The sequence below is a fragment of the Tetrao urogallus genome, assembly GCF_951394365.1.
Source record: "Tetrao urogallus genome assembly, chromosome: 1".
Lineage (NCBI taxonomy): Eukaryota > Metazoa > Chordata > Aves > Galliformes > Phasianidae > Tetrao > Tetrao urogallus.
The window spans coordinates 163,402,933-163,547,111 of record NC_136813.1 but is presented as its reverse complement, the minus strand read 5'-3'; the positions used below and the strand labels follow the sequence as shown (position 1 = coordinate 163,547,111).

General features: G+C 41.2%; 1 protein-coding gene across 1 annotated transcript; it reads left to right on the top strand.

Annotated features, from left to right (window-relative positions):
• Nucleotides 1-31,586: 31,586 nt before the first annotated feature.
• Nucleotides 31,587-99,694, top strand: ANO6 (anoctamin 6; the record flags this gene model as incomplete). The annotated part of the gene is made up of 20 exons (XM_079549341.1): nt 31,587-31,680; nt 57,560-57,636; nt 67,121-67,246; nt 74,229-74,294; nt 74,413-74,691; nt 75,039-75,152; nt 76,621-76,736; nt 77,408-77,542; nt 78,708-78,813; nt 80,035-80,095; nt 83,510-83,655; nt 84,756-84,833; nt 86,308-86,533; nt 87,406-87,575; nt 88,668-88,765; nt 91,479-91,609; nt 92,366-92,571; nt 97,902-98,101; nt 98,455-98,560; nt 99,488-99,694. 20 exons carry the CDS (start codon nt 31,587-31,589, stop codon nt 99,692-99,694), a joined length of 2,742 nt encoding a protein of 913 aa, XP_079405467.1.
• Nucleotides 99,695-144,179: the final 44,485 nt, after the last annotated feature.

The following is a 144,179-nucleotide window of genomic DNA, read 5'->3' as shown; positions in this document are numbered from 1 at the left end:
GAATGATTCTGGCACTTTCTAACAGAAGTGTTAGGTCACATAATGAAGTTTCAAGGTGGAGAAAAGCACCATATAGTTTCTGCAGTTGTGAAAGAAGGAAAATGTTGACAGCAAGGTCTCAATCAAACATTTGCAAAGCAATTTTGTTGTCCGCTAGTGAAGCAAAAGTTTCATTCAAGGTACCATTGCATGAGAACTGCTGGGCTGTTTCTCTTTACCATTCTCTCTCTTTTTTCTTTTTCTTTTTTTTTTTTTTTTTTTTTTACTGAGAGAAGCAAATTTGTTACCAGAATAATGTAGAAAAGATACCTAACCTCACAGCAAAGAGAAGAATATGAATCATGGTCTATATAGAATCATGGTCTATATAGAATCATGGTCTATATCCCAAGTTGGAAGGGACCCATAAGGATTATTGAGTTCAATTGGTCTGAGCTGGACATGCTTTGTAAATGATGTACAAGAAACAGAGGGTTACCTACTTATTGCTTAGTAACAAAGAAGAATGGCAAAATTTCCATTTTGGTATTAGTAACTGCACAATTTGGGGACCATCTTTTGTGTCAGTCTAACCAAGGTTCTGCTGAACCTTGAAGAATACCACAGTATTTCACTTTGGTGTTCCTGCAGGTTTGAGCCTCCCTGATTTAACTGGCTGAGGGGCTCCATGTCATGCCAATCATAGTAGCTGAGCACCAGTGAAGTTAAGACAATTGTCATATTAGTTAAGCTTTTGGAAAACTGGGCCTTATAATTTCTGGTAGGAAAACTCACTACATAGCTATCAGAATTTTGCTGTGTTGTAGCAGTTCTCCTCACAAAAGAACTTATTTATCAAGGTAAACAATAGCAGACTGAAACAACTCTCCCCAGCATCCTGCTTCTTCAGAAACAAGCATAAGTGCTTGTTTCATGAACAATTTGGGGGTGAGGGCAAAAGAGAAGGACTATGAAGCTGCCTGGGGGTTCTGGTCCAGCAGGAGAGTAAGTGTGAATGTTGCAGAACTGCTAGACAAAGCTTTTATTGCTATAAGCAGCGTAGGGACTAGGCAGCCTGACCAAGCACACTGACCCAAATGAAAAAAAAGATTTCTTCAGATAAAGATAATAGGGCTCAAATCTAGCCACTCTAATTTCTCCCCTTTTCTTAAGCAGGGCAAATTGACAGAGAGAGGCAAGGGCCCTACTAAATAATCTCCAGAATGATATATTACATTTCAGTTGTAGTTTCTGGGACAGTTTGTGTGTTAGAAACCCTTCTTGTTGTTCTGTTTTACCTTTTTTGTTTCCTCAGGCATAACTCTTTGATGTGCACAGGGCACCATGCCATCTTTGCTGTGCATAATCTATAGGCCTGTAAAATTCTCCTCTTTTTTCGTGTGAAGTAATCCAGTAAAGCAGCATTGGAAAAATCCGTAAGACTAAATGCTCTTTTATTTAAAATCAAGTAGCTTTATTTCTGAATTTTTTTAAATGATTGAGAGCAATCACAGAACACTATCAATTTATTAAAATTCCTCTGAACATTTTTTATTCACCAGACTACAGAAAAGAAATATATTTGGTTGCTACTAAGACAAAGAACAGCAATGACACATTTCTTTGTGTATACCAACCTCTCACCCACAGCGCTCTCTCCACTGTTCCCAGCGCCTCAGATACCTGAATGTTGAAGCACTTATCTATATGAATTCAGTCTTGTCTCATGTGAACGTCTGCCAGGCAGGAACTGGGCTGTCAGCTTCATCCCATCAAAAAGACTTTCAGTGCCATGAGCTGAAGGCAGGTTCCAATTGTTAAGTCATTCTGGCCTGGGCTGAATTTAAAGGCAGGCTCCTGGAGCTAACGGAAGTTGCTGGAGGCAACGGCTCAGCAAAAGGCACTAAAATCATATGTCTAATACTTATTCTTTTGACTCAATTACCCATTGACTCTTTATTTTTATATCCAGTGGAACCTAAGGGCGGCAAATGCTGCGTGAGGGGAACAAATCCTGTGTAATAGTTCTTGTTTTGGTACATTCAGTTGGTAGTGATTTATTAAGGGCTGCTGAATAAGCCTGATTAAAATGCATAAACAGTTCTGAACAGTAAACAACCATGTCTAAGGATGAAAAAATGGGACCCACATGCTGTGCATGGAAATTGCCCTTAACAACATGGCCTATTGTTGAACAGATAGGAAGCCAAAGGTTGCTTGTAATCAAATTTGAAGTTTCCCATCACTTATGAAAGCAACACTTCCTTGTGTAAACGTTTCAATTTGTTGTTGTTAAAAACTGCTTCCTGACTTAATCCCTACAGGAACACACCATTTCTTTGATTGCCAGGTAGGAAGACAATTTCAGATAAAGTAACTTAGGGAGTTAAACAAAGTAAAATAAATGTTCAGAGCTCAAGCATTCCTGCAGCAGTAAAATCTGCGTGGTTTGTTAAGATTAGTTAGAAAAAATGACAAGTTGCATCAATTTAAAGTTAATCTCTCCCAAGAATTTCATCTGCTCTTGCAGTTAATTAATGCAAAATATCAGAGATAAAAAGCAAACAGAGTTAGAGCAGCACTAGCCCTCATAATGGGAGGGCAGATGGAAGCTGCCTGCAGATTATGGATTTTTCCCTCCAATAACATGGCTAATTAATTACAAAAATTTGCATATTAAATATCTGATCTAAAAAACTATGGTCTTTCCATGAATGTCAGGGGGCTTTCAGTTGCACTTAGAGCAAACACAGCTATATTTCCAAAAAATAAAAGTCACTTTTGACTGCTTTGACAAATACAGCTTCATTTTACTGAGACACTTCAGAACGAGGAAACCTCAATTCCTAACAGAACTATTAATGCTGTTACATTTCTCTTCACACACAGAATGAGCTGTGCCATAGGCTTCCAGGGAGCCACAATTTCATTCTCTGCATTTGAGGTGTCTGAACAAAGCGATATCTTTCTAACATTGTTATAACAATTTTTTTCCTATAGCAAATAGGAACAAATTGCGTTTAACTGTGTCCTCATGTATAAAACATGATTCTCTATTATCTATCCCCTCTGAAAGGTCCTACAGACTTAGAAGTTCCTAACAACTAGAAAAAGACAACTGTCGCATCCATCCTCAGGAAAGGCCAAAAGGACAAGCTGGGGAATGACAGGAACTAAAGGAACCACATGAGATTCAGAGAGGACAAGTGCCCAGTGCTGCCCCAGGGCACCAGTCCCCTGCAGCAACCCAGATAGGGGATCAGCTGGGAATAGTTTTGTGGTGACTGCTCTTGGGGCCCAGTGGGCAGCCAGGTAAAGGCCAGCCATGTGCCCTGTCAGCGGGGACAGCCAGCAGCAGGAACACAGCCTTTACATTGGGGGAAGGAATTATTCCTCATTTGTCAGCACTAGATACTGTATCCAATTTTGGACACAGCAGTGCTAGAAGGGAGTGACAACCTGGAGTGAGTTCAGCAGAACCTGGAGGAGATGTCCTTGATGGTGAGAAAGCAGGAGGCAAGGCTTAAATTGACATGAGGCATTCCGACTGCATATAAGGGTGAACTTTTTGCCCATGAAGGCAGTCAGGCACTGGGAGAGATTATCCAGAGATGCTGTGCAGGCTCCATCCTTGCAGAGGTTGAAGACCCAACTGGATAAAGCCCTGAACTACCTGATCTTTGCTCAGAGGTGACCCAGCTTTGAGCAGGAGATTGGACTGAAGTCCTCATATGGTTCTTCCCAGCTTGAATTATCCAATGAGTCTATTCTATGACTCAAGAACAGTTCTTAATAACATGTCTATGTAAACTATATTGCAAGATCAAACTAGTTTTTAGCAATGCAATTGGGACTATTCCATGTAACACACCTTACTGTGTGGACTTTTGGAGAGAGCGTGGTGAAGAAAGGCTCCTCCTAGATCTTTTTGGAGAACATCTACAGCCCTAACTTAGGGATCCTTGGACTGGGGTATGACCAGGAACTGCAGTATTTCTGTATTTAAGTATCTTCTGGGTAAAAATTTTGGGATCCTGTCTTTGCAGATAGCAAAATACAGCTAATACACCAAAATCTTTTTTGATCTAATGTGTCACTGTCCATGTCTCTTATACTCAGCCCAGTGAAAAAAAAGTGATGTGGAAGTTACGTGAGCAGGAAAGATGGCATTAGGGAAAACTTTATTTTGTGACCTGGGGGTGACTCTGCATGTTCTCCTGTAGGATCACTTCTAAATTTTGCACCAACCTAAGGCTACCTAGCTATATTCTTGACTAAAACATTTAAATAAAAAAAGAAAAAAAAGAAAAAAAAAAGGAAAAAAGGCAATATTCTTGACTAGAGCATTTAAAAAAAAAAAAGAAAGAAAGAAAAAAGAAAAAAAAAGAGGATATAATCTTTGCTACTGAACGTGTTTTGGCTCAGAGTGGCTTTAGTAATTGTATTTAAACTTAAGGTTGTCCATCCATTGCACACACTCAGATTCTGCCAAACCAAGCAGAACTTTAGAAATAAAGACAAAGCTAAAACTGAATGTGGCTCCCAAAGAAGCCTATGGCATGGGGCAGGCACTTGGACACAACTTGTGCCATGAGGGTTGGCCGTGGGCAGGGGCCATAGAACAGTGTGGATCACTTAAAGCATTTAGTAGCTCTTGAAAATACAAGTTTGGTAATTGCCATAAGGCTGACAAGAAGTTTGGTAGATTACTTCTGTAGACAGTGGGGCCTTCTCTACACTTTGAAGGTTAGGTTTGATAAGGATCTGGCTGAAAGCATAGGGTTAAAATTCTAGCTATGAAACTAACCACAGCTAGAATGACTGCAGTTAGCATGAGGGTACTCTCTTTGGAAATTAACTACTTTCTAAGCATCACAAACCAATGTCAGCATTTTCCATACTAACCACATGGCTGCACACAGGTTTTATGAAGTCAAATCTAAAAAATTAAAGTTCTGTCTCATCTTTGCTTTGGATCCTACCCAGTTTGGGTATTTCTCTGGGAAAATCGTAAGCCAAAACTAGTACAAAGATCATAATTTATTTTAAGACTATTTCTTTTAAAATTGAAACAGTGCTTTTGTCTTGATATATTCATGACTTTCTCCTGATACGAAACATTATTTCAAGCATGTGTCAATACTGTTAAGGTGTCATTAAAGATTACTGTTATACCTTGTATATCTTAAGACTGATGGGATTCGTAGAATCACAATGTGCAAGGCTGTGAGATGCACTCTGTTATTACCTGCACTCAACGACTTTAGTATTCAAAAGTCTGCTTTCAGCGTGATGCCAAATCAACATGCAAAGCTGTAGATATTTAGTTACATTTTCCTCTCCACAGAAACAGCAAAAAAGCTATTTACTTTCCTAATTTTCACAAGTGACAAGCAGCATTGAATTTCTGCTATTACTCAAAAAATATTTTCTGTTTATTTTTGCAGAAATAGGAGAATAAATTTTGACAGTTACTCTAAAATATCTTTATTTTCCAACACTTTCAACCATTTATTTTCTTTCTCTTCAATAAATCAAGCCTTATTAATTTTCCTTACATTATACAAATGCATGTCTGTTACAGACTGTTTATAACTTACAGCAAATATTCTGTACCTTATTATAATTCCTATGATGTCCTTCAATTTATATCCACTTAATATTGCTCTCTTATTTCATTTAAGGAACCATTTTTCCCCAGTGTAAAATGTCACCATCAATACCATATTTGATGATGTTACATATCAATCTTTTATGTGATGCTAAATTAAAAAACCTCTTTGTAGTCAACCTAGGATGTCTCCTACTTCACACCTGTCAGTTTTCATTGACTTTCCCATGAAGAAGCTAATTACATTAGTTAAACACCATTTTCCCTTTATATTTCCATGCTGTCTAGTGTATACCTTTCATACGTTTCCCAATTATCTTTCCAAATAATTACTGAAAGAATTTAAACTTCTAGGTTTGTGTTGGTTTTGTTTTCGGTTAGTTTGTTTATTTTTGTTAAATATAACAATTTATACCTGGATTGCATGTACTACAGTGGAGATTAGTTAACTGAGACTTGAGGTCAACAGGGAGAAGTTACTTAGCAAACACCCTCACGTTACAAAGAAATGTAATTGCCAGCAAACAGCCTTTTGCAATGTTTACTGTGTGTTACATAAGTTATCTCTCTTTGTAAGTCTGTCCTATGCATACAAACTCTGATTCTGCTTTGCCTATCTAAAAGCACATCACTGTGCCCAGTAACCCCTATTTAACCTCTGTTTCCAGCTGATTAAAATAGAATTCAGAAGGATGTGATCAATTACTCAATTAAAGTAGATTGTAATCTAGCCAGGTGTTTGCATAGCACCTACCTCTGTATACAATTACTTCATCTATTCTTTCTTTCACACACACTCACATGATTTAATTATCTTTATTTTTTTTTACTCTGCAGAAGGATGAACATCTCAGTGGTGCCATGTAAGAATCATTCAGTTTTCAGTATTAAAGTACAGCTAGATAAACACTTTCTAACAAAATGGCTAGGGTTGGAAAATACTTATTTGAAAATATTGAAATAAGTTAATTAACAAAACTGAAAACAAGTTTTGCTAGTAAAGACAATTGGTTTCTAAAGGCATTCAGGTGCTAACTCGTATGATAGAATCACTGTCATCAAAATGAAACATTTCAGTAAAATCATCTTGTTTTAGAGGCAACATATGCTTGAAATTTCACTTGGGGCAAATAATAATATCCCAAGTTATTATTCCAGTTGGGAGTGCAAAAGGTCAGAACTGCTCATCAGATAGACTCCTTGCAGGGTTTATGGATATGATGTTTGCTGACTGTCCTCATGTCATCCTCAGTAGAAAGGCCATTTTTTATTCTTTCGAGCAACTTGGAATAGAATATTGATGATCATATGACAGGATCTTCTCTTTCACAGTTGCAGGCAATAGCTTATCAGCTATTGACAATGCAGAGCTTTTCCTGCTATTGTCTTGGTATCTTACAAAAAGGGTTTTCTGCTTTTATTCAAAGTCCAGTCACCTCCTTGGTATTTTTGTAGAAAGCAGAGCTGTGCCCAGGCTTCAGCACACTTTCTTATCTCTGCTTGAAGAGACATTCTTAATATCCTAGCATCATCTGCCCTTATTAGAGCCTCTGCCAACCCTCTTTTGCTTCATGCAATAAATCTCTCCTTCTTTTCAGATGTGATGCTATCATCCTTTCCTTTGGCATTAGTTAAACACGCCTTTATGGTTTTTTGCTATTTGATACCACTTTTTTTTTTTTTCTCCTTTAAGTGGTCTACTACTCTTTCAATGCTCATCTCATATCTTTGATTACCAAATGTTTTTCTACCGTTGTATGGAATTTCATTCATTTTCACATATGATCCTTTCTTGGTTCTATGCATGCTGTTTATTTTTTATAAAGGTAACACTGAAATGCCCTAATTTATATTACACCTATTCTAGTTGCCCCATTCATTTTCATAATTACTGTTACTATATTATACTTAATATATTATGTTTACATTAATATCTGTAATATAATTAAAGTTTATATTATATAAGTAAAGTCTATAATATAAAGTCTATATTAATATAATTATAATCTAATATAATTAAAGTCCAGAGGTCACCCACACAAGGTCCACTGTGCCATGAGCTGTATATGCAGATAGAAAAATGAGTCTTATTTATCCCTAGGTACATTCTGACTGTGGAGTGATAGTGCTTAGAAACCTTGATTTCTATTTCAAGTAAGTTTGAAGAAAACTTTGAAGTTCAGCAGTACTCTCAGAGCATGGACCCTGAAAACACAGCAGTGGAGGTCCTGTTCTCTAAGATTTTAATATGTTCTTGGTAGTTTTGTTTTACCAAGTACTTGTTTTTAGCTTCTGACTCACAAAGGGCTCGTCTATGGTTATCTCAGAGTGAATTATGATGATCACAACAGAACTTGGGGTAAAGGTGTGGCTTACTGTGAGTAACAATCAAATCAGATGTAAAAATGCTACTCTGAAAACTGTTGATAGAATAATGCCCAGCCTCTGTGTGTCCAAGAATGCCAAAAGAATCCATACAGGAAACATAAAATTGTCAATGTCTTACGAGTGATTTTTATGCTATGTTTTATACAGTGTGCCTTCAAGCCATATAATTTTGCTGCTGAAGAGCAATGACTTTAACTAGACTCAGTTCAGTTAACTGCTGACCTAGCTTTATTTCTGCATTGTAATTAAAAGAAACAACAGCTGAAAGAACAGCTTCTACATTTGTTTGTTTGCACCACTTCTGAAAGAACAAAGTGAAAATCTGGTGTTATTGATGTGATAGCTCAAGGAGCCTTTGTGGTTATAGTGGTGTGACTATATTTTTGATTAAATATATTTGGAGGCCAAAGGCCAAATCCTACACCACAGCCTGACATTCACTGCAGAAGTAGCAGTGCTTGCTAAAAGTGCTGCTCCTCGCCATGCCCTCTTCCCCTGCAACCTCAAAGCAGAGATGCCAAAATAGATTGTGTACATGCTCTGCATCTTCCCCAGTCCAACTATCAGAAATACCAACTTAACATAATCTGCTGTGAAAAGCTGTGCAACATAAACTCCATGATATTGCATGAAAATGCATCCTCACAGGAGATATTTTGGACATGCTGCAGTTCAAGGCTATGTTGAAATTGCTGTGACAAGTCTGTGTTTGGTTCTTTGGCCTTCCTCCTTGTGTAAGATGCTGTGAAGCTGTAGTTGGCCACTGTTTTCATAACTTCCCATTCGTGTTGGCTGTAGTCCAGGCAACTTGTGGTTTCTTCCTTCTTCTATCCCCTCACTTCACTGTACCTTTCTCAGCACTTCCCTTCTCTCTTCTAACTGCCTTTCAGTGAGACACGTGATTTCTCCTTTAGCCTATTATTTTCTTCGCCCTGTAATTCCTTTCAAAGTTATCTTAAATACTTTGGCTTAGCAAATGTGAGTTGAGATGAAACAGTTGGGGGTGGATCTGGCGAATGCTGAGAGCTGTCATCTGTGTGAGGAGGAGGTTATATGGAAGTGGTGATTTTATGAAGATGGCATGGCAGCTACAAGTTACCAATCAGTAGCTATGGAGACCCCAGGATTTTGGTTTGCAATGATTCTCAAACAGGTTTTTGTATGTTTTACAATGACCGTCAATAAATCATGCCTGGATTTCCAGGCAGCATTCACTGACCAAGAGCTGACTATGAATGTATATGTCAGCAAATGTGCAACATCCCTGCTAGTGCCCCCAAGCCCACTTTGAAGGACCTGAAGAGATATGTCGTTTTCTCCGCATACTTTTTTGTTTGTATTTTATGCATTGTGGGGGCCAAATTAACTCACATAGTGGCTCTTTAGAGAAGGAAACATCCAACTGATCAACAGAACTAGTTTTGCTCACAGTGATGATCCACAGATGTAGTGCAGGACTGCTTGTGTGTTACCGATATATTAAAACAGAGTAACAAATGCAAGTGTTTCTCCACTGATTTCATAGCATAATGTATGTCAGCATCAGGAAATAGGAGGAATAATCCACCTAGATGCCAGTTCTGTACACACAACAATTCCCTTACTTTGGCTTCCCACCTCTGGTCAGCAGCAAATTTGTAAGTTATCTTAATGCCAATTGTCCTTTTTTTACACCCTGAATGTGGGCAGTCACCAGGAATTTAAATAAGTTCTCCTGATGGAAAGATGCCTTATGACAAAGTATTAAAACCAATCTTTGTCAGGCAAAATTACCTACAGAACTTTCCCATTTCCCTGAAACATAAAAATCCCTTTGGTTTGCCAGCCTGTTATAACTCTCTTGTAAAAAACTATGCACATTCTAAATATGATGCTAAAGGCTGCCACCCAGTGAGCTGCCTGCTACTGCCCGAGGCCGTGAGCACCAGCTTTCAAAGAAAAAACCACCATTTAAAAATCATTTCAAAATACAATTGAGTCACTACCAACATTGTTATGCTCAGAGTACTGCAAAAGCCTTAGCAACCTTAGTGTCTTAGAAGAAAGAGATGTCTTATTCAGAACCCAAACTCATGGTGAGCTGTTATATAGTAAATAGTACCTGGGGCCTTTTCCAGGATACTGAAACTTTGTAGAGACAGGGAGAGAGACAGATGGATGGCAAGAGGCTAGTTTACTCTTACAGTGGTTAGGGTTGGACTCTTACAGCCTCGCACATCTTTTGTTGTGCCCTGTTCCTTCAGCAACTCGGCTGAAATCTAGGAGAGGAGAAGCACTATTCAAGGCAGGTAAGCAACACAGAGCCTGGCCCTTAGTCAATAAGGGATTTGCAGAAAAGCCTTTTAAGAACATCCTGTGAATTACTGTTTACTTGCCTTGAAATAGCAATGACAAACAATGACAGCCTCCAAATGCCACTATAGTGTTTTGTAAGTGCCATCCTACCCGATGGATTTCAGTGCTTTCAAAAGTACCATTCTGAGTGGAACTGGAATTTCAAGGAAGCCAAGTTAAAAGATGCTGGCAAATGAATCTCTCCTACAAAGGCTGAAATGCTGGATTACAAATGAGCGATCCCTTTAGCTAGCCTGCTAAATTGGTGTGCAGGCCTGGAAAAAGAGAACAATGAGCTCCTCCTGACACCAGGCTGTTTGTCTGGTGAGTATCCCTCAGTGCAAATGTTGGTACTGTGTGAGTATTTTTTGTGTTTCTATAAAGTCCTAATGAGCTCCTTGGGTGAGAGTGAAACCTTTCGCTTTTTCACACTGTGCTCAAGACCCTTAAACTTCATGGGGTCAGGCCTAAAGAAAGGGTAATGGACCATGAGGTCCAGCTTAATAGACCTGATATTAACACAGCAGCAAGAATGTCACCAAATGCAAAGTTTAGGGCAGGCAATGAATGAAGTATTTGTTACACTTAAATAATATACAAAGATTATAACAGAGTAGTAGCACTATATCAATGTCATCATGTGGGACTTTGAAAATCCCCCATGTATGAAATAACTTTGCAATGCATCCTTGTGTTATAATCACCATAATTTACCTACATGCCCTAAATGATTGATTACATAATGTGTGTTAAATGTCATATCTAGCCAATAATATTAATCAGAATTTCTCATTAATTTTGGACCTTGGAAACCTACATGTAGAAAGCCTCTCTTAATCTTTGAGATCAAGTAAGAGAATATTTGCATATGAGAAGCAAACAGTTTATGCATTCAGTGGCTGTGATTCCAGCACTGGCAGATCAGTTCATGACAATCTTATTGGAAAGTGAATGAGATTTCTCACTTCTAATTTTGCCCTGAGATGCTTGTTTTTGCAAATGATGTTTCATCTGATTCATGAAGCTAAGTGATAACTCATGCTAAATTATGAACCAGTGTGGGCCTGAGCCTTCTTGACTCCAACATTCCTTTTAATATGAAAGCTCTAATGAAAGCAAGTGCATAAATACAGACATTTAGGAGCAACAGAGATCAGCAGCTCAGTAGCTTATTTAATATTTATTCAGCTTTTTTTTTTGTGGTTATACATTTGTAAGCCCAGAAGTGCTTAACACTCTATTTGAAATTGCCCTACATTGAATTTTATTTGTAGATAAGGATCTTATATTGTCTCTACTTTCTATTGTTAGAAGAAGTAAAGTGTAGATGCACATAGTGATTTGGTGAGTTTCTGAAAGAGGCAAAAATTTCTAAAAGGAAACTTTATTTGAGCAGTAGTAATTTCCAATTGGACAAAGATTAAAAAAATCCCTTTGACTACAAAGCAAAAGCACATGCCTCACGTCTAGCTGCCCTGCCTGGCCCTGAACTGACTGGCATCAGCACTCACTGCTGCTGCTGCTTACAGTGAGGAAGGGACACAGCCCCAGCTCGCACGAGGGCTGCAGAGGGACAGGAGGGGTAAGGTGGAAACCTGCTTCTCCAGCACAAACAGCAGCATTGCACAGAGCTCATGGCAGTCATGTTTCTAAGGACAGGCAGTGAACATGTCCACATTTCAAGGCCACAGAGAAGGAGGCCCATGGAAAGAAAAGAAGAGATCATTTCACTTTCCCATGACTGCTAGAGGGAGGTAGGCAACCAAGGTTACTGCCAGATCACCCAAAGAGGGTAAATGTTCCTGACTTTATTACTTGCTGCTTCTGACAGAAGTCTTCTGTGATCATTCTCCATTTTTTCAAGTTAGAAATAAAACATTTTGTTTAATCATTAATCATTAAAACATCATAAAACATAATGTTTTACATAGAAACTATTCATATTAAATTACTGTTGTTGTTGTTGTTGTTGTTCTTTGTGTTTTAAATCTTTGACCTCGGTGTTCATGAGTAGAGAAGGAAAGCTCATTGAACTCAGATACTCTGATTTCCCAGACTGGTGTTGCTCATAGCTTTGCATGGAGAAGCCCTGCATGTCTGAACCTGGTGTGTTCCAGTTCCAGTGCACCAGCAGGCTACCTTAACACATCCACCAGAGGTATGTAGCTAAGAAGGAGAGGCTTTGCTAGACCCCCGCTCCCCCTCCGGGCAGAAATGCAGTTCTAGTGCAGGAACATTTGAGGAAATATCTGCGTGACTTAGGAGAGTTTATTTTATCAGTACTGAGTGAAATGAAGGTAATATTTTCAGAACAGGATCCCCGACTTAGGAATGTGTTCCACTTTTTAATTTGACTCAGGTCAAACTGGAAGACCAATCTCCTTCATCTGTGAATGAGGATAATGCCCAGACAGCCAGGACAGTAGGTGCCTGTTTCCCACCACAATGTGAGCCAAGTGCCCAGCAACCAGCAGATCAGAAGAAGATCATGACTTTCAAGTTCATCATCAGAGATTCCTTCCGATCATCCATAGCTGGTGAACATATATTGCAGCCACAAAAGAAAACAATTCTGTAGAATTTGAGTCTTTTTATTGAACATTATTAACCCAGAAGTTCAGAATCAATTAAAATCTGAATGAAACAAATCCAACTCTAGGAAAACGAACTACAATGAAATAATTCAATCATGAATCAAGCTTAATAAAATCAAATATTGTATGTAAAATATGTATAAATATGTATAAATAAAATGCTTAGAAGTTACAAGCAATTTTGATCAGTGAGAGAAATCAGCAAGGAAGGAAACACTATGCATTAAATCATGAATTCATTTAACATAAACTAAGAGGAAGATCTGAAACCTGTTCTCTCAGTTCTTGAACAAATGGTATATGAGATACTGCACAAAATGTGGATGCCTTATTTAAAGAGGCAAATAAAGGGATGGCATTTCCATGTTTTTCACCAATTAGGCTCAGACTGCTTTCTGCTTCATCACTGAACTTTTCTAGATCAATTTTCAGGTGGCATTTCAGGTAACAGCTTTGAGATACATTGATTCAGTAGGAATCTGTGCTCTCATTTTTGGCAGTCTGAATCAGACTGTATGTCTCGTGATGCCTAGTGCAAATCATGCAGTAGTTGTGGGAATCCGAAATGAATAACTCCTGAATTGTATTTATACTGCTACTACTGTTAATAAAACTCACTTAGTTGGATGCTGTTCTATCTTGCTTTACTCTAAATTCCAAAAACATTGTTTACCTGGATTTACACTGATGCAAATAAATGAGAGAGATCTAGCAAACAGAGCAACTGGAACATGCACTGGAGAACATACATTACTGTATGTCTTGGATCTTTAAGTGCTTTTACAATGTGAACATTAATTCCAATAATGTATGACTTCATGTATCACTCAGCTTTTAGCTGAAATTTTTCTCAATCCCAGCAATCAAAGCAGCATTTTAACTGCTCTCAAGGTCCAGAGCAGATCTTACCAGAGGTGGTGTGTCTCACTTCTGGTGATATAGAGAACAGAAAAGGGATCCAAAAGCCAGAAGCACACAAAACTCTAGCTTTGTAGGAATGATGTAGTGGTCTAATGTACATCTTCATAGTAACATATTTAGATCAATAACACATGCCATTTTACAATAGTTCAACAGCAGACATAGTACAATCTTCTATCTGACAAAGATGACAGAAGAAAAAGACTGATAACCCATTATCCCATTACATATTTTTGCAATGACAGAGCACAGTAAATGCATTTCCAGCATTAGCCTTCGCACAAGGCTGCACACTGGTGCCAACAGACAAGTCAGCTGGCAAGGAAGCATTCAGGGTTGCAGCCAGGTTTGTCTCCCAGCTGCCACCAAAATCCTGGGCTGCATTTGTTGATTGGTGAAGAGTGGGTACTGTAAGGCTGACTCAACTTAAACTTGACTCTTAATAATCAAGGATACAAGTGTATCCTTGACCCAAACATTGCATCTGTTGAAGTCTGCAATGTAATTGATGAAATAACAAATAACCTTCTTGTCTTCTACTAGCTTGATTTCTTACAGGAAGAAAGTGATTTCTCAAAAATAGTGCATGGGTATCCTTACTAACAGCAGTTTTTCAGTACAACAGTGTTAGCAAGAGCTCTGCCCACAAAAGTTACCAAGAGTAGAGGCAACCAAGAGTTACCTGTGTGGATAGAACTGAAGTAAAAGCAATGGAAAGGTGAAGAATAAATACTCCAGCATCAGACCTATGCAAATCCTCAAAATTTTACTGATTGGAAATTGATCTTCTATTCCTAGTGTGAAGGTGCAAATTATGTATTAGTGGATACCTTCTCATCTAGTTAAGTGCAGGAGAGTGTCTTACTTCCACACTCTAAGCAAAATTGTGCCAACATCTAATCTGTTTTGTACTGTGCTGGAGGGAAGCCTTACTCGGTTCTGAAAGACAACATCAGGACTTGGAACATCACTAGCTCTTTTTTATTTTTTTTATATAGCTCTTGGAAAAAATTCCCTTGTAGGCAAAAACAAAGATCTGAATTGCTCCTGAATAACGCTTGTATGCTGTCTGAATTCATTTTATTTACAAATGGATTTGCAGTCTGGTGAGTCAGATTAAGTGCCAATCTGTCCCAGTGAAGACAGAGATAACATTTCTTCGTGTGTTTGAGGAGGAAGACTGTGAAATATAAAATACGTTGAATATGGTTACTTCACTTCAGCACTTAGGACTCCTGGAGATTATTTCCAAAGTGCTATGATCAGCAATATGGACCCCATTTCTTCTCCTAATTAAGGTAACTGCTTCTACTTAGGTGTTTGGCAAGCACAAAAAATGTTATCCTAGACACTGGATTCATGGTCAAAACTCAACTTTTGCACTTGAAAGCAAACAAATGAGCAAAATCTCCCAATGTTACTGTAAAGTCCTACTTCCTTTGCTGTTGCTGAAGGTAAATTCTTACAGCAGTTCATCTAATTACATCAACTTGGTGACTCTATAATCTGGAGGTTCTCTGTGGCTTTGTGAAATCCATCTACACTGCCATGAAACCACTGGAAGCAGCCACTTTTCTGTCTGAACCTGAGGTCTCCTTCCTGAAGGAACAAAAATTGGCATGGCAGAGTCCAGGAGGGAGACTTCCAGGGAGTGGTGGTAGTGGGCATGGCAAACTGAGGCTTCATGACTTCTGTTTTTCCACTCAGAGGAGTCCAGAAAGACTTTGCTTCAACAGGATGCCTGTGTCAGAATGGAAGTTTCTAGCAGCAGCAGGTGAATGAAACTCAAGGAATTACTATAGCCTCCCTGGCAGCCTCTCTTTTATTCTCCTGCTCCTCCTCAGCTGCATTGAAATTTACAGTGGCCCAACTGTATGTATTTGTATGCATACATTATTTTAAAACAAACCGATGAGGTGGTACTATTTTCTCTGTGTTCAGATGGATTTGTTGGCTAATGTTGGAAAGAGAAGAAAGAAAACCTCAAAAGAAAGGTGTTTTAAGTTATCCAAAATGTTTAAGATATTTCTCTTGATTAAATTTTGCTTTTTTTTTTTTTTTCCCAATATAATATAGTGATCTGTAGTAGGAATGAATAGAAACTAATGGTACTTCATACCGTGCAGCATACTCAGTACACTCCACAGCACTAGGCCAGCTTCTCCTTGTGGCAAATCTGCTTCCAGTACACAGCTGTCAGGAAAGGACTCCCCATGTCCTATTTAGGGACAATTCTCCAGAAATCTGTTTGTCAAATACTCAAGAGGTGGACAACACTATTGCTGAATGCTGCTCCCCACTAGCTGGCTCAGCAAACCTGTATTTTCTGTACTGTAAGATCATTTGTGCAAGTGAAGGCTTTTCTTTCCTTTGAAAATCATGTACCAAGCACTGGAATAAATGATTGGGAGCTAAAGCCTGACTGGCACTTTTATGTTTTCTTCTCTTCTTGTTTTCTAGGGGAAAAAAATATCATTCTTCATTCTGGGTTCAATGTTATTTCCTGAAAAATCTTACAAACAAGAGAACTAAATCAGTATATTCAAACACAGCGTGCATGCGTGAGGTTGCAAACCCTATGAGACGTTTGACGGTGTGGGGTCAAATTTACATCAACTCCAACAGATGTCTGACGTTGAATTGTCAAAAGGCCTCCGGAGTTTAAAAACGGAGATTCGATACACATTTTCGTAGAGAAAGATCTCATCACCTTCTGCTTTCCGCAGCGTTTCCAAGAGCAGCCCGTTAGTATCACGAGCTCGTTGAGAGTTCTCTCCTGCCAGCTGCATCAGCCCGAGCCCGTGCTGCCACCCGCCGGCTGAGCGCCTCGCTCCGCCTTGCTCGAGCTCTGCTTCCAGGTAGCCAGAAACAATCCCCAGATCTTTCACTGAGCTGCTGGGTGTATAAATAGCAATGAGAGGGAACTAATGAGCTGCCCGCGGGCTACCTATAAATTATGGCTAAAAGTGACTTTAGTTAAGTGGCTATTAGTGCCTGCGCTGGGCACGCATGAGTGACTGTGTGTTTAATGGAACTAGCATGACAGCCATGTATTGCTAAATACAGGAGTGAAAATCAGGCCCTGCTAGCCTCTCTCCTTCACAACAAAGCCAGGAAACTAAGAAGTGCGAGACGAAATAACTTCATACTCTTTCTTGTGTTTGTGACAACTTGCTATTATTAATTTTATTGCTAAAATATTATGTTCCTATTAGGATGGTCTTTTTAGTTACACACTGCAGCAATTTAAGTTTATTTCTAGATTACAGATACAAGTGTACACACCAAGCAGCTGGAAATTTCCCAACACATACAGAGAAAGAGGAATTACCTCCATGCGTATCAGGTGAACACACTCCCCTGAGAATTTCTCTGTAGGTACTACAAAGTTATGCCAATCAGCTTCTGACAATTTATTTCATGATGTTTGTGAAAATTTATATACACACACAAAGATTATCCAAAGCTAATGAAGAGTTTTCTCTTTTTTGCTTCTTTTTTTTTCTTTCATTTTCTTTTTCCCCCTAGGGAATCTATGCCAGACCATTCAGTGCCAACCTTCTCCATAAAGCTTGATTCTTACAGCACTCTTTACCAATCTGGGAGCCTGGATTAATTCTGTTGCAGTTCCCTGATCTACTAATGACTTGTTCTTGAGAATGTTTCTTGGCCTATCAGTGCCTTGTAATCCTCAAATCAAGATCAATTAAGTAATCATCAGAAATTATTAATCTGAGTGGAATTGGCAAAGAGTTCTGAAGTGTAATGGTCCTTCCCTCCAGCTGAAATATGCAATGGCACCCCTTTCTGCTGAGACTAAAGCAACATCTGCCTAGACTTCCAAGTAACAGCTTGCTTCAGACATATCTGAAGGTGGCTGATGTGACAGCAGAAAATGGAGACAACTTCAAAATGTCTGTGTGTGCTGGCAGTAACAGCTGAAGAGCCCTGAGCCCCCCAAAGCAGCCAGAGGTCATTGTGTGCACGCACAGCATGCCGCCTCTAAAAAGCCACACAGACCCCAGCAGTTTGCCTTGTGTGATGGGAAGCTCTCCTGAGTCAGGAAGAGGTAATTTTGGAAAGCCCAGATGTTCAAAGCCTGTAACATCTGCATGGCCATACACATTCCAAAATGTAAATAGAAACTGCTAAATTTGAAGAAGCACCCTGTGTTTTCCTTAAAACTATCACCTATCTTCTAGATTCATTAGAAGCTAGTGGATTAGGTTGGATGTCACTGGGAAGTTCTTTACTATGGTAGTGGTGAAGTGCTGTAACAGGCTGCCCAGAGAGGTTGTGGATGCCCCATCCATCCCTGGAGGTGTTCAAGGCCAGGTTGGATGTGGCCCTGGGCAATCTGGTATTACATGGGGAGGTTTGTGGCTGCGCCTGTATCGGGGCGGTTGGAGCTTCATGATCCTTGAGGTCCCTTCCAACCCGGGCCATTCTGTGATTCTGTGTGATTCTGTGAGAGACGTTTTTTCTTTGGTAATGGTATTTATTCTGAGAATATTTTCTTTACTAAGCTCTTATCTTTCTATTCACAGAAGAAGTAGCATCTCTCCTTTGAATTTCTGAGGGCATTTTACCACTGGCCCTAACTAAAGCAGCCAGAACCATCTGGTAATTCATTCTTAATGAAAACATATGCTTAGAAAATTATCTTTTTGCTTTGCTTTCTGTCTGTACCCTGTGGTGTCAGCACCTTCTTTCCATATTCTGTACTCCAAATACGACAAATACATTTTAAGTACTAAGTCCAGCCTGAATTTCCAGGCATGAATGCAACTACAGAATGCTTCAAAGAGCTCTAGGAAATGGAAATTCACTGCAGAACTAACTAGTCCCACAACGATCAGGCTAACGAATGCGCAAACAAACTTCACAGGAGCTGCTGGTCTCTGCTTCCAGGCTTACGCTTCCTACCTTCTTTTACTTTAATATACACTTTCCCCTGGTGACTCATTTTATCTGCACTAACGGCTGAAGGCCTTCTGCTGCAAATGCCGTTTCCTTTCTTATACACTGTGGTGTGTGGAGTCTCTGTAAACTTTGACCAGTGCAGCCAAAAGGCTGCTCCACAGATGCTGGCCCCTTGACCTCTCAGGAAAGGAAGATTTTTCTCATCTGGGGAAGCCGGAAGGAAGCTTTGCAGAATGTACAGGAAGATGCTCTCCTCAGGGGAGCCTGAGATGCTGTACAGGAATGAAACCCGGTGGTCTAAAAGGAGAATCTAACACTCAGACTCAGTTCTACTGACTGGCCTTACATGATGCTTCCATGGCTTGCCCAACCCACTGAGGTTGCAGCAAGCTTCTGCCAAGAACAGTGTTTTCTTTTGGGATGCAAACTGCTATTGAGTGTTTGGGGTCTTACTGGAATTTTCCTTCAAGAAGAAAAATCAATGCTGAAGTCATCTTTTTTCTGACTTTTATACTATTAGCACACAAGGACTAAAAAAGAAGCCATCAGATAAATGCAAACATTTTCAGTTTCAAAATTGTTTCATCAGAGATCTCACAGAAAGACATCTCTAGATGTAGACTTTCTGTAAGACTTCATGCTTCATGCTTGGTCTGGTAATCCCTTTGCTTTCTGGTGTTTCTGTGTTAAGCTGTGGTAGTTTCACTGCTTCTCTTCCAGCCTGGGCTCACCACACTGCCCACACCTCCGCATTTGTAATCAGCCCAAATAAAGCATTCTCTTTTATCTTGGAATGTTACAATGGTGTCTATTGCTGTGTTCCTGGCAATAGCTGGTTCTGTTTCAGCTGTCTAATTCCATGAAGGAGCTTTACTGCTTCTTACATTTTATTTCAAATGAAAAACAGCTGTTATGGCCAGCAGCTACAAGGATATTTTGTATGAGCCCTGGGCTAATGCAACCTAACCCCTACTGAATCCTTCTTTCAGAATGAAATTCTGACTTCAAGATTTGATCTTTACAAAGGTCTGAGGTTCCTAGAGAAAACTTCTTGTACTGGCTGGATATATCAAAGTTGAAAGGTCAGAATCAGAAATATTCTTCTTCAACAAAAAAGAAATGTAAAACTAGAACAAAATATTATATCATGTTACTGAAAGTCAGAAATTACAGCCAGCCTGGGAATGCCAGGAGTGTAGCTGGAGGCGGCTCTGCAAGTCAGTTCATTCCCTTTCTGACCAGAGGAGACCTTTATCTGATACTAGGCTCTTCGCCATTAACCTACCCATCAACACATCAGTGTTGATTCTGTAATTAAAAAAAAAAGCTTAGAGTGGCAGTGCACTCATATGTCACTTGCCTGTCGCAGAGCAACACTGTTCCTTCAACCCTAGAAGGCCACAACAGTTGGATCATCCACAGAAACATATATGTAGGGCCCATTGCAGTACTGCGAGAGGTGTATGTATGTCCAAGGTCACAGACATCAGAAACACATGAAGGATTTCACTAAGCAGAGAGGCATATTTAGAGGTACCACATCACAACTGGATGAGGATTGTGCTGAGGTCCAGCCTGGCCCAGCTCCCAGATGCCGGGCCAGTAGGCATAGATAGGTCTGTTCACAAGTGGAATGTGGAGCAAGACATCAGTTCTCAGTGGCAGAGAATAAAAGTGGTTGCAATGTGTTCTGTGGCATTCCAGTAGCTGAGATTCATAACTCACAGAAACAAGGAAATTATTTTGTAGAATCATAGAATATTCTGAGTTAGAAGGAACCCACAGCTATCACCAAGTATAACTCCTTATAGAAGTCTCCTTTTGTATTGTAAATTATGTGAATGCTATATGGATAATCAAAACCAGTTTTTATAATACACACAAAAGGGTAATCATTGAAAAAATCTTATAAATGGTAAAGTCAGGGATCTCAAGTTAGAAAAGTCCTTTGCAACTCACATTATTACCCAACCTATAGTCATGGTATAAAATGCTGTTTTCTCCAAGGGACTCTCCCTCATTCACTAAACAGAATGAAAGAGCTACTCAGAGAAGAAACTTCTCAGTGCTTTGCTGTAGCTGTGCCGTCCTGCATGTACCATGGCTGGTGTTCAGGGATGGGTTTACCCAAAGTTCTTACAGGTTCAACTCTGACACTCCTCCAAAGCAGCTCTGTCACAAGCACTTAATCATAAGGCTTCCTTTATGGGGATATAGAGTCTCCTGTAGCTAGCTAAGGCTTGATTCCTGACCACTAGGTATTATGTGGATTGGATGCGATTTATGGGTGGGGGAGGAGGGGAGAGTAACGTGATGCTGTTTTGTGGGATGTAAACTGAAGTTCCTGTACCAGGTAAACCCAACAAAAATGTGCAGACAGCAAACATTTTGGCATCTCCTAAATTCTTCTTAATTAATATCACATCCATTTCATGTTGTTTAATTATTTTAAGGTCTATTTACAAGGAGTGACAATTGGTTTAATGGAGCACATTCCTACAGCCAAGCCAAGTTCCTCCACCAGAAAATAGCAGATTATTAGAAAGAAATTTAGCAGAAATTTACTTCTTTAACATAATTAATATTAGTCTTGTCTAGTTAAGAGAAACAGATGTTTGCAGTATAGGAATGGATAATTAGAAAGAAAGTAATCTCCCAGTAAAGTAAGTAAAGATTAGGGAGCTTGTCCAAGTATCAAATTTTGCTGGAATAGTTAATGCATAGGGAAATCTGAGTGTATCAGACATCAAAATAAAATCACCAAGAGTGACACAAACTCTTGGGAGTCTGGAGACACATCCAGCCCTTATTGCACACACAATAGGCTGAATGCTATGCCATTATGTTTCCATAGAGTTGACTGTATCAGTAACTATACTTCATAATTTATGTAGTTCCAAGATATGCTGGTGGCATTGAAAAAAAAAAGAAAAAAAAAAGCAGGTCATGAAGGTGTAGATAGAAGTTTCTGAAGGGAACTTGAATTTTAATGCAAGCAAAGTTGATTTTCCTCTTACCTGTTAACAGTAAAAGGCTGTAACTCTATCCAAAGCTCTGCAGGGTAAACACAGAAGTGATCAATGCAGAAGTGAGCACATCACTTGACTGTAGTTACTGAATAACATCGTCTGCTTTCAAGATAAAGAAAGCTGCTGATGGCAATACGAAGACAGTAAAATCATCTTAAAGGGTATCGTGCAGTGGAAAACTGACCGACCAAGGAACAGCAACTTCCATGAATGCACTGCTGTAAGACTTAGCATTGGTTTAATGGGCTATCCAGCATGAATGGAGCATGCCCCAAACAATCTGAATGTTATTGCCTGAGTGCTATGATTTAAACTATTTTTGAAATGGCCACAGAATTGTACAGCTTAGTTTCTGTCACTTCAAAAAAATGTGAAAAATAGCTCAAACCTGTTCATAGCCTTCTGTGCTTTGGCCTGGCTCCACTCACATCCCACTACCAAAATATCAAATTTATTAGAAAATGTTCTTGTGGTATTTGACTTTGGATCTACTGTTCCTCTATTTTGCTTCAGAATTGAAGGTTAAGAAAAGTAAAAATGAGGAAGCAGGAGCTGTACTGATTTGGTGTAAAAAATTCACTTACAATTGGTCACACCTGTAAATGGGGAGGAAGATTTCTTACTTTGAGGCATTCATTTCCAATTGCAGTGAGTAAAGCTGCTGTTCACTAAGCAGTCCCATTGGCTTCAAATTGCAGATCTGGAAAATTACTGCAAAATCCGAAATAGATTTTCTGATACTCTGCAGGATCATTTTGTGATGTACTAATTCATCAGTATTTTGGACTCTATGGTTAATTACCTTGTTTCTGTAAGAAACCATGTGAGTATGGCAACTTAGAGAAGGAAAATAGCTTTGAGATGTAAGGGAAAAGGTGACAACTTTCATCTGGAAAAGGTCAAGTTACGGAAAAGCTTTATGGATGTGCTATATTCCTCCCAGGCTGAATACAGTGTCTGACATGAAGACGCTTCAATTGCAGTGTATACAGTGGTAAAGAGAAGGAACTTCAGGTCTTCGCACACCACTCTGGAATATTTCTTTGCCTCTCAGAGAAAGTCACCTGGCTCCCCATGCAGATGATTAGCCTTTGATACCCCACTGGTGGTCAGGAACTTGACAGTCAGGAAAAAACACTCATGTTATTGCTTATACTTTTTCCACAGCCATCTCCAAGCCACCTCTAAATAGAAGATGCTGGTGCAGTCATACTTACAGTTTAACCTGTTAACACTGCTTTTGTGGTCTAGTGTGATTTTCACATCAAAACCAGGTGAATGCTTTCTCGCTCATGAATTTTTATGCACATTGTTCCATTTTATTCTTGTTTAGCTCACTCGTGAGTTTCTCTGGGTCAGTAGTATGTCAAAGGCAACGTGTTTGTAGATGTCATTTCACCATTCTGCTGTGAGCATATTCATGGAAAGCCACATTCTGCCCTTGCTCACACTGCAGCTCCAGCAATGTCACTGGGGATTTCAGAGATGAGATAAGGTTAGGATTCAGCTCTTTGAGTCCTATCATGCTTAACTTCCTCAGGTAAAAAGCTTGTGTTTGCTGGTACCAATAAGCTATGCAATAGAAGGAAATATGTTCTCTCCTAAGTGACCATGGAAACTGGTACTTGGGTTTCCTAGGTGATTTTCTGGCAGGTGGCCAAAGGAGGAAACTATTACAAAATCAGATCCCAGGCTCCAAAAGCACTGAGTTCCTGCCTGTGCTGAGGAACCTGAGGTGACAAGATGCAGAAACAAACATACCAAAATCCTTGCTTTAAAATCATGGTAGGTGTCAAACACAAGGGAAAAGGAAGTAAGTCTGTGGCCCCATCTTCCTTGAGAAATTAGTAAGCCTGGTATGTTTCCTTTCCTCCTTGTGTCTGATAGATGATATGGGCCAGTCAGGTGCCCCTGCTGCACAGGAGGATGGCAATGACCCAGGCTGCATGAGGAAAGCATCAGAAGCAGGTCAAAGGAGATCACCCTTCTCCTCTGCTGTGATGCTGCCTCTGGAGAGCTGGATCCAGTTCTGGGTCCTTCCAGCCTGAGAGACATAGCGGGGAGAGTCCAACTCAGTGCCAAGATGACAAAAGACAGGAGCACATCTTGTGTGAGAAGAAGCTGAGAGAGCTGGTTGTTCAGCCTGGAAAAAAGCAGGCTCAGAGGGATCTCATCAGTGTTCATAAATACCTGAAGGGAGTGTGCAGAGATGGAACCAGGCTCTTGTCAGTAGTGCTTGATGCCAGGACAGTAGGCGCCGGGCACAAACAGGAACGCAGGAGGTTCCCTCTGAATACGAGGGACTGTGCTGTGCAGGTGACAGAGCACTGACACTGGCTACCCAGAGAGGTTTTGGAGTCTTCCCCAGAGATCTTCAGCAGCCGCCTGGAGATAGGCCTGGGTACCCTGCTCTGGGTATCCCTGCTGAGCAGGGGTTGTGCTCATGGACCTTCCCCTGCCAGCCTCAGCCATTTCTGTGATTCTATGGTATCAATCCTACCTAACTTAATTTTAAGGCTCACGGAAGCTACATTTTGATGGAAAATGAAAGACAAAATGACACAGAGAAAGAAAAAAATAGCTCCTTAAAGCTGACTAATACCTTGATGTTAGGAAAATCTCACTCTGTGTATACACAGAGTATATATACATGAGTGCAAATATATATATATATATTTGGAATGCTTCATAGTAGTAAGAAAGAATGTTTATCTATCTTACATTTTCTATGGCATGGAAGATACATGAAAAAAGATAAATTTCTCTTTCAAGTGCAATACAGAGATTTGCAGAGCATATCTCTCCTGGGGCTCAAAGCCAGCATTATAGAAGTACCCCTCCTTCCATCTCTTTGAGGAATATCAGGTCTCTCCTTACTGCCTGCCAAAATCACTTCTGGAATAAAGGTGAAGAGCGCTGAGGTACAAAATGTCACGGCAGTGTAGAGGAGGAAGGACTGGTGACAAGACCATGTCTTCTGCAGAACAGAGAAAGGAGTTCATATGCACTTACAGACACCTGCTCCTGCAGCTCTTGGACAAACATTAAAGCCCAACTGTCGCAGAATACTCTCATATCATGAATTGTGGAGTCTACTGATGTATGCAGTTATGTGATCACAGGCAAGGTGCACCAACAGCAGAAAAACCCAGTGATGTGGATGCTGCTGCAGGTTAGATTAAGAACCACTGCAAATTAAGAGCAGCTGCAGCAGAACCCCCAGAAATAGCAGAAAGATATTTCCCTTTTGCCAGAAAAGAAAGAGCCATAGGAGCTTAGAGTCTCTCTCTACAATGGACCACCTGAGGCACCTGTTGGGAAGAAATGCTGAGTATCAGAGTCACAAACATGAATCAAGCTGTTACTAAGCATTCACTTGTGCGTTTATATCCATGCTTTCAGCTACAAGTAAAGACATAGGAAGCTTGACTGCCAGATTTTTCATTAAAGCCAGAAGGTTCTATTATACCTCCACAGGATACCATTGTTGACAAGTTATTTTAAGATTGTTTCACAGACACAGCATAGAACCAAATTATCCTTAAAAGTACTTTGAAGTATTTTGAAATTAACTCTTCCCTTTTCTAATTGAGGGGCTGAGTTCAGAATTCTTCTTCTTTCCCCTTTCTTCAATTTTTAATGGAATATCTGTACTTACGAGTAGTGGGGGAGATGTACAAGTGCAGTCACTGAAAGCACTCTGCTTACCACAAGCACAGAGCCTGTCTGAAAGCATGTAGAAAGAGCTCTTCTTATCTCTCTGGAAGTGCAGCAGAAGTGAACAATATCTGCAGCGTGCATTGAATCAGCCACTGCAGTGAGGGGAAATACACTGATGGGAAGGGGAGATACAGCCTGCGTTAGTTTGACTGTGCCACAGTGATCCCTTCTGAGCTTAATACCAACAAAATCTGGACAAAAGGTGAAAATCTGTTTGCAGCCTCACCGGCGCAGGGCACACCTTGTCCATCAGTTGAGCACGATGCCCAGAGACCTCAGCTCATCTCAGGCAACATACCATATGAGGGGCAGCACTGTGCAGAAGGACCTGCACAGGCTTTGTAAGGAGTTGTCCTCTTCATGACATGCTAAATGTGAACCAATGAGCCACACAGCAGGAGAGTTTGCCCTCCACACCACCCACCTGTAGTGAAGTTTGTGGTGTAGTGAAGACTCTCCGGGTAAGCCAGGATAAAGGAGAATGTGTTCTCTTTTGAGGAATGAATAAGATTTACTGGAGTTCTTGTAACTTTGGGATATCTACACAGACATGGGACTAAGTTGTGTTTTGTAAGTGCAATGAAAATACCATAAATCTAGTACAGTAGATTGCAAATGAAATGGATGTATTTAATTGCTCATAATTCACTTGGTTAAACAACTTCATGAACTCCATGAAGTTCAAATATCCTGAACTGTTAGAGTTCAGACATTTCTTTGTAAAAATAAAAATATTTGAACTCTCAGACTATTACTCCAAGATACACTTTGGTCATGGATAGATGTTTCCTAAGAATTAAATGCTTTGTATTAAACATGCCAAAAACATCTGACTGTTTTCCATATAATTACCATTCTATGGACAGGCTGTGAAAGAAGGTAGCATGAACACTTAGGTAGGAGCCAGCAGAAGATTTGGCAATACTTACGAGCCTTCCATATAAAGTAATTACACACATCAGTGGGCTAAGATCAATTATTTATATCCTCTTTTATGCATTACAGCTCACATTTTATCAGCAATTGTTATTACCAATTCACTTCAATAGAGGGCAAGAGAGACTGAAGTTGTCATCTCAGACCAAAGGCTGCATGCAAGAGAGTGAAATAAGAAGGTTGGCAGGATTACATACAATTGGAAACGACAGCTGTACAGGGTCTGGATAAGTTTAATTTCCCCTCATGCCTCATTGTTCTGCCTATCTTTGAATCACACTGAAATAAACACACGGACCTGATGGAGCAAAATGAACTCAGAACCCTTCACAGTACTTCTTTCTTGAGACTGGAAAAGATTGTAAGCACCAATTGAACCATACTGGGAAACACACAGAGGTTTGTGAACTGAAAGTACCTGCTCCTACATTTTCTTTTACTGGCTTTTAAATCAGGAAATTCCTGAAAATCTTCCTGTACCTATGGGAATTTCTTGCAGTGAACGAATGCTTTATTTGATTTTGTTTTGTTTTATTTCTCTTTGATTTTATTTCTACCATAGAACAGAGTCTTTGAGGGCTGTCTAATAATGCATTTCAAACACGTTCTTTTCTGTTACTGAGTTTCAGCAACGCTTTAAAATGCACCCACTGCCAGGCACAAAAGTACCATATCCCAGCAGTTATTGAAAAGTGTAATGTTCTATGCAATCCAAAATAAACATTTGTTTGGTCTCTAGGACAATTACCTCTTCCATTCTACGTAAGAATACAAAATAGAAAGACCATTACATTCTCCATTCTGCAATGAATCCCACAGTGATGGACCACTGGGATATCTGTCTTACCTTAATGAACACGTCATGCAACGATATTTGTCTGCTGCTTTTCTTCCTATACATTGCCTGCACTGGTATGATTTGCTGTAGTGGCTTTAATATCTTTCAATCATTGATAGATTTTCCAGAAAACTCTTTCCAAGTTTTTGCTTAAGTATATTTAATTTTCCAGTCCTCCAAATTTGCGGCCTGCATGCCTTGCTGTTGCTCCTGGCCTTTATTCTGCTATGAATGAGTGTGGTTCAAGCAGCATGCATTTTGTCCCTTGGCATTTTGCAAGCACAGTGAAAGGCAACATCTGAATTCCATGCAGTCCTGACAGATGAGAAGGAGTTGATCAAAGAAGGAAATACGACAAAAGTAAGGGCAACAAGTGTCAACTCAGGAGCAAATCAAATGCCAAACTATAAAAAGGGAAATAAGCTGACAACTGCACTGCAGAAATTAGTCTAAAACTTAATGAGGAGTGCAATATAAAGATGAGTTGATGAGGTGATACAGCTGCAAACAAACAAACAAACAAAAAAAAGCCATTGTCACTCTGGGATATATTAGAAGGAGCACCATACTGGTACAATTGTATTTGCTGCAGGTAAGCTCCTATCTGGAATTTTGCAATTGCTGCTGGGCACTGCACCTTATGGGAGAGGGCTAGGCAATGGATGATGTACAGAGATACAACTTGTAACAGCAATATTAAGATGTTAGAAATGTGAGTGGGTACAACTGCATGAGCACAAAAAAGAATGGAAGAACAATGTGAAAAAAAGGGCTATGCTCATAAAGAAGGGCATAGTCCACAGCAGTAAAATTGAGGAATGCTGCCTGTGTTAAGCCCAGGGGGCCTGCACTCCTGTAAAATCAAAGCATGGGGCACTTCTCAGCATGACACCCTGCACTCTGACAACAGGAAGATAGAAACAAGATTCCAGGACGTGATGTATGCCATTCCTGTTCCTTACAGCCCAACCAGAATACAGCCTGTGGCAATTAGGCAGAATCTGTGGAGATGCAAGTCAGCAAACTTCAGATGCAATATTGTCATGCCGTGCTAATCTTTGGCATTTCAAGAGTATGAGACCTTTCCAAAAACCAGTTTCTCCTTGTCCAAGAGACGTGACAAGGGCTTGATACCTGGCACACCTTTTGCAGAATGGTTGAGATGGGACTTCTGGGTTCACCAGGTCCAAACTCTGCTCAGCAGGGACACCCAGAGCAGGGTGCCCAGGCCCACACTCAGGAAGCTGCTGAAGATCTCCAAAGAGGGGACTCCACAATCACCTTGTCCTCTGTTACACATAGGTGACTGCAGACTGCCTGAACACATCTTGGCTCCTGTGAGTGCATGGGGTATAAGGCAATGAAATCACACAGAAAGTGATTGTGAGGGGCAAAGCCAACGTACACAGAGATTTTGTAAAATAACGTCACCTTCTCCTTTTATAAAGTCTCATATGAGGCATTTACACCAATTTCTTACAGAAAGTAAAGCACATGCATCAGAAATCTGTGTTGAAAGGCTGAAAGAATGAGGTTTTGTAACCTAGATGAGCTCCAGGGGAATTAAGGTGATAGTTCCCCATATGGAATATGTTATCACTAGGAGGAAAACAACCAGCTGTTCTTGATGGATGCTGGGAGAAGAAAAGAAGAAAAGAGCTTCAACTGCAGCAAAATGATTTTGGCAGAGTATGGACAGGAGTGAAACCCTGGTAACAGCTCATCGAGGGATGTTACAGGATCCTCACCAGGTCTGTGCGTGATGGCAAGTATTTGTCACCAGATGTTTGCATGCATTCAGACCTGGGCCAGGCTGGCCCGGGGACCGAGGATGTATTTTTGGTGCTTAGTGCCAAATTTATTGTCGTTGTGACTCAGAGGTCCCGGTGCCAGCCCAAATCTATGTCAGTTACAGGCCTGGTGCCTGTGCCAAGGTTATGTCATCACTGGGCTGAACAATCTCTCAAAGTCCCTCCTGACCTCAGTTGGATGGTTGCCACAAGACAAACCATCGCTCATGGACGCGATTTTTCCACTGGCTCCACAGACTCCAGTTCTGTATCTCACTACCAGGAATGTTAAAGCATTTTTATTGTTCTCCTAATTCTTTTTCAACAAAACTGAAAAGTGCCATCCTTAAACTGAGGGCAAAAGAAGAATGTGCTTTACCCTATTTTTTTTTCTATTTCTGCTGACTTTTGGAACAAACCTATTTGTTGGCCGGAGGTTATGTAAGTGCATCTCTTTGAGCAATCTTTGGTTGTTATATGACTGGCAAAGAGGTGGCAGCAGGGTGGTGCTGTTGCTTTTTCCTCTTCATTTGCTTTTTTTTGCTTTTTTTTTTTTTTTTTTTTAAATCCCTATTTTTCAGGAGTATCAAACCCAGGCTTCTGAAGCACTGGTACTTTGCCAGAAGTACACATGGAAATATTTGCAATGGTTATGGAGTTTAAAAAGAGAAACAAACAGCTATGTGTTTTCAAAAAGTTGTATGGGAATTTCAGGCACAGTGCTCCCATTGTCTTTTCCAATAACAGCAATGCTCTGCCTTAGAGTCGTCTATGAAATCCAGCATTAGGGTTTGAGAGCTGAGTGAAATCTGCCCCATCTCTATGTTCTGTAGCTGCTGGGAGATGTTTTGCAGTCTACCTATCCATTTAGCAGGGTCAAGTTAAAAACTCATCTTGTAGCCTGGTTTTGAAATGCTCCTCTTTTCTGCCTGGTTTTGAAATGCTCCTCTTTTCTGCATGTCTTCATGCACCTTGCAGCCTTGAATTGCATTTCCATTCATGAAACATGAAAGTAGTAAGCATGTAATTAAGACAACGGTGGTGTCTCTACTGTGTACCTGAAAGCTAAATCCCACATCAGTTCTATGACAAGCTATGTCTTATGTCACAGTCCCTGCTCTCCTCCCATCGCTTATGAAAGAAGATCCTACAAGAGAGATCGATCACCTGGGGAGGAGCCATAGGGAAGGAGAATGGCTTCATATTGCACAGTGCAGGTATAGGAAGATGTTTGTCTTCTCTTTGTCTGACAGTGACCAGAATGTGCAGGGCATACTGAAGAATTCTATGTTGTACCTGCAGACCATGATGGGGATGAGGATAACCTCGTGTCTGAAGGATGAATATGTCCATAACCATCTAGAGGTTGGTATTTCATTCTACGCAGCCCTTGAGCCTTCTCTTCCAACTTCCACAACTTTCTCCAAGTAACTCTGCTAATACACACTGATTCATATTTCATTTTTTTTTTTACATGCATGGGCCTCGGTTTTATGAAGTATCTAACAAAGTTGAGTTCTTCAGTGACTGCGTGATATACTCTCAGACCCAAAGGTTTCACTCCTGACCCAATTTTGAACAGGCAAGCTTACGGATGAGTGCAGAGAAAGCTTTGTAAAATCTTTCCTCTAGATCGCATTAGGATCCACTTCACCTTATTAGTTTTGAGACAGCTTTTGATCAGCTTACAATATGATACAGTCATGAATATGACTTGTATGATACGGCCAGCTGCAAAATAAGTAAAGTAAGTAAGTAAATAAATAAAAAGCACAGAGATTAATTCAGTGCTTTTCCAGTACTCCTTTTAATCATTCTGGAGGCTGTTAATGCAGGAGGTAAGTGTGCTTATTTAAGGTAAAATCATGCAATCACTAAGGTTGGAAAGCATCACTAAGATCATCCAGTCCAACCCCAACCCATGCCCATCCACGACACTCAGTGCCACGTCTGCACAGTTCTGGAACACCTCCAGTGATGCTGACTCCACCACTTCCCTGGACAGCCCATTGCAGTGCATTATCAATCTTTCTGAGAAAGAATTTTGTTAATACCAAACCTAAACCTCAGTTGGGGCAACTTAAGACTATTCCTTCTCTACTTAACACTGGTTTTGGTGGTGTTCCGCTGCCAGATAACCTCATCTGGGTTCCTTTTTCCCATCAAAGGTTGGACCTGAGGATATTTTCGACCTGGGCTATTCTCTGATTCTCTGACGCCCAAACACCGACAGCCGAGCAAGGCGGCGCCTTCCCCGTGCCCGGGATGTCGCACGCTGACAGGTGTCAGCCAGGCACTGACTGCGGGAACGCAGCGGTGACACAACGCCTTCCCGCAGCGGAGCGGCTCCGGGCGCCGGGCACCGAAAGGCCGATCCCGCCCAGCGCCTCCGGGAAGGTGCCGAGCCGCCCCCGCCGCCCCGCCCCGCCCCGCAGCCGGGGCCGCGCCGCCGCCTGGATTCGCGCGGGGCGCCCGGGGCAGAAGGGGAGCGCTCGGGGCGGCGGAGGGAGAGGGAACGGCGCGATGCAGGCGGAAAACCCCGACGTGCTGCTGGACCTGGAAGAGGAGGAGGAAGAGGAGGGGGACGAAGAGGTGGACGAAGAGGATGGGGAGAGCGGTGAGTACGGTGCTCTCCCCGGGGCGCGATAAGGGAAAAGTTGCGGGGCGGGGGTGGGAGCCTCGGGGAGCGTTCCTCGTGCCGCTGCCGCTACGGCCATCCCCCGTGGCGAGGAGGGGGGGGCGGGAAGTCCGTGCCGCTCCGTCTCTACGCACGGCATCGGCACGCGGCGGCCGGCAGGGCGCTGACGGTGAACCTGTCGGCTTCTCTCCCGCGGAGGGAGGGCGCGGCAGCGGAGCTTTCTGGATGCAGAAGCGCTGCCCGCGCACGGTGCCCCTCTCCTTCTGGCAGCGGGAGGAATGCGGCTCTCGCTGCCGCCCCCGGAGCTCGGCATCCCCCGAGCCCGCTGTGGAAGCGGCTCCTGAGCAGCGCGGCTCCGCTGCAGCGTCAGCGACGGAGTGAAAAAGGGATAATGACGGGGGCCAAGAGGCAAAGCGAGGAAAGACGGTCATTTCGCTGAGGGATGCAGGCAATAAAATGACCGCAGAGTTTTACACTCAAAGGCCGGGTGTTAGTCTGGCCCTGACAGCAGCAGCCCGGCACAATTACTTCTGTAATTGCTATGGGAATGAATTTTATTAGAGCAGTTGCAGCAAACAGCCCCCAAAGGGCAGGATCTCAGCAGTTCAGACCGGCGGGGTCTGTTTGTTTCGTGCTGACTGACCTCAGTTCAGAAGCTGTTCTCAGACGCAGTACCCGCTGTATTCTGAAGTGTTTTCTTTCTTCTGGTTGAAATAGGTCCAGCAGACAAGGAATGCGGGCAAATGTCAGATGAGCACACAGATGATAGATTTGTATATAGGCATTTTATCACATAAGAAGGGTTCCTTCATGCTGGTCTTCAAACTGCTGTGGTTACTTTTTTTCTGATAAGTGCCCAATTTTGATAATGTTTGACTACTGAACTGAGTTTCTGCATTTGTACTCTACTGATGCCAGCTCTCTGATGCTTGTGCTGCCTTCACGTACTGACCCTCAGCAATGGCCAGTTTGCCAATTCAGTCAGCTCGGGCCAACAGTGCACAGAGCTGGAGCCTCACCCAGGGTCTCTGGAAATCAGAGCACGTCTGTTCAGCACTGTTTGCCTCTGCTCCAGATGCTGTGGGAGGAGTATCTGTTGCTATATAATAACAGTCCAAAGGCAGATGAAGTTTTCCATGTGAAGTGCAGCAGAGGGATTGTTTGACTCCATTCCTCTAGAAAGGGTGGATCAGCACCACAGCGCATGAATCAACGCGTGCCTTTTCCTTTCCATTCTTCACCCCAGAGAACAACAAAATTGTTTCCTACTCATGACTCAAGTGTGGGGTTAGTTCAGCTCCCAAAGCCAGCAAGTGTGAGCTGCTCACTCTGCTTGCAGGATGTGGCAGTTTGGAGCAATGCAACGTGTGGTAAAATTAAATAAAAATGGAGTGGGACGATTTCATCAGTTGCTATGCAAAGAAATTCCAGTGCACAGCTCAGTTGTTATTATTCCTTGCAAAATGTGTGGGTAACAGTCCCGAGGTTTTTACGTTACGTATAATCAGAGGAGAGCTGGTTTATAAGTCTGAGAAGCTCGGTGATCACCCCTTGCTCTCCAGTTTTATGGTACTGTCTCCATCTTTACCAAGGAAGCCAGCCTTGTCTTAGTAAGGAGGCAGGACTTCTGAGTCTTTTCCAGTTCATTCATGATCAGCCCAAAGCATGCATAGCTCATCAGGTGAGCATTACCAAATCCTGACACACCAGGGAGCACTCCGGCTGGTGCTGGCAGGCGGCTGGTTTGGGTTCTTTGTGCTGATGACAAGCAGAGCACTCCTGCCAGAGCAGATGTGGGCAGGAGCCCAGAGGAAGACCAGAACTCAAGAGCCTGAATTCACTGCAGAGCACTGTAACCATGCTGTCTGCACATATAAGTGTTGGAACCCATTGTTCAGGTGGCTTTTATTTAGGGAAGGAAACCTCTTCCCAAAAGTGGGCTTTTTTGACAAGCTGAAAAGCTTTTTTTTTTTTTTTTTTTTCCCAGTGCTTAAACTTTTTGTTTTGGAGGCAGACTGTTTTCAAGGGGAGTGTTACGTCAGTGACATCCATCTGTTTCTGAGATCTCCTCTTACTAGGCAGGAATGGTGGGAAGGACATGAAGCTGTGGTTGCCACAGAACTGAAGCTCCCCAAGCCCATTATTTTCTGCCTGGAAACTGCCAGTTTCATAAGCTGTAAAGTTTTTCTTTCCCTGGTGCCAAAACTCATATAATGTCTAGATTAGTTTCTTTGTGTTCGAGGATTTATAGAATATCTGAGTGTGCTTTCCAGAAAAGCCATCTTTTGAGGACAATACCAAGGGTATTCACTCCATCCGACCATTCTGTGCCAAATACTTTCCTCTCTACTGGGTTACGTGAGCTCTTCCTTTTTCTTTTTTTTGCCTTGTTTTTGCTCACAAACAACTTCTAGCAGTTCCTTGAACCTTGTGTGTATGTCTTTTCCTGCATTTTGAAGCTGCTGGAGTACTCAAGACTCATTTTATAGCTGGCCAAGAAATGGCAGTTTTTGTCAAGCTTTTCCTTGTCACTCAGCCTAGATACCATGCTGATGAGAATTCCAGTTCTTTATGAAAAATATTTCATGCCAATGTTCAGCACAAATTTTTACCAATTACAATTGAAACGTACAGATTTGGCTGATCCAAGGAGTGCTATTTGTGGAATTACATCTTCCAATCATATGTGAGGAGGCATTCTTCTGCAGCCTATTTCCTTCCAGATTTGTGCAACTGCTGTACAATAGAAATCCCATTCTAATGGGTGATGTTTAACACAAACAGTAAAGAGCAGACACAGCTACTTTTTACTCCATTGCTTCTGCTCACTGTTCTGTTCTCAGCTTTGTTCCTCACGGTATACTGAATTTTCCTTTGGGTTGTAAAGGGCTCTTAAAGGTCATTTAGTCCAACACCCCTGAAATGAACAGGAGCATCTACAGGTAGATCAGGTTGCTCAGAGCTTGGTCCAGCCTGATTCTGAATGCTTCCAGAGACGGGGCATCTACCACATTTTTGGATGACCTGTTCCAGTGTTTCATTACTATCACTGTAAAAAACTGCTTCCTTATATCCAATCTAAAATGCCCCTCTTTTAGTTTGAAATTATTTCCTCTCCTCCTATCATAACAGATCCTACTAAAAGTCTGTCCCCTTCTTTCTTATAGCCCCCCCTTTATGTACTGAAAGGCTGCTATCAGGTATCCCCAGAGCCTTCTCTTCTTCCCCAGGCTGAACAGCCCCAGCTCTATCATCCTGTCCTCGTGGGAGAGCTGTTTCATCCTTTGAATCATTTTCTGTGGCCCTTCTATGGACCATGTTTCTCCTGTACTGAGAACTCCACATCTGGATGCAGTTTTCCAGGTGAGATCTCACCAGTGCAGAAAAGAGGGGCAGGATCACTTCTCTCACTATGCTGGCCATGCTATTTTTGATGCAGCCCAGGATACAGTTGGCTTTCTGGGCTGAGGGCACATTGCTGCTCATGTCCAGCTTGTCATCCACCTGTACCCCCAAGTCCTTTTTGGTAGGGTTGTGCTTTATCCTAACATCTCCCAGCTTGTATTGATAGTGGGTGTTACCATGACCCAGGTGCAAGACCTTGCACGTAATGAACGTCATGAGGTTCTCCTGGGCCCACTGCTCAAATCTGTCTAGCTTTCCCTGGATGGCATCCCATCCCTTGGGCTTTTCAACAGCACCGCACAGCTTGGTGTCATCCGCAAAATTTCTGAGGGTCACTCGATCCCATCGTTGACGTAACTGATGAAGAAATTAAATAACAGTGATTCCAGTACTGACCCCTTATGGACACCACTTGTTACTGATCATTTGGACATTGAGCCATAGACCACCACTCTCTGGGTATGATCCCACAGCCGGTTCCTCATCCATTGAACAATCCACTAATCAAATCTGTATTGCCTGCTTAGACCCTCTAAATATTCCTACTCAGTAGTTTCATTAATTTGACCTGCTTCTCATGTCCATCTTGCAAATATTATTGATACTCCAAAACAAACATACTCCATACTGATCAATAACTTAAGTATTTCCCTTCCTTTTCTGAAAAGTGGTCAATTATATACTGAACTGTCCTAAAGGCATCAGAAAGTCTGAACAGTTGGATTTGTTGACGACGGCTTCATCATGCAATTTATTGATTGTATTCCTCACACAGTGGGAAATTAAGAATTTGTGTACTCAGGAGTATATGGAATGATCAGATCTGATAACAACATGCAAAGGTTTTTAAGCAGATTTCTTTTAAAAAGAAATGGGCAGTACTCTCCTTTTCATTCTATTTACTGCTTTAAGTAGGGCTGCCCCTCCCTACCCTTTCACACTTGCCTTTCTGTCTCGCTCCAATTTATAGGAGGGAGAGGAGGTTCTTTGAATATCTGTATACCCAGTGTGAGATTAAGAAACAATGGTTCAAATGTTGGTCTGACCAGTTTATTACAGAGATGGGGAAGGTGAGGACGGACACGATTATGAATTAGGGTAATGGGGAAGGGAAGGAGGGCAATAGAAAAGATAGGAAAGAAGAAGCAAGGAGCCTTTATAGGAAGCAAGAGAGAGTCACCACCAAGGATCCAATGAGGTTCGTAGTTAAGTCATTGATCTTCGGTAGTGGTGGGTCGTCGGGCAGAGTTGTTCTGACGGCAACGACGACAGTGACCATGGCGATGATGGCCCCTTTTCAATGGTTCCAAAGTGGTCTAGTCAGCTCTCTTTGGAGTGACAGCTCAAACCCAAAGTGGTTGAGTCAGCTCTTCTTGGAGTGGCAGCTTCTGGCTTTGGGATCTCAGTGGAAACTCCTTTGTTCCTATCTTCCTGGCCTTGCCAGCAGATAAGAGGGAGCAGGGAGGCACCAACTTGTATCTTGCCTTCACAGGATACAATGGCATCATCCCCCAGCCTCCCATAACAAACTGGAGTTGTTTGATCACAGGCTAGATCTTCCACCAGTAAACTGTCCTGAGCACTATCTTCCGAAGGCAAACAGTTAAAATTGTCCACACAGTAATGTTGATTGCTACACAACAGCACCCATCACTCATCTTCTAGACAAGTCAGTCTTATCACAAGAAATACCTCAGGAAGCAAGCTTTGAGCCAAAAAAAGACAAAGAAGGATTCTCATACTCTCTCTCACATTCTCTTCTCTGTTTTGTTACCAAACTAAGAGTTATTGGGGCATCTGTCAGTCTTCCACTCTCCTGAAGAAGGCTGTGGAAAAGGTATGTCTGATGAGCTGAGAATCTGGGATTTCTGTTCCCTGGTTCTGTGCTCTGCTTATGACACTACTTTGGTAGAAATGTAAAGATGAGCAATTCTGTGTGCACAAGTTTGATTTCACTTTTCCTTTCTTGTACATGTGCATCCAGCAGGTGAAGAACATGAGTAAGCACCCCCATGGGGTGTAGGCTTATAAACATTTGACTTCAATTGCTGTGACTTAAGGTACTGAGGCAGCAAGAGGATCTTCATTGTGAACTGGGGCACAGTTCTACCATGAAGGAGAAATTGATCTGTAATACTGGCTACAATGTGAACTGCTTTTCATGCCTCCCTTTCCTCTCCCATCTATCTGTTACCCAGTGATTTACACGCATTTCATCCTCTCTTCATGCTTCAATTTTCTGCCTTCCACTCATCCCATTTTGCTGAATCCTGACGGTGTGGAAGGAACAGATGGGTCACCAAGATTTTGAGCTGTGCACTGTGGGTACTGCTCACTTTTTAATTTTGATGTAATGATTTTTCTACAAAACTACTGACAAAACACAGCAAGAATATAAATATTTAACTACAATATAGTTACTGTTTTGTAGCTATTTATAATTTATAAACTCTGGAGGAGCTTAGAATATTTTGAGAAAAAGACAGGAAATTTGGAGTCTGATAAGATTAACAGATTCAACAGATACTCTCTTTTTTAAGTTTTGCTATCATAACGGAATTCCCAGTTGTTCATTAGAAACTTCCTGTATGTTGAGAGTAGTTTTGTGATATCCCATTTTTCATATTTGAGCAGAATACATGAGTGCAGCTTACAGATAAGTCTGCAGTCAGGAAGTAGGACAAACTAGCTGTCTGCCATTGAGCCAGCTTGGGCCATTTGCACAACTTGGATAGTAACAGTTATGCTTTCCTGCTTATTAAGTCATTAACTTTGCCAGATATGCATCACAGGTGATAGGTTTTTTTATGTAACTTTTTTTTTTTTATGTGTAACTTTTATTTACACAGCTGTTCATGAGCTTTTTAAAAGTAAAACCAACCTGAGCGTACTTATGCTAAACACATTAGATTTTTAACTCTAATTTTTTTCAAGCATTATCGTTTATGCAAAAAAAAAAAAAAAAAAAAAAAAATTATTAAACTTATTACAGCTTATTAAACTGATAAAATACAGTGTTTGTGTTGATAATACATAGGGCTTGTGTTACATGGTACAGGATTGTGCCTAGCAGTTCTGTAGTGCTACCGTTATTGGAAGCAATGCAATCCAATACTCATGAGGAATGTCCATGTGTCACAAGATTTGCAACTTGTGCAGTATATCAGATTCCAGGAAGAGATCTTGAGTTTCAGGAGACCGGAGACATGAAGGGGTGATCTGTCTGTGGTGTAACAGACATCATGTCAGTCTATGGGTCACACAGATAGGTGTTTTGAATGTGATTAAATATGGAATATGAAGTTGATCTGCTACCATATGCATGGAAATTTCAACACGATTTTTATCATGTAGATCATTTCATCTTAGTATTTCTTGGTACCTGTCACTTCCTGGGAAATGACGACTTGCATGCTGTGGGATTAAGGTCCGCTTTGCCACGAGGTGTGTGGTGAACCCCAAGGGGAACGAATGCTAGAAGTGATGTTTTCTGCCATGGTGATAGGGAAAAAAAAAAACCACAAGGGTGATTTTGTCTGAGAAAAATTACCTAATGTAAATTAAATAGTCTTGTAATGCTCTCCAGTTCACCCTCTACAGAGATATTTTCCTTTTTTTTTTTTTCATTTTGTTTGTTTTCAGTTTGAGATGATATGTTCTTGTCTAAACTAAAAATAAAAAATAAATCTTGTCCCAACTAAAAATAAAAAATAAAAATCAAATAAAAAAGCAGTAGCCTTGAGTTTAACTGTGAACAATCAGGAAAAACAGTTGCTCTTTTTTCTTTTTTTTTTTTTACAATAGGTGCCAGGTAGTGTGACAGAATATCCTCTGCTTGTCATGAGAATAGCTTTGAAAAAGGTGTTGCAGGCATGAAACATGTAGAGCCCCTGTAGGTGTGCATGTAACAAGTGTTCAACAGAGTTTAAATATCAACGTGGAGAGGCAGAAAAGAATGGGGCCATAGGTTTGGACTATTTGTAGTTTTTATATTCAGAAAACAAGGGTGGGAATGGAAATATGATGCAAGTGCTGAGCTCTGTATCCTACTGAATAGAAAAAAAAGGTCTTTCTACTGCTGATCCGCCATATGGTTCTAGTGCATGCCTCTGGCATAGTCCTCCCTAGAAATTTTAAGTGTCACTCTACAGAATTTATGTTATTTAATTGTGATTTGATTTATATTTTTAATTTAAAAAAAAAACACACACACTGCAATTCATGGGTCTAATATCACTCATGATTTTTTATTGGATTTCTGATTCAAATTCAGGCTTTGCTGTGAATGTGGGTAGAGCAGTTTTGCCATTGGATGGAGTATGTTTCCATCCACTGAACAAGCTAAGATCAAAGCCCACAAGCGCGTGGTTAACATTTTGTGTTAGAATTTGGGGTTGGTTAGTCTGGAAGTTGAAATTAAAACCTTAGGATGTAACTTTATAAACATGTCAAGCCAGCATACACTGGATTGGCTACCAAAAGAAGTTTCCTTTCCAGGCACCTCAAAGTAACAGCTTCAGTGTTTGTGACCTTTTGGCCTTCTTCCTTGGGGTACATTATTGGCAGCACAGAGGAAATAGGAGACTGCAGAGAGCTATACAGCACCCTTTAACTTCCTATTGCTCACCTATGCTGTCTACGAGATTTCTCACCTACAGTGACTGTTGGTTTATCAGGGATGAACTGCTGAGTGGCAAAGGGCAGGAAAAGGAGAAGACTTCCTTCTTCCACTAGCATCAAGCAGCCTAGTACATATTCTTCCATTGCATAGTGCAATCCAATGGGGGTTTAGTCCCTTTTACTTATTAATAGAATCATAAAGGTTGGAAAGACAACTAAGATCATCTAGTCCAACCATCAGCCCATCCCCACTGTGCTCACTAACCATGTCCTTCAGAGCAATTTCTCTGTGTTTCTTGAACACCTCCAGGGACAGTGTTTCCACCACTTCCCTAGGCAGCATGACCACAATTTCTGAGAGGAAATTTTTCCTAATATCCAATCTTCATAACCTGTTTTGTCAGGGCAGCTTCCTCTTCACAAGCCTTCCAGTTCTAAGCCGTATCAAAATAGATGGAACATTTCCTATGCAGTGATTGACCTGTTGAAGATCATAATATTACTTAATACAAAATAGCCAGTTAGTCTTGTTAGCTTTGTCAGTGAAAATAGCCATGCTAATAAATTGTATGCTGTGTTTGTAAAATGATAAGATTCAGACCAGTACAGGCGCTGCTCGCAGAAAGAATCAGGAAGACCATAGGATTTTGGAAAGATACACATTTAAACATCTTTAATTAATACAAAATTCAGACTGGAAAATTAACAAAGACATATTAAAACACAAAGCGTCTGAACTTTAAGCAGTGCAGTTACAAGTCTGCTGGAGCATAAACATCTTTCTTTAATTGATTTCATGCCTCATGTGGTAGAAATTGCAGCTTAGTTGCAAATTGTTGGATAGAAGCTAAATAAGACTCAACCCTTCGATTCAGTATTTACATTAAATAACTTCCAGCTAAGCCACTAATCATCAGTATTCTTTAGACACAGCCAAAAATCAACATTTTGTGGTAGCTTCTACCAGTTTTGCTTTTCTTTTAAAGTTATTATTCCTTCCAGATTTTTCTTGTTGGATTCTCCTCCCTGATCCCCTTAATCTGGTCAGTCAGGTCCTTCAGCATTTTTTCAATGTGGTTTCTCATAGGTCATTACATATTTGCATAGGAGAGTGTTCCCTGTAGTCAGAATGAACTGCTATGCCAGCGCTCTTCTGCAACAAACAGCCACCACCTCTGTTCTGTCCAGGTGCAGAGCTGCTGCTGCAGCAGTTACATGACTGAGAAGTGCAGTGTCCTGTGGGCTCGTAGCTTGCGTGAATCTTTAGCAGAAGTGGAGAAACTGCCCTGCCCACAGAGAAGCTGGGGTGTATTGTGTCAATGGACTCCACTAAGCACCAAATACCAAAGGATTTGTATCAGTGTTAAGAATACTGGAGCACAGCCAAGTTCTTGGCTGAAAGAGTTTGATAAAATAAGGAGTATCAAAGAGATAGAAAAATAGTAGCTCTGACTAAGGAGGTGGAAGTAAAGACACGGCATCCACTGAGACCTGGGTACAGACTGACCAAAAAAAAGGAGAGGAGAGGAGAGGAGAGGAGAGGAGAGGAGAGGAGAGGAGAGGAGAGGAGAGGAGAGGAGAGGAGAGGAGAGGAGAGGAGAGGAGAGGAGAGGAGAGGAGAGGAGAGGAGAGGAGAGGAGAGGAGAGGAGAGGAGAGGAGAGGAGAGGAGAGGAGAGGAGAGGAGAGGAGAGGAGAGGAGAGGAGAGGAAAAACAGTGTATTAATAAGACAATGCAAGTGTTCACATATGTATATGATAAGCAATGGCATAAAGATTGTTCCAGGTCAGTTCATCAGAAAAGAAGCTACAGCATGGGGCTAAGGTTACATAACTGTGAATTATAACAATTCATCTGTGGCATTTTCATGCATTTTTTTAATATATACTAAAATTAATAACGTGTCTGTAGGTAATTTATCCATCAGTGAAAATACTATTTTTATACAATTAATTATTTGAAAAAAAAAGAAAAAAAAGAAAAGAAAGAAGAAAAACCACTGCTGTAGGTTTAGCACTGCAGTTAGAGATAATAACATTAACAAAATAAGGATGAGATGATGATCCAGAGGGCTCTATTGTTTCCAGAGAGTTGTGTTAATTTGCATGTAATATTACTAAATTTATTTGATCTCTCTATCTGTATGTTTTTTCTTAAACTGTCTTTCTTTAAACTGTTTTTGTAGGCATTAATGAACAAAGGTCAGGTCAAACAACACACAGTTTACCCTTGTGAGCTGCCCCTTTGATGAGAGTGAGAATAGCATCATTTCTGTAAATGCTGTTCTTAGTAGAGAATGCAGAACTAGTCCCTAATGAAGGAGATATCCTTATTAAATATTTCATCATTTCAGCATATACTGATCCATTCCAGGGAAAATAATTAAATTCATCCAGTTATCTGTTATAAAAGACAAGTAGGAATTTACACAAAGGACAAGTTTAAGAACTGATGTCCACATTTAAGACAAAGAGCAAAGCAAAGATTGGATTACTTAAACATGCAATGTATTTAAAAATAAAAGCAAAATCAGTATGACTGGAAGAAGGAGTAAAGAAGTTTTAATATATAAGCTTCAATGGCAGCAAGGTCCAGCTAAATGAAGCTCTATTAGACCATTCCCTCACAGAAGTAGAAAGTTTTGGATAGAAGATGGTTATTAAGCATGCAGCAGCTGGTTAGAAATAAAATCAGAACTCAACTGCTGAAACTACCAAGTATTTCCTGATTAGGAACCCAAAGTATGCAATTTCTTTCTAAGCTCCATTTCCACCACTGGGAATGCTTACATGAGTCTATGCACCTACACATGCAAAGCTCAAAAGTTCACATAGGTTTAGACTTTAAACTTACTATTTTCACAGTCAAAGTCACTAAAAGTATCTTTTGGGGACCCCCATAGTGTGTAACAGCTGACTGTAAGAAAAATTTTTAAACTAACGTTCTGAGAAACTCATTATAGAAATTCAATTATATCTCTTTTGAGGCATGTAAATTTGAGAGCGAGAGGTGTGATTTTATAAACACTCCTCAAACTTCAGATTTCACATTAAGCAACTCATTGGTCCACAGGCACTGAACTCTAACCAAACAGCCATTTGCAATTACAATTTGGTTAATCATCTCTGTTCCTCCTGAGGAGGTCCCACAGCTGCCTGGAGGCTTAGCATTCCTGATGAGCACCACGGGATCATCTCTTCTGCTAAAAACAGCTGCATTTATAGCTTGAAGCTTCTCCTGTAAAACATGCTGAAGGCGGACATACACTGCTTTTCCATGTAATTGTGCTGTTGCTTTGATAGTAAGCTTGAGATTGATCTCGGCAAGCCTGTTGGATGGCAAAAGAGGCTTGTCTTTTTTATGTTTCCTGCCTAAGGACAGCTGGTTTGGTCGCTCTGGGATAAAAGAATAAGAAAGGATTCACATTATTTTAGGCAATGAAGAAAAGGCCTTCAGTTGAAGAAGGCATGCTGGCAGAAATGCTGGTGCATTTGTGGAACAATGTACTTCAGCTCTGGAGCAGATGAAAAACTGTTTATCTTATGTTGTCCAGAGAGTTAAATACATGGTTACTGCTGAAGTATCAAATCACAGTCCTTCAGCAAATCAGCATTCAGAAATATGCAGGTTTCTTAGGCCAGGTCCTGGGCACGCATGTGGTCTAGAGAGGGAAGGTAGCATGCTCACATTAAAATGGTGAATGGCTTTCACTTCTTGTTTTTATCCTTTGTACTTCTTAAAACTGATATATTTTATGTTTGCCTATTTAATCCTATCAGGAGCAACTGAAGGAACTGAAGGATCTGGGACTGTTATTCTGGGGAAAAGGAGGCTGAGAGGAAACCTTATTGCTCACTTCCAATGCCTGAAAGGTGCTTACAGCAAGAGCAGGGTTGGTCTCTTCTCACTGGTGACAGGTGACAGAATGAGGGGAAATGGCCTTAAGTTGCGCCAGGGTAAGTTTAGGTTGGATATCAGGAAACACTTCTTTACAGAAAGGGTTGTTAAGCACTGGAATAGGCTCCCCAGGGAGGTGGTTGAGTCACCATCCCTGGTTGTGTTTAAAAACCATTTGGATGTGGTGCTCAGGGACATGATTTAGCAGAGGGTTATTACAGTTAGGGTAGTATGGTTTGGTTGTGGTTGGACTTGATGATCGTTAAGGTCTTTTCCTACTTGAGCAATTCTATGATTCTGTGATTCTATGATTGTTTTGGTATGAGTACCAATTTTTTTGTTTAACATAGCTGAGTTAAATTAGATCTCACTACAGCCAATCTGAAATTTCTCAGGGAAAGAAAACACATGTGACCACTGTTATGGTATTCTGTGGTGTTTGGAGCCAAGCAATGCTACTGACAGCTGTTACATTGCCAAAATTTAACTTTTGGTCCATGGAAGGAATCCTGATTTTTACAGGGTTACCTGCAGTTCGCTTACAAAGCAGCAAGAAGTTCTGGAGCAGTGGGCTGCTGCTATGCCTGCATGTCCGCCTGTGTAGCCAGTTACACAACATGAGAAAAACACTTTTGAATTTAATGGCACTGTCAACATCCATAAAGTTATTTAAGTATGTAAATGCTGCAGTCTCAGCCCCCAGAGACTGCACTGCTGTTCAGAGTGGTGGGGGTTTGGTTTTGTTTTCAGTTTTTCCACAGCTATTCATGATGGAAGGATAAATATTTGTCTAAACAATGGTACTCCATGTTTTAGTTGTGGTTGGTGGATCTGGGGGGACTCATTTCCTCTGAATGGAGGAGAATTTAATGAAATGTTTTAGAGATAGATGTTTATCCTTCAAGAAGGACAGAATGTGTCCATCAGAGGTGTTTCCATATCTGTCACTGGGCGTCACAGAACAAACCCAGTGACCCTTCTGCTCAATTAGATTTTCTTGAGCAACTTCCTGCATACAGAAATAACTCCAGATAAATCCTTTTTCCTTTCAGGAAGTCTCACAGTTCCCTTTCATCCCCTTCACTATTTTTTTCACCTTTATCTGATGGCAGCTTAGCATCAGTGATTCTCTTGGCCTTTGGAGTGCCAAGCTTGACTCCACAAGAGCAGCTCCAGCAAAAGAGAAATGTCACTCAGCCATAGGTCAGAAGTGACAGGAGATGCTTCCAGCATCCAGCCTGCAAAGTGCCAGCCTGCACCAAACAGGCAGGAGGGCTAATTTGTTGGATCCTAATTTGCTGTCAGTTTCTAGAGATCTCCTTCTTGATATCAGACTGCAATTCATTAAATTCCTCTAACAAGGAAGTTTATTCTCCTTCAGCCAGAATTTGAAGTTGACACAAGAGATAGGAGATGCAATACTCTGGCTTGTGTTGTAGGGGTCAGGCTGAATGACTTCCTGCTGCCTCGCTGCCTGCTTGTCTATGAGCTGCATTCATGCACTTCAAAAAGTTCATTTGTATTTCTCTCCACACAAAAAGTACAATCTTCTGTAAAACCACTGTGGTTTCTTCTTAAAACAAAACTCAGTGTAGGCACTATAGAGGGTTTATGACCAACCTCTTCACAGACCACCACACTCACTTTAAGCCTGCTGGTACACTGCAGTACATAGCCAACCTAAGTGTAAATGAAAGGTAGCTCTGTAGGAGGATGCTTTGTTTTTGCTTTTTTTTTTTTCATCCTCTAACCTCCACAGTTCTAAATAAGTGGATTAGAGTCTCTGTAGAAATGCATTTGTTAAGAAAGGCATGGCTGGATCTCTCAGCACTGGTTGTAGGTTCATGAAAGCCTCTAATGCCATATGAAAAGAGCAAGTCAATGGTTCCCAGACCACACGTTTTGTAGACACTGAAGTAAAATGTCTTTCCATGCATTGCAAAGCAAAGGTTTCATCCCTTCCCTGCCCCTCATTATTTTTTTTTAAGATTTTGTGAAATTACACAGTGGTAAAGGTGAGCTAGTAGGAAAATGAAAGAATTTCTCTTTGGCGTTATACTCCTTGTTAGTTTTACTTCGTGGCTTTATTATAGCTAAATGGCATGTAGGATTCAAAGCCACTCATTTTTCATCATTGTCACTAGTGCATAGTGCGACTTCTTTTTGCTTCCTCCTGAGATAAGTTATCAAAATACATACTTTCCATGTTTTTATGCTACCTGCCAATCTAAAGGAAATTTGTGCTTTTAAATTCATCTGCTTTCTTTCCTGATGAGTACTAAAATTGAATTTAATCACTTTATGATGGCTGGTCCTCTGGGAAGGTGCAACAATTGTTAGAAAAAGTATACAAAAGGCACTTTACATCACATAATATCACGTGCTTACTTTGTTTGGTCTAAAGCTGCCTCCACAGTTCCAGCTCTGAAAGACCTTTTCATGATGGCCCATGCTGAAATCTGATATATAACACTACTCAGGAAATGATCATACTATATGTATTTATTATACTTGTAAAATCTCTACAGATCCCTGAAGGGAAGTTGTAGTGAGCTGGGAGTCAGCCTCTTCTCCCATGTAACTAGAGATAGGACTAGAGGGAATGACCTCAAGTTGCACCGGGAGAGATTCAGGTTGGACATTAGGAAATATTACTTCTCCAGGAGAAAAGTTGGAACAGGCTGCTCAGGGAGGTAGTGGAGTCACTGTGCCTGGAGGTGTTCAAGAAATATTTGGATGTTGTACTGAGAGACATTGTTTAGTGGGAAATACTGGTGACAGGTGAATGGTTGGAGTGGATGACTTTAGAGGTCTGTTCCAACCTAGGTGATTCTATGATTCTTATAAGGTGTATATACTCCATACATGAATAACGTCATTGCACATCAAGCCCTCAAAAAGTGCTTGCCAAGCATTGGGAAGCACTGCTGATCTTTTTCCTTGAGGATCTATGGCATCTGCTTCAGAGGGTGTAGCAGTAGGTATTATATGTGAGAACACTGCTCTGCCACCTGGGGAGGAATTAAAAGTTACTTGCCCTCACTCTCCCCATTGCCAACAAGCGTAAGAAGCAGTTGCAGGTTTAACGGGTACAGAGGGAAATAAACGAGTTTAAAAAGCCACAAGATCATTTAAGATAAAAAGATACTGCTTCTCTCTGATCATGTCCTCTGGGAGTTTGACTACCTCAGCACCCATATTTTACACTTTGGCACACAGCATGGCTGTTTTGATGCAGAGACCCTCTGGCCAGTCTTGAGGACAGGAGACTGGGCCAGATGGACCTTTATGTCGATCAGTAAGTACCTTCTTGTGTTCCTTTGTACTCTTGATATCTTTTGGTTGCACATACTTATTGTTTCTTAAAAAGCACAGGCCTTGAGCAAAGCTGGTGGACAGCCTTATAGCCAAAATGCAGTACAAGAATATGAATAGTCTCAGGCTAAGACCTGCAGCTGAACAACCACCGGCAAGTGGAATACATAAGAAGAGAATCTTTTTATATAGAGAACACAGATCAGGTTCACAAACAGTCCCAATAAGGGCTAATGATGTTACGAGCCTTTTAAGGTTATGCCGCCATCAGGTATCCTTCCTGTTAACGCCCCCTTTCTCAGAAAGTAATTTATAAACCTCTATGTCTTGGAAGCTGCAGCTGTTCAGCACGGAGCTGTCAGCACTCACCTGGCTGTAGCTGGTGGGCATCATGCACAGAATTGTCAGCAGAATCCAAATTTTGTACTGATAGTGATTGCAATAAGCTTAAACACACACTGTTTTGTTTTTCCATTATGGCACTGAATTCACATTAATTACATTATTCTGAAATGATTTTTAAAACTCAATAAATTTGATGTATGAGTCGCTAAGGAAAAGTGTCCATAGTTGTTATGATTACTCTTCTAACAGTACACTTTGAAATTACTCATCAGCAGTGCAGAGTGCTCCTACATGAGGACCACTAATCAAATTGTCTGATTAGGTGAAATTCTAGTCACTCAGCAGTTTCCTCATGCCAATTTGCAATAATAATTTTTCCATCACTTCTGCTCAAGGAATCTCTCAACTGCTTCAAATATAATTTCATTTCTAAACTGACTGTATAATTAAATAATACAGTATAGCCAGCAGTAATCTTTCCTCAAATTTAAATGTAAATGTTACCAGTTACCAACAGGAGCCATAGAATAATTGGCTGTGGCTAATTATGTATTATGTCTAAAAAATGTTAACATTATGGTTGCAAACTCAAGCACTTACAAGTTGGGCAACGTCAGAATGAACGTTGCCCAGGCAACTTCCATTTTCCATCCATTTGCTTGCATGCATGTTACACTTTTTAATTGCACAATCATGCTGTTCTTTTTTTCCTCTTAAGTCCACTGCCTCATTCAGTAAAGCAGTAATAAGCAAAGATTTCTTTTTATCTTCCTCATTAGGAGCATGCCTCTGAGCCTTATTTAATTCACATTATTCCGGCCTTACATAGCATACATTTTTATTCATCTCTTCCTCAGTGTTTCTATGACGCTCTGTGTCTGAGCACTATTTTGAAAAGGGGTGTGTGTGAGTGTCAGGTTGCCTAACTTCCCATTTAGGCAGGGCTGGAGTTTAGCAATCCAGACTCCTGTGATAAGAATGCAGGCAACTTAAGTGATAAGAATTGAGGAACGCTATGCATTGTTTAACTGGATTTATGAAGGAGGTACTGGACTGAAATGCTTGTACCATCAGCAGGCTTCTCTAAAACACATCTGTGAAGGTCCAAAGAAAAGAATTCATTCTCAAGCAGGCATTTCTGTACAACCTAATAGCATCATCATTCTGTGTCTATGGCTGTTGAGCATACAAAGTTGTTTGATGGCTGTGTATGCTTTTTCAGATGAAGCCGTCAAATATTTGTTAAATCACTGATTTTTATGAAGCAGCATTTCCCAGGGTTACTATTCCAAGTATTCCTGCTCCATACCTCCAGTGTACTTAGGCACAAATGCTCTGCTGTAAAGGTGCTTGGTAAAGGTGCTGGGGCGTTGTAGCAGCCTGGCCAGTTAGCTTGAACATTTTGCTGGGAAAAGCTAGACAAACTTTGGCTCCAGTAGCTTGCTCAGCATGCTGAAGCCAGGGCATAGAATGCACTCAGATTCTTTGTCAATCTGATAATCTTTCTGCCTTCCTACAGACTGTAAACCCCTTTCAACTTTTGCAAAAATTATCTGATGATTTCAACAGACTTCTTCCTCCTTGACCAAACCTGGACTCATCCTCATTGCAGCCCCATCTTGCATACTAAAGGGAGGTATGGTCTTAAAGAAAAAAAAATAATTCAGAATTTATAGGAAAAAAAAAAAAAAAAAAATCCTTTGCTTTAAAATTTAAATTTAAAATCCACCTACTGTGATAGATCAAGTGGTAGAATGTACCTTTTACTTAGTAAGAAACAGACATGAAATGGGAAGCCTGGTTTTTCCCAAATCCTGTTTTAGGCACTTACATCCTTTTTTTAATACCAAAGCCAATGTTCATTTCAGCAGGTATATAGTTTAGTGCACACTTTGTTTTCTAATTTGTGTTACATGACTTTTTTCTTATCTGTCAGATAATTACTGTTTACTCACAATATTCATGAAGATATGTTTTGTTGACAAGGCGAGTTAATAAACCATGGGGAAAAGCAACACTGAAACATGTTTATTCATTGTCCTAAATATGCTGTGTACATAAAAAGAAGGTGCATCTGCAAAACATGTTACATTTGCATCTGCAAAACATGTTGCATTTGAAGTAGCTTATTAAGCAAAAGAAATATTAACAGTGGCTAATTAAATTGAAAGATTAATTAATGAAATTGATTGATTGATTCTGCTCTCTGGGAGCCATGCGTTGTGTTCTGTATGTGATTAATGTAATAAGGCATAAAGCCTGCCATTGCATGTGGGCACTCTTGAATCTCTCACCAGGAATTTATCTGTAGCTTTAAATGCCAGCACCTACTGCAGATCTCTCCTAATACCCTTTGCACTGTTTGAATTAGCAGATCTCACTGTCCACCAACTGGACTCCATTCACTTTTTCAGCCTTTAAGAGGTTTTTCCAAGTAAAGAAAAAATTCTCTCAGAACTTACAAATGCAACTGAAAACCAGAGATGTCTGTAAGGTGGTGCTGGTGCGTTCTGTGACCCGGTGATCCCTTGTGTGCTGTGTTCCTAATGGAGCTGAGGTTGTCGTTTTTCTTAACCCTGGAGACTGGAAGAGTTTGCAGTTTTGACAGCTAGAGTCACAGCGTTCACACTGTTGTTAAGAAAATAAGGAAATAAAGTTTGTGTGTATGGGTGTCTTGGTATGGAACATGACATAGCAGGAATCCAGCATGAATTGAGCTTAGTTGACAGTCAACATGACAATAGCTTCCTACCCAATTCCCTATCTCATTAAAGCAGCTGCTAACTGGAAGAAAAAAAAATAGGAAGAATAATTTATTGCATCATTTTAACATACTTAAGTTAACAGAAGAAGTGGAGAAGAAAAGATGATCCAAGCCCATGTTCCAACCTGAGAGTAATTCCTGAAAAGATTATCACTCTGCAGCCATCTGACCATTACTTTATACCGTGACAGTGTTGGCTTGCTGTGTGACATCTACATCCAGTACACAGAGAACGTATAGCAAATGTTTAAAATTACAGCAGGCAAGATGTGTTAGCGCATTCTAAAAGCACAAAGAATTTCTTCACCTATACAGATAGATGAAAGCCAAAATAATTCTTACCGACAGACATTTCAGCTGAGAGTGAATGAATGGAAATTGCTCAGCCTCAGACAAAAGCATTTAGAATATTCTTACGAGCAATACTTCGGCACTGATTTACAGTCAGCTGCTGTCTGCTGTGCAGGCGACAGAGGAACGTGCAGCCCGCCGGGCTCTGCTGTGTGCTGCAGCACTGAGGACCAGGCGCCAGCGTTTGCATCTCAGTGGATTCGTCTGGACTCAAAGAATCGTAACTAAAGAGCCCAAGTGTCTGCTTTCTAAACTGAAGCTGGGGCCCATCCAGGTCTCGTGGAAATAATTAGGATTTTTTGTCACAGGTTTCGGGCAAGCGTTCCACTTTTGGTGGAATCCTTTTGTTCCTTTGAGCTCTGAACACACATGAGCTGCTTTAAAATTTGGTTACTGAGCCCCTAAATTTTCCAACTAGGTGCCTCCTAAATGTTTAGGCACTGCTATCAGCAGAATCATTTCCCCAGAGTCCAATTTCTGATTCTGTAAGTGCTTCCTAATTACACAGATTTTTGGTGAGATACCTCAGCTGTGTGCTAGCAGTTTCAGGAAGCGGGCTGTTCCATTTGCAATTCTCTTCCTATTAGCATGTGAACATGCTCTCTGTTTAGGACTACTCGTGGAAGAGTATTTATTTTTGAAAGTTATACCACATGTTCCTAATGCTTTGTTTGCACAGCTGTAAGGAAAGATAACTTAATGGGAAGAATAGTCTCTCAAACAAGAAAGAGTTATCTTCCAAGACAACTTCCATTTCACTTCCTTTGTAGCACAGCAGCGTGGGTGTAGGTTCATATTGGACATGCTTGTATGTCAGAAGTTAAAATCAATGTTTTTCTTATTATGCAGCATAGAATAGATTTCACTTTGACAATACCTGCAGATCTGCTCTGTGTGACTGCACAAAAATGTAATTTAGTGACAGCTTGAAAAGCCATTTTGGTGTTACTAATTGTCATGAGTTTTCCGTAGGCAACCATAGGAGGAGAACAAGAATTTCACACTGAAGGCAGCTGTGTAGGTCTCTTATTGTCTCTAAACAATAGATTATTAAGTACAGTTTGTAATAAAGATAATTCAGTTTTACTTTAAAAGCATACCTTTTTCTAAAGTGAAGAACATGAGTTCAGTAGCACGTTTTCTTCAAATAAGGCCTACAGATATGAAGTAAAACTGATTTCAACGTATTCCAGTAAAATAACTGAAGTTTAAAGAATAGGTACTAATGACTGTAGGCCAAGAGTGGAATGAAGTGAAACCATTTATAATATGTGATGACAGCTCTGCCCTTGTCCATGAGGAGGAAAGGCCTTGTCCCAGAGAACAGCCCATCTGCAGCAGTCGCTTTAACCCAGGCACAGCTCTGACCATCAACATCACATCCTGGCAGTAAGGTCTCCTCCTGGCAAGGAGTATCGTGCAAAGATCAGGTCTACATTTTGGAAGAATAACCTAGGAAATAATTTTGTTTATTATTTATGCTTACCCAGTTAAGCTGTTAGATGAAGGAAACGAGATTAGCTCAGGAGGACTTGATGATTGGGAGATTTTTTGTTTAAAATTGTCTAGGTGATTAAACTATATACGTGGGCTGGCATTAAGGATCAACACCATCAAAAATAGTTTATGTTTTTAAAACTGACTTTTAAACAAGTAGATCAAAGCAGCTATTTGCCTTGATTAATTCTTCTTTAGAACTTGAGATCTCATTGTCCCTTTCTTTCTTTGATTCAAGGAAGAGGCATATTTCTGCTTTTTTCAACTCCTACAGTTTTTTAGATCTGAAAAAACTCCTATTCATTGAACTGAACATACAAAATAATATACAACATAAAGTACTTTGCACTAGGAAGAGAGATTATGGCTCTCAAAAAAGTCTAACAGTTGAACAGTTTCCTTCCAGAATAATTCCATTCATACAATGGTTTTACTTCTCATAAAGTTTCAGCAAGTATTGTATATGGCTTCAATATTTTACACTTAACTGCAAAAACAGTTTATGCAGGTTGTGATCAGTTCTGAGAGGCTTTTTTTTTTAATAACTATTAGATTAATTTATGTGGGGAGAGAGATAAAATCTGATATAAAGAGGAGGGAAGGCAGGTTTTTGTCTTGTCTAAACAACACAAATCAGACCTTGTTTTGTCCGTAGCCTAGGAGCTCATAGTCATGTCACAGAATGATACCTTCACTATCTGAGTAAATGTTAACATTTGGAAAAGCAAGATCTTTCTTCAGAGGGGAAAATCCTTGGTAGTGGTGTTAATTCTCCTCTTTCTGATCTTCCAGGGCATTTAAAACAGCATGGCATAAATTTGTCTCCCCTTTTCTTCCCTTTCTCCCCTCAAAATCTAGGGCAGAACGTTCTAGTTCTACTTCAATATCACCGTTTTATAATGTCAGGACCAAGAGACAGCTGGATGTTCTCCTTAAGAAAGCTGACAACTACATCAGATCCCCTGAAGGGTGGTGGCTTGACTTAAGTCCCCATTTGGGAGTCAGGTACTTTTCTGGTTCTTTAGACTCAACCACCTGCTTGCCTCTCGTTACTATTTCCACAATTCTGTTACAGACAGTGGCTGCCATTTCCTTGCATCGTATTGTCTTGGATACATCAGTACCCATTTTTTTTAGATAATTCTCTCCAAAACATTAGTTTTATTCAAGGCAGAAATAGTTTCTTCTTCCTAGAGAAATAAGGTGAAAGTAATTTGGCTTGATTAGAGAGAGGGACTCAGAGTAGTTTTCATTCACTTCAGAGCTCAGTTCATATCCAGTCATACTTCATCTTCATACCCTTCATACTTTCCCATAGCTTCTGAGACAGAATCTGTGAGGTGGGGTTTCCTGCTGGCTGCCTCTCAGATTCCTACCTGTGATAGGACCGCAGAAGCACTTTTCTGCTAACACAACTACAGGGTGCTGAGATGAAGCATCACCACAGCGTGCCTCAGTTCCTGAGGAGCTGCACTGCGCACATCGCTCCCTGGCTTTGCAGGTGAGGTTGCTCATGAGGCACCATATTCAGTGCCAAGGCTAAGATCTTGTATTTTGCAACATTGCACAGGTTTGTTAAAGGAAGTGATGTGACAAGTGTTATGACTTTGGTGCTGTAAAATCACTCTGGCTTCTTTTAACAGCCCTCTCCTATTAGTTTGGCTTATGTGGGTGATTTGCAAGCCTAAAAGCTGTTGTTGCCCCTTTCCCACCTTGGATTATTTTCATTAAAGAAGTAATCTATGATAGCCAATTTTTTTTTTTTTTGACAGTTTGTATCCAACATCATTGCAGTTTTCTTGTCATTGTTGTGCTTCGGGATTTTTTGTTTCTGTTTTTCTGACAGTATCTTTCTTTTCCCTCTGGATATTGCTTTTTCCCATTTTCAGGCCTCTTAATTTATAATTCCATAAAACTGTTTCATCCTCATTGTCTGCACCTTGGGTTGCTCCTATTACTTGACTATTCAGACTCTAAGGAAAGGTTTAATTCTTCTTTATTTCAAAGGGAGAGCAGCTTCCATGCCTATCAGTATGCCATAGACTCTCACCTCTGCCAGAACAATGGGTAGAAATTGCTAGTAGTAATGTTTGTGAAAGCTTTTGAAATTAAATCATTAAACAGGAAGGTCACTGAACTTCCTGAACAATTCACAGTCAAAAAAAAAAAATCAATTAACTAATTAATGAGACTTTTTACTTTGCCTCTCAAAGAATTTTAGGATCTTTATTCAATCCAGTCACAAATGTCAGCCAACTGTGGTTTACTTGACTACGTGAAAGTATTTCATAAGCATCTGCACTTGATGTGCTTTGACCCAAACATTAACAGAGGTGACAGTGCTTCTGAAGAAGGAAAAGATCAGCAGAAGTACTGTTTTAATATAAAACCTCAGAGTTGTCTTTGTTGACCATGACTATGAAAACACCATGGGGTCTGGAAAGAACCTAAAAAGCCGATCCAGGCCATCCTCCTAAGATGCATGCCAGATTCAACTTGGCTTAGATTGCTCCAGCATATTTAATTAATCTGTGATGAAGAATCTCTGATGTTGTAGACCTCACATGACCTCAGCAGCCTCCCCAGGCAGTCTGTTCTTCTGTCCTCACAGCTACAAAGTCCCAGACTTTCTTGGTGGTTCCCTCCCCCCCTCCCATGTCTTCTTCAAACTGGTTTATTATAAGAGGAAAGGTAGAAGAAATAAATGAAGTTATTTGGGAGGTAGAAAAGAAGCACTTTGTATGGATGCAGCTCTTTCTGGCAAAGCTGAGGTTCTGCAGGTACCACTTCAGTCTGAGAGACTGGAATCATCTCTTCCAGCCAAAAGCACAAGTGTCTAAATTGACATCGCTGATGCAACAGAACACCACCAGAACATATCTGACATAAGCACACACTCATGTAGTGTCAAGGTGCTGCATTCTTTGATCCACACAGACATTAACCTGCATTTAATCTGGGAGAAGTTCTGGGTTAACATCCCAGAGGAAGTGAGAGTGGCAGGTTCCTTTTGCTGGACTCCCTTTACTGTACCAGTGGCCTAGGAATATACTGGATGATGTTTCAAGTAAATGTGTTCATATGGTAAATATTGGTAAAATGATTAAGCGTGCATGATATTACTGGCCACAGACAATGAGGCAGAATTAAATTGTATTCATGTATAAATTTCTCAAAAGGATATTCCTGGCCAGGCCCAGATCCATCAGGATTTTGGAAGTCTGGAGTTATTCTTCCTACTGTGAATGCTACATTTCCTTCTTCTTTTCAGCTCTGGCTGAAGGGATTCTTAGAGAGTGCTTTTGAAGGATGTGTGGTTATACACCATATAGATGTCAGAAATAGGGCTTTTCAATGCACAATTCTTGTCACTGTAGTTCAGCGGCTGCCATAAATCTTCATATCTGGATATACCAGTGTCCGCATCTGTTTGCCTTGTAGTAACACAGGGTTTCAGAACACATGCCTGCATCTCAGAACAGCATGCTCATCTTACTCTTTCACCATGCCCATTATACATGAGAAGAAGCATCCCCTCTTCTGTGGGTTCTGAAGCACTTTGTATCTGCATATCTTCACATCAGAAAGCCAATACCAAAGGAAAATAGGGTGACGCCCTTTACACTGACATCAAGGGTACATATTTGTCTTTCTCACATTAGAAAGAGTTGAACTCATTAAGTCGTGGTAATGTGCATTTACAGCAATTTTACAGCTGAAATACGCTCATGTTTTCTGAGTTCTCATGTTGCAGCCTCAGCATGTCCACTAGTCTACATTTTCCTGTTTGCTTTTTAGAAGCTGGCAAACATTTATAAAGATGTTAATGCTTTTAAGAGCTCCCAGTCTTTGAATATTCACCTGGACCTGCCTTGAGGTTATGATTCAGAGGTTTCTGAAGCTATATTGATGGAAAAAAAAAAATCATGGGTCTCTACCTTAGGGTATACATTAGTGCCACAACAGAGATCTGGAAACTGACAGTTCAACATCTGGAACAATATCTCTACCAAACCCTAGGAAACTGTGTTTAAACCACATTTAGCCACTTAAAAACCATAAGAGTTCTGTTGACTTGTAGAGCTCAACAACCACAACAATCTCTCAATGCTCTATTTTTAAGTGTTTTGACATATCTTCAGGTGGTTTAAGTAAGCATCAATGAAAAAAAGCTTTTTAAAAATTCTAGAGAATTTGGATACACGTCAATGAAGTTTTTTAAAAAAAAATTCAGATCAATTTTGTTGGTCCTAGCATTGTATCCAATGAGCATTCAATCCTTCTAAAGATAGTGTAGATTTGATTTTTTTAGAGTATTTTTTATTTATGTTTTAGAGTGTTGGACTGTTCTTGATAAGTGGAGGTTATACTTTCCAGGTATTACTGTCATCATGGTACCATTTACATCTGTGATCTCAGTGTAGGGCTGTCTTTGCTAAAATGCTTCATTATATTAAGGCAGAAAGCAGCCTTCTCTACCAGTGCTTTCTTTTATCTTCAGCTTCAGGATGTTAGCTGAGTTCTTCTTAAGACACCCCCAAAACACTCAAACTAAAACAAAAATATTGTAGACCTTCTTGTAATTTATTTCTGAGAGCTTTTTTAGGATGAATTTGTGGGTTATTCACTGGATTATCCAGTGGTCAGCTTCCCCAGTGTGCTTGATAACGGTATCACAAAGTAGCATACTTCACAGGATCATTTCTAAATTTTGCTGTATTTTCAAGAAGACAAGGTAGTTTGCACATGTTTTTTTCTTCTAACAGTTGCTACTGGGGAAACAAGTAAGAACTCATCAGGACATCAGTACACAGTGAACCCACAGATGTGATATTAGATTATGTGAAAATCATTCCTGTTATGTAGTGATGCTGTAACATTCACTCTCTGTATCATATTCATTTCAGGATTTCAGAAAAATACTCTGGGGCTGTTAATTAAGATTGCCTAAGTACAACAATCATGAGCTGTGGTTATTTCTTCAGGTGAAGCCAGTTCTGATTCCTTTAATCATGTAAAGATACTCCTAACTCTAGCAAGACCATAGACAAAAGCTTTCTGAAGAACTAGATAACATATGTGTAACACATATGTGTAACCAATGAGTATAAAGAGTTGTAATTATGAAATAAACCAAAGAGTTTAGCTAACCAGGTTATAATAACAAAAATATAGATAGAATGTTTACCTGGGCTCACTGCAAAACTCCAGAGGAGGGATCTTCAGAAGAGACCCTTTCCCACTCATAGCCAGCTCTTAAATGACTCTAGGAGAGGTGCAGCCAGGCTCCACCCCTTCCAGAAGCACAGGTGAATTGCCTTCACTTGTGCTCCCATGGCTGACTCATTGCTTGCCTCAGGTGATCAATCAGAGGTTCAGGCTGTGATTCAGCATTTCCCATGTTAACAAAGTAGGCTTTGCATCACTGTTGCTTGGTTGGTAGGATCTCCAAGCATTAACATGTCATCCTGGTGAAATCTGTTTTGTTCTCTTGCCACCTGTTGGTTACTACTGAAGTGTGAGAGACAAACATTCTTCTGAGAAACGACGAAGTGTATGGCTCATCCAGAAACCATTAATTAAAAAAAAAAATGAAGAGGAAAAAAATAATAATACACAAAATGCTAAAGTATTTTATCTTTTTGTTTGTTTGTTTTATTTTCAGTCTTGGAATTGAACCAAGTGATTATTCCCACTTACGGAACCGTGCCAGATCAGCAAAACCTTCATGCTCCAGAATGGGTGGGTACTTCTTTACTTTAACTATGGCTACCAATAGTTTTTTTCTTGTGTAGATCTTCAACAATGGATTCCAACAGAATGGCAGCCACTGCATTTGCAGCACAGCCACTTCATTTGTCTGACTATGCTATATCTCTGCTTCCCTAAAGATACCTGAAGTCTTTTGCTCAGGTGTAAGAATGCAAGTTGACACAGTCACTGAACACAATTAAAAGTGACAAGTCACTAAATCAGTTACAAATATATATTCACTATAAACTGATAGACACACATGCACTTCCTTTCTGTATGTGGTTTTGTGTCTGCGTGTACAGGATTTTTGTGTGCTTGTACAAAGGTAAATATATGAATACACCCTACATATAAACATACATACTCTATAAATTCAGACACGCCCAGGTATTAGTTGGCCAATGTGAGTTCAGGGCTTTTCTCAGAGAAAGCTGGGAAGCAGCAGAGACTGAGGTGTCAAAAAAGGAAAAAGAACTGGAGGTCTCTATTCCCTGTATCCAGGGAATTTCCCCAACAAACCTAATGTTTTTTACAGCTATCAGGCTTTTGGCCCTAGCTGAAGATTTCCTGCATCAGATCCCATTTATCTTTAAGGTCTGGCCAGCTGACCCTAACAAGCCCTGCCACTGGGTGTGCCATGGCACATGCTTTGCCAACCTGATGCCCATGTGGCATGCTGATGAGTCCAATTTCATTTTTTACCCTAGTGCAATACTAGTACAGTTTGCAGTTGCACAGGGGTATCGATATAAGCCTGGACTCAAAAAGCTGTAAAATCATATAGCTATTATAAAGCTATTGGAGTTACTCCATAGAAACAAAAAAGTCTGCTCTGCGTTTCATTACTGTAACAGCAGAAGTCATTGTCATTGGATTTAAGTGTCCATAGGTTGATGTATCTATTCAGGCTACCTTTACAAGTGGATCAGTGTTAAAGAAGGACAAAGATTAAAAAAATAGGTTAAACATTGCCAAGAATTGCTTTCTGGACTAATTAATTTTGAGCACCTAAGTCATGGTTTTCACATATGGGAATACATTCAAGAAATTGCTGCAATGGTGGCATAAAGTAATGACATCTAGAGCTGGTTCTCAATCAGCCCTGTCCAAGATATTGACATGTAAACTATTGCCTATTTACAAGTAACTGAAACGATCTGTGCCTTTTTCTCATCATCATCAACTAAATAGTATTCAAGGAATGACAGCCTGCTACTGCTGCTACCAGCTATCCGAGTAGCTTGCAGAGGAAGACTGTCATATGGGTGTGGAGAAACAGGTCCTGCTGATGTCTCTGTATATGAGGAAATATTTTGTTTTCTTCATATATCTAAAACAGCATACAATACAAGGGTCATGGTGGTTTTTCTCCTGTATCTGATGTAGGAAACAAATACCAAATCCACTAGGAATGAAGTATCCTTCTATGAGCTAACCCTGCCTCTGAGCACTCTTACGGGGTCTTCTTCATTTGATGCTGCTCCAGGCTCTGGAAAAAAAAATATTTAATCTTTCTCTGAAGGAGAAAATGGAATCAAGACCTTCCATTTCCTGACTGAGGGCCCTGACTAGGATGTTATAAAAATCCTTTTTTTTTTTTTTATGTCTTTATATGAAATGAGCTAGCATCAGAACAATGCCATGTACCTTGTGGTTAGAAAATTCTTCATGAGCAGTCGAAGTAGAATTTATTTTTATTTCTACTAAAAATCAACTGCCCAAATCAATTTTATTTTTAGTTCCTCATGTGGACCAGCACTTGTCATTTCTGTTCAGTTTTAGCAGAATCTTTTCTACACTGCTCATTCCATGTTAGAACCTCCAGGGTAGTTTCAGTGACCAAAACAGTTGAATAAAATTCAGTTCCACCAAGCCCGCCCATGAGGTAGATGTGTGCTGCTTCATACAGGTGTAGCTAGAAAGGGAAACTAAATAGGAAACCTAGCCTTAAACTAGTGTATAGAAGGAAGTGCTCTACCGATTGTCTGAACTTGCATTATGCTTTCTAGCTGGGTGTACTTTGTGAAATTGATCCAGCAAGGTTGTACACATGGCAGAAAATTGCAGGAAAAGTATTAGAGGTCTTATGTAGAGAAACTGAATGTGGTCCCAGGTAATTGGATTTTACCCTGATTGTACTATAGAGCTTTGGTGCAAGACTTGTGAGATTGTGTACATCCAGCTTTTTGTGTATTTGCAGAGTGTCAAAGAGGAGTGCCTGTGGTTGTTTGCATTAGCACAGCGTAGTCATATACAGGCCTGAGGGTATTGCTCTCCAAAGAGAGAGCCTTTGCCAAGCACTCTAGAAAACCCAGTGCCTTACACTGGAATTCCAGATTCGGGAGCCAGGCAGCAGTTTTGACTAAGATTCCTCAGTGATCCATGCAATCACTGTTAAATTGGGATTATACTGTTGCTTTCTCTCCAGAGAGATCTTGTGAAAATTGATTTCTTAACACTTGCATGAGTAGAATAATGAGATTATAGAAGGAGAATACCACGGAAGTAGAAGGAAATCTCCATTTTAGGTTTTCAGACTACTTAGATGAAGTATAACAAAAAAGGCATTGAATAAAGAAGACAGCAAAGAGTGTAATAGAATGTGGCTTTGCAGCCAAACCATGTGTCATACACAGTATATAAGGAAGACAGAGTTTCACAGACAGCCTTCATCTAAACTCTTCCCAGCTCTCAGTTGTTTTGCTTTGCAGCCTTAGCTGCTCCAAAGATGGATAGCTTAAATTTGGATTTGATAGTAAACACAGTTCTGAGATTCTGCATCTGCAGAGGGAGTTCTTTGCCATTAACTGCTTTCCAGCTGTGTTAATGCTATTCCTCAGACGTGATTTCTGCAGTAGAAAGGCTTCAGCGAATTCTGATCAAGTGCTGGATGTTCCTGCATCCAGAAAAGGAGAGGTGCTGAAAAATGTGTTTTCAGGGGAGTACTGTCTTTGCCTTCATTAGAAGTGAGGGCACATGATATGTCTGTAGGAGGAGCTGGGGTTCTTCCCACAGCCAGCAGCTGTATGTGGGCTCAGGCAGAAAGTCCAGTGGGTGTCTCATCAGAAGTTAGCTCTGGAGGTGAGGCTTCCCAGTTTCTTTGCATGTTAAGGTACTGAGAAAAACATCTTCTGATTCAGAACTTGCTAACAATCTCATTGTTACTAAAAACAGAACTGAAACAGTCCTTTGTTGTTATTAGCAAATATGAGTCATGAGAGAGAATGCTGAATGCACAGCAGTTATTGCCCTATGGAGGCACATACCAACATCACTTTCTCCTGGTGTGCAAATGAGCTTACAACCTGCAGAAGGAAATGCTTACATTGGTCTTGGTGTCAGAGCAGAGGTTCTCTAGTGGTCACTCAGAATAGAAAGTAATTAAACATCATATTATGTAGCTGTGATAATAATTAAGACTTCACATTTCTGTAACATTTTCACCAGAGGAGCTCAAAGCACTGTACAAATAATGGTGTTTCACGACATCCGGGTCATATTACGCATTTCCTTTTTAAATATTTGATTGGAAGAGAAGTATCCTTAGGTCTGCGGAGAGAGAAGGGCAAACACCATGACATTTCCACCAAGGCCAAACCCACTACTACCATGCAGGTTGTGGTACCCTGCCAGGTGGGTTGTGTGCTGGAGGGCTCTCTGTTGGGGCTGGATTACACTGGTCATGCTCTGCTCACCTGTCCCAGCACTGGTTTACCTCCTGCTGTTCTGCAAGAACCTGTTTGGAGATTCTCTGAAAACTATGTGATATTGCAGACAAGTGGTTTAACCCTCCAGTAATGATTAGTTTGCCACTACTGACAATCATACCAAAAGCTCCTGTGGGCTAAATAAAGGACTTCTTTTATCCTTCCAATTAGTTACACCTTTCCTGCAGAAACTCTTTTTTTTAAAACAAACAAACAGTTTACAATACTGTTATAATACAATACTTGTTCAGGATGTAGTAAGTAATAAAAAATATCTGCAGTTCCCATTCCTCCTTTTTTTTCAGTATCTAAAGGGGAGCTAGAGGAAAGAAGGGGATGGACTTTTTAACAGGGTCTGTGATGACAGAACAAGGGGAAATGGCTTCAAGCTTAAAGAAAGTAGATTTAGGTTGGATATAAGGAAAAAGTCTTCTACAGGTGAGGCACTGGAACAGGTTGCTTAGTTATGTGGTTGAAGCCCAGTCCCTGGAGACTTTGAGGGCAAGGCTGGATCAGGCTCTGGGCAACCTGATCTAGCTGTGCATGTCCCTGTTCATTGCAGGGGAGTTGGACTAGATGGCCTTCAGAGGCCCCTTCCAGCTCTAAGGATTCTATGATTTTTCTTCACTCCTGTCACTGTTGCTGCTGAGGAGAGTTCAGGTCTCCTTTATCGCCTGCTGCAGCATCACACGTAGCTATGGCTACAGGATCAGGCTCAGGAATCAGGCACAGCAGCTCCCTTGGGCACAGCCATCCTGGTTACATGTGAGGAATCCTGAGAATCTCAGGGGCTTAGGGCCAGTTTCACCACTGGGGTTTGGTCACTCAGTCTGGGGCACCAAGCTGCTGGAAGCCAGGGGCAAAGAGCTCTGTGCTGGGTACACGTGTGGAAGGGCTGGCTGGGTTGGGCCTGGGCCTTCATGGCTCTTGCACATCTGTCAGCACGGTGCCTCACAGCCCTGAGTCCCACTGTGCTGCCTGGGAGCACCAAGGCACCACGGCTGTGAAACAGCACTTTTGATGTTGTATGCCATGTCTGCACTATACACATTTCTGAGCTTTTTGTTGCTGCAGACCACCACCAAACTTATCCCTTGAAGCCATTATCCACTGATCCATATCCTGATGTGACCTGAAGCACAGAGGTGCACTTCTTTCACTTTGCTGGCTTCACTGCCTCTTGGCTGGCTCCCACAGAGGTGCCCAAAGTGTTTCAGATTCCTCCTGCTAATAAAGCAGAGAGTGGCTCCCCATCTCTCTGGTGGCAATGATTGTACAGCACTCTGCAAAGTACTAAATACAATCACTACTTTACAGCTAAAGGTATTTTTTGTGTATTTATTAATGTTGTTAATCAGTATTAACTTGCTATCCGCTTGAGTATCATTATAACGTTAAGGTGCGCAGCCAGTTGTCTCCCTTAGTACTTAAAATGATTAGACTGAGGCTAAGAAAATTAGAAAGTGCTGTAAATAGACCCCATGTTTGCTTCTTCCAGAACAGAAGTATCAATGGACCTGTTCATTATTTTCAGTGATAATGTGCTGCTGATACTTAAGCAAAATTATGGATTGGAATTTCAGCCTCCATTAACTTGTGTGTGTGTGTGCACAAAGTTGTTTGCATTTGCCTGATAATAACATTTGCAATATTGTCAAATAATATTATGTATTAAAAAAAAAAAAAACAACCCACTGTCTCCAAGGAATTATTAACTTCAGTGTATACTCATCTTTTTGGTTTCCAGCCCTGTTTCTCCCCCAGCAATCACATTGAATAATATATGATTTTTCATTACAAACTATCCAGTAGGGATTATAAGACATACCACATGTCTGAGTTAATATAACTGTCAGAACTTTAACCATTGCATTCCCTTTTGTGTTTTACTTCTTACTTTTTATTGCACAACATCAAATGTTATGTTACAATTGACTTGTATGGGTCTTAATCTTATCTCTTAATTATTCAGGCTTAACGAGTCAATTCTTTATTACTTTGTTGTTATATAAAACATTTATTGATAGATCAATAGGACAATGGAAATTACGTCAAAGAAGTTAGCTTCATGGGTATGAACTCTTGTCTGTCCAGGTTCGTGCAATCCAGTGTTGATTAATCTTTCATCTATATTCAATAATATATACCTATAGTTTGATATGTGTAGAAAAGTATGTTTGTAGTAACATGCATAAACTTATGTCCACAAAAACATGTATGAAAGCAAATTCATGGGTCAGGATACTGATTACTGGGAATTCTCTGCAGCTGGTTATTGCCATTCTAGTTAAGCCAGTTATTGCTGAGTTACACACTGGCTGTAAATGCGTGACTGTGACTAGATTTAAAGGAAAAATACTCAGTGAAGTTACATAATCACAAACTAGGAAAAACTTGATCTTACATTTGCTGTTTGCTATTTTGTTCTTTTCTATCCTGTGCACAGGTCATATAGGAAGAATAACTTAAAAATGTAACAAAAGACTTGAAATCTCTTAATACTTCTATGCTTCAAAGTGCTTAAATTTTACAGCTACTCTTTCTCTTTAGACAAAAGTTACAAGGCTGCTGTTTCTAAAATTTAATCGGACCTCTTCCTCTTTTGAATATCCTTCTGGTTTAGACACTGGTAACACTTCCCCTTGTTATTCACTGTCATGAGTCTGGGCTCTGCATTTCCAGCATTGCAACACAGGGCAATTTCAGCCAGAAACAGAGCCTGCTGGGTTCCCAGCAGAGCACAGGGGCTGCAGGGGATGTGCTGGGGTCCAGCGGGCCTTGGCCCTTAGTGCCTTTTTACCTTGTGATTTTTTTTTTTTTACCTCAGTTCATACCACATTCAGACACAGTGGTGCCTGGGCTCCATGTGCGCCCAGTGCAGCACATAGGTTTTTCTCAGGCTCATCACTGTCCAGCCCCATTTGCAGCCCTGAAGCTAGTGAGAAGCATCAGCACTGCAGCCAAGTAAGTTAGCAGCTCAGTGTATAACAAGGGCATCAGGACACCATGCTTTTCCTGACTGCGTCTCTCCTGAGCACAGCATGTGGTGCTCATGCTCAGAATACAAAAAGTGGCAGATAACTCCAGATGGGAGACATACAGAAGTGTCCACCTGGGAACTACATGTCTTAAGCTCTCACTGCAGAGAGATCTAGAGTGTCTAAGCATTGGTATGCAGTGCTACTTTACATTGCCTTTACATTAGCCTATAGTCACCAGAGTCTAAGGGATAATTCTGCTGATCAAACATTAAAATCTATATTGTTCTGTTATTATGAATTATTTGTAGATACTGGGTGCTGAATTAACTGTTTTATAATTGCCCAGTTGTAATTTATTTTTAATGGGAATGATTAGAGAAGTTTTCACGGCAGACTTTCTGATAAAGGCATCTGCCCTGTTTTGGACATGGTCTGTTTCCTTTGTCAGCCCAAGCAGACAGACATTAAGAAAGTTCATAGAATCATAGAATTATTAAAGTTGGAAAAGAGCTCTAAGATCATGAAGTCCAGCCATCCACCTATCACCAACATTGCCCAATAAGTCATGTTCAAAACTACTACATCTACCCTTACCTTAAACACCTCCAGGGACCGTGACACCACCATTTCTCCATGTGGCCTGTTCCAATGCCTAACCACTCTTTCTTCTTGGTTGTATTTTAAATGAGACTCAAAATGGTAGCAGCAGGCTAAATGTTGCACCTTTGCAGGTCCTTAGTTGGAAGAAGTCTCACAAGAATCAAGCCTATTTGCTCAATGGGACTACTCCAACTCCAGTTCTCATGAATATAAAAATCTGCACCTGTGACTTGCTTTGGGCAGCAGAGATGCTCAGTGCTGTTGTGGTCCATCGATACCATCTGAAAGTTTAAACCATTTCTCCTAAACCATTACAGTGTGCATCTGTCTGTTGATTTGGTGGCTGTGTATGGATGTTTCCTGAGTGCCAGGCTAGGCTGTGAAACCAACACGTGACATATCTGTATGTAGTCACAAACCTCTTAGCAGATGTAGAATTCAAAGTGAACTGTTCTAACCAAAACCTGCTCAAACTGATGGAGCAAATAAGTTAACAGAACATCTTTGTATATACAACAAAAAGTACGGAATCTAAACTCTGCTCAGTTCATTTAAAATACATAGTTTTTGTCTAAATTATGGAGAGATGCATTTTGGTCAACTGTTTTGACTAAGCCGATAAACAGTAACAAACTAGTCTGCAGAGAGAGGTCTAGAATAAAACTCATAGGAAAATGTTATTTGTTAAAACTGTTGTGTTGTTGCTAAAATGCCATCTGCCCCTTGGAACTGGGGTGCTCCTGACAGACTATTGCCATTCTTGCTGATTTTACCAGCATCAAAAAGAAAATAATTCCAGCTGCAGGTGGGGAGTTTCTGAGATCACAACCACATTTCACTGGTTTTTATCTATTTACCAAGCATCCCAGAGTTCCCAAAACTGTATTCTGGGTGGCTGATATGCCTGGCCCCACTCATGCAGTTTGGTCTTCATTGACAGGGAGATTTCAGAGAGATTAAATCTGGGAATCTTTTCAGTGAACCCAAAGGCACGGTATGTTCTTGAAATTATTTTGGGGCATTTTGCTGGTCTGAACCTACCCAAGGCCACCCTGCATGTCCAGCCCTCTGGAAGGGCTTCTCAGCAGTTCTGCATGGAAGTCTTGCTGGCTTTTGAGCTTTTGCCATCTCTTATGCAATGCTGAGACCTCTTTCAGACATTTGATATCCACTAACGTTAGTGGCTCTACCCATATTAATATTATGTATGGATCTGGCCAAGTATCTTGGAGTTTACTACTCACTGCATAACATGACAATACTGATAACATTACAATTATATATTAACTGAGAGGAGGGGTTGTAATGTGTGATAGTGCCCACAGAGTACTCAGACTAGAAGACCATTACTACAAAAACATTCTTGAACATTCAGGTTACGTCGTCATCAATGTGTCTGTATTGTTACACACACAAAATAACACATGAAGATGTTATTAGTGGATATGACAATCTTTTCTACTTTTCTCTGGGGACTAGATAATGGCTTATGGATATATTAATCCTTTTGATTTGTGCATATATTTTAACATGATGGATGTGTGGTATTCAACAGTGTGTTCTGCTTGCTGAGATTTTGTTAATAAAAAGGGAAAAATAAATTCACATAGGATATGTCCATTTTGAGAGCACATCTGCAGCCTGACCATGTTCTTTATTCTCTGGGCAATTATTGTTTTGAATGTTAGCATGCATTAAGTGACTGGTTTTTGTTGTTGTTTTTTTTAATTGTAGAGATGTGTAAACTTCCAGCAGGTACAGGGACAGATGGGAACACGCTAATTCTGAGACTCCCATCAGGAGACAACATATCTTATAGACAGAATATTGTATCATGACAGCATGCAAACTACTTGACAGATGCGTTATTCAGATGTAGTGCTACATCCCAGTGCTCCTCCCATTGCCAAAAGCTAATATACCATTTTAAAGAAGAAAACTAGGTTAAAGTTGTGCATAAAGTTTATGTCATGAAGAGATCCGTCAAACTCATCAGGATGATTCTTTTTTTCTCCAATTTACTCAGTGCTCATTGTGATTCACTTTGGACTTCTTACTATATGTGTCTAATACACAATAATGAATAATGAATTTCTCTTTTCACTGAAATACTGTGTAGCAGGAAGTAAGTAAGGAAGGGATTAGTAAAATTCTTCAAATTACCCTAACCTATCTGCCTTACAGGCTGATTTTGATAATAAGCCTGATTCCTTGTTCTTCAGCGATGGGCAGCGAAGAATTGACTTTGTTTTGGTATATGAAGATGAAACAAAAATGACTCATAAGAGGAGTAATCATAAAAAACAAAAGGTAAGTTATTTTTTTTATAAATCTGAACATCTTTTGGGTGCTAGAGCAGTGAACATAAAGGACAGTGCCCGTAACCAGAACGCCAATTGCATTGCACTGTTGTGGGAGTACTCCTGTGAGACAAGCTTATAAACCAAGCACTGTGTCCATCAGCATGTGCTGGGGGACCTCAGAGCATGCTCCTTGGAGGGAACCCTTCAGGAGGTCTGAGCAGAAAAATACTGGAATCAGGATCCCAGTTAGAGATAGACACCAAGATCTTCAGACTAGGGCAGTTTTCTTTCGCTATATCTATGGTGCTTGAATTAGGCCTCCAGTGGGCTTTGGTATTAAAATCAGGATAAGCAAGGAAGAACCAGCTGACTGAGTGCTCCAAATGACAGTTAAATACATAGCTGCTGACATTTTGTCCAGTGAAGTACCTGAGTTGTTTATGGGGAATACCTGTCACTTTGCCATCTGAGTTTCTCCAAGTACCACTCTTTCCCATGATGCTTCAGCAGTTTGACCCTCTTTAAAGACCCTTCAAAAAATCTTACTCAAGCAGATAATTGCTTGATGCTTCCTAGCAAATGTTAACGGTGACCGTAAATATTTTTTAATGTTATTTTTTAATTATTTTCACAAGTGTGTCAGAGAACTTTATTCATTATCGCATCTGAGGCCATAAAAATGTCTTCAGATGCAACAAGAGCTTTTTAAACTGCAAACTGCCTGAGAAATATGCACCCACTGAATGGTAGTTCCCTTGGAATTTGCACTCTCCCACCCACCACTGTCTTTGATTTAGCAGTTCTCCATGTTCCTTCTGGTAGAGGCAGGCAGGGACAGAAACACCAGTGAAAGCAGCTCATATACAAACAACGATTAGAGAACAGAAGAGTAGGAGTAAAAAGCCCATAGCTAAACTTGTTGATATTCCTTACACAGTGTTGTCACTGGCACTATCAGGGCAGCTGTAAGAAATGTTGTTAGTAGAGCTCAAGAGAGTCCTGCAGTGGGTGGATGTTGAATTACACATGTTCACAAGATAAGTGGTAAAAATGAATTGAAAGAGCAACAAAATTAGCAACAAAGTCTGCCCCCTTGGAAACAACTATTTTTATCAATTAGCATTTTAAATTTGTTTGTAATTACCCAGATGTATGCAAAAACGAGTGTATTTTCCAAATAGTGAACAGTGGAAAAATATTTTTAGTGCTGCATGAATGTTAGAACAGTAGACAGATGTAAGCTGTGAAAAATTAGACCTGAAGATTATGAGCAAATGCACTAGGTTCATGCAGAAAGAGGTTGCTTTCAAAGGTCTAGGGCAAGTTCTGTGGTAGGCTGCCACAGTGGTTAGGAGCTGGAGCACTTTTCTTCTGAGAAGAGGCTGAAGGAGCTGTGCTTATTCAGCTTGGAGAAGAGAGGATTTCAGGAGGATCTAACAGCAGCACACTGGTATCTGCAGAGCTATCCAGGAAAACAGAGTCAATTCTGTACAGTGGTGATAGGAGAAATAGGAGAAGGACAAAAGACATCAGCATAGACTGAAGCAAGAGAGGTACACAGTGGTTAAAGATGAGCTATGAAGATGGTGGAACAGGCTGTGCAGTCCCCTTCCTTTGAGCTTTTCAAGACCTGACCACACGCTCCTAAGCAATGTGGTCTGAGCTTAGAATCGGCCCTGCTTAGAGCAGGAGGTTGGGCTGGTGACTTCCTGAGGTCACTTCCAGCCTGAATTTCTGCGTGATCCTTTGATCCTAAGGTACAGCCAGCACATAACCAAGGCAGCTCTCTATTTTCACCATGTCTTTCAGTACTGCAACTCTTCATTTGATTGCGTTTTTATTTACGTTTTGGTGAAACCAAAGACTATTTTCAGTTACCTAACAAGTCTGCCATTGTGAGTCTGTGAGATTGCAAGGGATGGTGAAGATTGTCAGAAGATGAACGCTGAGTTGATAGCAATTGTTGCAGCTGGGATAGACATAAACAGTGAGAACCTGAAGCCAGAGGGCTACTGAGGAAGGCATGGGCAGGAATTTTGATACTGGAAACACATATTGTGTTGAAAGCAATAGAAAGCATAGAAAATTGGGATGAAGACGTGGCAATCATAGAGGATTTCCTAGAAAAATAGATACAAGTATGATGACACCAAGCTGGAGAACTAATGAAGGAATCCAAAGCTATAATGGAACAGATAAAATGTTACACAAACTCAGGTACGTGAGGACACTTAAAGGAAAGAGGAAGTAAAGAAAGGATTTTGTTTGTTAACCCTATAAAGATGGAAATGAATCACCTAGTCATGACTAAATGCTTGTAATACAGATCGGAAATACTGACTCCCTCTCACCCTCCAGCTATTCACACATAGGTGTAATTAGTTTAGAAAAGCATTTCAATTATCCATTCTTGAAGAAAACTTAAATAGGTAGAGATTTCCTAAATTCTCAGCATGAACAGGTGCAGGTCAGCTCCAAGCATGCAACTACCTCGAAAATACAGAGGTGCTTACTTTCACTTGAACCCTGTTGCTGTGCAAGTGGAGGAAGCTGTATTCCCATGAGAGAATAAACATTCTGTCCTATGGCAGTTCTGAGGAAGTTGTGGAGATGATATTACTCAAGATATATACAGGTTTCATCCATGTAGGCATAAAAGCAATTTGATAGCTTGTGTCCGCTGACAATATCATTTGCTTGCTTGTTTTCTGGGGTGAGTGTTATTGTGCTTCCCTCCTGCTCATGTGCTTCTGGAATCTGCCCTAAAGGAGGCAAAACTGAACTACTGAAATCATGTCCTCATGGAAGCTTCTAACATAATTTACAGATTCAAAGGTTAGCAGATAAGGTTCATATGTGCAACTCAGTTTGAACTCCAAATCCTTTTAAATTATTTTACAATTACTTCTGCAAGTACAACAAAAGCAAACTATCAGGAACAGATTCCAGAAACTCTGCCTAGCAAGCAACTGAGATTCCAGCCCAAAGCATGTTTTTTTAAACCTCACAATTTTATGTACTGTATTTGTCAAGATAGGTTGCCATCAGAAGAGAAATTAAATATCAACATCTCTTCCAGAATGCTCCTAAATATCACTTTTATCTGTCAGGATCCCGAAGTAACTAATTGTGAAAGTTAAAAGGTCAATGCCAGACAGACAAACTCAAAATAAATTGGTGTGGAATGTCATTCTAGTCCATCTGCTTTCCCCTAGCAGAAATAAACTGAAAAGCTGTCAGTGACTTAAGTAGGAATGTAGACAATATGGGCAAGGCTGGATAAGTTTGTCTTCTTAGGCAAACAACGAGCAGTTCCCACATCTAGATTTGTTTGGATTAGATAGCCAGAAACAAAAAGCATGAATAACTTTCAGCAAACCAATTGCACTTCTCCCTGTTGTCTGGAAAGTGTCACACCCGTGGAGACAGAACAGTGTTTGGGGTTACACAAAGAGCAGTAGCTGGGTGCTGTTTTGTGCTGTAATTTGACACAGTGAAAGATGGCAGACTGTATACACCTGTGGTGTGCCCAGCCAGCCTACCCAGGAAGTTTGATAGCAAAGGTGAAAAAGACCTTTGAACACTGATGTTGTTATGGGAATCTTTGCTCAAAAAAAAATTCAAGAAAAACATGAGGTGTCATTGTTCTATCACTGCAGTGGAAGGAAGTGCTCCCTACAATTCACAAAACAGAAAACCCTGTTAGTGGTCTATTACCAATTTCTAGACTCTCTCTTGTTAGTCTCCTCAGCTTGGCAAGACAGTGGTCAGACACTGAAAGCACCATGGTGAGAAAGCAGCTCCCAAGAGCTAACCCTTATACGTGCCTGTAATTGCTGATAAGCATTTACACTGTGCTTTCCCTTTCTTAAAATTATGTCTGATTATATATCCTGTATTGTCTCAGACTGTTGTCTTGCCATTCAATCATGAAAATCCATGTCAGTTTTACATTGGCAGCATTACCATAGTTATGTTGTTGTTACGACTTAATCTTGCGAGTAGCTGAGCAAAATACCAAATAGCAAAATGAGGTTGGAATAGTCTCCACAATCCAGCCAAATAAGACATTATATCTTTACACTCCATTCCCCAGTCAGTGCAAAACCACTGTAGTGTCCTTTGGGTAAAAGTCTAGTTTCTCCATAGATAATCACACACATAATTCAATCATTTATATAAAATAGCAAAGCCCCTAATTAGCAGAAGTTCCCAGGGGCTTTACTTCCCGCTGCTTGCATTAATGCATTATTAGAAATCTTAATATTGTCAACATTTCTCTAAGATTTTTGAGGGCAAAATTAATTTGGGGAACTCCTCGCCATAATCAATTATTAAAGCAATCTGAATGGTAAGATAAATAATAATTGGAAAAAAAAAGCATTAGATTTATACAAATGTAAATCACTCAGCATCTGTCTTTGTTTAAGAAGATGTGAAACAGGTATCTGGCCCTATGCCTTCTTTATTAGCAAAAACGAAGCAGAACTCAGGTTGAAATGTTTTCATGATTCAGTATTATTCACCTTAAAAAGAACAATGTGAATAAGGAGGATACAAAGAGGTAGAACTAAATGAATAATTTTCAGCATGGTGGAAGAGTTAATAATAGAATGACAAATAACTCCTGTGTGGTACATATTTCAGTGATCAGGCAAAAGGACTGAGAGGACATAATTATGTAGTTAGCTCAGAAGCCAAGATGACATGAACCTTTAGCTTTGAGGAAGAATGGAGAACACTATTATCCATGAAATGTTGACAAATGCAAAGAAAGATTGCTGTGAGGAAAAGCCTCATTCACATTTAATTGAGCACTCAATTCAAGAAAAAGACTTAGATTTCATGGGAAGCATACACGGTAAGGTACAGTTACATTGACACTATTTTATATATTTACATATGTGTAATAAACTATAAATATGCATTGTATATATACAATCTTACATACTTAGGAAAAAAGCATAAAGATCATTATAATGTCAGTAATAAAGAAGTGAATTTAACTGGACATGAAGAAATACTTCTGTGAAAAGTGCAGATTGAAAGATTTGGATCTCGCTGTTCCTAATCCATACAGGAAAGAACAAAAATGCAGAAAAATCTAAAGCACAAAGAAAATATCTTTTTATAAAATATAGTATTAGTAGTATTAGCCATTATGACCATTGCTACAGGTAGATGCTGCAGTTGAGAACTAACAAGATATAAATTATTAATTTCAAGAATTGCTAGAATTTTGGAAAGAATGTTTTTTCTCCTTCAAAGATTGTCAACAGTCTTTAAGCATTAAACAATAGAATGAGATTTATACGGAGATAAAACTGACCCATTCCTGTGGAACTCCTGAAGACTTTTGCCCTTTTGCTGAAGTGTCTCAGATTTGTGCCCTGGATTAGATGGGTCTTCATCCTGGTCTTGAAGACCAGTTTCCACATACCTATAAAAGTTTCAAAGACTGTCTAATTGCTTACTTATTGACTGTGGCCCTTTGCAACAGGACTGAATTTAAGCACAGATCTTAAGGCCACTACTGTGGTTGTAGAGAACCAGGCTATAGAAGCCATTGGACCATTGTGTCTTAAAGAAAATCAAAGCTGCTGTACTGGGAGCATAGAATCCCTTAAGCACAGAGCATATAAGCAACTAAAGAAAAATTGTCCAGTGGCATGAAGATATCTATTGGTGGAGTCTCCCTCTCTGGAGATGTTCAAGACCTGCCTGGATGCCTTCCTGTGCGACCTGCTGTAGGGAACCTGCTTTGGCAGGGGGGTTGGACTCGATGATCTCTGGAGGTCCCTTCCAACCCCTACAATTCTGTGATTCTGTGATCTATGGAGCAAAAGAGTAATATATAGAAGCTACTTTGAGGACTGCACTGCATACCTAGCATTGCCCAATTCAGGAATAAAGCAATGAGTCCCAATTTGTAAATGTATCACCTTCTGCTGAAGCCCTCACAGAGGCCTCACACCTCTCACATCTGTCTGCAGCTTACCCACCCTGTTACCCACACTGGTACTTTGATATGCAGTGTGTAGGCCAAGGAGAGCTGGCCACGCTCAACTTTGTAAACAAGTAGCTCACTAAGGAACTGTCTGGTTGGTGTAGATAGTCTTCAAAGTGGAATGCTATACATGAATTTTGAGATTTTTTTCTAAATCTTATGGAGTTCTATATTTTTTATCCTGGGGGTAGAGAAGCTGTATTGGTTTTTTTGAGGGAGCGGAGTTGCGTTTGTGAATAATCAAATTCATCTCAGATTTGAAATATCAGCCAGATATATTTCAGATTGTCTGTAACTGCCAGCCAAGTGCAGCTTCTGTGAGCTGAAATTAAAAGGATCTACGTATTTCAACCTTACTGAGGGAAACTTGTCATATCCTTCTGGGGACATCGAATGCTCATAAGAAAGCACCACTGATTACGCAAGTGTTACAGCTATCAGTTTCTTCCTTTAGAGCTGCTTATCTATGGACTACAATGTAGAGGGATCCTACAGTTTGAACCACTCTGTGAGCACATATCATTACTGTGGAAGAAGAGTAAGAAGAGATATAATGAGAAGGAAAGTGGTTATTGATTTTCATGGAAAATCCTTGAGAGAAAAAATATTGTTTAGAAGGCACATTAATGGGAGAAGGGAGACTGCCCTCAGTAGGTCACTTAATGCCTAAAGGCAGAGGAGGTCACAAGTTTCAGTGGTAATTGCTGTTAACAGTCAAAATTTGGGGCAAGTTTTTACCTCTGTAATGTTCTATAGACTAAGAGAGTGAATTCTCCACAATTGCATTGGAGTGCAGTATTGCTCATCAGACAAAAAAACCGTGATCTAGATTAATAGGGAAAGCTGTACCTACGACCACAGTAGATGCCAAGTGGGTTGTGGAGATAGTGACCCAACAAGTCTTCATTTTGGGATGCAATTCTGTTATCTTGTGCATACACTTTTGGAACAGATGCTTTACAACTTCAATGCCTTTTAACAGAGGAAGAGACAAGTATATGAATCAAACCTGATAAACAACGGCTTGCAACTTGAAGCAACACGATCGGTGAGTGCTCTTTCTTTTGTGTGCATTCTGTGCCTGAGAACACAAACTGCCCCTATGTGGATAAGGAACTGAATATATGAACTGACCTTTACATTTTTCTCCTCCTCTTGGCTTCCAGGTTTTGGATGAAAAAACTATTTTTGTGAAAGTGCATGCACCTTGGGAAGTGCTATGCACATATGCTGAGGTCATGCACATCAAATTGCCTCTGCAGCCCAACGACCTGAAAACTCGGGAGTCAGCTTTCAACTGGTTTACTAGACTCTTCAGCGTGGATGAAAATATTATCAAACCTGAGCAAGAGTTTTTCACTGCTCCTTTTAAAAGGGAACATTTATCCAACTTTTATATTCAAGACAAAGACGCATTTTTCAATCCAGCAACAAGAAGCCGAATCGTAAGTCCGTGGAGTATTTATAGCCTTTAGTCTTAAAAGGCAAAAAACATTTTAATCAAAACAGTGTAATCGCCCTCAAGAAAGCATCCTGAAAAACTGGAAAATATTTGGGATGCAACAGTTCTGTGTCACTTATGAAAGAAACTGGGGAATCTCAAAGGACAACATGCAGAAATCTGTCTCATTTCTGTTCCACTAGAATTTAAGAGGGGTTGAATGGTTCCTATGCCCTGTGTGATTAAATGTCTGCATTGCTTACCCTTTCATAATCTGTATGTTGAAACACGTGCAGCCACTTACGATTACTTTCAGGTTGCAAGAGACACAAAATATTTTGTAAATTTCAGGTTCATTTTATCCTATCCCGTGTGAAATACGCGACCAAACAGAATGTAAAGAAGTTTGGCATTAACAAGTTACTGGACACTGGAATCTACAAAGCAGCATTTCCCCTTCATGACGTAAGTCCAGAACTTGCAGTAACAGTGTATTTAGAAATAAAAGTCTGCAGATCAAGAGTGTGCTTTTGATAGTAGAAGATACAAGCCTTACTCACTGGTGTTTTTATCCACATGGTAGAATATGACAGAGTCCAGCTTAAGAGGATTATCTCCAAAAGGCTGTTTGTTAAAAATGTAGCTCCATGACTGAAACATGATATATTTTATGTAGGGTATGTTAATCTTGTATTCTCTGGGAGATACAGGTCAGTAAAGTGCCTGGCTAACAGAGGAACCTGGGAACACGAGAGTGATGGTTCCCACCTAACGCACTCTATCATCATTTCTAAATAAGTTTTCACATTTTTGTACTACTTCATTTTCCAGTATAAAAATCCATACCAAATGTCAACATTTTAATCAAGATGTAGAACACAAATCTTATCTGTGAGCAAAGACAAATATATGATTGTATCTACACCCACACACCTCCTCCCCCATCAGAACCACTCTTCTGTGGCTGAGGTGTATTCTGCTGAGAAGAAAATGAGAAAATGGGAGGTCAGGAATGGTAACTACGTGAGATGTTTGTACTCTGCTGAAAATATTCATGAGGTCTCTGAGGATTTAAAGAAAATTTTTAAGTCATAATCAAGACAAATCACGTTTCTTGGAAGTAACTCAAAGCTTTACAGGATAGAATTAATATCATTCGTGAGTATCTATTTTTAAGGTTGTCTTTTAAAGATTTAAAACCTGCCTTGCAGTCTAATTCTGTCATGGCATGGGGAATTTGGGCTCAGTATGCCTAATAATTAATGACTGTCTTTTTATACAATCAAAATTATATATCAGAGCTACTCCGAAAATCAGAAGTCGCCTATTGATTTCTACAAAAGTGATTTTTCTTGTTGTATTACAGATATAGAACGGAAAATTCCATCAAATAAAACAGGTTTTACTGAAATAGGTTTTCAAATAACTTGGTAAAAAACATAAGGATTACCTCCAAGTCAACTGTCTTTTAAATATAAATACAAAACAGAGACTAAACTTCCTGGATTCATCCCTTGAACTTTCTGATCTTCATTCCAGAACAATATTGCTTTAGAATAAAGCATGTTACCATGTGAAAGCTACTTAAAATCCATATTAAAGCAGTCCTGTTCTAAAATTATAATAGATCCTTTTTTGATTTGTTTTACGAAGTGCCAATAACGGGCTGAGAATTTAAGTTCATGGGGAGGGTCTGTTGCTTTCAGTTCACATGTGTAAAGTGCTTGCTTTAGTATTCAGAGTCTTTCTGACAACCTTCCAGCATGAATCCTGATGCAATCTCAGAGCTACTTCCCAGGTGTTTCCCTGGATTGCAGTGCAAAAAGGCTATTCCAGTGTCTGGGATCATGCCGCAAGGTCTGTGGATATGAGAGTTGACCCATGCATTAATGGTTACATTAATTATCTTCATCCCACGCTTTCTTTTTTGCAGTCTAGTTTTGGGCACCTGTCAACTGATCCTGACTGCCCAAGTGAACGTTATCTTCTCTACAGAGAATGGGCTCACCCTAAAAACATTTTGAAACTGCAACCCCTGGATTTCATCAGGTTGGTGGATGTGAATGAGCAGCATGGAGCTGTGTCAGGGGAGGATCAGGCTGGGTGTAGGAGAAGATTCTTTATCAGAAGGGTGATCAGGCACTGGAACAGGCTCCCTGGAACGGCGGTCACGGCCCTAAGCTGCCAGACTTCAAGAAGCACTTGGACAGCGGTCTCAGACATGGGGTTTGGATTTTGGGTCCTGTCAGAAGCTGGGAGTTGAACTCAAGGATCCCTATTGGTCCTTTCCAACTCAGGACATTTATTCAGTGATTCTGTAGCGCGACTATGGCTGGACTAATGCTGAAGTAACTAGGAATTTATGTAAATAGGAATTTATAAAACATGTCTGGGTTTTGAGATGTCAAGACGCAGGCAGGTACATATACCTCTATCAGCTTATGCATGGGGGCACACTGATGAATCAATTCCTGACAAACATCCACTTAAAATTTTTCTTTGTTAGGTATAATCTGTCTTTTTTCATTTTCTTTCCCTTCCAGTTCTCATATGCAAGCATAAAAGAGGTGACAGAAATACATAGAAATACCTAACCATAATACTTCTGCAACCCCAGAGTTTAAACTAGAGGAATCTGACAATAAAAGCTGTCATATTTGAAACAGAAATTTGAATTTACTTGCATTTAATTAAATAAAAAAATACATTTCTCTCTGCAGGAAATACTACGGAGAGAAAATTGGAATCTATTTTGCATGGCTGGGCTTTTATACTAATATGCTGATCGTGGCTGCAGTTGTAGGAGTTGGCTGCTTTCTGTATGGATTCTTCATGAAGGATAACTGCACATGGAGGTATCTAATCGGGTCTATTTTAATATTACATGCATTTTTTATCAGTCCTCTACTGAACACAGTTTGCAAGACATAGCATTGTAGGAGGCAAAATGAAGGAGCGCGATTTATGAATTTGAAAGAAACAGTAGAAAATATAAGATAGATAAGTAATAGATGTTCCTGTGCCATTAGAGCACTAGACATGTGAGTCTGTTACCGCCGTATTTTCTTCATACATTGCACTAAGTCACCACACGTTGCGTAGAAATAAAAAGAAAAATAATCAGGAGTCAGTATAAATTTCTGTAACATCATTTTCAGAGTGTTAATCTTTAAAGGATGTATCCAAAGGCCCTGATAAAAGCCTGAACTTGCTTTCTTCCATTTTGAGAGAAGAAAACAGGAAGAGCAAGAGCACATGGGGCTTCAGCTGCCCAGGATACACTGGGAAGAGAAGCATAGCGATAACACATATTGTCTCATCAGAACATGGTGAGATTGAACCATGACACAAGGACCAAGGAAAGAACACCTGGGTGCCAAATCACTTACAAGACATCATACTGTACAGCCCCAGTCAGGGAGGGAGTTTATCCTTATAAATCATGCTGAAAGGCTCTTCCAGAACTCCACTCCAGTCGCCACTTTATACTCATTTAGTCATATTATCATTTAGTTAAATTATAATAAGCTTCTACCATATCAGACTAAAGAAGCCAGACTCTTGCCACCCCTTAGAACACCAGTCTCCAATCTGAGCCTCTTTGGAAGAACACAGGGACCAGTTAGCCATTTCGGTTCTGCTCCTTGCTCTGGCAGGCAGCATTCCTACTCCTCCCCTTGACCTTGCCATGATAGCCTTCCTGAGTGTGCAAGTGTGTATTTGTGTATTTCCTACTGATGGACCTGAGCTCTTTGAAGAGATTTTATTTTTACTGTGACTAGTTTTGAGAAATGCTGTTACACATAGAGGATGGAAAAAGTATTTTCTGTCTAGGTCATCCAGTTTAGAGATGAGGGCTAAAAAATGGCAATGGGGATGTTTTGAGGGAGGGGGGGAGATTCTCAAAAGAAGGCCACTGGTGAATTATTTCTCATATCCCTGACATAATTGCACTGTCTTTGTGCACAGAAGGACTAAAGAATTTAGTGTTGGTGAGTGACTGACTAGTTTTGTTTTTAGCCAAGAAGTATGTGATCCCAACATAGGAGGTAATATCATAATGTGCCCTCAGTGTGATAAAGTATGTACCTACTGGAACCTCACCATCACTTGTGAATCATCCAAGGTAATTGCATTTACAGCTTGTAGACATGCTATTAACCCTTAGTTGCACTTTCCCTAGTACTGCGTATAAAACAATGTTGTTCTCCACTAATGTCCTGCATAATTACTGGAGCTGTGCAAATAGTTGTGCCTTTTGATACAGCAACTGAGCTATGAGAAGTTAACAATTTAAAAATGTTCCATTCTGATCTAAAATGAAAAAAAAAAAGACTTTTTAGTTTTACATAGCCCCCAATGTCTAAAAGATTTTTTGATTGAAAATGGAACATTGTGGTTTCATTTTGGGATACTCCTTTCCTTTTTTGGTAAACAAAGCAAAACAAAACAAACATTCAATTACTAAAGACTTGATTGAGTAACTCTGAGTCAATTTTGCCTAGGAAAAGTTAAGAGCGAGTTTTGGCATTTCTAAATACTCTCCCCTGTCTCCCCAAAGAAATTAGCTGAACCTGTGTCTTGAATTTGACAAGAGCTGTCAGGAAGTTATGGGTACATGAGGAGGCCAATATTAGCCATGACAGGTGCTCTGAATAGTGTCCTGTTAAGCATGGCATGGCATGGCCACACTCCTGCACTCAGTGCACATCCAGAAGAATCTATCTTTCTTTCTCCATTAACTTTTGCCACTAGGCTAGGGTTAGACTTTTGTCATTCCTTTCCATAGATTCAGCCACTCCAAAGTTACAGGTTTTTAGCTGTTCATTAAAAGTGTTTTGCCCTACTTTAATGGATATTTTTGCTTCAGTGCACTTAACAGGCAAAAGAAAGAAGACAGGAAAAAGAATATTATGAAAAGAAAAGGCAAATACCACAGGGGTATCTCATCAGAATGCATGTTACTAACTACCTTGATTTGTTGTCATCTTACTTATGAGAAGCAGAGATGTTCATTGCTTTTTTGTGACTGTACTAAAAATAAGCACTGCTTTTCCTCTTCCAGTGCAACAGATGGAAGTTTAACAGCACACCACACTATTATCCTCTTGCTGCATATTTCATTTACACTTTTAATGCCAAGCTTTGCAGTTAATTTCCTTAGTTTACCAGAGGATGTTGTACATTGACAGAAGTTGAGAAAACTCTAGCAGTGAAGATTGTTTATTAAACTACGCAAAAGCTAGAAATCAGCCTGTCCAGTGAGCAGCTTCAGTTCTGTTTCAGTGCAGAAGAAATTACTGTTTGATTGTGTTTCAAGGCCTTTTTTCTGTTCCTTTTTTTCCAGAAACTCTGTATATTTGATAGCTTTGGAACACTGGTGTTTGCAGTGTTTATGGGAATTTGGGGTAAGTCAATTTCTATGGCTGTGGTTTGTCGTGTGATTTTGGCCAAGCATACAGCACTGGCCAAAAAAAGTGGATAAATTTACAACTGCTTCATTTTCTAGCACTCGGCAATTCACCACTAGGTAGTTCAGTAAAAGATACATAAATTCATGATAGATCTTTTTAGCAGCATAGACTCATAGAGTAGTTTGGATTGGAAAGGACCTTAAAGATCATCTAGTTCCAATCCTCTTGCCATGGGCAAGGACATGTTCCACTAGATCAGGTTGTCCAAAGCCCCATCCAACCTGGCAGATACTACAGTTGACAGATGTCTGTTCCTCCGTTTTTCCCCTTACTGCACTGTTAAGGATAGATGGGCAGGTAGGTAAAAAGAGCTTATTGTGTAAGAGAACGAAAAGTTGTAGAACTTAAATGTTGGTCTTCTGTACCTGTGTTTGTTTTAACTTGGAGAAAAGTCTGAAAGAAGTGAGTAGAGCTGCCTTTGTTCTTCCAGCAGGAGCCACATGCTTAATTCCATCCAGCAAAAGAGCTGTTTTTTTTCCCCAAAATCCTTGCAGCTGCCTGTGCCTATTAACAACCATGTGACTGTGGAAAGAAATTGAAAAATAGCCATTTATTGTATTTCCCAGTCTTTTTTTCCTCCTGTCTTCATTTAAGAAAGAGTTTTTTGTAAAAATGTAGTAGTTACAAGCAGTAGAGATATTTTTTATCAGAGAAAATATATCTGAAACCAGGATTATTTCTTGTGGGTGAAACCACTTAGCTACAATGGATTAGGCATGGTTTATTTTCACAGAAACGGTTTTATTTGTTCATATTAGCAACTCTCTTAACTGCCTTTTATTGCACTGCCTTATCCAGAAATTGTCAAAATAATTTACAATTGAGGTATAAAGGGTACTGCAGAGAAAATAACTCATTTGACACTTACAGTTCATATGTAGGCTGACAAGAATGCATAAATTGTTTTCTTTGTAAAACACACTGTATACTTATTTTCCTAATAAGACTAAAGTGCTTTAGAATAACTACTTCTTTAAAGAATTTTAAAATGAACAGTCATTTCAAAAAGAGTATTTCCTTCAAAACACTTGCTAAATTCAAAATGCCAGCAGGAAATAAAAATAAAAGAATTAGAAGTTTGATACTAATGTAATCTTCCACCATTTGAATAGCTAATTTAGTAATTTGCTTTTTAATTAAAAATTCTGCTTCCTGTTTTGAGGAAGGTTCCAAGCGTAATAATTACAAAGTTAAGCTGCATGGTTGTAATGATGGCCACAAGATCTATTAGTCTTCTTATTGTAAGTCCACTACAGAAAGAGGTGAATTGTATTACAGCAATTTGGACAAAATTGTACTGAATCCAAATGACCCAGGGTCCTGGTACAATTCCAGCTGTAATTTCTGTCTTGCCCTGGTACTTTGGTAGACCTCCTGATCCAAAATAATCAAAAGACTATTCGATTTTTACATACCTTATCATATCATCATCATCAATACACTTTTTAATGGATCTTTTATTTTTTTTAACTATTCCATTCAAAGATCTCAAAGCACCATAAAACATCCAGGAAGTTGGCCTCAAGAATTAACCCCCTGCACATTAGTGCTCTGGATGAGGGCTTTTGCCACTTCTCCCCTGGTGGCATGAGCAGGTTGGCAAAGCTCCTGAGAAAGGAGCAGCTTCCACTTCTCTTGCTGCCATCGCTGGAGACTCTCTGAGCAAGATCAGCAAACACATTCTCCAAAATGCTGGTATAAAATAAATAGGGGGATGGAAGGAGGGGGGGAAGGTAAAATATTGAAGCAGCTCCTTCCCAGTTCAGAAAGAGCAACTCGGCTGCTGGATTACTTACTAGTAAAAGTTTTATTTGTCCTGGGGCTGTGAAAGCTGCCCTGTGCTATGAGCCCTGCTTTTGCTGTTCGCATAGAGGGCAGCACAGACATGGCCCCTGCACTCCTGGCCTCCCCAGAGCAGCTGGATTTGCAGCTGGAGCTAATCAGGCTTGCCTACAGTTTCCCTTATTTGGGCTGGGGCCGCAGCAAGCAGTTAGAGGCTTGTGGAAGGCTGATCTCTCTGCTCTGCAGGCAGAGGCAGATGTGATTCCCTGGCCCACTGCTTGGAGTGGCCTTAGTGCTTGTAAGCACGAGGTAGCAGAGAAATCCCTCTGAAAGAGGCCCTTGAGCAATCAGAGAGGAGGATTTCTAGGGGTTCTGCCTGCATGCAGATGACAAGGTCATCTCGCAGCCCAGCCCATGTAGTTTATTCATTTATAAATGCTTCAGTATGAAGTTTATTGACCACACCTGAATTTGGAAATAACCTTTAATGCTTGGACTTATAACTGCATGCCGTCAGTTCTTCATCATTCAGGATGAGGTGCCAGACTAATTAAAAAAAAAAAAAAAAAAAAAAAAACTTTTGGGGGGTTAATTACTCCCAGACAATGGGAGTTACAAGAGAAGCACAGTGAAGGCACACACTCACTCCTCCTGGAGGCAGTGCTGCACAGCCACTCATTGAATCTGAGGACACATGGCCACCAACAATACAGCATCCCCTGCACTCACACCCATGTCCTGAGCTCCTGCAGCCTTCTCAGCTGAGTCTGTCATTGCCTGTGCTGTCAGACATACCTGCATCACACCTCAGGTCAAGATCGTGAGCTTGGTTGGACTGGTGTCTTTCAAACACCATGTAGGCATCTATGTGCCGGCTTCCCTTAATGTTCCCAGCCGCAGGAACGTAGTCCAGGGAAACTGCTGACTCAGCCCAGAGGGTCTCAAAGCTCCTTGCCATGCAAAAAGATCTGCAGCCGCTTCAGATTTGTGCCAGCGGAGGAGGAAAGGAAGCTGTGGTTAAGCAGTTTTGCCTGAGCTAGCATCATCAGTTCACATAGTCTGCAAACTGATCATTTGTCCACACAAAAACTGCAGATTGAACGAACACAAGCTTTTCCCTGTGGCAGTTTTTTGCTTACTGAGGTTTTCTTTGTGATAAATCCTGTACTCTCCAACATTTTGTCTTCATCTATCTATACAACTTGCTGTCTTATGTATCCCATGGTAAACTTTTTCAAAAGCAGTCCATAGTATGAAATCCAAAGTGATTATATTCCAGCCTTGGGCAGAAAACAGATAAATGTATGTGTATTCTTTAGGATGAGCTTATGACACCACTTACCCCAGGTTTCTCTTACTAAAGTACCTAAATGTCCAAAGCTGTAATTCCATAAAGAAGTATATCAGTTATTTTCTTCCTCATGGGCACTTGACACCATCATACTAGCTATTAAGGGTTTTGCTCCATGCCTGTGGAAAGTTGTATGGAAATATGAGCCATGTGGTATATATGAGCCCAGCACTTCAGCGTCCAACTGTTGCTTCTTCCGTTTGTCTTCTGGACAGTTACATTGTTTTTGGAGTTTTGGAAGAGAAGGCAGGCTGAGCTGGAGTATGAATGGGACACAGTGGAGTACTTAGAGCAAGAAGAACAAATTCGCCCAGAATATGAAGCTCAGTGCACTCATGTAGTAGTGAATGAAATCACACAGGTAAGGACTATTTTGGTAACTGGTCAGAGCTACTGCAATAGACATGTTATGGGAGCACTGTGAAAATGATGGATCTGGAATGGAGCAGAATAAATTGGCAGTGCTTCAAGGAGAGCTGATAAGCTGGCCTGAATAGTGAGTTTATAAATTCCAGATGTGTAGGAGGGAAGTTCTACTAACCATAGGCATCTCTTAGTTGCATGTTGGAGGAGCTATGAAATTCCTGTGTCATTAATGAACAGAAATAGACATTGTACCTAGCTTAGGAGAGAAACTAAGTCTGCCTTATTAAATCCCCCAATAAACAATCCTGTGCTGCTGCCAGAGGCCAAGATCACAGAGCATTTGCTATCTTTGCCTAAAAATATGTCAGGAAAAAAAGAAAAAAAAAGAAAAGGTGAAACAGAGGGAAGGATGTTGCATTATGTATAATGGCAAGGCATTTTTTCTATCCTGTTTGAAATGTATAAATAGGTATTGTTGCCAAGTGAATGTAGATGCAGTTACGATTAATAACAGCAAACTCACAGGGACAAGGATAATCCTCATTTTAATGAAATAGGATTCATATTTATGAGGATCTTAGTTTAGATTTCTACTCATTATATATTTTGAGTAGCTTCTGCTTTTGCAGATCACTTTAGCTCATCTTCAGTTTTTATTATTCTCTGTCAATATATTGCTCTAGCATTTATCGGATTATTTGCATTGCTTTCACATTGCATCCACATTATACTAGAGCTTATTAGAGGACACTTGAAATGATTCCAAATTAACTGGTTTGAAAGGCAGTGATCTTGGATACTATGATCAGCCAAGAACGATGGGTCCATTCAGAAAGACTATGCACCCTATTGTAGCTAAAGTCAATAAGAGCTGAGGACATGCAGCCTCTGTGGAAGTCATTTTTGTCTTAGAACAGGCAGTAAAAAGAGGCAACTGTAATCAGGTAAGTCTTCTGAAATCATGAATAAATGTGAGTTTCCAGGATAAAAAAGCAAGACATTTGGTGTCCTGTCACAAAGGGCTAACTGATGCGTACAAAAACGTATGAAGAAAAGATTGGATGTATCTTTGATCTGTTTCTGAATCTTTTGCAGCAAGAAGAACATGTGCCATACACTGCCTGTGGGAAGTGCGTGCGTATAACTTTATGTACAAGTGCAGTCTTCTTCTGGGTAAAGTTCTCCTTTTATTCTTTCACCTCATCAATTTACTTCTTCACTAAGTGTCTAAAGATAGATTTTCCTAACCTGATCAAAAGATATCAAGAGAAATAAGTTCAGTTAAATTTCCATCCGATGCGTAAAACAAGGCCGTGAAGTATGGATCCACATGGACAAGGTCACTGTAGCCAGCAGATAACTCATTAGCATGCAGTCAGGAGAAAATATCCATTGAACATCCCACAGCTGTAGCTTTGTGAATGTCATTCACTGTTTTTTCCCTCATTATTTAAAGATAAATGTCTTCGCTTTTGTGAAGAGAGTAGGGAAGAGAGTTGTGGGGCTTTTTTTATGTGTTGTCCTCCCTGCCAGTGTCTGCCCTACTCATTCCAGCTGTTTGGTTCAATATAATATCTCACAGCTCTGGACTTCTTTCAGGTTTTTTGTTTCACTTAGAAGAGCAAAGCTGAGCACTCTTTGATCTTCTAAAGCTGCCGCTTTAATTAAAACTTAACCTTGAAAGAAATCCAGCCACCCATGAAACTGTATCACATGGTAAGCGTGCCTAGAGAGGTTGCCTTGAAAAGCTCGGTGTTTCAGCCTGCTGTATGTTCTCCTCACACGTAGCATGAGCAGCAGCTCCAAAAGAACTCAAGAACTCATCCTAGATAATAGGAGACAAGACAACACTGAGACAGGACAGTGGCTGGCAGTCCAGAAGCACCTCTTAACAGCTGAAACACAACAAAAAGAAGACTGGCTTGCTGCTGGATTTAAGTAGGCAGGCATCAGGTTGAAGGATTCAGGTAGAAATCAAGGAGATTTGATCTAGTTTTGCCATTGTGTTACTGTACTCTCAAATTCTGTGCTAGGAGTGTGGAGGGAGAAGAATTTATGACATTTTGCCGAGATAGTAAACAAAAAATGCACAGCTCTGAGGGTCTGAGTCTGAATAATAGCTAGAGAACTAGCAAGAAAGCAGAAAGAGAAGAGATGGAAAGTAATGTGAGGTGCCTGGAGCATGAGTACAGCTCCTGCAGATCACATGACATGGCTTAAAATGTGTCTGTAATACCATCATGTGAAAGAGAAGTGACAGCCCTCTCCAGGGTCAGCATGGACCTGCTAGCATATTTGCCACCCCGCTAGTTACCCAGTGTCCTCCTGGAACCATCACAAGCCTTCAGGCGTGACATTTGATTACACATCTCATTATGTTATCTCACATGGCAACAAGGCTTGTTATTAGTCATAAAACAGACCATTTCTTTTTGTTCCTGCAGATTCACTGTGCTACATGAAAAATGCTTCTTTAATGGACTCTAGATTTATTGCCTTCTATCCCATCTGCGCATCCTCTTGTACTCATGGGATGGAATAAAAGGCACACAACCAGTTTCTTTTTGCCTATTGTAAAATGAATTTCAAACTTTCTTCCCAAATCCAGTAGTTCAACATTAATATATTTCCTACATTCTCCTGGCAGATTCTTTTGATTATTGCTTCAGTTATTGGAATCATTGTCTACAGACTCTCTGTTTTCCTGGTGTTTTCTGCCACATTGCCACGGCACATTAATGGCACACAAGCAATCCGCAAGTACCTGACTCCACAGACAGCCACCTCAGTAACAGCTTCAATCATCAGCTTTATCATCATTATGGTTCTGAACATCGTTTATGAAAAAGTAGCGATCCTCATTACCGACTTTGGTATGTCTTCACTGTGCCTCAGATTGAAACTTTGGCTACAACAACAAGCAAAAATAGCATTTGTATTTATAATCAGAACTCCAGTAAATGAATATCTATACCATGCTTTTCAGAATTTTCCCACCGAATCATATGATACCATCTAGAATTTTTCAAATACAGATTTTCTGACTATCAGAGGAATGTGATATTCAGCTCTTTGCCTGGAAACTCCTTGTGTAGCCAGCATCAAAGATGAATTGTTTACAATTTTATGCTTGTAAAATAGGCAAAGCAAAGAAAATTACTATAATAACCAAGCTTTATGAAAACAGATCAGTAATGCATAACACATTCAATTACATTAGCTTTTGTTTATGGGGAGAATAGCTATTTTCTTGTAAATAAATGAAATAGGGTCACTGTTCCAAAGCTAGATGCCATTCCCTTGTTATTAAATAGATAAACAGTCACAAATATTATTATTCTTTATATTCAGACCATCAGCTCTAAAGTAGCTATTTACTTTAGATGTGTGAAGTAGTGTTGTGTTTTAATATAGTTTCATTTAATACTGTTTCACCAGTTGAAAGCATTACATTTGCATCTTTCCTGAGTGTGCTAGATTTGGGAGATTTTTTTTCCAAGTTATTAGATTTTTGCTTGTTCTTTATTGTCAGAAGACAAATTCTTTCCTTTTTACTACCCATACAGATTTAGAATTAGCATAGCAGCTACCATATACATAGGGATTATGTACAATCTAATTTATAATGCTCTCAGTCACATTAAGGAGCACAAGTAATATGCATACTTTTCCAGCTGAGGCTCCAAAGCAGCTTTCAGGTACTTGCTGGTTGGCCTTTTCCTTACTTTTTTTTCTATAATTGCAGAGCTTCCAAGGACACAAACCGAATACGAAAACAGTTTGACCACAAAGATGTTCTTGTTCCAGTTTGTCAACTACTATTCTTCATGCTTCTACATAGCTTTCTTTAAGGGTAAATTTGTAGGTTACCCTGGAAATCCAGTTTATTGGCTAGGAAAGTATCGCAATGAAGAGGTAAGAATATATCATAGTACTTGCTTTCAAAATGCAAGAGCCATTAGTCCAGATATTCTGCTGCATTTGGGATTGTACAACATGGTGGTATATAGTTGGGGTTTGGAATGTGACTGCCTCCAAAGCTGCTTGCCTCCTCGTTAATCCATTGCACAAACGAATATGACACAAGACTAGCTGAGCTTAGAAATGTTTTTTATGTACCCAGAAAAGCTCACTTTCCCATGGTCCAACACGCAGGAAGGGGAGTAGACATAGGAACATTCTGCTCTGCTTTGCGCTGGTGCGTCCTCAACTTAAGCACTGTATGCAGTTTGCATTACCACAGTAATGTTATAGAGAGTCCAGAGGAGGACTGCGAAGATGGTGAAGGTTCTAGAAGGCAAGGGGTATGAGGAACAGCTGAGGTCCCTGGGTTTGCTCAGCCCAGAGCAGAGGAGCTGAGGGGGGCCTGATGGCGGCTGCAGCTCCTCAGAGGGGCAGCGCTGAGCTCTGCTCTGTGTGACAGCGACAGCGCCCGAGGGAACGGCATGGAGCTGTGCCAGGGGAGGGCAGCTGGGGTTGGGGACAGGGTCTGCATCAGAGGGTGGTGAGCATGGAACGGGCTGCCCAGGGCGGTGGGAATGACACTGAGCTGCTGGAGTTCAAGGAGTGTTTGGACAATGGTCTCATAGATAGGGTTTGAATTTTAGGCAGTCCTGTGTGGAGCCAGGAGTTGGACTCAAGGATCCTTCCGGGTCCCTTCCAACTAAGGATATTCAGTGGTTCTATGAACATGAGTAGATGCCTTCCTCTTCTGCTGGGTGATCCTCACCTGATGACAGTATAGTCATCAGGTGCATGATTGCAGACTGCAAGACTTCACCTGGTGTTTTGTGCTTTCAGTAGTGTCCTGTAAACCTATCATATGTGACTATATTTGACCTGGAGTTGACTTTTGCATAAATTAGTATAAATGTTTGCCTAAATAGTCTTCTGTAGCTTAAAGAAGTGCTGTTATAATAAATCAGAAATTCATTCTTTTAAATGCTTCATTCCTGCTTGAAAGTTTTCTCAACTTCAAAAATCTTTCATGTCTCTCCCAACCTGTAGTGTGATCCAGGTGGATGTCTCCTTGAACTCACAACTCAGCTTGCCATCATAGTAGGAGGTAAAGCAATATGGAATAACATTCAAGAAGTGCTTCTTCCGTAAGTTCAGACTACTAAGTAACTTGCCCTTTTGCATTTGAAAGATGCTGTTTTGCTTGATTCGTTCAGGAGTTCGGTCACTAAATTTGATTGGAGCAAATCGCATTCTAAAAGAATATGGCTAGTCTTTTGGGACTTTTGGGGACTTTTTAGATAGTTTGGTTAGTTTTGCTTTGGTAGTTTTGAGCTTCTGTCTCTGTCATTTTGACCGATATTAGTTCTAATCAGAAGTGCTTTTCTCCTCTGCAGATTAGACTTAATGTGCATCGTGTTTGATACTTAAAATTGAGGCAGCAGAAGCTCTGAAAATACTGAACTAAATACTATTGCTTGATGTTGAATTCAGTGATTTGTTGCTATACATGTAAAAATTATGAATAATTTATTAATTTAACTCATTTCGTTTTATAGTTATATGTGACCTTCAGAGTCCCTAAAAATGCCTTTTTTAGCATGGTAGATCTCTGGAAGGTCATATTTTAATGTAAACAATAAACGAAGTGCTAATAGTGAATATTCTCCAAGTAATTTAGATGAAGTTACTATCCAGGACTCTGTTCCAGCTCTCAGAACTTGTTCTTTATTTTAAACTGATTGATAACTGCTTACACTACTTGGAGTAGGAAACTCCGAGTTTGCTTATGCCCTCCTGAATGCCATAAACATCAGTCCACAACATATTCCATTTGGCTGTGGTTCTTCCAAGCCCACAAATTGTGCAGCAAAGCAGTTTCAAAGCATGTCACAAATACTGTGTAGCTAGTGTGCTCTGCTGGGTTACTGGTTCTCCAGACCCAAATGCTGCCAGTTGCAGGATGGCACTGTAGACCCATCCCTCTTTTCAGCATCTTTTAGCTGGTTAAAGTGTCCCTAGAGTGAGCATGCCTGCAGATGTCAGTTACAGCCATAAACAATTGATTCCTACCATTTGTATGTAGGTAACACATTGACCTAACCAGAATTTTGAATTCACTTTCATAGATGACAAGTAACTTTTAGGTCCTGAAATGCTGAGTATCATTTCTGGATGTGATTTTTAATTGACCTCTCATTCTTCATTTCTGCAAGTAAAAGAGAAGTGTTTTATTTTCTTTCTCTGTTGATTGATATTCTTCCACCTTCCTTTTTTGAATATAGGCCTTTGACCACTGAAAATGTCTACAACTGATTCATCAGTTTACTTAAATTTGTGTGCAACTCTTTTAGACGCAAATTACAGCTGCACCTCAATCCTTGTAGCAGCTAATCCAGGCACAAGAAAGTGATCAGGAGTAGTTGGCATGGATTCACTCAGGGGAAAGTCTTACTTGACCAGCTACTCTATGATGGAATGACTGGCTTGGTAGATGAGGGGAGAGCTATACTGTCTGTCTTGGTTTCAGTAAGGTCATTGACAGTGCTCCCCAGATGACCTCTACAAACTGTTAATGGGCTGGATGAGTAGACAGTAAGGTGGATCAGCTGTGTTCAGAGAGTAGTGTTCAGCTGAAGCACAAAGTGTAGTTAGAGGCCAGTAGTTAGCGGTGTACCTTAAGGATCAATACTAGATCCAATCCTATTTAACATCTTCATTAATGATCTGGATGAAGAGGGAGAGTGCACCCTCAGAAAATCTGCAGAAAATTGGGAGAAATGGCAGATATACCAGAGGGTTGTGCTGCCATCCAGAGAGATTTTCTCAGGCTGGAGAAATAGGCTGACAGGAACCTCGTAAAGTTCAGTGAGGGAAAACGCAAAGCCTTCCATATGGGGAGGAACAACCATAGGCACCAGGACATTTTAGGAGATCATCTTTTCAGAAAAGGACCAGGAAGTCCTGGTGGATACCAAGTAGAACATGAGCAAGGAGCGTGCCCTTGCAGCTAAGAAGGCTAATGGTATTTTTCACTGCATTAAATGAACTATTGCCAGCAGGTCAAGAGAGATGATCCTTCCACTCTAACATGTATGCTGCGTCAACAGTGCTGAGTTCCCTAGTGCAAAACTGCTGGAGAGAGCCTAGCAAAAGGCTACCAAAATTATTAAAAGACTGAAGCATCTCTCCTGTGAGAAGAGACTAAAAGATCTAGGACTATTCATTAAAGATCAGGAGAGATTTTACCAATGTCCATAATTACCTGAAGGATTGCAGAGATTTTGGAGTCACACTCTTGTCAGTGATGCCCAGTGCCAGGACAAGAGATTCCCTCTAAACACCAGGAAGCACTTCTGTGTTGTGCAGATGATAGAACATTTGGCACAGACTTTATAAAGTGGTTGTAGAGTTCCTTCTTAGAGATCTTCAGAAACTGCCTGGACATGGTCTCAGGTAACCTATTCTGATTCTGCCCAGAGATCCCTGCCAACCTTAACCATTCTGTGATTCTGTGATCAGAAGGGATTAATCTGTCTGTCCAGAGGCCTACTTTTGTCTTAATTTTCTGTTATCTTGAAATGTCATTGACCTGTACAATATAAGTGTAAAGCACTGCAATTCTGATAGATTTCCTTTTTACAATCCTGTTTGTTGTTCTAAATAACTGCATTCAGGATAAGAGAAAACTATACTCATGTTTGAAGGAAGTTTTCAGTAGTTTGGGGATAACTAAAACCCACTGTGTTATAACAGCAAGAGACTGTTTGTTTTGGGTACGTTTTGTTTGTTTACTTGCATTTACTGAACTTTGTAGGCTATTTTACCAATTGTAGTGGTCTTTTTCTCTCTGACTGACAGTTGGGTTAAGAATCTAATTGGAAGATACTGTGCAGATGCTAGATCAGAAAAGATTGTTCCACGCTGGGAACAGGACTATCATCTGCAGCCCATTGGAAAACTTGGATTGTTTTATGAGTATCTTGAGATGGGTAAGTAGCCATTTAGTTCCAATTTCTTGTCTGTGCTGGATACTGTGTGGGTGTGCTCTAAGGAAAATTTTCATACAAGTAATATTTAGTATGTTTAGAAACAGGAGGTATATTAAATTTTTAAAAATCCAGTACAAGTTTTGATGAGCCGTTATAGCTTTGTGAGCTTTTATTAAGCAGCTTACTTCAGTTAAGACCTCACTTAAGACCTCACTTCAGTTTCTAGCTAAAAAACAGAGTGAGCAGTTGTGGGTGTGCTGCTGCTTCATTATCCTATGGTCCAAGAAGCATACCCAGAAGTCACTGGGTCTGCAGTCACTTACATGTTGCTGGTTTCCTGGTCACTGACAGAATTCTGGCTTGTTTGCCACCATCTGTTCTGCAACAGAATTGCAGCATACTTGTCACAGCACCCAGGCACCCATTACATCACTGTTAGCTCAGGCTTTGCAACACAGCACTGAGACATATAGTCATTAGATTTCCAAGTCTACGTGGAGAAGAATGAGAAATAAGAGAATGTTTAAATTCCATAACAGTTCCTTGTGATGTGTTGTGAGTTTTAACATTGTCCCGTCCCCTCCACCTAGAAGGTATTTCCAGTAGTGTTATGCTTATATATTCTCACACACATAAGATTCTCTGGGAACTCTGCTACTCTTCCTTGCCCCTCATTCTCTCAATTTGAGTATACAAAATCTATGCTTATCCCCAGTAAAAGAACGCATCAAGGCATGTGACCTCTCCCTTTGCCAGTTATACAGTTTGGCTTTGTCACCCTGTTTGTGGCATCATTCCCCCTGGCTCCTCTACTGGCTCTTATCAACAACATGTTGGAAATCAGGCTGGATGCGTGGAAGCTGACAACCCAGTTCAGGCGCATGGTTCCGCAGAAGGCACAAGACATCGGTGCGTGGCAGCCCATCATGCAAGGCATAGCCATTCTGGCTGTGGTGACCAATGTAAGTAGTGTGCCAGCCACTACGAAAGGTAAAATGCCTTCACTGCAAGCGTTGCATCTAAATGTGGAATGCCGTGTGTATCAATGTTTGTCATGCCAGAGTGGCTACATGAGGCACACAGATGATCCAAATTAATTACAAGTTTCAGTCCCTTGTGACGTTAGCCCCTGTGAAGCAGGCTTTGAGTTATTTTTCAGATGGTTTAGAAATATGGCTACCATCTAAAATATTAAGTCTAAGTAAAAGAAATTGTAGTTGGACAGAGTTACTACTGCTTTCATTAAAAGTTAAGTTATACATATAAAGACTGAGATAGTAGCACAAAATAAAGAGTTATTTTTGAGAGTCTATAATTAAATGTATTAATTTTGAGAAAAAAAAAATATGTTAGAGTTCAGCTAAGGCTTAATTGATTGTTGTTTCCAACTTACAGTTCTTCTGGTCATACCTGAGTTTAGCTTTGAGCAGTTTTTTGCAGTTAAAGCAGTAATTCAGCTTCTTTCTTTATTTAAAAATACAGTACATGCTCAACATTATAGTACTTATCTCTTGAGATAAGAATGAATTCCTAAGAATATGCAAATGAATCCATTTTTCACTTGCAGTTAAAACCAATTTTGAAAATGATTTATTTAACATATTTAGAAAACTTTATCCTTTCCTCATGAATATACTCTTTAACAATGAAATTTATATGTTTCAAATTTCTGTATTGCTATGTCACCAAAATCTTGTACAGGCTGCACAGTGGGAAGAAAAATATTCCAAGTAATCCACTGGACTTTATCATTCTGGGTTGTTTGATTTATTCTTAAGCAGTAACTCATATGTATTCTGTTTCTAAGTTTCTAGTGTTGCCCTTTCTCAAAGGAGCAGTGACCACAGCTTCCCTCTGCAGTAGCAGTAGCTGTCTGTAGGGATTCATTCTGACATAATCTGAGATGGCCACTTCCTCCAGGACCTCCTCGCAGTAACAGTGCCTTGTTGCACTCATTGGGAGTTTCTGGAGAAACCTGTAAAGTCTGAAGTTCACCTCAGCCTAAGCTGTCATAGGAGTCTCTGCCCATTTTGAGGATGGTGGAATTTGGGTAAGACGAGAGAGATGGAAATGAGCACTCTAACATATATACTACTGGGGACTTATTTCAATGAACAGAGCAATTCACATTTAAACCAGGACATTAGCTTACTTTCCTGTGTCTCAGGCACCTTTTACAGTCAGTAGGTGTTCAACCACCTGTGTGGGGTCTCCACCCCAGGGATTCTACTTTTCAGAAATCATGAGACAGATACGTGTACCTCCCCTCTCCACACCCAGACAAGTTCCCCTGCATATTGCTCTCTTTTTTCCTCCACTTTTAAATGTCTTTGTTTTGCCCTGAAAGGAAGTGGATATTTTCAAGGAGTGGGAAAGATGAGCTGCCATGGCCTGACAGCCTATTGGGCTGCCACCTTCTCACTAGTTTGTTTTCATGGTTACTGAAGTTGGGAGTTCTGACCATGCAGAAATATGAGTGTAGGATGGATTTCAATGATTAGGAATATTTTACATGACAAATTCAGCTATCAGGCATTCGGCTGTAATTCCTTTCAAGAATTTTATCCCAAACTATAGAAATCTAACAGGCATGTTAAACATAGATAGGATGTAGAGAAGAGACTAAGGAAAACATAAAAGCAGATAAATAAACATGAAGAAGTATCAGAAGTAAAAAAATCTTGAGGATGGAAAATTTACAAAAAAATCTAGGAGATAAATAGATAGACAACAAACTGGAGCATATGCTCCAGTGGTTTCACACAGATCTACTGAGGCACATCAAACATAAATGCAGCTGTTCCATAGGTGTGTGAAACATCCAAGGCCTACCAGCAAATGTGATGTTAAAATTTAAAATAAAAATGATGTGACTTTGGTAACACATGTTCAAATTATTAGAAATGTCAAGTGACACCTGGGATACTGCTGGAATCTTTCGATTTTACTGTTTGTGTAAAAAAATTGTTAATGACAGCTTTCCCAGCAAATTAGGGAGATTGTGCAAACACCCAGATGTAGCATAGCTAGAGTAACATAGAGGCAAAATTACTGCTGCATTAATGTCCTCTTTTGAACTGTGCTGCTACAAAACCTGTAAAATATAAGACAAAGCTTCTGGTGTCCTAGAAGGAAGAAATAGGTAGATAGATTGATATATAATATGTATTAATTATGTATATTATATATATTATATTATAAATTGTATACTTTTTGCATAAATTAAAAAATAATATATATATTATGTTATTGGGTAACCTGACAGTCTTTCCTCATCAGTCCACCTAGGACTTGTAATACAACTAACTGTGAAATAGAAGACTGAATATATATCTTAAGATTATTATAAGCATTGTTACAAGTACCTCAATCGAAGACCTTATGGTATTCAGTGCAGAGTTAAAGTTGGTGACCTTATGGTGACTCAGATGTGCAGGCTTCTGTTAGGAGTGTGTACACGACCCTGCTTTAGCTCCTGCAGAAAAGTGACCCAACGGTAGTTTTAGGTGTCTGTCACTACCCATTCACAGCCCATCTGAGGCTACTGCAAGCTTTGCAGTGTTTCCATTCCAAATTCCTGATGTGCTCCATCCCTGAAGTGATATCTCTGAAAACTCAGAGTCCTCAATGTGCACAAGTGCATTTACAGCTTGGTTTTGCTCCCTGTCCTCCTTGCCAAGCACTCAATCCCAGTGCTTATGTGACTGCTAACAGCAGGCATGTTTCTTTTCATAACCCTGTTTGGAGATCTTGTGTGTCAGATGCAGTTAATCTTAGTATGATTGTAGTGCCTTGGCCACTGACACCAGGCAGGCTGATAGCAAGGGGCACAACAGTAGAGGCCGTGCTCAGGAGTCTCTATTGCAGGTGTTGCAAGGCGTTCAGAGATCCATATTTCTTTCTAGTGAAGTGTGGTCTCTAAAGCCATGTAATAGAGATACTGAAAACAGTTTTCTTCCATTATCTTCAAGTTTGTTTCTCGTTTCACATCCAGGATCTGGATCTAGTGTAGGCCATTAATCTTGTCTTTGTCATCCCTTTGCCATCACTATTTTTCATTAGAACATAGAAACTGTTTCTTTTCTACGTGACTCCTACAGCTGATTTGATTTGGGTAGAGTATCTTCCTCTCCTTCCCACACTGGCTTTGTAACACCTACGAGTATCTTATCAGCAACTTTTGCCAAAATATGTCCATTTTGAGACTTGCCACTCAGGCACTGGACTTGCTACAGCATGATATCAAAGCATCTGTTGTGATTTAAAGACTGATTTTAGTTAGTTACAGTATAAATGGAAAACTGTGCATGGTATAGCTTGGGAAGTAGAGAGTGTGCTATTTGTTTGTAGTTCCCCAGTACAATACTGTAAAATGCAGCCCATAATTCAAAAGGAAGAAAAGCTTTTCCTTTGAGAGGATGCCGTAGGATTAGCTTTCGTTTTTCTGTCCTTGTAGCCCTCTGGAGCACATCTGGAGATCATTCAGGGAGGGGGAGGAGTGTGAGACGGGGCTCGGATTTATGATGATGAGAGACCTGAGGCCTTGCAAAAAAATCATAAAGAGCAAACGTTAAGTTGTATAAATACTATATTCTGGCATCTTGCTGAATGATACATAGAAGCAGCACCAAACCAAATTGGTACAAAGGGAAAAGGATGTTTTTTGCCTTACTGTTCAGTTGCTTTTAGTTCTTTTATGGTCTGACTTGATGCAAACCTTATGGGCTAATAAGCAGTAAGAAATTATATTTAACTAAAACTTTCTGTGCTTATACTTCAGTTAAAAACAGTGTAATTTAAGTGTGAGGTCTTCTTCCTGAAACTGCAGGGCACAGTAATATATATTTCTTGTCAGCCAAAAACACCTACACTGCATGTAAATATAAACAACACATAATTTTCACTTCATTCCTCACTGGCACGTATTGCTTAAAAACAGTTTTTAAAAGTTCATGCCACCTACATTTTATTTAAGCCAGAATACAGTGCAAAAAAAAATCTTTTCAATGTGTTGATCCTTGAAACTTTTAAACTCTTTTAGTGATAGGATGCCTCTCTTTTCTTTCTCATCAGCCAAATTAACGTTCTCTCAATTGAACTAAATTGCAGCAACATTCTGGAGAACGAGAGAAAGATTTTGAACCACAGCCTCAAACTTAAGTCCTGTTTCTTTGTCTTATGGTGTAGCAGATCAGGAATGGGTCCAGCTGGGAACCTTCCCCACACAGGTTGTTACCATTCATGTCATCGGGTATTTTTGTCCACTGCCATAGGACTGAAGAGTTCTCCTCCAGCCATGGCATGCAAATAACCCGTAGTTCCTGGGCCCTGGGCACATGCCTGTCGTATTGAGTTGTCTGGGCAGCCTTGTGCTGGGCATGAAGCGCAGTGGAAAGTCTTCCTCACGGGGAAGCCTTTTGAATTTGCGGTAACAGAGGAGGATACTGGATTAAACATAGTAAACCTGTCCTCCGGAATAGGATGTTTTGGGAAGTTCATGCATTTAGGAAAGACTTCCTACGACAAACCCACAGATCCAATTTCCTGCTCAGTTTGTGCCTAGCAGACTGAGTAGGACAGAGTAGAACAGGGCCTCTCCTGGGAGCTTGATAAAAACAAGTGGTCACGTCATATGTAAAGCAGCACTGTGCAGCTGCTACTAAAAAAGTGATCTTGGCATCAAGAGCAGTTTCCACATGTACTGACACTGAAACTCATGAGCCAACAACTGCCAGGACAAATTTGGACTGGCTGTCACCTCAGAAAGAGTGGGATGTTTCTAGGGTCAGAGCTGGATCAGCTATTTCTTTATTTAATTCTTTGTATGCAAACTTCAGGCTTCCTGGTGAAATTTAATTTTCTGTTGCTGAAGGACTCTGCTGTGGTTTCCATAAGTTTCACCAGGCAGATTTTCTTCAAGCATCTCATGTGCACCTCTGATACCAAGTGTGTTTGCTGGAGGTTATCCTAGCATGGTGCGAGGTGAGTTTGGTTGCTGACCTCCCCACCATGTTGAGGAGGATAAAAGTGTATCGCAGCACAACTTTTTTGAGGCATCCAGCAGAGCCAGTATAATTTAAAAACTAGATGGACTGCACATTCCAGAAGGAGATTGTTTGTGCCTGTGAGTGCCTCACTCACAGAGGGAACCACTGACTGGAAAAGCACATACTTTCTGTTTTTAGCTTGTACTGTAAATTTTGAGATACTAAATATATGGCAAGGCTGTGCACAGTAAGGCTTATTTCTTAAATGCTACTCTGCTTTTTTGTCCCCTCTTTCTAAAATGCAGGCCATGATAATTGCTTTTACATCTGACATGATTCCTCGTCTGGTTTATTACTGGTCCTTTTCAGTCCCTCCTTATGGGAGCCACAGCAGTTACACCATGAAGGGGTATATAAACAATACACTCTCTGTCTTCAATATATCAGACTTCAAGAATGCAAGCAAGCCATTTTCCCCCTGGTTTGGGAACCACACGACATGCAGGCAAGTGTCAAATAACCATCCTTTCCCAGTGACAAGGGTAAATATCACTGCTTTAATATCTAAATAATCCAGATCCATTAAAAATACGCAGTAAGAAATGTTAGAACATTGTGCAAGCAGCGTAGTTTGAATGGCAGAACTGAGTGAACTATCCACTTATAAGTAATACTTACTTCATTTTGTTTTCTTCATATGCTTTAAAAGTGACTTAAGAAGGTTTATCACTGCTGCAGTTGCATTCAGCAGTCTGTTCAGGCTGTGCTAAGCCAGGACACGGCTTGCTCCATCCTCTGGCCACAGAGCCGTACTGCACATTGCTGACACTGGCTGCTGACTCTCTGCATTGCCTTCAGGTACCGTGACTTCCGCTACCCTCCTGGGCACCAGCATCAGTATGAGCATAACATATACTACTGGCACGTCATCGCAGCCAAGCTGGCTTTCATCATTGTCATGGAGGTAAGCCTGTAGGGGTTTTCAGCATAAGTGATTTAGACTCCTCTTTCCTCCCTGCAGAAAATCCTTGGAAGACATTCTGTTCAGGCACAGCTGTCAGAGCTTTTAGTACGCACTGGTGCTGGCATGGGCTCAGGAGAGGTAAATTAAGTGTAGCGCTGCTAGAAAAAGTCTCTGAAGTGATTGCATCCATTGAGGATTGCCCCAGTATTTGCAGTTTCTCTTCTCAAAAACTGTCAAGCGATTTCTAATATCAGAAAAAGAAGGGACAGTAGCACCAAACATTTTTATATGTTTTTATGTGCCCTGCTTAATGAATACATGCAATGCAGCACATGTGCACTGAGTGACCTGTGTAAAGTCAATCACTGCAAGAGGTGAGTCTGTAGATGAGACTCTGGTTAAAGAGCAATTGCTCTCTCCCATGCAGCAACAGTGTGGGGTTAGGAAAGATGGGAGCCAGTCCAAGATCAAAGGAAAGGAATACCAAATATTCTTTCATTATAAAATGTACTTAGTGCCTGATCCAGGGACTACTGAAGTCACCAGAAATGTGCAGCTTGCTAGAGCACAGTTCCATAGCAGAGGAATGTCTGCAGCCCTGGAGGCATTTGGACAAACCTGAAACAATTTAGAAAGATCTGTAACCAATATTTCCACAGTCTGGGGGGAAGGGAAGCACTGAGCACCAGGGTTCCCCAGAGCAATCAGAAAATTCATTAGTAGCATCGGGATTAGAAAATCAGAAAGTTTTGTTTATCAGACAATTATTCTATTCATCTCTGCTTTTTAGGATACTGTTCCAGCGTAGTAGATACTGGTACAAAACCACAGCCTTAAGAAATAGGGTGACATTTCAATATTTCTCAGAATAATAATAACATCCCGTTCAACCCAACTGACATTTCTTTTCATTTGCACCTTCCTCAGCATGTCATATACTTTGTGAAGTTTATTATTTCCTACATAATCCCGGATGTGTCACAAGAGACCAAGAGCAAGGTCAAACGAGAGAAGTACCTGACACAGAAAATCTTGCACGAGAACGACCTCAAAGTTGTGAAAAAAACCATAGGGAAAATCGCCGACAAAATTATTGAAGGAGTAGACAGCACTTTCCGGCCTAAAACTGAATAAGGACTTTTTTTTATATGGAGGAACAGTTTTTAACCAGCTAGTGCCTGCCCAGGCATTACCAATAGTTAACCAAACGCTTTGGATGAATTTGCCTTACTAAACATGGTTTCTTGCAGCTGTCACCTGCTCTGTTGCCTGTTTCTCTTAGGCAAAAGCAACCACTGAGACTCAGTTTACAATTACCCATTTTTTAAACCAGCTTTATTAGGACACATTTTAACATGTGAAGGTAAAAATTATCGTTTTAAAACGATGCAGATTAACTCTGAAATATACAGAGTGCTTTCCTTTTTATTTAGGTATAAGCTAGTAGGAACTTGAATAAAACTTTAATAACAAGAATTACTGGTTATAAGAACATATAAGAACACCACCACTTTCTGTGAAGGAGCTTCAATTACTTGGTGATGCAAAAAGGAGGAAAAGCCAAAACATGGAGGAAAGAGAAGGAAAATGCAACTCGCAAACATGTTGTTAAGCTGTTGCAGTTGACTGACTGAGCACTGTTCTATGCTTCGCTGATTTAGAAGTGCATACTGAAACTTAAATGGATAAAAAGATATTTCAATTAATCATGGGGTTGGATCACAAGAAGCAGCGGGACTGTAAGCTGTTTGCCAGCCTCTGTGTAAACAGGAGAATTGAAATCATTGCATACAACTGACTTCACTGCGCTTGGAGCAAGTGGAAAACTCAGTTATTTTCTCTTTTCCCACATCAGTGTACCTTCATTAGCTTACTTGGCCATTCTGTTCTGAATGAACACAGCCTTTAAGGTCTCCCAGCTGTAACAGTAATGAGTGTTAAAGTTCTTTTCGTGAACTAAATAATTGTAGAGGGCTGTCTTTTGCCTATACCAAAGGCATTCTCTTCCCTGATTTTAACACAGAAAGAATTTGCAGATGGACTGTTCTGGTGCCACACTGTATGCCAAATTAAATGTGGACAAGACCGTGAATCTATTGAAGCTGCAGATCAGAATAAACCATTTAATATGCATTTACTGTGTTACAAAACTTTAAATAATCAGGAAGATGTTACAAGTGTGGATGAACTTGCCAGAGCCATCAATCATCTTCACATTATGCTGCGGATCTGCTTGGCTGTTTTGGCCTCAGTTGCATCCTAGGAGTTCAGGAATTACAGGGTAAATGTGTATGTAGAGCTCCTACAGCAATGATGTTCCCAATTATTAATTTGCTTTCTTTTTTTAATGGCTCTTGTACACCAATCCCTATAAATTGTGAAAGCCAAAATCTTGAAAGAAAGGCAAAAATATGTCTGCAGTCTGTAAACCAGATGATTACTGCTGGGTTTGTAATTTTGTACTCTTAAATGTCATTCATATGCACAATACTTAGGCAGATATTCGCATAGCTTTTTACATATTAAGAACGTTTGCGAAACAAAGTAGCATTGGTAAGTTGTATTTTATGCCATTAAGAATCAGAAGGAGTTAAACATCTGAATTTTGTAGAAAAACTTCAAAATACCTCAAGCCCATCCTTTGTAATGGCAGCATATGAACCAGAAGAGGCGACACATGAAGGGAATTATTTCAGCAGATTGCACACAAGCTTCCACTAAGCACAGCTTTGCAAAATGATTGCATAGAAGAATATGGGAGAAAAGCTTGGTTCAAAAATCAAACAAAGGTTAAAAGATGAAAGACAGAAACCCGGAGGTTCCAGAGAAGACTTACATTTCTGACAACCAGGAACTGAAGTTTGCTTTATATACTGCTTGGGAAACCTGCTGCCAAACACTACCTGAAGATGAAAAGATGCAGGACAGAAAAACAAGATCATAACCATAAACAACTACTGACCAGAGCCATGATAAAACTGGTGCTTCTTTCCACAGGAAATTGTACTCTTTGACATTTATTTTTGTTGCCAGTCAGAAGCACAACAAGTCTTTAAATTTACGAGGAATAAAATATAAATTTGGCAGATGGATAGACAAACACTCAGAAGTTTCTAAACAAGACAGGACTTCTTGTTGAAATATATCATCCCAATACTGATATGACCTTTTTCCAGAATATCAGAATGATTAAGGTTGGAAGGGACTTCTGGGTCCATCTGCCCCAGACCCTGCCCAGCAGAGGCACCCAAAGCAGGGTGCCCAGGCCCACGTCCCAGCAGCTGCTGAAGGTCTCCAAGGAGGGGACCTCACAGACTCTGGGCAGCCTGTGCCAGTTCTCCATCACCCTCACAAATACAAAAAGATTTTTTCTTATGTTCAGATGGAATTTCTTGTGTTTCAGTTAGTGCTTGTTGCCTGGCCGTCACTGGGCGGTGTACCAAGCTTTTCTTTATAACAGAATTTTGTCCAGAAGACCATTTCATGGAATAGCTTTGATGAAGTACTCAGCTCCATGCAAGCTCAGAGCTTCTGATTTTGGCTTCAAGTTGGTATTTCCCCATATATGAACTAGTATTTTCCTATCTGCAGCAGTGTTCGGTTGGGAAGTGCCATTTCCTTCTCCCTGTAGCAGATCACGGTGCCCAAAGTGCCTTAAACACCCTCTCAGGTGCCATGTCGGAGGGCTGGTGCTAGCAAATAGGTATCGTGTGACAAAGGCAAAAAATAAAAATCACGAAATGGGCCATCTCAGTTAATTGTTTGGTCTTAAGGAAACTTTGATTGCCCTCTTTGGCAAGTAAAGAGACAGGGAAACAAAGAAATTAAATGCCTTGCCTGAGGATACGCTGTGAACAGTAGCAGAGCTTAAGACGGATTTTCAGGAGTGCCTGGTATTCTGATCCTTTTTTTCTTCCTGTGCCTCCCAATTGCCCCTTATAACAAGCGCTGCCTGAAGGAGAGATGGCCCTGAAGGTCAGTATTAAAAAATAAATAAATAAATAAATGAAAACATGCTACACCAGCAAAGTCTATTTATCTATGACTTAGTCTCCTCTTGTAGTGGACTCCTGACCACCTAAAATCATAGAATATTCTGAGTTGGAAGGGACTCATTGAGTCCATTGCCTGGCTCCACATAGGACCACCCAAAATTCAAACCCTATGTCTGAGAGTATGGTTCAAACACCTTTTGAACTCTGTCAGACTTGATGCCATGACCTGGGGAATGCTGGATGAATTTCTAGATTACCATTTTGTTCAGATCAGGAGTGTGCTTGAAACTAGTCTTCCACTTGTCCCACCACCTTCTGGGTGGTTGCTCACATACGGTCTCAGAGCTCATGAACTGGATTTTTATTGCCTTGAGCCAAACCAGGTGATAGATCTGAGGTATGCACATGATGGTATACTTGTCTCCGGCAGCCATTTTAGTCCACAGCCCTAAAACCAGAGCTGGTCTGCAGAGAGCAGTGAGTACTGGTGGGCATCAGCTTCTCAGCACCAATCAGTTATTTGCTTCCCAAGCGCCATGCTACTTGCCAGTGTAGCCATAACATCTGATCTCAGAAAACACTGCATCAGGAATTCAGTTCAATTTGCCATATGCATGGTGCTTTTGACAGCACAAAGTGCCTAAACCTCTGAAGCTGTGCCATGTAAATAAGCCTCTACCTCCAACTGCTGAAACCTCCAACAAACCTCCAACAGTGAGCTCTGCAGAGGCACAGGAACAAAGTGCATGTGGGGTGGGGGCAACTGCCGACATGCTAGTGTTTTTTTCAGGACTAGGTCACTTACATAATGTTTAAAGATCTGCTTGAAGGAAAAATTAATGTTGATTTTAAACTCTGGATCAGTCTTACTATTTTTACATTTTGTACAGGTCTGTTGAAGTCAGAATGAATTTGAGTCAGTCACCATTTCATTACCTAAAAGTAAGATATGAGCAACATAAATTGCAGGCTGTTGCCACTGTTTTACTCTGTGTATGTTGATAAAATTCAGAATGGAAGAATGTATTTTTTTGTATTTTTTCTAAGAATGTTTGCTGTTAGATTCTGAACATTGCAATTTATATTTATTGTCATTAAATAAAGACTATTTTAAAATAATAACACAGTTGTTGTTGATTATCCTTGTTTGTTTTTGTACAAACGATGCTGCTGCTGCCAAAGCCACATTTAAATTCTTAGAACACCATCACTGTCTAATTTCCATATTCTCCCTCTTTTTCAATCTTTTGTCATTAAACTGTTACTGCTGCTGTAATTTATCTCCTGTTTTTCCTGCATCCTCTAGATGGAAGTCATTCCTTTCAACCCCAAGTCGATGACAAGGACCATTATGTTCTCATACAAATAAACAGTTTAGGTCTTTATACCTTTTCACTCCTGTCATGATAAGCCCTGTGTTGTGCTTCAGAGTCATCATTTATTTCTTCATCTGTATCAAGTATGTGAGATGCTCCCACCTCCAGGCAGGCCAGATGCTGTGTTCCTTATGCAGCCCAAGCAGCAAGCAGTGGTACAGCACAGCACAGCCTCCGATGTGGCAGCTGCTTCATTTTGTCTGAAACAGAGGTGACCGGCAGAGTGCAACTAAACCAACTTCCAAATCTCACTCTCTGTGTCTTCTTGTCATCTGTCTAGATAGTCATCATGTCTCTTCTGCTTCTACTCCAGTTCTTCCTCCCTGTGATGCTGGCATCCGAGACATTCCTCTGCTCCTGTTCCACAGGGACACCCCTGCATCGATCTGGTTTTAAGTCAGAGTAAAACCAAAAGCAGCTTCATCACTACTGATAACAAAGGGTTATTTTTCTACAGGCAGAATGATATAATCACAGGCCAAATCTGTATGAGGACAGTGTGTTTTTAAATCCTTATTGACAGATACATTTAAAACTCTTCAAAGAACAAGCTCGAGAATCTTGCTGATAGCTACACAGATAGCCAAAGTAGCATATTACTTCTGATGTTGCCTGCTTAGTTTCAGTTGTTTCTGTCCCAGAATGTATGAACTGCTTTTATTTTGGATAAGTGTACATGCCAGATGAAAGTGCACTGTGCTCTGCCCCATCTGGTACACCCTGCCTGTTCACTATGCACATCACAGGAGAGTTCAGCAAAGGTATCAGCAAGGCAGGTTCACCATTTACACCAAGCCCCTCTTTTTTTTTTTTTTTTTCTGTTATATTTCCATTTTTTACTGTGCATCAATAACAGATCAAAAAAGCACTGAAAAGATACAGATGTAGTTAGTCCTCCACATGGCTTGGGGAGATATTTTTGACACAAGAAAATAATGTGTCTTAATAGGCTGGAAAAAGCAATGAATATTTTTCAGGAAAACTGACAAATTCATTTCTATTTACACCTGGAAGTGCATCAAAAGAAGAGCCTTTAAAAGTTTTTTTTGTTTTTGTTTTTTTTAGCACGTTTATTACATCCTCCGATACAGTTATCCTGTATAAGCAGTGCTAATAACTGGGATTAAATTTACATTTTATGTCAGCAACGATGCAAAGAAATTAAATCACTTATCTTGCTTTTAGAGCATATTAATCAATTCTGTACTTACCCCAAGCAGCTCTAGCACTGTAACTACGTAGGGTTACAGAAGTGCATGTGTGAACACATATCTTCTGCCCTCTTTCCAAAACACACACACATGCACACACTGACCGGTGTTCTGCCAGCTATGAAGAACATAACTCATCACCTGCCTCGTTATGAAAGACATTTATTTCCAGTAACAACAAAGAAAGTCTTCCATCCAGCAGTATGAAGGTAGGCCATTCTCTATAAACATGTAAGATACACCAAATGCTAAAGGGGACTAAAAAGCACACAACACAGATCATCAGACCACAGAGAAAATCCCACCAAGTTCATTGTTATAGCAAGCACCAAAAATGCACCTCTGGCATACGAAAAGAGAGCGGGGAGGGAAAAAGTCAAATTCTTAAGTTGTGCAAGAATAAGTAAATTACATCCAACTATGACAGCATTAACAACACAATATCAAGGATTTATATTTTTTTGATGCTCATGTAAGCCTCCCAAACCATTTCCCTGCTCCTGGGCAGACAACGCATGACAAGTGGATAAATAAGCTGTGCTCCCAGTCACACGCACCTGCCAGCTATCATCTTACCTTCCCGCTCTTGTGCGATCCCATTTGGACACGAGTAAGAAGTCTCCCCTTACAGCCGCATTGTGCTCATTCATGCAGTCATTCTCTAAACCAGTCTGGCAGCTCGGAGCGAGCAGAATTACACTTAAGCCCCTGTGACCAGGGCACTGCAGGATCCTTGCTTTTGGTCCGTTCCCTGCTGGAGTGGGAAGTGGTGACCGATCCCTCCCACCCAATGGGCAAGCCCCAGTGTCCACCTACAGCACCAAGGATCCATGGCTTATAGAGTTTGTCAGGTTGAGCTCACCAAGAAGTGAGCCAGGGGTTAAAGTTATTTGTCTCACGGCAGATCTGCTCTTCGGGTTAGCTGGAACGGGCACGCTGTGCCTTTAAGAGTGCTCTGTATGACTGCAGGGCTAGGCTTGGCACCTGGTTTTGGCCTGCTGAATATCCCTATTCAGGGAGAGCTATTGTGCTTTGACTTTTTGCTTCACCTTAATCCAAATGAGTTTTCAAGTTCAGACAAGCCCTCTGGTTGTTCATAACTTTAACTACATAGGACTTCATACAGGCAGCTACAAACTGGCAGAATCGGGCCCTTCACTATTGTCTTAAGCATGGTTTTGGAAAGAATACGGCACTGTTACTTTTGGGCTTGCCAAAGCAAACTGTGACCTGGCATCTGAAAAAAAGGAAGGAGACTGGGACGCGTGGCAACAACAGATGTCTGCCGTGCAGCTGGGACGTGGACAAAGTCAGAGGGAGGATCTGCAGGAGGTTGTGGTAGGAGGCTGAGGCTGCAGGGCAAGGGCAGCTCCTTCCCCAGACGCAGAGACCCCATTTCAGTGCTGTCAAATGCTTCAAAGCAACAACTAAGAAATTCTTTCCATATCTGCTGTTAATTAGTAACTGCTTACTTACAACTAGGAAAGACAAACACTGGTCTGCCTCTCCTGGAGCGCCATGCTTCAGGAGTAGCAACAGACTGACCTTCTGCAGCTCACGACATTTACCTATTGTATTCTCTTTAACAGGTACATATGCTAAAGCACATTGCATATTGTAACAGTGTTTTCACACCCTATTACAAATTAATAGTACAGAAGAAAAGGCCTGCATTTGTTAAAGCCTCGTGCTTCAACAAAAAAATAAGTAAATAAATTAATAAATAAAATCTGATTTCTTGCCTTGTCAGTCTGTTCCCAATTTTTTTCCCCAGTGATCTATAAGGGAAAAAAAAAATGTCACCACCCCAAGAGGAGCCTTTATTACCCTGCAGCTGAAGTAATGACATCTTACTGACAGCACAGCAGAGCAAACAATGTCTTACTGAAAGCTCCAGTGCTGGATTTGGGCTGTCCTAAGGACTTGAGACCAAGTAAAATAAACAGGTTTTGCTACCGAATGAAAGGCAATGGCTGTTCGACTTTATCAGTGGCCTTTAGCACTCCTAGACACAAAGAAGGTATGCACAGCTCACTGAGATATCATTTGCTAATTCTGTACTTCACCCAAGTAATTAGACCAGCTACAGATATTTTTGAGGACTGAACTGAGGTTTTTTCTTTTCATTATTGTGTAAGATTTTACTAAAATTACTAATGTAATTTTACTCATTTTACTAATGTATCTTTATTCTTTAGGTAGTGTCTCCCTCTAAAATATCCTATCAGCATCCTGTAGGTAAAATGAGATTTTTGCAAAATCAGTTATCTTTTTTTTTTTTTTTTTTTTTTTTTTTTGAGTCCATTGTATACATTTGATTTTGACAGGTGTGTTCTGAAGTTGATGCAACTCACCAGTCCAGGCAAAAATTACCTCTATTTTCATATATTCAATCTTATTCTGGATCAGTGAGTCAAAATGCCTCATTACAGACCCAGCCAGCACCAGCAGCAGTACCAGGGGATGGTACATGCAGGCAGAAACTGGGGCTCGTGAAGACCATTTCCACTCTTCAGTGAAAGCTGAATTCTCAGGGAAATGTTAATAAATACTTACATTGACTTTTTTTAAACAGAGAAATACCAGGACATTCCCAGTGGTTCTCTCCATTGTCCACTCCCATAGTTCCTACACAGACATTAGAGGCTCTGCACAGCACTCTCCTAAGGGATCATTCCTCATCTAATGAGCAAGAGAGAAGCTACGGATTCAGACAGATAAAACCAAAGATAAACTTCAGCACGATGTGCAACAGGATCTCCAATTTCCATATTCTTCACCCAGGAAGGAGATACAAGCATGCCTCATCTTTGAGGTGGATTGCTTTTCCTTCCTCCAGACTCAGGATTGCCTGATTTGTGCACATGATCTTATAAGCCGACTCTGATTTGTCTTGTTTCATTTAAATCAGAACCACCTACTGCATTGACTTCTAAATCTCTGAATGAAACAACCTGGCAAAAATTCCCAAACCTTTACTTTTTCTTTTTGCTTCTAGTTTTTACTTGGAATTGCAAAGAAAGAGGACCAACTATAATTATATTCTATAATTAATGCTTACAGTAGCATCACAGCAGTGGTTCTTCACCACCCACTCTGGTGGTGCCCCTCAAGTATGACATCCTGTAGACTTGTAAGAATACAGCACACTACATCTCAGTCCAACATGTGGCCCTGGTCAGCCTCAGACATAGACCTAGACACTCAGCATCCTGTACCTTGTTACCCTTTTCTGCTTTATCTTCCCCGTGATAGAAGTTTCACCTCATTTAAACAACCTATCTTTAAGTACAAACAGATTCATCTGGTCTATCTATAACGAAGAGGTATGAGTAGTTTATTTTCAATTCACAAAGTAGTGTCAAAGCTCAACAAGTACAAAAATCCCACAAATTATGTGTCAGGCTTTACACTTATTCCTGTTGGGTGGTTTTAAGTGAGATTATTACTTGAAAAGTTGTGGTACCACGTAGATAAACTTTCTTGAATGTCCAACACCAGAAACACCAGGAAAGTTGAAAGCATGTAATCTGAAAAAGCAATTTATTTGCCAAGTATCTCCAGCATTCAGTTCACAGATATCTTAAATTCAGGTTACCTCATTATTTATCTGCAAGCACACTTCTAATATGAGAATGGAAACATTACACTTGATCAGTTTGTAAAACTGTTACAATTAAATCTAATCAATTACTTTCACCAGTTCTAACTGCAGGAGCCTGAAGTATTTCACTTCTATTCTCAATGCAGACAAGTATCTTTCCAAAGAGGAAATAGGGAAGATCAGAGAATCATAGAATCCTTAGAGTTCTAAGGGACCTTTAAAGGTCATCTAGTCCAGCTCCTCTGCAATGAACGGGGACACCACAGCTAGATCGGGTTGCTCAGGTTGCTAGATCAGGTCCAGCCTGACCTTGAATGCCTCCAGGGATGGGACATCCACCACATCGCTGGACAACCTGTTCCAGAGCTTCGTTATCATTACCACAAAAAACCTTTTTTCTTCATATCCAACCTAAACCTCCCCTCTTTAAGTCTGACACCATTTCCCCTCGTCCTATCACCACAGACCCCGCCGAAGAGCCGGTCCCCTCCTTTCTCACAGCCCCTTCAGACACCGACAGTCCGCCCTCAGCTCTCCCCGCAGCCTTTTCGTCCCCGGGAGGAACGAGCAGCGGGGGCAGAGGGAGAGCCACAGGGCCGGGTTTCACCTAAATCAGCATGACAATCACATTGCTTTGCAGAACATTGTCCTTAACAGAGGTTGTCCTTAGCCTGATCCTTAATAAAGGGGATAATAGCTCGTGAGAACAACGGCCACAGGAGATATTTCTAGTCAGCTTTTGTTCTTGTACTTGGCCAGTTTTTGTGCTGCCTAAGAGTATAAATAGAGGGACTATAGAGGAGATTAGCAGACTTTCTTTCCAGCCGGACTCATGTGCCAAAGCGATGACTCTATTAGCATTGTTTCCCCTGAAAGGTTTGTTTCACTCCGGCTTTCAGAAGCCAGCACAAAGGCACCAAGCCCTTCCCGAGGCCCCATTTTCTCCTCGGAAGAGGAGCAGCGCAGATCTTAATACCAGGAGCGCACGCTTCCACCTGGGACAACCCATACGCTCTCCATTTCCCCTCGGCGCCAGGGGCAAGTCTGCTCTGAGGCTTTTACACCTCCTCATCTCAGCACCGCAGAGCCGCTTTTTGACGGTAACATTTAAGATTGAGTATCTGTAGATGAAGTTAGCGATGGCTTTGGCTTTTCATATGCTTCAAAGATAGAGCGCATAAAATGTCTCCTATGTACGGTCACCCCAATGTCACGTGTTAGAGGACAGAGAAACCAGGGAGTCAAAGGCCAGGCCTCACCTCCCTGAGCTTTAGAGCATGGACAGCAATGCATGAGAAAGTCACCTTGGGATCCCTTTCTAATTAACAAATAGGCACCATTCAGGTCTGATCCTTCTGATCCATTTTGACTGACGTTGGTATGCAGTGAATCAACCTGGGGGTAAACAAACACCTACTGTGTTGTCTGTAGGTGACCAAGCAAGGTTGCATTTCTGCTTCAGTTCTCTATCAGATGGGCAATTTACTAAGCCCCCGGCTTCTCAGTTTTCTTTCTCTCTTTCTTTCTTATTCTTCCTTCCTCCCTTCCTCCCTTCCCAGTACAAGAAAGATGGGGAGCTGTTGGAGACAGTCCAAAGGAGAGCCACAGAGATGATCAGGGGACTGGAGAGCCTCCCCTATGAAGACAGTCTGAGGGAGCTGGGCTTGTTCAGCCTGGAGAAAAGAAGGCTGTGGGGTGACCTCATTGCAGCCTTTCAGTACCTAAAGGCAGCCTACAGACAGGAGGGGAATCAACTCTTTGAAAGGATTGATAACTGCAGGACAAGGGGAAATGGTTTTAAGTTGGGGAGGGGAGATTTAGGTTGGATGTCACTGGGAAAGAGTGGTGAGGTGCTGGAACAGGCTGCCCAGAGAGGCTGTGAATGCCCCGTCCCTGGAAGTGTTCAAGGCCAGATTGGATGCGGCCCTGGGCAGCCTGGTCTGGTATTAAATGGGGAGGTTGGTGGCCCTGCATGTGGCAGGGGGGTTGGAGATTCATGATCCTTGAGGTCCCTTCCTTCCTTCCTTCCTTCCTTCCTTCCTTCCTTCCTTCCTTCCTTCCTTCCTTCCTTCCTTCCTTCCTTCCTTCCTTCCTTCCTTCCTTCCTTCCTTCCTTCCTTCCTTCCTTCCTTCCTTCCTTCCTTCCTTCCTTCCTTCCTTCCTTCCTTCCTTCCTTCCTTCCTTCCTTCCTTCCTTCCTTCCTTCCTTCCTTCCTTCCTTCCTTCCTTCCTTCCTTCCTTCCTTCCTTCCTTCCTTCCTTCCTTCCTTCCTTCCTTCCTTCCTTCCTTCCTTCCTTCCTTCCTTCCTTCCTTCCTTCCTTCCTTCCTTCCTTCCTTCCTTCCTTCCTTCCTTCCTTCCTTCCTTCCTTCCTTCCTTCCTTCCTTCCTTCCTTCCTTCCTTCCTTCCTTCCTTCCTTCCTTCCTTCCTTCCTTCCTTCCTTCCTTCCTTCCTTCCTTCCTTCCTTCCTTCCTTCCTTCCTTCCTTCCTTCCTTCCTTCCTTCCTTCCTTCCTTCCTTCCTTCCTTCCTTCCTTCCTTCCTTCCTTCCTTCCTTCCTTCCATCTTTCACAAGCACTTTTCATGGATAGAGCTCACAGTAACACAAATGTCATCGAAACACTGGAGAGACACATAAGAAAATGAGAAAGTGACCACATCCATCACAGAAGGAGCTGCCAGATATAACTGTGCTGAACACTTCATAGGATCCACCAGAATGTTTGTACATGTGTTTAAATAAATTTAAACATCTTTCTGGACCAGCTCTAGGTGCCTATCATGGCAGAGGACTAAGATCTTTCAGTACACGACCACCAGCATTCCCAGAGACCAATCTGAAAAATCAATTGTTTTGATTGCATCCATCCATGTGGTGTGCAGAGCTTTTCTGGCATGCCATAATCATCTCTGTGATCCAGTCCAATATGCACAGTGCTAAATTTCAGCAACTAGAAACAACAATTTGAATTCCAACATAATCATTCATACCAGGTGCTTAATGGAACACCAGGATGAAGGCTGAGAGCCATCTAAACAGCTAAGTGTGAATTACTGCACCATAACTCAAAGTCATTGGTAACTTTTATTAATAATTTATAGAGCTGCATATTATTAATATATGCAGAAACAGCTGTCTCTCTCTCCAGTGGAATTTGCTTTTGTGAGCGATTTAGGGGAAGCCAAGGAGATTAAGAAGCAGAAACCCAGCAGAGCTTTCCTGAACAACGAAGAGGAGAGCTGCAGAAGTAGGTCACAGAACCTTTCAGTAGGTGGATGGGTCCTTCCCTCATTAGTCTATTTTTAAATACATAGGACCCAATCCTTAGCTGGTATAAAGGAACTTGGTCCCCTTGACTCATATGCAGCTAGCCTGACATATTGACACACTTTGAAAATCTGACCCGTGCTTGTTTTAAGGGTAAAGAAATACCCTGACACGCACCAATTACAAGCCTGGGTGATATTTTGAGTGTGCAGTAACACAAAGCAGGACATGCGATACGCTGTGATAACAGTGAAATTTGAATATTCTTCAAGACAGGGGGCCAAAGTGCTGCTGTGTGAGTGCCATACTGCTGCATGATGAATGTATTACAGACATACAGCTGCCTCTACATATTTGTAAAGCCTTCTTATTCACTACCCTATGTGCTTTACTTACTGACTCGTTAGAGCTGCCCTCTAGGATTTCTTCCACTTGAGGAATGAATTTCTGATCTACTCTGGAAGATTAAAAAGCACTCATGGCTTTACAGAAATCAGTTCCTCTTATTTAAACACATAATTAATTTCCCAGCATTTTTTTTTTCTTTCCAGTCTATTTACAGGCCTACTGTCTGCAGCAGAGTTTGTTTAATGTGCTAACATTTGTACATCAATTACTTCATGAGAAGACAACCTTCAGAAATGAATTATCTATCTCTTAGATACCTTTAACATTGAGCAAAATAATAATAATAATAATAATAATAATAATAATTTCTAAGGCTGAATGGAAAATATTTCCTCTCCCCAGATTTAGGAGTCCAAGATGTTTGATACTGCACAACCAGGGAAGCACAAGACCTTGGGAAGTTTCCCACAGTCAGATTTAAAAGCCTGAGAAAAGCTGGAGGAAAACATTTTCACCTGAAACCCAGAAAAAGCAAAGTGAGATCCTGATGTCAATGTATAATTATCTAAAATGACAACATAAAATGATTTCATTAGAGGAAATTTGAAGAGTCCTTCTCAGCCAATGTCCAGTAGTTGGATGCACTCTTGCTGAGTTTGAAGGTAGAAAGGTTTGGTTTGAATCAAGACCTTCAGCATCCCAGGATGGGTAATGGACACTCACCCACTGCAAGAGGAAGAGGAGAGTCATCCTCTCTGATAATCTTTTCCCTTCACCTCCTCCTGTCTCCTCCCAGCTTGGAGCAGAAAGGCAATATTTTAGCCAGGAACATTAAAAATGTTAACTGACAAAGAGAGTTGATTTTAAGATTTTCATTTCCCTTTTAGGTGGTTTTTGGTGTTCATATCTGCCAAGAATGTGGGTTTGGTTTTTATCCTTGCTGCTCTGGAGCTTTGAGGAAAACCTGAGGTTAGCAGGATTTTTAGATCATCATAGGTGTGCTTTTGGATCAAATTCTTAAGTATGTACCAAATGTGACTTAACAAATTTTCAAGATTGTAAATTGGAGAAAAGCACAATATGTAATGATCTTGCCTTAAACACAAACAGACAACACTTGAGTACTTACTTTGGATGTTTACTTTGGATACTTATCTCACTTGCAAGGTCTGCAAAATTTTCTGATAGACATTTCATGTTTGTTAGTGGTGATTTTAGACTACAGATATGAGCAGAAGGTGCTGCATGAGGCAAAGCACTAACTCACACTGCTTTGGATTTCTTCTCAAAGCTCCTTTCCTGATTGTAAAACCAGACAGTTTTAATCACTCTAGCACAACTGTGCAGTGCCTCAGGATACCCTGGGGTGAGCTGTGCTCCCGCTGCAGGAATGGCAGCCTGCTCCTGGCACCATGGGAGCCCTGCAGCACCACATGGCCTCTGAAGGCATCTTCCAGTCATCGAGGGTTTTCTAACCCCATGCTGTGCTGCCAGCAGAGCTGTCTGTTTCGGAAGTTTTTAAATTATCCCAGGTACTGCTGACTTGAAAGTTTTCAACAGTGCAGATTCTTCTCAGAAAAAAAAAAAAAAAAAAAAAAAAAAAAAAAAAAAAAAAAAAAAAAAAAAAAAAAAGCCAGTTCGTCAAAAAGGGAACTTTGAACAGAAATCTGTTGAGAGCAAAATGAGAGAGACAAAGAAAAAAAGATTATTTTCCTTTGAGAAAGTGGAATTTCTGCTCTAGTCCAGAGAGACTGAAAGCCCCAGCCTCATAGAACATCATCCTTACCTGCAATAGCCATTACCTCCACATCTGTGCAACTCATCTGGCAGAAACAGCCTGAGTTCCCAACACACAGAATCCAAATTGGATCTGTTATTTCTACAGCTAGATAAGAAGGCGATGCTGCTACAATGGCCCCCCACAACATCAATCTCAATGCTGTGGTTTCCCCAGTCACCCCTGCATTCCTGTGTTGAAAGAACCATTGCAGCATTGCAAGATCTGTCTTTGTTCCACATTTTCTCATATATTAATATGTTGGTTGCAATTATCCTGGGGAAAACTGGCTATTTGCAAGAGCTCAATTTCAGTAGTAGCTTTTCAAGAATTTTTTGGTGGTACGGCTTAAAAATAATACCATCAATAGCATTTCTCATAAAATAGATGTCACCAGCCCACAAACACTTTCTGTGATGGCCATCTGGAAACACGAAGAGGTCACAGCCACCATGAGATATCCTTGCAGAGCTGGCAGCACGAGGGCTGAGGTTGCTCTCCCCATGAAGGTAGCTTTGAGATGGTGGGTGGATGGAGGGTCTAAACCTATCCCTTTGGGTCTAACCACACCTGCCAAGAGATGTTTTTGAGGCTTCATTTTCAAGTTTCCCACAACATCCACAGTACCACTGGGATGCAGCGTACGGTCTGTGCAGTAACGAATGAGGAGAATTTAAAGGGATTTTCTAGGCTTTGTGACTCACCCAGAACCAGGTGATGCTGTCGTCCTTCCAAAGTCAAACTTGTTCCCTCACACTTTTGTGATCTGGGTATGTCTCTCTTGGGCTAGTAAATGGTAATTTAATGGGTTGTTTCCCCCAATATCCCACTTGTGCTGGCTAAATGCAATACAGTTTACCTGTTTGATGGAGAGCATTTCCTCCTCATGTAATGTGAAGCTTATAAGTCCCATACCTCTGCTCTCTCCATAAAGGTGCAATATAGAGTTTCATTGTTCTTTCGTAAGACAGGGCAAACAGGAACAAGGCAGAAGCTGGAGAGTTTTCTTCTATATTCATTTATTTATCTGTTGCACTCCTGATTTTTTGGTTTCATGTTTGCTGCTGCTGTAATGAAGTCAAGATACACAGATGTTCGTCTCTTCATCCCTACAGCTCCATGTAAAGACAGCCTTAGTGAAGTTTAGCACTGCCTGTATGTTGAAGGGAAATCAGCTGGCAGCCAGCAGCAGAGTCCATTTCTAAATTGAAGTGTGTGCTGAAAATGGGCTGCAAAATAGTGCTGTTAGTGAGCATGTTAAAGAGGAGCAGTTATTAGCAGTCTTTCAGTTGAGTGCTAAACTGTACTGAACAGAATAAGGATAAGAGCATTTCATAACCGAGGCAGTGCAAGTTACATTATAAATTTCAATGGCATGCTACACAGTTACATTAAATTATTTTCCCTATATTTTAACTTTTTAGTTGTCCTCTCTTTCCTTAAACAGGGCATTCTCCTATGCAAAATCATTAAAAGCCTATTAGCATGAAAAGGCAAGCTTCAATGGATATTAATGGAATATGAATGCATACTGTTACACTTGTCTTCCTTCCTTTGCTTGGGCCAGGCTCATTTCCAGAGGTGGGCTGATAGTGCAGGTGTGGAGCCTGGCTGACCCTTCTTGCTCTTAGCAGTGTGGGTATCTTTGTAGCTTAACCTTTGCATCCATATGCTGAGGTGCTGATTATGAGTCTCCAGTTGTGAAAATCTCTTAAAATAGAATGATGGTGGTTCCTGTCTTCTTCCTTCAAGCTGACTTGAGACAATTTTTCACAGTCTAAAAGCAGATTACTTTTATTCTGGAAAAGAACATTATGGAAGACATCGATAGATATGTTAGAAAGGTGATTACTTTAGAATCATAGAATCCTTAAAGTTGGAAGGGACCTCTGAAGGCCACGTAGTCCAACTCCCCTGCAATGAATAGCAATATGCACAGCTAGATCAAGTTGCCCAGGACCTATCCAGCCTCACCTTGAAGGTCTCCAGGGACAGAGCATCAACCGCATCACTGGGCAACCTGTTCCAGTGCCTCACCACCTTCACTGTAAAACATTTTTTCCTTATATCCAATCTAAATCTACCCTCACTGAGCTTGAAACCATTTCCCCTTATTCTGTCACAACAGATCCTGTTAAAGAGTCTGTCCCCTTTTTTCCTATAGCTCCCCTTTAGATACTGAAAGTCTGCTCTCAGGTCACCTCGCAGCCTTCTCTTCTCCAGGGTGAACAGCCCCAGCTCTCTCAGCTTAGCCTTGTATGGGAGGTGTTCCATTCCATGAATCATTTTGTGGCCCTTCTCTGTACGTGCTTCAACAGCTCTATGTCTCTCCTGCACTGAGGACTCCATATCTGGACACATCTTTACTGTGTCTGCTATTTCACTGTTTTGTCCACGTACAATAGTCAGTTTTCATGTAAGCATCCCAAAATGCTCTCAACCTCCCATAAACTTGGATGTATGTGACTGCCTATGTTCCTCAGACGAACTCACATGAGTGGGTTTGTACCTGCAGACCTCTGAGAAGATGAGGAGCAGAAGGCCATCCCATAAAATCACTCCAGCATCTACTTTGCAGCTGGTTTCTCTCTCCAGATCTCCTCCAACAGCTGTGCAAGTAAAATGACATTAACTGGGTGAGAAACATGAGAAGAAAAAATAGAACAAAAAGATAGCAAAAAGTATGGTAAGGGGAATTTAAAATCCAGTGAGAGGAGCCGTGTTTGCAGAGCGCGTCCCATCCAGCTGCTTCCCTTTGAACTTGGGGTGTCCCAGTTTCTGCGGGGGCCTCGTATCTCTGAGGCCAGGGAAGCAGGCAGGGAATCGCTGCAGCCAAGACCCTTTGATATGAAAAGTGAAGGCTCTGTAGGAGGAGGGAAAGGTGTGCCTCACACACCTCCAGCCTGTTCTTTCTGCGGGGAGGTTGTTGATTTCTTGTTTGAAGTGATAAGCACTGAAAGCTCTGTGTCTGGGTTTCCATGCTACACATGTAAGCTAAAAATAATTTTACAGAGCTCATCAGAAGAAAGTAATACTGCATCAGCCAGGCAGTGCGGAGGCTACTCTGGTAGTTTTTCTTCCTTGATTGCTTACAAGTTTAAGTTTGCTTTGAAAACTAAATGGTACTTCAAAACACAGGAGATTTAAGAATAAAATTCCCATTAGCAGCTGTTATCAAGAATTATCGGGGCAAATCCCTTCATACAAAGACAAGAACAAACTTCTAATATTCAAAGGCTTTCAAAAGAAGAGAAAAAAAGGAAAAGCCCCACAGATAAGACTCCCCTCCCTCAAGCACACACGCTCATCTGCGGGGCTCAGTCCCCACCAGCAGGGGCTACAATATCTCACTATCATGCAGTGATAAATAAAGTGACCAAACACCAACTGACCTGCAGTAACACATAGTGCCTGTGCATTGCCAACCTTCAGTAAATGCGTGTTTAAATGTGTTTGCTCTGACTCACTTTCATTGCCCGCAAGATGCTGTTCCTCACGCTGACCACTGGGTAGGAACACATGGTGCTCGGTTCAGGTGTTGCGTACTGAGGGCTCTGCTTGTGCAGTGGCTTCCTGCTGTGGCTGAGGCACGGTACCCAATCCTGGCCTTTCCCAGGGATGCCAATTTGCTCTCTCTGCTTGTGCCGTTGTCTTCCTTCTATATCAGTGAAGCTATGATCAAATCTCCTAGCCAAATAGAAGTGGCCTGCATAATACTGAAACACTGGCAAAGGAACTGTAGCCAGTGCCCCAGCCAGTTGGTACAGCCAACCTGCTCCAGGCTGCTGATACTCCTTTGGGACTAATACATATTCAAAAAAGAGAAATGGGACTTGTTTCAGTTGGGAAAGCTGCATCTCACATTGTCTTTATCACCTGCCTGCTTAGCAAAGCCATTGTTGAAATATATGAATGATATTTTTAATTACATCAAAGAGTGGAGGGAGGGAAGGGAGGGTAGGAGGAGGAAGAAAGAAAAAGAACCTCAGCTGAGTGTCTTGTATCTAAAAGTGGAACCCAATTGTCTCTTGCTGCAGTGACAGTCAGTTGGCTCAGTTCACTATCCAAGCAGCTGACTGTTCTTGTTTTTTTGTCATGTTATGTTTCTGACCGCAGTGTGACCACATCAGCTCAGCAGAGCCCAAGGCAAATACCAGCAGTAGGAATGGCATGGTGCAAAGTGCTTCTTCATTCAGTGGAAGCAACAAACTGCTAGAACAGCCCAAGACATAATGTATTTTAGCCTGCTCATCTTTGTCTTTCAAGCTTTGAAGACTTTGGTGTTACATTAATCCCTAAATAATAAAAACAAAAATAAAATGCATGTGGTCTTCTTAGCCATAGGAATGGCTTGTGCAGAGATGTAACTAAGGGTGGGGTTCAGAAGAGCAACAGAAAGACCCCTTTAAAAACATAGTCCACTCTCTGAAATTAAATTATTTGCACAAGTTTCTCTTCTAGACAGAGCATTGCTGGTTTTGAACTCAAGGTAGGAACTATTGCTCTATTGAAAAAGAAATTACTGGGTAGAGATCAAGGTGGCAACATGGCACCAGTGCTAGCACAGACAGAGATATGGCCATGCTCCTTCCCATCTGCCCATCCTTGCCCATTAGGTACCATGAGATCCCCTGCATTAAGCAGGAGTGGCATAATTAGTGTGTCACATTAAGTCTCTGTTGCTGTAAGCTGCTGTAAATGTGCTAGCAAACCCTTAGCAGATCTTATAACCCGGTGAAAGTCTTGCTGCTAAGCACAATCTCTTCAAATGTCATTTGTTGTCTGGCCTCATTAGCATTTGGATATAATGCAGAAAAGCATCTCCCTTTCTTCTAGCTTGGAATATGTGAGCCTCCACTTTCTATGAGTACCCCTTTCATGAGTGGGAAATGTGAACAGTGACTGCCTCACCTTCCCTATAGTACTGTGCTGGTTTTCAGTCTTTGTCAGTTTTCAGTCTTCAGTCAACAATTAAAAGAGACTCACGCAGAGAGCCCAACAGTGCAGCCAGCCAGAGAGGAGAGAGGAGACAGGTAGCAGGGCCTTAATTTGATTGCATTGCCATGGACCACTAGAGGCCCTTTAGCAGATCACAAAGGGTGTGTGGATGAGTCCTCCTAGACTATTTATTATTTTGTTTCCTTTTTTTTTTTTTATGTCTCCTTTTTATTTGTCTCATTTCTAAGAGAAACATCTTCAGCCTTATCAATCTCCCTTGATATGAGAGCTTTCTTCTGCTCTAGTCACCCTTCCCTGAACCTTTCTGAGTTCTCTTGTTATTACTTTGAACAAAGATAGATGGAACAGCATTTCCCCAACCACACAATTTGCAGAAAAACAGGTCAAGGCTGGCCTGAACTCTCTGAGCTCTAGCGAGGTCAGTGGAGTCACCCCAGGAATGAATGTACTCCTCTTCAGTTTGGTTTCTAGCCAAATTCAGTTTCCTTGCTGTTGCTCAGGCTACAGAAAAAAAACATGTTATTGACAACAGCAGCACATGCAACTGAAGTCTTCTGAAACATAATAGAAGTACAGAAGTACTGTTGCTACAGAAGTAACACCTCCTATTTTATTATGTTGGCCCATGACGTCAGAGGAGGATGTTGGTGGTACAGCAGGAAAGGCTGAACCTTCCCACCAATATTCCATTCCATGCTGTTGCCGTGTGACAGATGGCAGCAGAGGGGCAGCCTGACACATTGGTGTCTGACATGGAAGTGTGTATGAAGCAAAGGTGTGTCACTGAATTCCTCCATGTGGAAAGAACTGCACCCACTGACATTTATCAACACTTGATGAATTTTGATGGAGACCAACCAGTGGATGTGCACACAGTGAGGCAGCGGATGGGGCATTTCAGCAGTGGTGACAGTGACAGTGGGGCACCTCTGCTGGTGCAGATTTTTTACAAGGGCGGTATGCAGGCACTTGTTCACTGCTGGCAAAAATGCACATCTAACGGTGGTGACTATGTCGAAGAATAGTGTTTTGCTCTATCAAACAGTGTCATTGTGCTGTAAACGTGGAGCATTTTAGGAAATTAATGCCTAAAGCCATCTGTACAGAACTATGACACCTGAACAGAGAATTGATCTGGCCATCTTAAGCTCTTGTTCAGATCGTTGCTAAAATGAAGAAGCAAGGAACCCACTAGCAGTTAATTGTGGTCATTTTTTTTTGTCACGTGGTGCTGTCAACAAGGTTTAGCTTTTTCTTATTTTCCATACAATGACATTTCTTTACTTTTATTTTTATTAAATCCTTCATTTTGATGTCTCAGTTAACACTGTAAATTAATAAGGCACTACTCAGGATGTGCTGCTTCTCTCTTCCATTTAAAATTGTCGTTTTGGCATTATGCAGAGGAACAAATAGGAGACCTTGATTTTCTATGACAATCATTATTTTGTGCCTCCTCCACTCCATATAAACTCTCTTCATACATTTACTTTTTCGTCTGCTTTCTGTATCAAGCAGCTGTATTCCCTCCATCTTTACACAGAAGTATTTCCATGTTTGTGTGGCAGGACTCTGCTTTGTCCAGCTGCTCAGTGGCAGAAAGGAACCCAATTACAATGCAACCAAAGTTCTGCTAAGTAGAACAATCAATTATCTCTTTATATGTTCTGGGGCCTTAGTGACTTTCAATCAGGGAGACAAATTTAGACCAGTATCTTGATGCCATACTTCCTACCATCCTGTAGTCCTTGCTGTGCTGGACTATGAACCTAGGGCAGCTGACAGTTCTCAGCTCCTGGGACTGTCATCCATTGGCTTAAGGATACTGTGTAGAAAGGGCGAGAAGAAAGCAGTCAGACGAAGTGACCTGAGCCAAGATACATAACAGGGGAGCACTGGAATAACTCTTCATTGGTCTGTCTCACAGCTACACTTCATGCCCTGCACCAGCAAGACCTTCTTTAGGATAGATGTTTTTAACTTGGCAGTGACTGTAATTGCTTTTTGTCTTAGGGATACACAGTGCAGTGATTTGTATTCAGAAGACAACTGTAGAGTCAACATTGATAAAGAACTAACCAGCAAAAGGCAAAACAGTGATACATGTGGTAGTGCTGAGCTCAGAGAGATTCCCCCAGTCCTGAATTTCTTCATCAAGGACCAAGCCAAAAAGCTGAGAGTGGCCCATTTTCATGGAGCAGGACCATAGTTCAGGAACCATTGCAGACAGCTTGCTCTCCAGCCCCAGCCCACTGCACCTTTACCTGCACCACCTGTACTGGAGTACCCTTACCTTCCTCACCTCGGAGCTGGGCCAGGCTTGCAGTCACCTCTCTGAGTGCTGCCCTTCTTCTCCACCATGGTAGAGTGCAGAGGGCTGTGCAGTCATGGCTGGCTCCCAGCTGGGCTGTGCTGACCTGTGCACCTCAGATCTCTGCAAGATTTGCAGTCACCTCCAGCAAAAGAGATATTCATGAATTCTCACTTTAAATCCTGTTCCATTTCAAAATGCTGTCCTCTTGAGGGCTCTTTTCTTCAGCATCTGCAAGCCTACTAAGTTTTTTTATCATATAGATAGGAGCATTTAGTAAAAAAAATTAAAAAAAAATTAAAAAAAATAGGGACATTTCCTATTTTTGAAATACATCTAATAGAAATATATCTCTCTATCAAAATACATCTAATAGAAAGAGCTTTTTGGAGAAAAAGAACTGAAAAGATTCACTGCTTTCAAGGAACAGTTGAAATCTATCTTTCATTACAGCAAGACTTAGGGGTGGCTTTGATCTCTCAATATTATCGGACCAAAGCCAGTTAATATCTAGAGTAGCAGCATTAGCTTTTGTACAGAATTCTTTAAATGACTTCCAGGGCCGTTAGAGTCAATTGTAAAACACCACTGCGTTTACCTAACTAGAATTTCCCCAGCAGATCAGTCCACAAAAAGCTTTAGATGCTGCAATAGCGAATGTTGCAGTTTTGAACTTTCAGCACTTTTATCCAGCTACATCCCACTGACTTTGGGAACCTTAGCCAGGAGCATAACCTTGCTATGCTCCTCTGAAGTCCCGGGAGATCTCTGGAGAACAAGACATGCTGACTGTCACATGGGATGAAGCCACGATCCTGGCAGCTGCTGAAATGCCCAACCCTGGATTGTGTTCCTGGGCTCCCAGTTAAACATGTGAACTCACATGCCTCTGGATGGGATCTAGGAAAGCCACCAGAGGAGTTCTCTTACCTCACAGACACGAAAAGGCTGGAGATGAAAGTCCCTTCCCAGCCCCAAGAGGCTGCAGATGCCTTCTTGCTGTCCTTCCTTTCTAGGAGCAACAAGGACGCACCTGGGGCTGTGGTAGTCTTGCTTTCACTTTCTTCCAGCCAAGGTAATTTTAACCTAGGCTTTCACATGACCAACTGCCTGTAACTGGGTGGTGCTCTTGGTTTCTCCAGATAAATTCTTAGTACTGCTTTCAGCTCTCTCTACAGCAGGAAAGTCCAGTGGCTGCAAATAAAGGACACCCTGGGCTCCTTTAGACTTGGTTGCTCCCACACACATAAATGGAAGCATGCATGAAGTCCATTTTCATGAATAGTTGAAAAAATAGGTGAATAACTGTCATTTTTGAATGACTCAAGAAACAAGTTGATCTGCTATCTACACAGTACTCACCATGAAATATTGGCATTATGTGTTTGCCAAAATAAATAAATAAGTAGGTTTTTACCTGATAGTCTGAGAAATAAAGCTCACAGTGAGAAGATCATTTACATTTAAAAAATGTAAACATGTTGTTAAGCGACAATAGTGTACCATTCATGAGTCTACTGAGGTTTTGTGAAAAACTGAGTAGACAAAATAATATGAAGATCTCTACCTAAGGGAATGGAAAATCAGGTATTTTAAGCAAGGAATCAGTTAAAGGAAAATGAATTATCAACATAAAATATTGAATTAATAAATGGACAGGATACTAAATTAAGAAAAAATAAAAATGAAAAAAGAAAACGCACACAAGAACACAGAGAACAGAAAAACTGTAGAAAAGAAGAGCCATCAAGGTCACCAACTAACAAAAGAAACTTCTGAGAGTTGTTCTCGTGCATTTACGCACTGGAAACAAGCAAGTTTCTATGTATGTAGTGTGTTTTTTGTTCCCAGGGCTATATGAAATGTTTTTGCACAATATATTCTTTATTTTATAAAGCTCTCATAGAAACTACAAACATACACATTAAATATATAAATATTATAATAAGGTAACTCATTCCTTACCTTCATAGTGAAAATGATTTAGCTTTTAGTAATGACGAGGAGAATCAGATTCAGGTCAATGAGAACATTTCTCTGATCAACCTTCTCTGTAATCAATGACTTGAAATGGTCAATCAGCCATCCATGCCTAAGTAGCATTGCCAAATGAATTCAATCCATACTAAAAAAATGTATAGAAAAAAATCATGGTCCACCTGATAAAATCTGGAATAGTGTAAATGAACACCAGGAAAACCTCACTGAGGTTTTGAGGCACTCAAACACCTCAAGATATGCTCTTTATGACCAAATTAATAGAGTTTACTGTCTTACTGGTATTAAATACCCAAGTGAAAATTGAATCATAGGAGGAAAAAAATTCATGGGCAATTAAAAATCCCATAAGATTTTTACTTGTTAATGAAGATAATTCTGCATAGTAGTGACTGAAAGATAATTGTGCTTAGCAATTGGCAGATGTCATTCCTACATGTAAAATCAGCTGTTAGTCTTAACCCATTTACTAAAAGTGAGAATGTAGCTGTATCATTAAACTCTGTTGTGCTCTGGGCTCATTGAATAAGGACTGGAGTTTGAGAAGCCAAAATGAGGAGATGAGATGGACGTGACTTAATTTCCTCTGTCAGTACTGTGGTTAAATTGTCCGTATAGAACAATGTGAGGAAAATCTCTTTTTCCTTCAGGTGAAATCCATTTTTCCTCTTGTGTGAGCACAATACCCTTCCAGTATCTGTTACAGAGATAAATACAGGTGTCCTTCTCCTGAAGCAACCAAGTAAATACCTGAAATGCCACTAACTTTTCTTTAAAAAATAAAATCAAAACCAAAACCGCAAGATGCGAGTTCATCCCAAAGCTGGTCTGCAGGCTGTCAAATACTCAAAAGTCATTGTGGGAAGAGATGTATGAAGCCGTTTGGGGCTTTCATTGCCCCCACTGAAGGCATAAATCAGGTATCGGTTGCTGGAAGTTTAGAAGAGCTATTCCTGTGGGTGGGTTACTACATCATTTTGTTGAACCTTTCTTTGAAATGTGGTACTGGCCACTGTGCAAGGAACGGTAATGGGCCTGTCTGTCTTGTGGTCTGTTAAAATATGGCAATTCTTCTGTTCCTGTGGTACTTAACGGAGAAAAAACAACAATAATTCACCACTAATTGATTAGATAACTGTTGATTTTTGTATTTATGAGCTGTCACACACAGAGCTCCAAACTTTCAAATATGGCTATTATTCCAAATTAGTTGTGATTCCCTCTATAAAACCCTCCCAGAGATTAGAGGGTTTGTTAAGATAAAATAAACGGAGAGTGTGCACTGAATTAGTAGGCTTTATGCTGTTTCAGACTTCAGACAAGCTCATAGCTGCAAATAAATATCAAAGTACAAATTGAAAACATGGAGTATTACAAATGAATGTGTAATGAAAAACGGATTTTTGAAACAAGGAGCATAATGTATGCTACACAGATGGTGAAGGGCCTTGAGGGCGAGATGTAGGAGGAGCGGCTGAGGTCCCTTTGTTGGTTCAGGCCAGAGCAGAGGAGGCTGAGGGGACGCCTGATGGTGGCTGCAGCTCCTCACAAGGGAGCAAAGGGGCAGTGCTAATCTCCTCTCTCTGGTGACAGCAGACCCTGGGCCCAAGGGATGGCATGGAGCTGCATCAGGGAAGAGTCAGGTTGAGGGTTAGGAAAAGATCCTTCACCAGAAGGTGATGGGCATGGAACAGTCTGCCCAGGGCAGAGGTCACAGCCCCAAGCTGCCAGAGTTCAAGGAGCTTGTGGACAACACTTTCAGACGTATGGTCAGTTTTTTGAGTGGTCTTGTGCAGCTGGACTCAATGACCCTTATGGGTCCCTTCCAACCTGGGATATTCGATGATTTTATGACTCTGCGCCTTTTATGCACACTTGTCACACAAAGCTGCAAAAGATCTAATGCTTAAAACCCAAATATAGTACACATTGAATTTCAAATGCCGGAGATATATGGCCTAAAGATCTTTTTTGGCCAAGTTCTGACTTTTCCGCAAGCCAAATCAATGGACAAACACTGCCTGCTACTCCCCAGCACTGTGCTCACTAGAAGCAGGTTCAGCATACAGGGTCAGTGATGCTCCCACCTCAGCTGCAGCTCTCACCCCTCTAGCAGGGGAAGCATGCGGCCACTAACTTGATTCTTCAGCAGCACTTTCTTAATTATGTTTTGCTAATTATGCTATTGACCTTCCTCCGAGGAAGTTCCTCTCTTGAGAGAGCAGAATTAACTCAATTAATTTAAAAACGAAAGGTGTTTCTTACTTCTTTTTTCCTTTTTTTTTTTCTTTAGTGGAGCAGAAAACAGTCTAAAAATGGCATAGAAAGGAAGGAAGGCTGCCTGAACTGCCTATACTCAGCCATTTCAGACTCATGGAAATTACTCTCTCTATGCTGAACTTAGGCCATTGGTTCACTTCCTCTAATCCACTGTGAACAGTATATTGTTCTACTTTTATGACATAAAGAAAGAAAAAGAAGTGATTGATATAAACAACACACGGAACAAATCACTGAACAGGCATGTCCAACCTGCAGCCTGTGGGCCGCATGCGGCCCAGCACATCTCACAGTGTGGCCGCCCTCTGCCCCAAGCACACCCATCACTCAGCAGTGACCGAACATCAGTGTGTTATTAACCCCACCTGGGCTGAAACTGGGGCACGAAGTGAGCACAGTGCAGTGCCGGCTCAAGTTATGGCAATTTAGTTTATGGATTTTGATACATTCACTAAACACAGTCCTGTGAACAGCAAAAAATATGCAGCCCTGCTTTCCCTTTTGATACAGGAATTTGAGAATTAGTTTCAAGATTGCAAAAAAAAATCTCAAGTTTTTTGGTTTATTTGTGACTCTTTCTAGTTGACATAAATACATGACCTGCAAATTTTCAAATGCCCAGAGTTACAATCATATATTCAACTGAAAAACTTTATCATGTCTCTTCACCGGCCTTTCACAAGCCCTCTTTTATCAGAGAGAAATATCCCTCACTTCACAGTCACTCCTTATTCATGTCATCACTGTTGGCAGTGATTATTAATCACATTTGTGAACAACTGTTTTCAAAGATGAATCACAGGAAGAATAAAATTTCATCAAAAATCTCTGACAAACACCTTGAGAACTCAATGAGAATGGCAACTATTGCCATCAAACCACTGCCAACCTGATGCGTTAGTTTCATAGAAACAAGATCCAACATCCCTCTAGTTTTACCGTTTTGCTGCTCTCCTTTTTATGTTTTAATAAAAAATGTTTAAAAATAAAATGTTTTGTTACTTATATATGCATTAACTATACTAGTAGATTTATGAGGGCTGCTGCAAAAGTAGTACTTCCTTTATTTTATTTGTGCTGTTTTATTATGCTGGCCCACAGTGTCAGAGGAGGATGGTGATGGTCTGACAGCAGAGGCTGAACCTTCCCACTGGTACTCCATTATATTTTGTTGCCGTGTGACAGATGGCAGCAGAGGGGCAATCTGACTGAATGGTATATTGAATATGAATATATGAAGCAAAGATGTGCCACTGAATTCTTCCACATGGAAAAAAATTGCACACATTAACGTTCATCAACACTTGTGAATGTTTCTGGAGACCAACCAGTGGATGTGAGCACAGTGAGGCAGTGAGTGGTGCATATCAGCAGTGGTGACAGCAACATTAGACCACCTCCACCGGTGCAGATTCTTACAAGCATGGCATGCAGTAGATTATTCATCGCTAATAAAAATGCACATCTAATGGTGGTGACTATGTTGAAGAATAGTGTTTTGTAGCTGAGAACTGGCTCTATCAAGTAGCGTTACTGTGCTTTTTGTATCTATTGTAGTTTGCACAGAAATGAATAGGAGGCATTACTTTCAGAACAACCTACATAATATACGCCCATGACAATTTTTCTTTCCTCTGTGCAGCCCAGGTAAGTCAAAAGTTTGTGCACGTGCATGCCCCAGGAGGTCTGTAAAGAGTACGTTTTAGTGAGGAAACAGTGAAATCATGAGGAGGTAGGTCACAAAACTGAGAGACTTGTGAAAGAAATAAAAAAAAATCCTCAAATCTTTCCCAAACACACTGGAAGCCAACAGCTTGATAGATTATTGATATGGCCCAAGGGGCTTTCAGAAAGGGAGAAGCTAAGTGGACTCTAAATACTGAAGAGCATTTCAGGGAGATTCCCATCGTATGGGCTTTCCTGGTGAGAAGAAAATGGGAGTAACTCAAATTTAGTAGAGAAAGATTTAGGACGGATCAATAAAATAAGCAGTAATTAATCAGCAGGACTGTATTGCATTTCCCCAGGGCTGTAAAAGACCCGCTAACTGCAGTGCACAACCTACCACTTAACAGGTATTCAGGGAATAAAAGGTGGCAAAGGTGATCCCAGCTTGGAGAGGAAAATTAGGAGAGGTTCAGAGATTAACAGATCCATGATGATTTGGGAACACTAACCTGGGAAATTTATGATGAAGCATATCATTAAACACAGGATAAACGTGATACAAATGGAAGAAAATACAGTGGCTTCTGCGGAGAGAAAATCTTGCTTCGTAAGTCTACTGAGCTCCTTTGAAAGAGTCAGTGTGATCACAAGTTGTGGTGGTGTTAGTGCTACTGGATGCCTGTGTTTGCAAAAAGGTTTTGACAAGATCAAGAGGGTAGATAAATAAAGATCTCATAGAGAGTCAAGAAGAAAGAGTAAGAATAAATTATATATATATATATTTTTTTTTTTCTTCTCCAAAAAGAGTGATTTCCAAGGGAGTCCCACCATCATCTACAAACAGTGTAGCAAAGCTTACTGATAATTGTCAAATAGTTTAGGACAATATAGACTAAAGCTGACTGCAGATTGTCACAGAAACAGCTTTCAATCTAACACACAGAATTAATCACACCTAACCATGGACATCTTCAACATAGTTATTAGAAATACTGAGACACCTGAAGCTCATTAGTAATTAGTGGAAACAGGCATTTCGGAGGCTTGATTCCTCTTACCTGTAAGAGACAGTTACATTAGAATTTAAGGAATCAACAACTCTAGAAATGTCTCTTTCTCTCCATTTTCACAGTGAAATGTGAATGAATGGCTGAGGCCATTCATCTACATTAAGCCTGATGGACCTGCCCTGAACGTGCAGGCAGTAAAATAGCAGACAAAATTCAATGTCAATAAATGTAAAGCAGTGAACATGGAGAGAAACAACCTTAACTGCGTATATATAATATAATAGATTTCAAATTGGCTATTACCACTCAAAAAAGAGAACTAGGAGTCACTGCTGATAATTCTATGTGGAAAGCTCTCAGTTCATTGTTACCAGTGCTCAAAAAGTTACTAGGAAAGGCTTGAAATCAAAACAGAAACTAAATGATGGCACTGTGAAGATGGTGCATCCCTTCCATGTGAACAGTTCAGGCCCCATCATTTCAAAAATCATGGTAAAAATGGTACAGGTGTAGGACAAAGGCAAGAGCGCAGCCTAAAGGTTGGAACACCTTTTTAGAGGGAAAAAGTACAAGGAGGACTCATCATTACTGGGACCGATACTCTTCAATATCTTCATCAGTGTCATAAACAGTGGATTGAGTGCACTCTCAGCAAGTTTGCAGACAACACCAAGTGGTGTGGTGTTATCTACCTGCCTGAGGGATGGGATGCCATCCAGAGAGACCTAGATAAGCTCAAGCACTGGGCCCGGGAGAACATCATGATGTTCAACAAAAGCAAGTGCAACATCTTGCACCAGGGTCATAGCAACCCTGCCTATCAATACAAGCTGGGGAATGTAAGAATGGAGCACAGCCCTGCCAAAAAGGACCTGGGGGTAGAGGTGGATGGCAAGCTGGACTGAGCCAGCAATGTGCCCTCACAGTCAACCATATACCCTGGAATGCATCAAAAGAAATGTGGCCAGCATGGCCAGATGTGATCCTGCCCTTCTACTCTGCACTGCATCCAGATGTAGAGTGTTCAGTAGAGGAGAGACACAGATCTGTTGGAGCACATCCAGAAGAGGGCCACAGAAGTGATTCAAGGGATAGAACATCTCTCCTACAAGGACAGGCTGAGAGAGCTGGTGCTGTTCAGCCTGGAGAAGAGAAGACTGACTATCTGGTCTCTGGGGAGACCAGATGGAGGCCTTTCAGTTTCTAAAGGAGAGCTGTAAGAAAGAAGGGGACAGACTCCTTAGCATGGTCTGTTGTGATAGGAAAAGGGAAAATGGTTTCAAACTAAAAGAGAGAAGATTTAGACTGTATATACGGAAATTTTTTGTGGTAAGGGTAATGAAGCACTGGAACAGGTTGCCCAGAGAGGTGTCGTATCCCTGGAGATGTTCAAGGTCAGCTTAGACCAGGCTCTGAGCAACCTGGTCTAGCTGTAGATGTCCCTGTTCATTGCAGAGGGGTTGCACTCAACGACCTTTAAAGGTCCCTTCCAACCCAATCAATTCTGTGATTCTATGATTCACATAATGTCAATAAAATCATGTGCTGTGTGAAGAAAAACTGAGTATTGTTGTAATTCTACGGACATAAACGGGAGGAGGAAAAATTCAGTCTTGGAACTGATTTGCCACTGACATATTGACAACGCCATCAGTCTGAACCCAAAGCAGAGCAGACATTGAGACATTATATTCTTCTGCAGCAAGCTCCCATGTAGGGTGGAAAGATCAAAAGCAAGATCTACGAGGGCAATCTCAAGAGGAAACCATAGATGGAAGAGTGAACAAGCAGCAAAATGAAAGGACATCATACATCACACACTGCACAGCTGGAGAGTTCAGGGGACTGCTGAGAGGGGCTGTGAGGGCGAAGAATTCAGAGGAATAGAAAGCCAGGAGACACCCTCTGCATAGTGGAAGATAAGTCAAATAAACCTGTAGCTTCTTAAATCTTTTGTAATCCTCTAGCAGCATAGTGTCTAAGTAGAAAAATTGCATATTTGCTGCACTGACTGATATGAATCAGGGACAAGATGTTCCCTTTGTTTAGATAGATTATTCAGAGTTGCCTATGTCTAGCAAAAGGCCAGAAAGTGATTTGCCAGGGCTTCCTTTAACAAGCAAAGTTTAAAAGGGTCCCAATAAGACATAGTGAAGCAGAACTATGGCAAAGGATAGGACGTGCTGAAACCCAAGTGGATCTAGCAGATTGACTAGGGACCACAGCAAGGGACCTCAGTGGAGCCCTACAAAACCAATCCATATATCTTTATATTTGATATATAACACACTTTATATAAATACATAATATTTTTTTAAAGTCTGCATACAGGTCTAAGCTGCTGTTTGAAGATTGATTCTTAAAAACTGCCAAAACTGCAAATCCACTAATGTGCCACAGAAATTGAGAATTAGCAGTTTCTGCCTTGGAGAACTTCCAAACACAGAGATAATGCTATGAAAAATGGCAGAAGAGAAATGAAAAAGAACTAGAAATCTTTCATGTCCTTCACAGTGGATATGCCACAGCGGATATGCCACAGCTCCACGCAGGAAGGAGTGTGGATGTGTCTTCCCTTGTGTCCCCCCAGTCCTGCAGTACCACTGCTGGCACTGAAACCTTCAACACATTTTCAGGAAGCTGCCCAGCCCCTCCACGGGGACATGCAGCACAAAGCCACTGCACCCTTTTAGTTGGGCTCTCCCTTCTTCAAAAGCTCATGCTGGATGATGTCAACCTTTGTGGTTAACATCTTATTTAATAAAATATTGGGGTCTTTTCCTTGTGCTTTAGGAAATAAGACCTTCAAGCACTTTGATGAAGTACTTTAGTTTCCTTAAATTCTTTCCAAGGTCTTAACTGAAATCTGAATCCTAAACTTAACGTTTCCTGTTCAATTATGCTCACATCTCCTGCAAGTCCTATAAAGTATGTGCACCAAGTTGGCCGATGAAGGAGCTTTTTTGATTTCTCCAGAGGTAGAGGTCCACCATCAGCTGTGCATGAAAAATGTATGAGTGTGATTTGGAGAGGAAAATGCCCTCACGAACAGCACTGGGGTAAAGCATGGGGCAAAGCATCAATATCTGTAATAGCTTCTTGCCAACCAAAACTAAACAAAGTGGAAATGAAAAGGTTTGCATATCTCAAACAAGAAGTATATGCAACTTGGATAATGTAAACTGCAGTTAAATAGTGTATGTAAGAAATGTACATTATTTACATCTCATTGATGATTAATAAAATTAGTATCAGAGATGAGGATGTACTACAAGCTGAGGAATAGAGATTTGGTTTATCCCTGAAACAAAAATTTTGAAAGAAGAAACCATTAAATTTTTAAATAATAAATATCTGTAGGGTATCTGTAGGGTTCTAAAGCAGTATTTAATTGAAGACCTAATTTTCTAAAACATAGGAAAAAAAGACACCATAAAGACTTTTATTTCAAGAATACACGTGGTGTATTCTATTAGTGTTCATTATAATGCAGAATTGTACCAAGGAGTAACAGTACGTCTTGCTGATGACATCTAGGAATTGTACCTGTACTGATAAATTCTGAAATGAGGTAGCATCATCTGAAATACAGAAACCTCATTTTAAAAATTTCTTTATCTGCTATGTTTGTAATTTACTCTTTAACAAAATACATTGTTTTAAATCAAATTCTGCTTCTTTTTTTCTTTCTTTCTTTTTTTTTTTTTTCCATATGAGTTCCATGGAATAGATACAGAAAAAATACTCCTGGGGTCTCTTCCAATCCAAGCCATTCTATGATTCTTGCCCTGGGAACTTTGGAACTTTACTGTACCATGAAAAAAAAAATAACCCATCAACCAACTTCAGGCATGCTGGAAAATTGCTTGGGCCAGAAATTCAGTTTGCCCGGTGAAGACAATCTGCTGCATAACTGTTATAAGCAGGTTTAACATTTCTGTCACTCAGGCAGGTCTAAATGGACTCTTGGTTAGAAGAGTTGTGATCTTTGGCTATCTTTATACTTTGTTTAAATTTGAGATAAACACGAGTTCAGTATACATAGCTGAAACTCTTTAAAAGTGTAGGCTGCTCACTAATGCCAACTTAAATCAGCTGAGGATCAAGTCAGAAATATTGTCCAGAGCACTCACCCAAGCCATGCACAGATTGACTGTCTGCATTTTTTCAGCATGCTCTGTAAGAGATTGTGTTGAAGAAAGTTGTAGGTGAATGCTGTTATTATCTCCTCTATGTTATCTGCACCAGCAAAACATGCTTTATGTTTTTCGCCTTTTAATTTTACACGATCCTGGCTATTAGCAAAGAAGTCCGGGCAGATAAAAGGTCTAGCACTGCAGTACGGTACTACATAACACTACAGCAAGCGTTCTGGATACTTAAAGCAAGGAGAGTGAACAATCTTCAGAATAGTAACACTGTGGCTGGATGAAGGGCCCATCAGCTTTAGCAAATATCTCCAGGCTGCTCCTTTTACTGGGTGTGAACATAGAAAAAGAACGGTCTGTTCATGTGGTGTGTGCTAGTGGCAGAGCTGATGGAGAACTAAAGGCTTGGGAGAGAAAACACCAACACTGATTTGCTTTACTAAATTCCTAAGAAAAAAAGATTAGACAAAGCATGACTTTTTTTTTAAATAAAAAAAAAAAAACAACTGAGAATTCAGAGGCTGCCATCTGAGGCAGCTCCCCATCAGTTCCATCCATCCACAAAATACTCATACATGGATTTCTGCTGAAGTTCAAAACTGCAAAGATAGGTAATTAGTCATCAAATACAACAGACATGAGGAAGCCCTCCTAGATCTTCCAAAGCCTAGACTAAAACCAACTTTCACCAAGTAAATAATGGATAAACCCAGGCTGGATGTGGCTCTGGGCAGCCTGGTCTAGAGATTGGCCACCCTATCTGTGGCAGGGGGGTTGAAACTAGATGATCTGTGAGGTCCTTTCCAACCCAGGCCATTCTATGATTCTATGCTTTCCCTCTTAATCTTGATCACCATTACTGGCCACTATATAGAAAACAAAAGACATTGTCCCATCCCAGCTATACGTAGAATCGTGTCTTTGTTTGGAGGTTGAGAAGCAGGAGTTTGTTTCATAAGGACAACTCATGGCTCTGAACTGAATGACCAGGAGAGCCATTCCCAAAGTGGGGATGACCACCACAGAGCAGTTGCCTTAATGTGGGATGCAGGGAGCCCTCTGAAAACATAAAATATAAAACTCAAAAGATGACAGTGAAGGCTGATCCTGACATCTTTCTACTGCTCCTATTTTCAAATGCGGCATTAGAATCCCTCTGTTTGCAGCTGATGAAATATAGCTGTTGTAAATTGCTAGCTAACCACATTTAGCAAATGGAGATAATCAAATAAAAATGAAGTTCTACTTACCAAAGAAACAGTTTCCAAAACACAGACTTTGGCTGGGAGCTGTGTTTTGCTTTGGAGTCTGCCAGGAGATCTGTGGACTATTTTGTAAACAGTTCTCAGGCTGGTGTTTGTGGGAGAAACACATGGGAAGGGGATAAGAGACAGATGAACATATGAAATGCATCTCAAGAAAAGTTCATCGGGAAAGAAAAGCTTGAGAGCTGCTTTGATGGATATCTATGAAAACTGCATAAGGTGGAAAGAGGGTGATAGGGAATTACTATGTGCGTTTCCATTGCTTCCATTTTTTCCATTGTTGCATAGGAGCTAGGGCACAGCTTAGACTCTGTGCTTAAAGCCAACAAAAGGAAGTATTTTTCCCACATTCTGCATAATTTATTTGCATAATTTATCATTACCGAAGTTATAAATGAACTCATTAGGAAATTAGATGGGTGTGTACAACATGAGATTACCAAGACATTACCAGGATGGTTTAGGTGCAATCTGCCGGTCCTGGCAATCCAAATCCAAAATTGCTGAAGTGGTGTCCCTTGGCACCAGAGGATGTTCCTTCTAAAAGTGGTCTTCCATTGCTACACAGCTTTCTTTCCTGTACTCAGACCACAGTGTTTCTTCCAGTCCAAGTTATCCTATGGGCCAATGATATTGTGATAATAGTGAGACTACTTTCTTTCACTCAGATGTCACGATTTTTTTCTATCCCGGTCATTTTAGATTGATTTAGTTTTTTTAAGAAATACCTTTTGTTGCATATTTTTGTCTGAACAATGATTACCTTACCTGTCCTAGCTTTTGAGCTGTTAAATGTGAAGCCATACTGTGCAGCACTACCCATAACATGTTTACCTGCTCTCTCCAGATGCAGCAGAGCTCCCTGTTGTTGAAGCCTGTTGCCAAGGCAGTTCACTGCCCAGAGACACGGCAATTTGGGCTGCAGGATCAGTGCTGAGCATCACAAACCCTCTGCACTCAGACACTCCATGCCCCCTGCACGGCTTCTCCATGTTCAGGCACTGTGAACCAAAACACCCTTCCAGGAGGGTTTGGGACAGCAGGGAAGGATGCTTCTCTGGATGAGATCCATCCCTACTTGGGCTGGAGAGCTGCACCCACCTTTAAGAGTGTGGAGAGGAACACATCCATGAGCTCAGTGCTTCAACTTCACAGAATCACAGAATCACAGAATCACCCGGGTTGGAAGGGACCTCAAGGATCATGTAGTTCCAACCCCCCTGCCTAGCAGGGCCACCAAACATACACATTTAGATCAGGTTGCCCAGGACCCCGTCCAACCTGGCCTTGAACACGTCCAGGGACGGGGCATCCACAACCTCCCTGGGCAGCCCGTTCCAGGGCCTAACCACTCTCCTCGTAAAGAACTTCCCCCTAACATCCAACCTAAATCTTCCCTCCTTCAACTTGGATCCATTTCCCCTAGTCCTGCTATTGTCAGCCCTTATGAAGAGTTTACTCCCCTCCTGGGTGTAGGTTCCCTTCAGGTATTGATAGGCTGCAATGAGGTCGCCCCGCAGCCTTCTCTTCTCCAGGCTGAACAAGCCCAACTCCCTCAGCCTGTCCTCATAGGGGAGGTGCTCTAGCCCCCTGATCATCTTAGTCGCCCTCCTCTGGACCCTTTCCAAAATCTCCATGTCTTTCTTGTACTGAGGGCTCCACACCTGGACACAGTACTCCAGATGGGGCCTCACAAGAGCCGAGTAGAGAGGGACAATCACTTCCCTGTCCCTGCTGACCACCCCTCTCCTGATGGAGCCCAGGATCCCATTTGCCTTTCGAGCTGCCAGAGCGCACTGCTGGCTCATGTTGAGTCTCTCGTCCATCAGGACCCCCAGGTCCTTCTCTGCCGAGCTGCTCTCAAGGACCACTCCTCCCAGCTTGTACGGGTGCCTGGGGTTCTTCCGGCCCAAATGCAAAACCTTGCACTTTGCCGTGTTGAACCTCATTAGGTTCACCCGAGCCCAGCTTTCCAGCCTGTCGAGGTCCCTCTGAATGGCATCCCTTCCTTCCACCGTATCAACCGCACCACTCAGCTTGGTGTCGTCAGCAAACTTGCTGAGGGTGCACTCAATTCCCTCATCGATGTCATTGATAAAGATGTTAAAGAGCACCGGTCCCAAGACAGACCCTTGGGGGACACCACTTGTTACCGGCCTCCACCTGGACATAGAGCCATTGACCATCACCCTCTGTCTGCGGCCTTTCAACCAATTGCTTATCCATCGGGTCGTCCACCCATCAAATCCACTTCCCTCCAATTTGGAGATGAGGATGTGGTGGGGGACCATGTCAAAGGCCTTGCTCAGGTCCAGGAAAATGACATCGGTCGCCTTCCCTTCGTCCACCAATGCCGTCACTCCATCATAGAAGGCCACAAGATTAGTTAGGCATGACCTTCCTTTGGTGAAGCCGTGCTGGCTGTCTCGGATCACATGCTCATTCTTTATGTGATCGAGCATGTTGTCCAGGAGGATCTGTTCCATGATTTTCCCAGGCACGGAGGTGAGACTCACCGGCCTGTAGTTCCCCGGGTCCTCCCTGCTCCCCTTCTTGTATATGGGAGTGACGTGACCCTTCCTCCAGTCGTCCGGGACCTCACCTGACAGCCACGACTTCTCAAATATGATGGAGAGCGGCTCGGCAACCACCTCAGCCAGCTCCTTCAGGACCCTGGGATGCACGCCATCCGGCCCCATAGACTTATATTCATTCAGTCTAAGGAGGCACTGTCGGACTTGCTCTGCCCTTACAGTGGGGAGGGATTTACCTCCTTGGTCCCCACATAGAGGTTTGGGGATGCAGGGCTCAGGGACGTGAAAAAGACTAGAATCCTGGCCACCAGTGAAGACCGAGGTGAAGAATTCATTCAGCACCTCAGCTTTTTCTTCATCTGTTGAAGCCAGTTCTCCTTTTAAATTTACCAAAGTAGGTACACCCGTTTTGGCCTGTCTCTTCTGGCCAATGTACCTGTAGAAGGTTTTCTTATTGTTTTTCACATCCCTTGCCAAGTTCAGTTCTGCCTGCGCCTTGGCTTCCCTGATCCCACGTCTGCAAGTCCGGACAGCATCCCTGTACTCTTCCCAGGTGACACAGCCTTGTTTCCAGAGCTTGTACACCCCTTTCTTCGCCCTCAGTTCTCTCAGCAGGTCCTTGCTGAGCCATGCCGGTTTCCTACCTCGCCTGCCCACTTTCTTATTCAGAGGAATGGAGACCTCTTGTGCTTCCAGGAGGGCATCCTTGAAGAGCAGCCAGCTCTCCTCAACATCTTTGTCTTTGAGGGCGGCGCGCCAGGGGATCTTGGCCAGCAATCCATTGAGTAGCTTGAAGTCTGCTCTTCTAAAGTTCAGCGTCCTGATCCTGCTCTTTGCCAGGCCCACATCGCTTGAGATCACAAACTCAACCAAGGCGTGGTCGCTGGAGCCCAGGCAGCCTCCAACTTTGACACCTTTGATGATCTCCTCAGCGTTTGTGAGCAGCAGGTCCAGCAACGCTTCACCTCTGGTCGGTCTGTCCAATACCTGAACCAGAAAGCTATCGTCAATGGATTCCAAGAGCTTTCTGGAGCTCTTGCAGCTCGCCGTGTGGTTTTCCCAGCAGATGTCCGGATGGTTGAAGTCCCCCACCAGGACAAGAGCCCGTGAGCCAGACATCTCACGCATCTGGAGCAAGAAAGCCTCGTCAACAGCCTCCCCCTGATCAGGTGGCCTGTAGTATACCCCTAACACCAGCTGACCTGTATTAGTCCCATCTCTAATCCTAACCCACAGGCTCTCAACCTGTTCCTGACTGTTTCTCGTAGGGAGCTCCTCACAGTTTATCCAATCTCTGACATAGAGAGCAACTCCCCCACCCCTCCTACCTCGCCTATCTCTCCTAAAGAGTCTATAGCCATCGATCGCAGTATCCCAATTGTGGGAGTCATCCCACCATGTTTCTGTGATAGCAACAAGGTCATAACTTTCCGAGTGCATCACAGTTTCCAGTTCCTCCTGCTTGTTACTCAGGCTGCGTGCATTGGTATAAAGGCACTTCAGCCGGGCTATCCGTCTCACCACCTTTATAAGGGATCTAGGATCCCCTAGAACAGCAGCATCCCCAGCATCCCCCTGCCCTACTCCTTCCCTGTGCACTCTGCCGTCATTGCTCATGGAGTTTGGTACAAGCCCTCGAATGACCCGTTCACCCCCAGTAGCCCCTATTTTGTCCCCTTCCCCCTTCGTTCCTAGTTTAAAGACCTGTCAATGAGTCCCGCTAATTCTTCAGCTAATATCCTCTTACCCCTCAGGGACAGGCTGCATGCATCAGCAGCCATCATGCCAGGTGCAGTGTAAATTGCCCCATGGTCAAAAAAGCCGAAATTCTTGTGTCTGCACCAGCTTTTTAGCCATCTATTTAAGAGTTGGGTGTTTTGGATCCTCCCTGTACCTTTCCCTGACACCACGGGCATAGAAGAAAAGACCACCTGCACCCCAGCACCTTCAAGCATTCGCCCCATTCCCCTGAAGTCTTTCTTGATAGACCTCAGGCTTTCCTTATCAACTTCCTCGCCGCCAGCCTGAATTATTAAAAGTGGGTAATAATCTGAAGGCCGAATCAACTCGGGAATTTTCTTTGAAATGTCTCTGACCCGAGCCCCAGGAAGGCAGCACACCTCTCTGCGGGTAGGGTCAGGCCGGCATATAGGGCCTTCTGTTCCTTGCAGAAGGGAGTCACCTATGACAATCACCCTTCTGTCCTTACGGGTAGAAGCAGTCTTGAGGCTTGTGGGCGACCGCTTCGCCTGAGGCAACCTCACGGGTGAACCTGTCTCCGCCCTCTCACTCGTCCCCCCCTCAAATTCCAGGGCCTCAAACCTGTTACGCAGAGGCACCTGGGGAGTCGGGGATGGACGGGTTGGGGGATGCCCCCTCCGCCGAGCAGGTACCCGTTTCCACTCCTCCTCCCTTCTCAAATTGCTGTTAGGGGGAAGAGAGGACAGGGGGCTCGCTGAAACGCTGTCAGCTGGCTGGTTCCCCTTTACCAGGTGTTTGTAAGGTGGCAGGGGCTGACGTGCTCCGTGAGGAGCCTCGTCTGTGTGCCGAGAACCTGAGGTTGAGAGGGACTGACACCACCAGTCAATCTCCCTCTCACACTCTTTTATAGTCCTCAGCCTCTCCACTTCCTCCTTCAAGCTAATCACAAGGCTGAGCAAGTCATTCAATTGCTCACACCTTATACAAGTGCTGCCTCCTTCATGTGGCATTGCAAATGCCAGGCTGTGGCACTCCTCACAGCCAGTGACCTGCACACTAGCATCTCGTGATGGTATCTCTGTCTGAGTAGCCACACACCTCATACTGTTATTCTCCCCTCTATGCACGCACCAGACCTCAGTCTGGCTCTGGACCGTCTTCTTGGCTGCTGTCTTTCTGCTGCGTGTGCTCGGGACCTCTGCACGGGTCTTCACAGTTTTTGTGCTTGAAGCCTTCTGCCGGGGTGCACCCATGGCAACCAGCAGGCTCACTAACTCAACAAGAAGGTCCTAAAGGGGTGCAAGTGATCGGCCCTGCCCTGCTGCCCCCTACCCTCACACTGTTGCCAGGTTCGCTAAGTGCCCTGGCACTTACCACCAATAGCTGTAACAAGATTCCTTGCAGGAGAGTGCAGACAAGGGTAGCTTGCAAAAGCACCACGTTAAGACAGCCTGGGAGACAGCTATACTACCTCCTCTGCTGTGCCTCAGGTGGGCAGCGACGTGTCGCTGCCCTCCCTAGGGCTTTTTGTAGCAGCGATCAAGGGCTGCTTCCGGTTTGCGCCCGTTTAAATCTCCCGCCGATGCGTTGGCAACGCCCACTCTGCGTCAGCTGCTCTCGCGAGAGCAGCCCGACTGAGAGCGGCGTCCGCACGATTGCCGCGGGAATCCTCGATGAGGAAAGCGATTAAAATCCCCTTGTACCTCGCTAAAAGTCGCGGCGGTTCTGCCAGAGACAGCTTCGAGCCGCGGACCTCGGCGATCAAGGGCTGCTTCCGGTTTGCGCCCGTTTAAATCTCCCGCCGATGCGTTGGCAACGCCCACTCTGCGTCAGCTGCTCTCGCGAGAGCAGCCCGACTGAGAGCGGCGTCCGCACGATTGCCGCGGGAATCCTCGATGAGGAAAGCGATTAAAATCCCCTTGTACCTCGCTAAAAGTCGCGGCGGTTCTGCCAGAGACAGCTTCGAGCCGCGGACCTCGGCGATCAAGGGCTGCTTCCGGTTTGCGCCCGTTTAAATCTCCCGCCGATGCGTTGGCAACGCCCACTCTGCGTCAGCTGCTCTCGCGAGAGCAGCCCGACTGAGAGCGGCGTCCGCACGATTGCCGCGGGAATCCTCGATGAGGAAAGCGATTAAAATCCCCTTGTACCTCGCTAAAAGTCGCGGCGGTTCTGCCAGAGACAGCTTCGAGCCGCGGACCTCGGCGATCAAGCTTCCCTACACAAGTCTGTCTCAAGTAAAGAAACATGTAAGCCTTAGGTTATTCATGAAGTTAATTACTTCTCTCATATTTGCTCAGGCAATTTTATCTTTTTGAATTATATGGAAATAAGAGTAATTAGCTTTTTGACTATTGTTCCTTTCATTTGTTTCAGCTGCTAATTTCCCATTCTTCTTTATAGGGCAGCTAACAGTGGATATTTTGCTCAGGCTGCTTTTAAGAACTGAATTCAAAGAATTCAAAGAATACAAAATCATATTGTCACTTAACATTTCTCCATATCTCAGAAGGCTCTCCCCTCCACAGCTCTGTGACCCCACAGCTCTGCCCTTCTCATGGTGCCAGGTGAGGCAGTATTCTGAACACCAGAAAACTGAGCACTAGGGAGCACAGCCAGGCAGCACAGGGAGTGTAACAGAAAGCTGTCTTCAATGTGAAGGATAGTGGAAAAATCATTAACAAATGTCATGCCAACAAATATATTTAACTGCAAACTTCGGTTGTGTGCTATTCTTCTTGAGCCAGAAGGATGGGAAGGAAGATCATTGCAAGATGTTTAAATAAATTAACGCTGTCTTGAAATTAAAAGATCACTGCTGTGGAATCTGGTGCCATTGTCTTGGAACCCATGGGGATCTTGTACATAGGGAAAAGCTACTGTACATTTTTCCACAGTAAATCTGAATTTATTATGACAAGCGTATAAAGAATACTGTCACCCTGTTCTATTAGAAATGTCTGTAATTTCAGAAGGGCGGGACTGAGGATGATGATTGCTGTCTATACCTTAAAGCACCCTCCTGACACCGAACATATTTCTGGTTGTGGACAGTCTAAGCAGCAATGTGGCTTTTTGAAATGAAATCCAGATCCATAGAATGATTACTTTGGTCTTACTGATGCATTCCCTGTACCTTTTCCCCACTTGTCTCCTAAAGCCCTGTGCTGCAACCAGTTGGTGCTTCCCTGTTTGTCTCCTGAGGCTTCCTGTTTGCCCAGTGGTTTGCCATGGCCTCTTGCTGTACCTGGTGGGAATCCCTGGCCTTCTCTCATCTTAGTACTAAGCAAGATCTATGCTGCTTGCCTTGCAAGGAGAAGTCTACAAACTATAGAAGCATTTTTGCCAGAAAGCACAACATAGTCTTAATTTTATTATAAGGTTTGGACTACCCTTATGTCAGGAGATAGTAACTTTCTTAGGGAGAACTTCTAGTTCCACTGAAGCCCTTAAGCATTACTTGTACCAGCAACTTTCTGGGAAACTCCATAAGGATATTTTTTTCTGTGTCACAGGGCACACCTACCGTGTACTGCTAAGTTGAGACCAGAGTTGTGACTTGTGCTATATGAGATTTCTGAATATATGAAACCCATCATTTTTGTATTTTCTCCTTTGTTTTTAATGCAAAAGAATGGTACTACAGTATCTTGGACACCAATCCAATTATAGGCAATATTTAATTATCTCAGCACCACTTAACTTTTTAAAATGATAGAGGACGTAGACTGATGGCTTATTTTTTGCACCTGGTATGAAAGTGCTCGTATCCTCTCATTTCAAGTAGTTTTTCATAATAAGAAGAAAACAGCTTTATACGTGTTTTAGGCAACAGCACCCAAGGGGTGCAATTACAACTTACTGTATTCAAGCAGAGAAGGTGTTGTACTCTGAGAAAAACAACGATTTTAGAAATAAACATTGCTTTAATTTTAATTTTATTTTTTCCACAGGGTACATACTCACTAAATAACGTAAGGCACTTTTCTGCATAGGTCACATCCATCCATTCATCCATCCATCCATAGAGTCATAAAATCATTAAGGTTGGAAAAGATCTCTAAGATCATCTAGTCCCACTCTCAAACCATCACACCATGCCCATTCACAGAATCATTAAGGTTCGAGGAGATCTCCAAGATTCCCAAGTCCAACCCCAACCCATCTCCACCATGCCCTCTAACCATGTCCCCATGAGCCACAACCCCACAATTCTGGAACATCTGCAGGGATGGAAACACCACCACTTCCCTGGGCAGCTTGTTCTAATGTCAACAGCCTTCTCTGTCAATCTATCTATCTATCAACCTATCTATCCACCTATCTATTTATTTTGGAGATATGACCAGTGAAAATTAGACATGCCAAACCAAGGAGGATTTAAAATATTAAGTGTTTAGGCATGCTTGCCTGTAGTAGATAACTTCTACCCAAACCAGCCAAGACTCAGTGCTGTACAGGGCAGAGAGGCACTGTACAGCAGGCTCTTAGCCTGTAGCTGCAGCCCTACCTGAGCTCTGGGACCACTGAGCCTTCAGCCCACATTAACACTGATTAAATCACCAGGGTATGAAAATAAATAACACAGATGAGATGGCAAAGGAAAACTGGCTGAGGCATTAGTGCTGCTTGACAATACTTCTGTACACCAGAAACTGCTGTAAACTTCTGATCACCACTTTCTGATCACCTCTCATCTTCAATAAAGCCATGCTGTGAATAATAATGATAATAATAATAATAATAATAATTGTCTGGAGAAGAGGAGGCTCAGGGGAGACCTTATTGCTTTCTACAACTACCTGAAGGGAGGTTGTAGTGAGCTGGGTGTCGGCCTCTTCTCTGATGTAACTAGTGATAGGACTAGAGGGAATGGCTTCAAGCTGAACCAGGGGAGATTCAGGCTGGACACTAGGAAGTGCTTACTGTTTTTCTGAAAGAGTGGTCAGGCACTGGAATGGGCTGCCTAGAACGATGGTGGAGTCACTGACCCTGGGGGTGTTGAAGGAACGTTTGGATTTCGTGTTGAGGGATATGATTTAGTGAGAACTATTGGTGATAGGTGGGTGGTTGGACTGGATGATCTTGAAGGTCTTTTCCAACCTTGGTATTTCTGTGATTCTGATTCTATTACACAGACCCTTGCAGAGCAAGATCCAGGGCATCAGGGGTCTGCAGGGCTTCTGTTTCCTCCTACAGATAGCATGCAATCATGAGACATCCCATCCACCTTCCAATGGGATGAACAAAAGCTTTAAATCAGTCAATGTGAGCCATGAGTAACTTGATTAGAATTAATGTCTTCAGCCCGTGCAGGTTAGATAAGGCTGAGCCCAAACAACTCAGTAATCAGGTCTCAGGATGGTGTTGCATGATGAATCATAGCCTTACTGATTTTAGATGGGACACTGACTTTACAATGACATGTTGTTGATACATTAATAGATATCTTATTTTGCTGATACTTTTCTTCGTGTTAAGAGTTGAAGAAAATGCTCAGGAGGGATGACCAACCATGTTATTATTTCATAAAGGTGATGAGGGCCATAGGGTATGCTATGTGAGGAAGTGCACCGGGACCTCAGTATGGATCCACAGCTCCACACAGCTGTGAAGTGTTGTGAAGGCACAGAAATACACACATAGAAAGCAATATTAAAAGGTATCCAGTGAGTTAGATTGAACAGAACAAACTCAATTTCTATGGACTGCCAAGGAGAGAGCTCATGGGAGAAAAGACACAGAATATAAATACCTTCAAAGGATAATTCACACGACCAGAAAATGACGCAACAAAAAGTAGTGCTTTCAAACTAGGAACACAAAGTGCAGTGGAGTAATTGTTCCACAAACACAGTATGATGGCATTGAGGAAAGAGCCAGGAAGGAAAAAAAGAGGTGAGAAGGGACCACAGGCATAATTAATGTAGGTCTTGGAATACTAAGGGATTAGCAATAGGCACAGCAATATTCTTCCTCTCTGCACAAAAGAGGTCTGGGGTCGGCTGCAGCTGCCCACCACGGCCCTCATCTCCTCATCTCCAGCAGTCCTCTCTGTGCATGAGTTGCTGTTTGGGAGGAATCAAAGAGGTAAGATGAGGGCTGGCAGGAACTGTACAGACCCTGTGCACAGCTCCCACGCAAGCCTATATCTATTGAGCTGCTGAAGGGAAAG